The sequence below is a fragment of the Anabrus simplex genome, chromosome 6 (assembly GCF_040414725.1).
Source record: "Anabrus simplex isolate iqAnaSimp1 chromosome 6, ASM4041472v1, whole genome shotgun sequence".
In the NCBI taxonomy this organism is placed as follows: domain Eukaryota; kingdom Metazoa; phylum Arthropoda; class Insecta; order Orthoptera; family Tettigoniidae; genus Anabrus; species Anabrus simplex.
Window position 1 is genome coordinate 118074395 of NC_090270.1, and position 132746 is coordinate 118207140.

Below are 132746 nucleotides of genomic sequence, written 5' to 3' on the forward strand. Positions count from 1 at the left end.
ATAATAATAATAGCACCTCTGTGGTGTAGTGGTTAGCGTGATTATCTGCCACCCCCGGAGGCCCGGGTTCGTTTCCCGGCCCTGCCACGAAATTTGAAAAGTGGTGCGAGGGCTGGAACGAGGTTCACTCAGCCTCGGGAGGTGAAATGAGTAGAGGTGGGTTCGATTCCCACGTCAACCATCCTGGAAGTGGTTTCTTGTGGTTTCCCACTTCTCCTCCAGACAAATGCCGTGATGGAACCTAACTTAAGGCCACGGCCGCTTCCTTCCCTCTTCCTTGTCTATCTCTTTCAATCTTCCCATCCCCCACACGGCCCCTGTTCGCCTGGGCGAGGTACTGGTCCTCCTCCCAGTTTCATCCCCCGACCCCAAGTCTCACGCTCCAGGACACTGCCCTTGCCTGATGGGAACCCTCACTGTGTCCGAAGGAAAAACCAACCCTGGAGGGTAAACAGATTAAGAAAGAAAGGAAGAAGAAAGATAATACGGTAATAATAATATTGGTTTTACGTCCCACTAACTACTTTTACGATTTCTGGAGACACCAAGGTGCCGGAAGTTAGTCCCGCAGGAGTTCTTTTACGTGCCAGTAAATCTACCGACACGAGGCCGACGTATTTGAGCACCTTCAATTACCACCGGATTGAGACAGGATCGAACCTGCCAAGTTGGGGTCAGAAGGCCAGCGCATCAGCTGTCTGAGCCACTCAGCCCGGCTGCATTTTTTTGTTCATTTAAGTGATTTTTTGTATATTTCCAATTTTTTAATCAAACTTCGTTTTTAAGTCAGATTTGGTATACAGAAGTAGAAAACAGATTGTTTTCTGTTTGTTACGAACTTAAGGAAAAATGGCTATTTAGAATTTCTTTAAACCCAGTGTTTAAGTAGCGATAGCCAGGTTGTGTAGTAGGGTACATTATTTGCTTAGTGTACAGTGGCGTACGGTAGTAATACTGAAGGGGCCAATACAAGAATACACAAATTCTCCATTAACATTAATTGTATCTAAAAACTCTGCATAACATTGTGCAAAATATAATTTCCGATCTTTTGTGGCATGCGTTTTTACCGTGCGAGGAATAAGAACGGCGATATTTGCGATTATTATTGCACTATGCGCTTCTGTATAGCTTAACAAACGACAATTCAAAGGTGAATGATTATTGTTTTAAGAGAAGTACAACTGGGCAACCGTCCTCTGTTAACACTAATCGGAAGCAAAAGGGAAGACGTCCGACAATTCAGCAAATGAAGTCATCAAAAGAAAGACAAGGACTACTAAGGGCATGAAAGTGAAAATCTCCCCAGGCGTCGAAAACCTAATACCGTCGGGGTCGGAAAGGAACTAAAGTTGACCAAGACATGTCGGATAGGAAAAATGAAAGCGAGGAGCCTGACACAAGTGCAAGCAGTGTTACTCACTTGTCACCTAGATGGTGAGTGTGGTGGTAGCGATTACTGTTTTAAGAGAAAGTACAGCTGGGAAAAATGGAAGAGTCCGAAACAACGAAAAATAAAGGTACCGACAAAAGAAAGGGAAAGGCCATGAAGGGCGTGAAATTGATAGACTTTCTAGTCCCCGCGAACTTAATGCCGTCAGCAAGGGAGGTCGTATAGGGCAAGGATCATTTAAGAGAAATGAGAGATGAAAGCGAGGAGCCTAGCACAAGTAAGTGGAAGCAATGCCAAGGCTCAGTTAAGGGCTCAATGGTCGCCAACCCACTTTTCCAAATTAGAAACCCATGGGGCCCCTTTTAGTCGCCTCTTACGAGAGGCAGGTGATACAAGGATGTTATTCTACCACTCCCACCCACAGGGGGATGTAGTACGACGATGTGAAACTGATTATTGCTTGAAGAGGAAGTACAACTGGGCAACCATCCTCTATTAACACTAATCAGAGGAGGAAAATGGAAGGGACCCAAAACGTCGAAAAATGGAGGTATAGGGCAAATAAAGAGAAGGTCAAAGAATTATATGACTCGTAAATCTAATAGAAACGTGGTCGGAAAAGAACAGGAGTTGACCAAGAGAGGTTGGATAGGATAGATGGAAGTGAGGAGCCTGGCACAAATAAGTGGAAGCAATACCAGCTAAGGGCTCAGTGGTCACCAACCCACGCTCGCAAGTTAAGAGTCCCTGGGCCCTCTTTTAGTCGCCTCTTACGTTAGGCAGGAGATACCGTGCGTGTAATTCTACCGCCCCCACAGACAGGGTTAGTCTAGCACGAAGGGTGGTGGTAGAGGGAATAATTTAACTTTTAGGAGGAAGTACAACTAGGTAATCATCCTCTTTGAACAAATTGAAACAAAAATTAAAATAAATCTATTTATTCAACGGAGGAGTTTGAAAATGAAAAAAAAACAAGTATTTTATTAAACTGAAAAGGACACAAACGTATCAATAGAGAACGTTAGTTCTCTGAGTAATAGAACACTCGAAATTCATAATCCACTCTCACACATAAACTGAATGACGTGGTCAGCAGTATAATCGCCATCGGCTAATATGAGTTCGAATGTTCCCTGCAGGCCGAGGTGTAAAAGTACCGGTTTTTTTTTTTTTTAGTCTTATCCGCAAGTTCATTTCCCGGAATCCCCATGTGACTTGGAAGCCACGTGAAAGTGATTCTGGTGCTAGCGTCGCATAACCTGTCCAGAACGTCATGAATCTGCTGCACCAGTGGCTGTTCGAGAAACAGGTAGGCCTATCAATAGACTGCATTTAAGGAGTCGGTACACACGAGAAAATTGATCTCTTTCCTCACTCAGCACAAATTGCAGAGCTTCTAAGATGTCGAAGAACTCCGCAGTGTAGCCAGCACGCTAAAGACTACAGACACTAGGAGACGAAAGAGTATCCACCATTTTCTCCTATTTTAGAACCGTCCATGAAGACATGTTGCCCTTTCGGGTGCTGGTGAACGTGGTACAGGTAATATCTCCGAAGAACAGAGGCATCCGTATTCACCTTAGATTCAACGGATAAGATCTAGCCGTATATACTTCCACGGAACTAGTCACCGAGGTACCTCGCTAGGGGTACGTTAAAGATAACCGCCGATAGCCACATCCAACTTACGATTCGGGTAGCATTCGGGCGGTTTTCTTACTTCTGGTGGTACTGGGTATTAATAAGGCATTGATAACTTCGATTTTGCTGCATTTCACAACTTTGACAGCATGTGTGAGGAGTGTCTACATACGATGTAACGACTGCGGGCCCAGCAGCGGCAGCTATGACGATAGTGACTGCGAAGAATGTGACACTCGGTACAGATCCCTGTGGTACTCCATTTTCTTGAAAGTAATACTGAGAAAAAGCATTCCCTACTCGGATTCGAAAGACAATAAACGCCGGTAAATTTCTTCGAAATCTCCACTTATATAGGGTTGAGACAATCCCATATGGCCAGGTAGTGTCTTAAGACTTTTCCAGGTTAAAAACACGGTTACTAACTGTTCCTACCGGAGAAAGGTTTTCTAACAAGGTGGTCAGTAGTATAATAAGCGGGTTCGGCCGCCTCCTCCTCCTCCCGCCGCCTCCTCCGCCGCCGCCGCCCGCGGGAAATTTGAATTTTGGCGGGAAATTTGAATTTTGGCGGGAGATTTGAATTTGTAAACAAAGCCACGTGCTTTTTGACAGCTGTCATCGACAACAACGCATCGCTAACCTCACTGCTGCCATCTTGACGGGCCTAAACCTCACTAGTACCAACTTAACCTAACTAGCGTGAGGTAAACAAAGCCACGTGTTTTTTGACAGCCACGTGCTTTTTGACAGACAACAACGCATCGCTAACCTCAGTACTGCCATCTTGACGGGCCTAAACCGCAGTAGTACCAACTTAACCGAACTAGCGCGAGATAAACAAAGCCACGTGCTTTTTGACAGCCACGTGCTTTTTTGACAGCTGTCATCCGCCATCTTTAAACTACAGAGCACCGTGCTGCCCTCTTTCGTCACCTGTCATCGGCAGTGCTGCCATCTTGACGGGCCTAAACCTTAGTGCTACCAACTTAACCTCACTAGCTCGAGATAAACAAATCCACGTGCTTTTTGACAGCCACGTGCTTTTTTGATAGCTGTCATCCGCCATCTTTAATCTATAGAGCACAGTGCTGCCCTCTTTAGCTACTTACCTTTGAAATGTGGTGGCGGATAATTTGAAAAATGCTTTTCGACAAGCAGCCATCTTTAATCCAGAGAGAACAGTGCTGCCCTCTATGTGGTGGCGGCAAATTGAAAAATTCCACGTGCTCTTGTTTGAAAACAAACTCACGTGCTTTTTTGACAGCTGTCATCTGCCATCTTTAATCTATAGAGCACAGTGCTGCCCTCTTTAGTTTGAAATGTGGTGGTGGTAAATTCCACGTGCTCTTGTTTGGAAACAAAGCCATGTGCTTTTTTGACAGCTGTCATCCGCCATCTTTAATCAACAGAGCACTGTGCTACTATCATGCGGGCAATTTCATCACCTGTCATCCGCCATCTTTAATCCACAGAACACCATGCTGCCCTCTTTGTGGCTACTACCTTAAGCACGTAGTAGCGGGCAATTTGAAAAGTTCTGTTAGCTATCATCCGCCATCTTTAATCAAGAGAGCACTGTGCTGCCATCTTTAGCTAGATACCTTTGAAATGTGGTGGCGGCAAATTGAAAAATTCCACGTGCTCTTGTTTGGAAACAAACTCACGTGCTTTTTCGACAGCTACCATCCGCCATCTTTAATCAACAGAGCATAGTGCTACCCTCTTTAGTTTGAAATGTGATGGCGGCAAATTCCACGTGCTCTTGTTTGGTAAACATAGCCATGTGCTTTTTTGACAGCTGTCATCCGCCATCTTTAATACAGAGAGCACCGTGCTGCCCTCTTTATCGTAGTAGATGTAAATTCGTCACCTGTCATCCGCAGTGCTGCCATCTTTAGCTAGATACCTTTGAAAAGTGGTGGCGGATAATTTAAAAAGAAAAATTCTACAGCAGCCCTCTCTCGACGCTAATTGCATAAGATGGCGGCTATACATGACTCCTTAAGGGTGCTTACGCAAGATGGCTGCTATACACAGGTTCTTATGAGACGCCCTTGGGATGCTTGCGCAAGATGGCAGTTATACATGGCTCCTTATGAGATGCCCTAGGGATGCTTGCGCAAGATAGCGGCTGCTCTTATGGGACGGCTTAAGGGTCCTTGCACAAGATAGCTTGAGACGCCCTAAGGATGCTTGCGCAAGATGGCGGACACAAGATGGCGGCTATACACAACTCCTTATGAGACGCTTTAAGGGTGCTTGCGCAAGATGGTTGCTACTCTTAGCTTAGAGGCTAACGTGTCGTGATAGTTCGATTCATTAAATTTAGGGCTTAAATGCAAAATGTTAAATATATCGAAAACGGTGCACCGTAGAGCAAAACGGACAAACTTTTTCTGCCTAATACCTAGGTTCGCAGTATGAGGAACAAGAAAATCATAGTCTAATGATGGGGTCAACAGTTCGGTTCCTACTTAGGCCCTTTGGCATTTGCTCTGTTTTAGCTTGTATTGAAGCGAGTCTTCGTAACATGATCAGGTCTAGCTATGGTAGAGAGTATAACGTACCGTGCAGGTTCGATTCATTAAATTTGGAGGCTTAAATGCAAAATGTTAAATATGTCGAAAACGATGCATCGTAGAGCAAAACGGACAAAATTTTTCCGCCTAATACGTAGGTTCGTAGTATCAGGAACAAGAAAAAACATAGTCTAATGATGAGATCAACGGTTCGATTCCTACTTAAGCCCTTTGCCATTCGCAGCTATCTATTTCTACAAGATGGTGGCTGCTCTTATGAGAAACAAGATGCCTTGAGACGTCCTAGGGATGCTTACGCAAGATGGCAGACACAAAATGGTGACTATACATAGCTCCTTATGAGACGGCCTAGGGGTGCTCGCACAAGATGGCGGCTACTCTTATGAAGAAAGCTAGCTTAGAGGCTACTGCGCAAGATAACAGCTGCGGTTATGCATGTGGTGGAGGGCAATTTGAAATTCTATGTGCTTAATCAACAGAGCACCCTGCTGCCCTCTTTAGCTGAAATGTGGTGGTGGATAATTTGAAAAATTCTTTTGACAGCTATCATCTTTAAACAAAGGCGACTATACATAGGCTGTTAAGGCCTTATCATTCTCCTCCTCCTCCTCCTCCTCCTCCTCCTCCTCCTCCCCCCCTCCTCCTCCTCCTTCTCTACCTCCTCCTCCGCCTCTTATGTCAAGGCATAGCTTTATATCGAACAAGTTTAAACCTGCATCGCGAAGGCAAGCGTGTGCAGCGATAACATTATTGTGCATGTTTAGACTTTCGAAACATAAGAAGAGTAGAATCAAACGCTGTACTCGATACGACATGTGATCAGAACATTGATTGATGCGTTCAGAAAACAAAATAAGTGATCAAGACTAGAATCGAACAATGTACTCAATACATCATGTGTTTAGAATATGTCAGGGGATACGCTTGTTCTAAGAAGATCAGATTGAAACATAACAAGACTAGAATAGAACACTGTAATCGATGTTGTTAACTTCAACATGTGATCAGAACATTGATTGATGTGTTCAGAACACAAAATAAGTGATCATGACTAGAATCGAACACTGTACTCGATACAACATGTGATCAGAACATTGATCGATGTGTTCAGAACACGAAATAAGTGATCAAGACTAGAATCGAACACTGTACTCAATACAACATGTGTTTAGAACATGTTAGGGGGTACCCTTGTTCTAAGAAGATCAGAATGAAACATAACAAGACTAGAATCGAACACTGTAATCGATGTTGTTAACCTCAACATATGATCAGAACATTGTTTGATGTGTTCAGAGCAAAAGTACAATTTTGATGATTTGCGCAGCTAACTCGCTCGGTAAACGATATAGCCAAAGTATATCTTCAAATTATTTACCTTCCATCATTCATCTTGTGTGTAAAAATCAGTCGAACAAGTTATCGCATAAACATGGCTGAAAAAAAATCGTGATAGGGTATGGAACCCAGGGGTTACATCTTATCAGAAGGGCAAAAAGGATGAAAGGACTCTTCCTCCTCCTTACCGCACATTCCTTGGCTAAAGGGCTAATGGGCTAAAGGGCTAATGGGCTAAAGGGCTAAAGGGCTAATGGGCTAAAGGGCTAAAGGTGCAACAACCTCATCGATCGCTATCAGCAAGAACGCTTGTACTTTGTTAAGTGTAGAAAATTAATCTTTATTGGTAAATGGTTTTATGTTCAGAACAAGGAATGGAACCTAGGGGTTACGTCTTACCTAATAAAATCCCCGAGGTGCGATGAGTTACGTTTTTCGAACTAGTGTTTGGAACACTGAACTTTTCAAGATGGCAAGAGTGAGGTTAGCAATGTTCTGTTGTTGGATTTTAAATTCCACGCTACAACATGCATAAGGTGGCAGCCCTTGAGGTTTACTCCCGTAAAGATGGCAAGAGTGAGGTTAGCAATGTTCCGTTGTTGGATTTTTAAAATTCCCCGCTATAACATGCAAAAGGTGGCAGCCTTGAGGTTTACCGCCGTAAAGATGGCAGCAGTGAGGTTAGCGACGCTCCATTGTCCTTCAAAGTGAGGTTAGGGTTCGTCAAGAAGACAGCTGTCAAAAAAGCACGTGGCTATGTTTACCAAACAAGAGCACGTAGTCGTGACGTCACGGTCACGTAATCAATCCTTAGCTCGACGTCGCTAAGAGCAGCATTAGGATTAGCTATTCTTAAAAGTCTTGGGAACAGAGCAGCAGTATGAATTGCTATGTTTCAAAGCGTGTACACATCACCTATCGATTTTACATACATCGACCATCGAACTAAACTTCATCCGCTAGATCGTGCTGCTATCTTAGCATGACTTTAAAGTACAATGAATAGCCATGTTTCAAAGCGTGTACACATTACCTATCGATTTTGCACGCATCGACTCTCGTACTAAACTTTTTCCGCTAGATTGTGCTGCTATCTTAGCATGACTAAGATGCATGAACTGAAAGTACGAAGAATAACCATGTTTTAAAGCGTGTACACATTACCTATCGACTTTGCATGTATCGACTCTCGTACTAAACTTCTGCAGGTAGATTGTGCTGCTATCTTAGCATAACTTATACGCATGAACTTAAAGTACAGAGAATAGCTATGTCTCAAAGCGTGTACACATTACTTATTGATTTTGCATGCAACAAATATCGTACTAAACTTCTTCCTCCAGATTGTACTGCTATCTTAGCATAACTTATACACATGAACTTAAAAGTAGAAAGAATAGCCATGTTTCAAAGCGTGTACACATTACTTATTGATTTTGCATGCATCAAATATCGTACTAAACTCCTTCCGCTAGATTGTGCTGCTATCTTAACACAACCTATACGCATGACCTTAAAGTAAAAAGGTGTGTACACATCACCTATCGATTTTGCATGCATCGAATCTCGTACTGAACTTCGTCCGCTAGATTGTGCTAGTATCTTAGCATAACTTATACACATGAACTTAAAAGTACAAAGAATAGCCATGTTTCAAAGCGTGTACACATCAACTATCGAATTTGCATGTATTGACTCTCATACTAAACCCCTTCCGCTAGATCGTGCTGCTATCTTAGCATAACCAATACGCATGACCTTAAAGTAAAAAGAATAGCCATGTTTCAAAGTGTGTACACATTACCTATCGACTTTGCATGCAACAAATATTGTACTAAACTTCTTCCGCTAGGTTGTGCTGCTATCTTAGCATAACCTGTACGCATGAACTTAAAGTACAAAGAATAGCCATGTTTCAAAGCGTGTACACATTACTTATTGATTTTGCATGCATCAAATCTCGTACTAAATTTATTCCGCTAGATTGTGCTGCTATCTTAGCATAACCTATACCAATGAACTTAAAGTACAATGATTAGTCATGTTTCAAAGCGTGTACACATCAACTATCGAATTTGCATGTATTGACTCTCGTACTAAACTCCTTCCGCTAGATCGTGCTGCTATCTTAGCATAACTAATACGCATGACCTTAAAGTAAAAAGAATAGCCATGTTTCAAAGTGTGTACACATTACCTATCGATTTTACAAGCATCGACTCTCGTACTAAACTTCTTCCGCTAGATTGTGCTAGTATCTTAGCATAACCTATACGCATGGCCTTAAGGTACAAAGAATAGCCATGTTTCAAAGCGTGTACACATTACCTATCGATTTTGCATGCATTGACTCTCGTACTAAACTTCTTCCGCTAGATTGTGCTGGCATCTTAGCATAACTTATACACATGAACTTAAAAGTACAAAGAATAGCCATGTTTCAAAGCATGTACACATTACCTATGGATTTTGCATGCATTGACTCTCGTACTAATCTCCTCCCGCTAGATTGTGCTGCTATCCTAGCATAACCTATACGCATGACCTTAAAGTAAAAAGAATAGCCATGTTTCAAAGTGTGTACACATCACCTATCGATTTGCATGCAACAAATATCGTACTAAACTTCTTCCGCTAGATTGTGCTGCTATCTTAGCATAACTAAGATGCATGAACTGAAAGTACGAAGAATAACCATGTTTTAAAGCGTGTACTCATTACTTATCGATTTTACATACATCGACTCTCGTACTAAACTTCTTGCGCTAGATTGTGCCGCTATCTTAGCATAACCTGTACGCATGAACTTAAAGTACAAAGAATAGCCTTGTTTCGAAGCGTTTACACATTACCTAATGATTTTGCACGAAACGACTATCATACTAAACTTTTCCCACTAGATTGTGCTAAAATCATGTAAGTGTGCTGCTATCTTAGCATAACCTATCGATTTTACATGCATCTACTATCGTACTAGACTTCTTCCGCTAGAGCATGTAGCAATCGCTTTTGTGTATCCCTAACCCATGTGCACGAACTTAAAGCATAAAGATGAGCTATGTTCTAAAGCGTGTACACATCACCTATCGATAATGTATGTATCGAATATCGTACTAAACTTCTCCTGCTAGAGCGTACGAGTATCGCTTGTGCGTGCACGAACTTAAAGCATAAAGAATAGCAATGTATAAAAATCTTGTAAACAAAGCAGCAGCATTACGTATAGTCAAGATTAAATGCGTGCACACATCATGTATCCATGACGCACACAGTACTAAACTTATTCCATTAGAATGTACAAAGTTCGCATGTGTTTGTGCTGCTATCTTAGCATAGCCTATGTGAATGAACTTAAAGCATAAAGAATAGTGATGTATAAAAATCTTGTGAACATAGCAGAGTGTTAACTACGTAGGTGTAGACATTGAACTTTGCATGCTGAGGCAGCATACTACGTGACCGTGACGTCACGACCACGTGCTCTTGTTTGGTAAACATAGCCACGTGCTTTTTTGACAGCTGTCTTCTTGACGAACCCTAACCTCACTTTGAAGGACAATGGAGCGTCGCTAACCTCACTGCTGCCATCTTTACGGCGGTAAACCTCAAGGCTGCCACCTTTTGCATGTTATAGCGGGGAATTTTAAAAATCCAACAACGGAACATTGCTAACCTCACTCTTGCCATCTTTACGGGAGTAAACCTCAAGGGCTGCCACCTTATGCATGTTGTAGCGTGGAATTTAAAATCCAACAACAGAACATTGCTAACCTCACTCTTGCCATCTTGAAAAGTTCAGTGTTCCAAACACTAGTTCGAAAAACGTAACTCATCGCACCTCGGGGATTTTATTAGGTAAGACGTAACCCCTAGGTTCCATTCCTTGTTCTGAACATAAAACCATTTACCAATAAAGATTAATTTTCTACACTTAACAAAGTACAAGCGTTCTTGCTGATAGCGATCGATGAGGTTGTTGCACCTTTAGCCCTTTAGCCCATTAGCCCTTTAGCCCTTTAGCCCATTAGCCCTTTAGCCCATTAGCCCTTTAGCCAAGGAATGTGCGGTAAGGAGGAGGAAGAGTCCTTTCATCCTTTTTGCCCTTCTGATAAGATGTAACCCCTGGGTTCCATACCCTATCACGACTTTTTTTCAGCCATGTTTATGCGATAACTTGTTCGACTGATTTTTACACACAAGATGAATGATGGAAGGTAAATAATTTGAAGATATACTTTGGCCATATCGTTTACCGAGCGAGTTAGCTGCGCAAATCATCAAAATTGTACTTTTGCTCTGAACACATCAAACAATGTTCTGATCATATGTTGAGGTTAACAACATCGATTACAGTGTTCGATTCTAGTCTTGTTATGTTTCATTCTGATCTTCTTAGAACAAGGGTACCCCCTAACATGTTCTAAACACATGTTGTATTGAGTACAGTGTTCGATTCTAGTCTTGATCACTTATTTCGTGTTCTGAACACATCGATCAATGTTCTGATCACATGTTGTATCGAGTACAGTGTTCGATTCTAGTCATGATCACTTATTTTGTGTTCTGAACACATCAATCAATGTTCTGATCACATGTTGAAGTTAACAACATCGATTACAGTGTTCTATTCTAGTCTTGTTATGTTTCAATCTGATCTTCTTAGAACAAGCGTATCCCCTGACATATTCTAAACACATGATGTATTGAGTACATTGTTCGATTCTAGTCTTGATCACTTATTTTGTTTTCTGAACGCATCAATCAATGTTCTGATCACATGTCGTATCGAGTACAGCGTTTGATTCTACTCTTCTTATGTTTCGAAAGTCTAAACATGCACAATAATGTTATCGCTGCACACGCTTGCCTTCGCGATGCAGGTTTAAACTTGTTCGATATAAAGCTATGCCTTGACATAAGAGGCGGAGGAGGAGGTAGAGAAGGAGGAGGAGGAGGGGGGGGAGGAGGAGGAGGAGGAGGAGAATGATAAGGCCTTAACAGCCTATGTATAGTCGCCTTTGTTTAAAGATGATAGCTGTCAAAAGAATTTTTCAAATTATCCACCACCACATTTCAGCTAAAGAGGGCAGCAGGGTGCTCTGTTGATTAAGCACATAGAATTTCAAATTGCCCTCCACCACATGCATAACAGCAGCTGTTATCTTGCGCAGTAGCCTCTAAGCTAGCTTTCTTCATAAGAGTAGCCGCCATCTTGTGCAAGCACCCCTAGGCCGTCTCATAAGGAGCTATGTATAGTCACCATTTTGTGTCTGCCATCTTGCGTAAGCATCCCTAGGACGTCTCAAGGCATCTTGTTTCTCATAAGAGCAGCCACCATCTTGTAGAAATAGATAGCTGCGAATGGCAAAGGGCTTAAGTAGGAATCGAACCGTTGATCTCATCATTAGACTATGTTTTTTCTTGTTCCTGATACTACGAACCTACGTATTAGGCGGAAAAATTTTGTCCGTTTTGCTCTACGATGCATCGTTTTCGACATATTTAACATTTTGCATTTAAGCCTCCAAATTTAATGAATCGAACCTGCACGGTACGTTATACTCTCTACCATAGCTAGACCTGATCATGTTACGAAGACTCGCTTCAATACAAGCTAAAACAGAGCAAATGCCAAAGGGCCCAAGTAGGAACCGAACCGTTGACCCCATCATTAGACTATGATTTTCTTGTTCCTCATACTGCGAACCTAGGTATTAGGCAGAAAAAGTTTGTCCGTTTTGCTCTACGGTGCACCGTTTTCGATATATTTAACATTTTGCATTTAAGCCCTAAATTTAATGAATCGAACTATCACGACACGTTAGCCTCTAAGCTAAGAGTAGCAACCATCTTGCGCAAGCACCCTTAAAGCGTCTCATAAGGAGTTGTGTATAGCCGCCATCTTGTGTCCGCCATCTTGCGCAAGCATCCTTAGGGCGTCTCAAGCTATCTTGTGCAAGGACCCTTAAGCCGTCCCATAAGAGCAGCCGCTATCTTGCGCAAGCATCCCTAGGGCATCTCATAAGGAGCCATGTATAACTGCCATCTTGCGCAAGCATCCCAAGGGCGTCTCATAAGAACCTGTGTATAGCAGCCATCTTGCGTAAGCACCCTTAAGGAGTCATGTATAGCCGCCATCTTATGCAATTAGCGTCGAGAGAGGGCTGCTGTAGAATTTTTCTTTTTAAATTATCCGCCACCACTTTTCAAAGGTATCTAGCTAAAGATGGCAGCACTGCGGATGACAGGTGACGAATTTACATCTACTACGATAAAGAGGGCAGCACGGTGCTCTCTGTATTAAAGATGGCGGATGACAGCTGTCAAAAAAGCACATGGCTATGTTTACCAAACAAGAGCACGTGGAATTTGCCGCCATCACATTTCAAACTAAAGAGGGTAGCACTATGCTCTGTTGATTAAAGATGGCGGATGGTAGCTGTCGAAAAAGCACGTGAGTTTGTTTCCAAACAAGAGCACGTGGAATTTTTCAATTTGCCGCCACCACATTTCAAAGGTATCTAGCTAAAGATGGCAGCACAGTGCTCTCTTGATTAAAGATGGCGGATGATAGCTAACAGAACTTTTCAAATTGCCCGCTACTACGTGCTTAAGGTAGTAGCCACAAAGAGGGCAGCATGGTGTTCTGTGGATTAAAGATGGCGGATGACAGGTGATGAAATTGCCCGCATGATAGTAGCACAGTGCTCTGTTGATTAAAGATGGCGGATGACAGCTGTCAAAAAAGCACATGGCTTTGTTTCCAAACAAGAGCACGTGGAATTTACCACCACCACATTTCAAACTAAAGAGGGCAGCACTGTGCTCTATAGATTAAAGATGGCAGATGACAGCTGTCAAAAAAGCACGTGAGTTTGTTTTCAAACAAGAGCACGTGGAATTTTTCAATTTGCCGCCACCACATAGAGGGCAGCACTGTTCTCTCTGGATTAAAGATGGCTGCTTGTCGAAAAGCATTTTTCAAATTATCCGCCACCACATTTCAAAGGTAAGTAGCTAAAGAGGGCAGCACTGTGCTCTATAGATTAAAGATGGCGGATGACAGCTATCAAAAAAGCACGTGGCTGTCAAAAAGCACGTGGATTTGTTTATCTCGAGCTAGTGAGGTTAAGTTGGTAGCACTAAGGTTTAGGCCCATCAAGATGGCAGCACTGCCGATGACAGGTGACGAAAGAGGGCAGCACGGTGCTCTGTAGTTTAAAGATGGCGGATGACAGCTGTCAAAAAAGCACGTGGCTGTCAAAAAGCACGTGGCTTTGAATATCTCGCGCTAGTTAGGTTAAGTTGGTACTACTGCGGTTTAGGCCCGTCAAGATGGCAGTACTGAGGTTAGCGATGCGTTGTTGTCTGTCAAAAAGCACGTGGCTGTCAAAAAACACGTGGCTTTGTTTACCTCACGCTAGTTAGGTTAAGTTGGTACTAGTGAGGTTTAGGCCCGTCAAGATGGCAGCAGTGAGGTTAGCGATGCGTTGTTGTCGATGACAGCTGTCAAAAAGCACGTGGCTTTGTTTACAAATTCAAATCTCCCGCCAACATTCAAATTTCCCGCCAAAATTCAAATTTCCCGCGGGCGGCGGCGGCGGCGGAGGAGGAGGCGGCGGAGGAGGAGGCGGCGGAGGAGGCGGCGGGAGGAGGAGGAGGCGGCCGAGCCCGCTTATTATACTACTGTGGTCGGTGGTAGACCGGTGAGAGCGAAAACCACGCTGGTAGTTAGACAGAAGACCTCTCTTCTAAGGCCCACACAATCATCGGTTTACCATCCATTCAAATAGCTTACAGAGGCCATTTGTAAGGCATATTGGCTTATAGTTATCCAAAAACCTTCCATCTTCACCTGGCTTGGAAAATGACATTTCAATTCTCTCAAGCCATTCAGAAAGAAGTATTCCCTCACTCCATATTCCGTCGAATAGTGTGAGAATATCGTTAAAGATAGGTCACTCAGATGTTTCACTCCGCAATTGCCACTCCGTGAAAGGTACTTTAGAGAAATACGAAGCAGAATAGGCGAAGGAGAGATGATGTTCCTCTGCCTCGCGCTTAATAGGCAGAAACGCAGGGTCGTATCTCCGAGAGCTGAACGCATCTGCGAAATGTGACGCGATGTGATCTGCAATAACCGAAGGAATCGTAACCATATTTCCATTAACGGAGATTCCGCGGACTGTGGTCATGTACTGGACTCCGACAATACGGTGGAGTTTTGTCCTCGCTTGTGATTTCGGAGTATGTGACGTCATGGAAGACACATACTTCATCCAAGAAGCTTTCTTATTCTCTCGACTCAAGAAACGGGCCTTAGCGCAGAGGCGCTTAAACGCAGTATGGTTGGCCATCATAGGATTCCGACGATAACTCTTGAAAGCCCGTCGGCGATCACGTATGACTGCCGCAATTTCTTCGGTCAACCATGGGACCTATTTCTGGGGAGGAATACCGAAGGAGGAAGGTATTGTTTCCTCTGCTGCAGCTAGAATTCCAGTTGTGATGGAACAAATGTGGTTCCTAGCACTTCATCAGCCATCACTGGCCAATTTTCCCGCCGAAGTAACCAGCGCTTTGGTACCGTCTTTGATTCAAGAGCGTGAGCTGTGTCGGGAAACGGTCGCACAGCTGCAAAGTGTGATATCCAAGTGGGAGAAAGTGCTACGTACGCTGCTGAAATGAGTAGGTTCTTCTGCGTTGAGCACACGAAGATCGAACTATTTGATCAATCGTCAAAAATCGTTCCCCCAGTGCAGGGAAACGGCGAGCCCAAGAGTGTTCATAACTCCCAGCAAGAGGAAGGGAGGGGGTAACTGGGCGATCGAACTTTAGAGTTAATGAACATGAAGATCATAGTCCTGTGGAAAGTTCACGATGCACACCTTGGCCATTACTGGCAACGGAGCGCGAACTGCAACTGTGTCCACCGAGTTAGTAGCGGCAGTTCTTCACTGAAGATGTCGGAAAGGACCAGGGTAAAAACGCCCCGCCATCCTCAGCTACTAGATCTTCGGAATAAAGACGACATCTCATCAATCAATCAATCAATCAATCAATCAATCAATCAATCAATCAATCAATCAATCAATCAATCAATCAATGAATCAATCAATACTGATCTGCATTTAGGGCAGTCGCCCAGGTGGCAGATTCCCTATCTGTTGTTTTCCTAGACTTTTCCTAAAGGTAAGTTATTCCAGTCCCTAACTCCCCTTACTATAAATGAATATTTGCCCCAGTTTGTCCTCTTGAATTCCAACTTTATCTTCATATTGTAATCTTTCCTACTTTTATAAACGCCACTCAAACTTATTCATCTACTAATGTCATTCCACGCCATCTCTCCGCTGACAGCTTGGAACATACCTCTTAGTCGAGCAGCTCTTCTTCTTTCTCCCAATTCTTCCCGACCCAAACTTAACATTTTTGTAACGCTACTCTTTTGTCGGAAATCACTCGGAACAAATTGAGCTGCTTTTCTTTGGATTTTGTCCAGTTCTTGAATCAGGTAACCTTGGTGAGGGCCCCATACATTGGAACCATACTCTAGTGGGGGTCTTACCAGAGACTTATATGCCCTCTCCTTTACATCCTTACTACAATCCCTAAACACCCTCATAACCATGTGCAGAGATCTGTACCCTTTATTTACAATCCCATTTATGTGATTACCCCAATGAAGATCTTTCCTTATATTAACACCTAAGTACTTACAATGGTCCCCAAAAAGGAACTTTCACCCCATCAACGCAGTAATTAAAACTCAGAGGACTTTTCCTATTTATGAAACTCACAACCCGACCCTTAACCCCGTTTATCAACATACCATTGCCTGCTGTCCATCTCACAACATTATCGAGGTCACGTTGCAGTTGCTCACAATCTTCTAACGTATTTATTACTCTATACAGAATAACATCATCCGCAAAAAGCCTTACCTCTGATTCCACTCCTTTACTCATATCATTTATATATATAAGAAATCATAAAGGTCCGATAATACTGCCTTGAGGAATTCCCCTCTTAATTATTACAGGGTCAGATAATGCTTCCAAAACCCAAACCCTATGGCACTACAGCCCTTGAAGGGCCTTGGCCTACCAAGCGACCGCTGCTCAGTCCGAAGGCCTGCAGATTACGAGGTATCGTGTGGTCAGCACGACGAATCCTCTCGGGCGTTATTCTTGGCTTTCGAGACCGGGGCCGCTATCTCACCGTCAGATAGCTCCTCAATTCTAATCACGTATACTGAGTGGACCTCGAACCAGCCCTCAGGTCCAGGTAAAAATCCCTGACCTGGCCGGGAATCGAACCCAGGGCCTCCGGGTAAGGGGCAGGCACGCTACCCCTACACCACGGGGCCGGCCAGATAAAGCTTCACCTACTCTAATTCTCTGAGATTTATTTTCTAGAAATATAGCAACCCATACAGTCACTCTTTTGTCTAGTCCAATTGCACTCATTTTTGCCAGCAGTCTCCCATGATCCACCCTATCAAATGCTTTAGACAGGTCAATCGCGATACAGTCCATTTGACCCCCTGAATCCAAGGTATCTGCTATATCTTGCTGGAATCCTACAAGCTGAGCTTCAGTGGAATAACCTTTCCTAAAACTGAACTGACTTCTATCGAACCAGTTCTTAATTTCACAAACATGTCTAATATAATCAGAAAGAATGCCTTCCCAAAGCTTACATACAATGCATGTCAAACTTACTGGCCTGTAATTTTCAGCTTTATGTCTATCACCGTTTCCTTCATACACAGGGGCTACTACAGCAACTCTCCATACATCTGGTATAGCTCCTCCGACCAAACAATAATCAAATAAGTACTTCAAATATGGTACTATATCCCAACCCATTGTCTTTAGTATATTCCCAGAAATCTTATCAATTCCAGCCACTTTTCTAGTTTTCAACTTTTGTATCTTATTGTAAATGTCATTGTTATCATATGTAAATTTTAATACTTCTTTAGCCTCAGTCTCCCCCTCTATCTGGACATTATCCTTGTAACCAACAATCTTTACATACTGCTGACTGAATACTTCTGCCTTTTGAAGATCCTCACATACACACTCCCCTTGTTCATTAATGATTCCTGGAATGTCATTCTTGGAACCTGTTTCTGCCTTAAAATACCTATACATACCCTTCCATTTTTCACTAAAATTTGTATGACTGCCAATTATGCTTGCCATCATGTTATCCTTAGCTGCCTTCTTTGCTAGATTAAATTTTCTAGTAAGTTCCTACAATTTCTCCTTGCTTCCACAGCCATTTCTAACTCTATTTCTTTCCAGTCTGCACCTCCTTCTTAGTCTCTTTATTTCTCTATTATAATAAGGTGGGTCTTTACCATTCCTTACCACCCTTAAAGGTACAAACCTGTTTTCGCATTCCTCAATAATTGCTTTAAACCCATCCCAGAGTCTGTTCACATTTTTATTTACCGTTTTCCACCGATCATAGTTACTTTTTAGAAACTAACTCATGCCTGCTTTATCAGCCATATGGTACTGCCTAATAGTCCTACTTTTAAGACCTTCCTTTCTATCACATTTATTTTTAACTACGACAAAAACGGCATCACGATCACTAATACTATGTATTAGTTCAGTTTCTCTATAGAGCTCATCTGGTTTTATCAGCACCACTTCCAGGATATTTTTCCCTATGGTTGGTTCCATCACTTTCTGAATCAGCTGTCCTTCCCATATTAACTTATTTGCCATTTGTTGGTCATGCTTCCTGTCGTTCGCATTTCCTTCCCAATTGGCATTTGGTAAATTCAGATCTCCCGCTACAATCACATTTCTTTTCATGTCCTTTCCTAAATAGCTGATTATCTTATCAAATAATTCTGAATCCGTGTCAGTGCTACCCTTTCCCGGTCTGTACACTCCAAATATATCAAGTTGCCTATTATCTTTAGAAATGAGCCTTACACCTAGAATTTCATGTGTCTCATCTTTAACTTTTTCGTAGCTTACAAATTCTTCTTTCACCAGAACGAATACTCCCCGTCCCACCATTCCTATCATATCTCTACGATACACACTCCAGTTCCGTGAGAAAATTTCTGCACCCGTTATATCATTTCTCAGCCATGATTCAACTCCTATTACAATATCTGGTAAATATATATCTATTAAATTACTTAATTATATTCCTTTCTTTACAGTACTTCTACAGTTCAACACTAACAATTTTATGTCATCCCTACTAGATTTCCAGTTCCCTGTTCCTTTATCACCGCTCCCTAGGCCACCCCGTTTCCCTGAATGTACCTCCCTATTACCCTTCCAAACAAATTTCCTAACTTACAAGTACCACTGCGGTTTAAGTGAAGGCCATCTGAGCGCAGATCCCTATCTCCTACCCACCCATTAGGATCTAGAAATTTCACTCCCAGTTTCCCACATACCCACTCCATAGTCTCATTTAAATCCCCAATCACCCTCCAGTCAGTATCCCTCCTACACAGTATTCCACTAATAACAATCTCCGCTTTCTTAAACTTCACCCATGCTGCATTTACCAGATCCCACACATCTCCAACTATGTTGGTACTTATATCAGCTTGCCTTACGTTGTTGGTACCAACGTGAAACACTACCACCTTCTCCTTCCCCTCCTCCCTCTCTTCTACTTCCCTCCACATCTTCCTCAACCTAATTCCTGGATAGCACTCTACCCTGGTTCATAGTCGTGTCGTGTCCAGGTCTCAAACGAGACTCCTGTAGACAGACTATGGTTGCCACAGAGACGGATATCCGTTGACCTAACTCAGCTTGGCGACAAGTTCTACTGCAGTAGTGCCATTGTGTGGATGAGTAGCGCAACGAAATGAGGACAATTGATTGTTCTTGTTCGGCCTGCTGCCTGCCATTCTCTGCCGTCATTTTCCTTGTTATTGTTGTCGTTATCACCATCTACGAAAATGAATGGTTCAGCCTCTGATCTACTCAGTAGAGGATGACTTGTTGACTTAGCACTCCGTAGCTGGTGAACTCTCACTTTTGGAACGGTGGGCCTTCTTCCTGGGTTCCCTAGAAAAGGATCGAGCGAGAGGGCGTCGGGCCCTCTTTTTCTTTCCGGTCGTTGCTGTATTCTTGGAAGGATAGCCGGCAAGTGGTTTACCGGTTTTCTTCGAGGATACTGTGACCCCCGATCGGGTTGAAGAACGCCAGTATACTGTATCTACCCTCACGAGGTTGACGTATATCAGCACTTTCAAATACTACCAGACTGAGCCGGGATCGAACCCACCAACTTGAGGGTTAGAAGGCCAGCACTCTACCGCCTGAACTGCTCAGCCCGGCTATCAATAAACGGGACTAAAGGGTAGACATATATTACGTACATACATTTACTACTCGAACACCCGTACTATTTAGCTAACTGGAGTCTGCGTGCTTTCTGTGAGGTGAACTCGTCAATGTGGCATTTGGTTCAAATATGAAGTGGTAGCCTTTTCAGTCTCAGTTGAAATCATTGCTAGGTTACGAAGGTGTTCCCCGGTCACAGTCGTTCTCAGGTATGTCTTGGTAAATTAAATTTTATTGTTAAGAAACTTCGCCCTGCCGTAGCAATAGTCACAGAAAGAACTAACACAATAACACAATTCTTAATAAATCTCTTTGAAACATCCTTCTTTTCTTTTTCATTTCGGACCGACCGAGTAGGCCATGCGGTTAGGGTTGAACTGCTGTGAACTTGCATTCGGGAGATAAAGGGTTCGAACCCCACTGTCAACAGCCCTGAAGGTGGTTTTCCGTGGTTTCCTATTTTCACACCAGTCTGTACCCTAATTAAGGCCACGAGCGCTTCCTGCCCACTCCTAGCCCCTTCCCTATTCCATCGCCGCCATAAGACCTATCTGTGTCGGTGCGACGTAAAGCAGCTTGCAAAAAAAAATATATGTGCCGGTTTGACGTAAAACAAATTGTGCATGTTAATTTTTGAGAAAATTCGAAGTGTCTTCCAATTTTGAAGCACACTTTTGACAAGAGAGCAGTGCCTATTTATACGAGTAATAGTTTCTTCATCTCGATTATATAATTTATCAGATAACTTTTGAATTGAGGCAGTGAGTGAGAGAGTGGGCTATGCCGAGATTTTGTCAAAAATGAGTTATTGGTACCCTTGTGTAGGGCTTACATTCATCTTTCAGTGTGCAAAATATCAAAGACTTCCGCAGGCTCCTTCCTTCCTTTTTTAAAGAACATTATTTTCTGTGAATAGCTTATTTCACATTTATGCTGCGAGAGAGTGACAGTGAGCTATGCCAAACAGCTAGAAGCATTCAATGTGTGCGCTGTCTGTCGGCTATGCGAGCTGGCCAATCACTGCGCTTATTCTCAAACACGTGTTAGTTGTGTACAAAATTGCGACGGTGAAGGAGAAGTAATAGTGAGTTGCTATGAAAAACCTAAAAACGAGTTATAAATGATGATAAGTGCAAAAGAGCTAAAGTGTGTAAAAACTTCGGATTAGAGTACGCGTTAATGTGCCGGAAGGAGGTGAATCTGAACGCGAAGGATTATCATCCTGTACCAGCTCGATAGTATCACCTCATGTGGATCTCAAAGGTACGCACAGTAATTAGAAGCATAAGTTAAATGATGAAGATGAGAAATCAGTAATGTACCATATTAAGAAAAATTCCCTTGTATGTAAGTCACTAAGTAAGAAGGTTCAAAAAAAATCATTCGAGTTGTGAAATCAGTTGCAGAGATGTACAGTATACAAAGAAGAAAGACATGATACTGGCATGAAGAATGTTAGTTGTGGCACATACAGGACTATATTTAATACGAAATTTAATATCGGCTTCAAAATGCCTCACACAGCTACATGCAAAGTGTGCTACGAATGGCAAGCTAAAGAAGAAGATATCATACATCTAGGGACACGAGCCCATCAAGTAAGGGCAACTGCAGCATACGATCTTCTCTCTGCATTTCGATCGGAATGCCTCGAAGGAAACTGTGACTACTGCTTGATGAAATGGAATGGCGTATGGCTTTTAGTGCCGGAAGTGTCCGAGGACATGTTCGGCTCACCAGGTGCAGGTCCTTTGATTTGACTTCCGTAGGCGACCTGCGCGTCGTGATGAAGATGAAATGATGAAAACGACACATACAACCAGCCCTCGTGCCAGCGAATCTAACTAACGATGGTTAAAATTCCCGACCCCACCGAGAATCGAACCCGGGACCCTGTGGCCAAAGGCCAGCACGCTAACCATTTAGGCATGGAGCCGTACATTATAAAGGACTTTTTTTATATAGCAGCCAGGTAATTAAGGCAATTCTTGGGTATGTACTGTTAGCTAACCTATAGGTAGTAATGCAAAGTTATTTCCTTTGGTTGTTTGCAGATGGAAAGGGCCTAAGGAGCCGGTTAAGTGATGGAATTACACCCTGTAAATAATTTTCCTAAAGAATTTGAAATGTATGCTTTGAAATGGTAAACAATAAATTATATGTTAATAGGAATGTTTTTCCCATTATTAGAGCAAACGCAAAAAACTAAATATCTCAGTTCCACCCAAATCTGGCATAGCCCACTCTCTCACTCACTGCCTCAATTCATTAATAAATCTGAGGAGGGGTTAAGATCTGAAACGGCCGGTATTTTAGGAAATGCTCCCATCCGCTACCTGCAGAACATCGTCATTCGCATCGTGCTCGTACCGGTACCTTTTCTGCTTGGTTTCTGTCGTCGTTAATGTTTTCTAAAGTGAAGTTCCTCTTTCGCAATTTGAAAATTGCTACTTCTTTCCCAGCTATTTCTGTTTTTACATGAAATTTAACGTCGCGCTAACGTACCGTATACAGTACACGTTTTCGGGGACGTTGGGAAAAGGCTAGAAATGTAGTGGCCGCGGCGTGAAAATGAGACCTTCAGGGCGAACCCAAAATATCCGGTATACAAGCAGTCACACGATCTGTACAACGTAACTAACATGCCCGTTCCCGATCAGAATATCACTCAATAGTATCAGCCAGAAGACTGATTTCCATCATCCAGTAAGCATTCTGACAGAGAATAACTTTCTGTTCGAGGGGCTTGCGAATGCATAAATGATGCAGGGCAAGGTTAAGGTCAGTAACGTCGGTCTACGGAGGCCACGTTTCAAGGAGCCCAAATAAAAAGATCAAGGTCAACAAACGTTATTTCAAGGCTAGCTTACCAAAGGCTATGAAAATGTTCTATAAATGGCGCAAGTGATGTAAATTCTAAATAAAGATAATTAACTGACTTCATGAAATTTATTTTCACTTCGATGCTTCTTCCTCTTCTGCTCCTTGTGAAGTTAACTATATAAGTTGATCGCCGAATTCGCGAATTGATCTGACGGGATCAAAGAGGACTATGTCATGTCTGCAGGAAACGGTCCTCCTACGCGTTTCATGTATCCTTCATGAAGGTAACTACGAATGAAGCTGTAAAGATGTATTTAACATATTATTGCTAAACATCCCTATAATTAAATTGAAGATGAATTATAATCATACTCTAACGTCAGAAGTTCATCTCTACCAAGGACGAGAACAGGGCGAGTATCTGATTTGCCTCGAAAACCTCACCCCACTCCCCATCTTTTAGTGTAATGTGTTACCGCTAGAGTGTTCTCTTTCCGATATGGTGGTTCAGTGCTGAGGGGCGAAATCGTTATCCCGGCAGGGTTTTTGTTAGCGTTCTTCCTTATTACCGTAAAAGTGTTTATAAAACATTCACCATTCCGTCATCAATTAAAAGCCAGCCCAAAGGGTGGCTAGCTTCGGTTCAGGTGAGTATCTTAATTATCTGAAACTGTTTTTGATGTTGAAATATAGAAATAGTTAATATGATTTCCTTCATAGCCGTGCAGCTGGCTGCATGTTGCCCAGTTCAGACCGTATTCAAGACGGGAAATAATAAGCAATTAATATGAAGTTCGTAAATGAGTTCATTACAAATTATTTTGCCTATTTTAGAATTCTGCACTATGGGTAGTGTAACATCTGGTTAGACGGTGTTACCTGTCTAGTTCTGAAGGTGGCGTGTTAGGATGTTGCTGTCAAGTTGCGATGAAATGACTCATGACATGACTCTTACCCATGAATCATAAGACTGTTTCAAATGTAGAAAGTTGGGTATATTTTTCGTTCTTATTCACATTATTTACTACTGTCAAGTTGAATTATTTGAAATACGTTATACTATATTGTCCATAAAGTTTCCCTATGTTGTGGTTTACTGAGTAAAGTTCTTAAGTCTTTCAATTCTTTATTGGTTGTTACTGAATTTCCCCGGAACTTTGGCACTTCGTGTTTGCTGTTCTCTTGTTGTAATATCCTGCATTGCAGTGATCATCATTATCCACATACTTTATTTTATTGCCCAAGATCTTGGAGATTGGAAATAATTCTGATCATTGTCTCAAAAATGTTCTAATTTCTTTCGTGAATATTAAATAAACTTTCTTTTTGCCTGCGTATTTCCTCTTATCTCCTCAGTTGGTTGAAAGTGTGTTAGGGTACAAACGATATAAGCATGATCTTTAGCCAGCTTGTGCACTTGGTGGTGTTCGTAGTACTCCAGGTTTTCACTTGGCTGCTTTACACTTGTACCTATCTCCTATCCATTCCCTGTCTACGCTTGCCCTTGCTGATCTTTTGCACTCAGTTGTGGAGAGCTGGAAAAAACATTCTGCAATTCTCAGCAGATCATAATGGCAGGTTTCATACTTACTAGCTCTAAAATGTCTCGCCTACTTAACATTAGATTGACATTTCAAGGCTTGAACTGTTTTACTCATAAAATTAGTTTTTATAGATGGTCACCACTTTTTAAATCAACAGTCACGAAACCCTTTTCATTCAATAAAGCTCAATACACGCTTATTTGCTACTTCTCACATTTAACAGTTCTTATGAATGCGGTATCTGCTGGATATATACAGATGGGAGTGAGGAGCGTAAGGTGCTATGGAATGTATGAATAATGCCGAATAGGTTTACTAGGTATAGAATATAAAGTAAGGAAACTGTCAGCCATAAAGTCCTTGTGCTACATAATGTTTTTTCTCAGATAGAAATCTTTACGGTAAACCCTGACAGTAGTCCCCTAGATTGCCCACATCTTGTTCCCAACAATGCAAGAGGTCTCGGATACCAATCATCTTACCATGTGCGAATGTTGTAACCTAGCATTTCTCAGCATTGGCAGTGTCCTCTTGTGTCCCAAATAGTTGTTCTTTCGCTTTGGGGATGTGGTCAAAATCGCATGGAGACAAGCCCATTGAGTATGGTGGATGTTTAAGTACTTCCCACGCTGATCTTGCCTCATTGCACGGAGCCTCACTCAGTGCTGTAGCCCCATTGCAGTATGCTTCGTACCTGTCGGACGCACTGCCATCTCATGCTGTGTCCATGTTCTATGAGTGTCATGTCCAAGACATATGACCATCGTATGGTAGCACCATGCAAATGCGAGCGGGAAAAAATAAATAAATAGTTGCCATGACTTATGCCCCAAACCTTGTATATACCTTCTCCTGATTTTGTCAGTCGCAGATATTCTCCATTCTATGTTTTCTTCTTTTCCTATTTAGGCCCTACCATTTCTTTCACTCGCTCGTTCCACCAGTGGGTCTCATTTTCTCTTATTTTTCCAGATATTCTACCACATACATTTTCTGCGCTGGTGACTATTTTGCTGTCTTAAAAGCTTTCCCCTCCTGTTTAACATTCCTCTTCTGACCTGAGTATTGGTTGTTGTAATAAATGTATTTATTGCAGCCAGTGGTCATGTATGGTTAATTTACTTTTATAATTAAAAAACACAGTTTTTACGTTAGAAATTTATATATACAGGGTGGGGCGTGGAAACTGCCTGTTTTGAAAATGCAATAAAACACACTACATGTTTCATTCAACTTGATATTTTCTGCCTACCACACAACATTGGAAATTTGAATTTACACAGTTTTAAGCACAGTGTCTGTTAAATATCGCCCTCCATTGTCAGTACACTGATTCAGTAGACTCTGAAAACTCTGAGTTACCTTTTCAAGAATATCGACCAGGATGTTGTCAATTTCGGCTCACATGTTGTTCTGTAGGTCTGCCAGGGTGTTGGGACGATCTTTGTAAACTAGAGACTTGAGACAACTACATACGAAGTAATCAGGAGGGACTAAATCAGGCGAACGCGTGGTCCATTGTACGTCCCCTCGCAGGGAGATCAGTTGTTCGGGGAAGGCTGCTTTCAAAACAGCCATGGAAACTGTGGAGGTGTGGACTGTGGCCCCATCTCGTTGAAACCACGTTATCAAGATCCATTTCTTGGAGAGCAGGTAAGAAGAATTGTTGGATCATTGTCATATAATGGTCTGAATTGACGGTAACATCACAACCGTTTTCTTGGAAAAAGTATGGACCAATGATCCATACTCTTGATATGGCACACCATACTGTGACACGATCTGAATGAAGGGGCCTCTCATAAAGTTCTTTGGAATTTGTTGCACTCCAGTACTGCATGTTCTGTTTATCCAGACAGCCACTGAGGTGAAAATGTGCTTAGAGAACACAACTATCATTCGGCAAGGTGTCACGTAGCTGCTCACATGATGTTTGTTGGGTTACATAATCCTGCTCCGTTAGTTGTTGGACCCCAGTCATTTTGTACAGGTGAAAATCTTTCCTGCTGTGAAGTTTATGGCGGAAGCTGTGTACTTATAGTTATGAATTTCATTGAGTTCCATTTTGAAGTGGGATTACAGTAAATTAAAATTCTTTCAAGGTTCACCTATGCAATACAATGACATTTTATTGTGATTCAATCACATGTCAAATGGTACTAGTTTTGGCATCTATGTGCCATAATCAGCCTTAAGTACAAATTAAACAATATTATACATATGCCTAAAACATCTAAAACACATTTTAACACATTATAAAATACATTACTGTGATGATACATGAGATAAGTTAAAATTATGTTAAATTAACTTAACCCTCTCATGTATCATTACAGTAATGTATTTTATAATGTATTAAAATGTGTTCTAGATATTTTAAGCATATGTATAAAATTGTTTAATTTGTATTTAAGACTGATGATGGCACATAGATGCTAGTACCATTTGACATGTGATTGAATCACATGAAAATGAAGTCTGAGTGATTACACATCCCTGCTTGATATTTGTTGTGAACTCAAGGACTCTGTAGGTTCATTAGCTGGCCATACACGGAAAGGAATTGTGACAGACGAGGCCTTTTGTGATGTGTTCCAACAGGCTAGGTCTGCTCGTTAGTGAGCGAGATCAGAGGCGTGATCTGCTACAGGTGAGACCGGTTGTGAGTGCCTCAGCGAAAAGACCTCGCCTCACCGATCAATCCTCTTGTAAGGAAAGCATGGAGTGGACAAAGGCACTGCTAAAGAAATTTGTTGAAATGTTCAAAGAGCGGCCGTGTCTCTGACTATTAAAACATGAGGTGTCGCAGAATTGCAATCAAGCGTTCTTCAGTATCCTCCTTTCCTCCTTCTTCAGCTTAGAAGCTACAATATCCACAGTACATATGCTTTCAGCTAGACTGCTCTCCAGTAATAGCTACGCAAAACAAGTCTGTTTTTACTTTACTAGTGGCTTTACGTTGCACCGACACAGATAGGTCTTATGGCGACGATGGATAGGGAAGGGCTAGGAGTTGGAAGGAAGCGGCCGTGGCCTTAATTAGGGTACAGCCCCAGCATTTGCCTGGTGTGAAAGTGGGAAACCACGGAAAACCACATTCAGGGCTGTCGACAGTGGGATTCGAACCCACTATCTCCCGGATGCAAGCTCACAGCTGAGCGCCCCTAACCACATGGCTAACTCGCCCAGTAAACAAGTCATTATGTTGTGTATGTTTGGTATTCAGCCCGAAGGCTGGTTTGATCCTCCACAGTTATGCCAACATCTGTCATAGATAGCCTAGGCATCAATGAGGAAGCGTACTAGGGAAATGAGGAGTGAGGCAGCTTCCCGTTGCTTTCCTCGCCGGGCCAGAAGTTGCTCGCATATCAGGCTGCCAAGCCCACTGAAATGCACACACCAGTTGACCCTACAAGTGATATTTTCAATTTTCATACCATTCATAACAGGGACTGGCTGCATAAGGAATGGTATTACTAGCATCGCTCATACCTGAATCACTTTCATATTATCAAAGCCAAGGATGAGACTCTGACATATCAAACGTTTAATGTAATAACGAGAAAATTCCATTCGTGCTTTTTTTTTTTTTTTTTCTTCGCTTTACGTTGCACCGACACAGATAGGTCTTATGGCGACGATAGGATAGGAAAGGCCTAGGAGTTGGAAGTGGCCGAGGCCTTAATTAAGGTACAGCCCCAGCATTTGCTTGGTGTGAAAATGGGAAACTATGAAAAACCATCTTCAGGGCTGCCGACAGTGGGATTCGAACCTACTATCTCCCGGATGCAAGCTTACAGCCGCGTGCTCCTGACTGCATGGTCAAGTCGCCCAGTACGTGCTTACCTAACAGCATATCATAATCGCTGTGGTCCATTCGCAAATAATTCTTGTAATTGTTCCGGTTCATTTTCTTTCAGGTGTTGTATCATTTCATCCACTTCCGATCGAATTTTATGTTACTTGATTTAACACATAGGAAAATGCACATTCCAACAGCTGCAACAGCATTCTTTTTTTCCTCTGGACACTGTCTACTTCAATGTCCATCGCACAGTTCTAAGTACGGCAGACCCGACCGGCAAGGATTTCAAACTAGTTTGAAAGGCCAGCGGATGAGGCTTTGCCTGCCGAGAACAAAGGGATCATTCAATTAACGGGAGGGCCTGGAATGTTGACAGATTATGTTGCACAACACGACAGACTTGGTGTCACAGTTGATGGCGAGCAGCAGGCTGGGTCTCTGAAGGTCACGCCTGGCAGGCGGCCTGTAGGATCTGGCCCCAAAGGTGAGGCCTGCAAAAAAATCTGTCCGTGTATGGCCAGCTATCGCTTCCAAGAACAGAAGCACTCTCTAGAAGTAGGAAGTATTTAATATATTTCACCAGGCACACAACTAAAGCTGGGACCTTATAAAGAGCTTCTCGGTTTATGGAGTCAAAGGCTTTCACAAGATCTATAAACTCCATGTAAAAAATCTGGGTTTACTCTTTGAATTTTTCTTGCATTTGTCTGGTAGTGAAGACCTTAGGGATTGAGCTTCAGTTGGATCCAAAACCTCATTGGGTTTCTGGCAGCAGATGGCTATTCTTGTTTAAAAATTTCACAAACAGAAAGTAATGATAGCCCGTGGGAGTTACTGAATTGAGCCATGTCTCCCTTTTTGAAGATAGTGATGATTAAAGCATAATTTTGTTGATCAGCAGGGACTGTTTTGGTCTTCTAAATTTTGACATTGTTAAGCATATGCCGTATGTTCATTTGCTATGTGGCCTCCTTCCATGAGAAATTCTACATGGATTCCATCTGCTTTGTTCTTTCGCTGTTGAATGTCTACTTGGAGGAGTGTAACCTACATGGTTTTGTATAGGCTTGAGGAAGTGAAGTAATGATGCTGTCCTCATTAACATGTGAATCTCGTTTAAGAGTTCCTGAAAGTGTTGTTTCCAACAGAAGTTAATGGAAGATTGTTTTTGAGAGGTCAAGTGCCATTTTTAGATTGCAGTCAGTTTAAGCCTTCAGTTGATAGCCAGCTTTGGTGGTTTTGAAGAAACCTCTAGTTGATATGCTTTAGACTGGATTCTTCATTTCAATTGATTTGCTTTAGACTGGATTCTTCATTTCAATTGATTTTGCTGTTTGCAGTTGGTTCTTCAGTGTTTGAGTTCTCTGAAGAGTACTTTAGTTTTGGCTTCTTGGTATAGCAGTTATTTTATCAAGCCATATCTTACAGACTAAAAGTATTGCCGATTTAAATACTGACCAGTACTCTTAAGTGTTGATTGGACAAGTTTATTCTGATGGTAGTCTTTCATTCACAAGAACCTGAATGTTTGATTTAGATTGATTCTCTTTACCGCATTTGGAGTGTTCTGTTTGTACTTCATCTGTTTCTTTTGCTTCTATCACCTTCGAAAAACCTTACGGTACAGTAGCATAGCCAGGACCGAATGATGGGCGGGGGAGTATAGTTACAAAATGATGGGACATAATGTTGCTTGTGCGTGTATGGTACGTGCATGCACGAGTGTCATTATGATGACGCTGATACAAGTGAAATAAGGCAATATTCAGATTGCAGTACCAGTAGGTCTACACTACAAAATGTTCAATTAAAATGCAGAACAAGAACAATATGATCCATATCAACAGTTTTACTGTGAATGGTATATTTAGATTACAGTCTAAAATCCAACTTTCAGGACTTCTTAGAAATTAAATTCAAGAGATCTGTTGGTTTTACAATTATGTCTCTGTGAATGTTCAGAAGAGCCAACCCATTGTGTCTACTTTCACTTGTTTATTGTCAGTTTCTGTTTATTTTCTTTTGTAAAGATTCTGTGGATTTTTGAGTAAGCTGAACTTGATTCAACAAACCAAGCGGAAGTGGTATGGTTCCTAAGCAGTGAGTGAATGATGTGTGAAAGAAAAGGCACCTAAAGATAGGCTAGTTGCTCATTTCTTCCCACCACATATAGCGTTGGGACAAGATAGGCTATTTAACATATTAGAGTGAAAGGTTGCATATTTGGACCCTAGGATCATTGGCTAAATGGTTAGCATCCAGGATGTCCTGGGTTTATTACCAGCCAGGTCAGGGATTTTAACCTCCAGTGATTAATTCCCTGGCTAGGGACTGGGTATGTGCTGTCTTCAACATTAGAATTCATTCTAGATGGGTCCCATCTTCACAGGTGCACAGGCAGCCTATAGGCATCTTTTCAGAAGACTTGTACCGTATTATCGGCACACTTTATCTTGGTGCATTTGTGTACAGGGGTGAGGAGTAAGGAGGGTTCCGGTAGTGCTGCCAACTGAATGAAAATGAAATCTGAATTGAATCGAGAATATGATCGATCGATCGATATGAAGTTTCTAAACCGTTATTATCTTAAGCCAACAACTGTGTCACATACACATTATATAACATTTCTCGATGCGAATCCTATTCCTAGCATGAATTCTATTGTTTGGCTTTGCTGTGTAAACAACAACAGTACTAGTACGTAAAGTGTACGCCAGATGTCGCACAACAATGCTTAAGCGATTTATAGTTTGTGTTTCAAAGGTTGCCAGTACGTATCTCGAATATTGCCGAGGTCGACCGATTCAGTACTAGGGTGTAAATGCTCCCAGATAAAGTGTGCCGATAATACCAGGCCTTTCAAGAAGCTATATGCCATTATTGTACCTAAAGTTGGAAATGTATATTAGACATAGTGGTTATAACTGTGACACAAAGTTGAAATGTATTATTCAAAACTTTTTGGTGCCGTTGGAGCCACTGAATGGATGATTTTTCTTCCTTCAAGTTTGGGAACCATTAGGCTATATTTTTCCTCTTTATTCTTTCAAAAAGAAAATTTGTCATTGGACATGTTTCAGTTCTAGGCGCATCCTGGGGGCAGAGAGCTTATCACCTAAGGTGATTAAAGAGGAAGGAGATATTATTTCACCATTTAAAATAAATTATTTAAACTTTCCTGTTCCTTTTGAGTTTTGATACCATGAGATCTTGAAACAGAAATGAGAAACATGTCAAATCCTTGGTGCTTCTTCCTTTGTCATTTCTTCCTTTCTTAACTTTGTTAGGCAAAAGTAGAATACAGCCCTCTCTTCATGACACTTGATGTTGTCACTTTAGAGTTGTAGGTTTGAGTTCTTCCTATTAGTGGAAGTGTTTAATAGTGCTAAATAAACATTGACGTATGACTAGTTTAATGTTGTAATGCTTTGTTTTATCTCCTCACTGAGCATGTTCATAGATATCTGTGGAAGGCATTAGTTTGTCTTGATTTAGTGCCAACTTCAGTCTTGATGGAAACATGAGAAAAAAGTGGTTGTTATGATATCATGTCTCCATGCTATCTGGAATTCTAGTTCCTGTCAGTTATGTTTTGACTGATAAATGCTATTGCTTACATCCTAAAATATAGACCAATTGCTGTAACTAGACTGTAAGCATATATACATTTGCCATTTAGCTATGTATGCCATGGAAGTACTGGAAAGGTGATGAGAATACCTTGTATTGTGAGCAACAGCTGTAGCCTTGCACAGGATCTCCTCTATTGTACACTGGTGGTGAAAAAAAATCCAAACACCAAGAAGGGATTGTACTAGATTAATGAACGTTGGTGGGCGTGTTTATACATCTGAAAGATTATGTTGAATCAAATTTCCCTCAAATCGCATTAGTGTGGCGCTAGTAGGGGCCCCGTGACGTTGCACATCAGGTTTGCTTTAAATATGGGCTGCATTGTGCGAGTGTGTTAGTTACCTGTGAGATTGGACGGAGTGACAGTGAGTGGGTTAAGAATGCCTTTACGATGACGAAGAGGTCAGTTTCAACAGCTCACTGCGGTTGAATGAGGCCATACAATAGGGCTACATGAAGGAGGATTTTCTTTCCACATTATTGCAGAACGACTTGGCAGGAATGTCTCCACTGTGCATGCGTGCTGGCAGCAGTAGTCACGAGAAGGTACGCTCGCAAGAAGACTGAGTTCCGGACGTCCCCGTGGCACCACAGAGAGGGAGGACTGCCGTATGGCTGTGACGCAGTGGACTGCGTCTGCAGCAGGAATTAGAGCGGCAGTTGGCACCACAGTGACACAATGAACTGTTCAAAATTGGTTACTTAAAGGACAGCTCCAAGCCAGATGCCCTGCGGTGTGCATTCCACTTACACCAAACCACCGCCTACTGCGACTTCAGTGGTGTCAAGCTCATTGGAGGAGGAGTGGAGGTCCGTTGTATTTTCTGATGAAAGCCGGTTCTGCCTTGGTGCTTGTGATGGCCGTGTGTTGGTTACAAGGAGGCCAGGTGAGCGCCTGTATTCCACCTGTCTGTGGTGTTGACACACTGGACCTACACAGTTCTGGTCTGGAGAGCAATTTCCTATGACAGCAGGACCACTTTTGTGGTTATCTCGCGCACTCTGACTGCAGGTGTGTACGTCCGTCTGGTAATTCGACCTGTTGTGCTGCCATTCATGAACAGCATTCCCGGAAGTGTTTTCCAACAGGATAATGCATTCCCCCATACCACTGTTGTAACTCAACAGGCTCTACAGAGTGCAGACATGTTGCCTTGGCCTGCTCGATCCCCCAATCTGTCCCCAAATGAGCACGTATGGGACATCATTGGACGACAACTCCAGCGTCATCCACAACCGGTATTACCCGTCTCTGTATTGACCAACCAAATGAAACAGGCATGGAACTCCATCCCAGAAGCTGACATCCGGCTCCTGTATGACACAATGCATGCACGTTTTCATGCCTGCATTCAACACTCAGGTGATTTTACCGGTTATTAATGGACCAGCATGGCACATTTGTGATGGCTTTTCTCGCGGAGATATTAATCTGTAGTCTTGTACCTTTAATCAATTAAATATGTTACCTCAAAATATATTGCCAAAATTTTATTCTACATTCCTTATGTCATGGTGTTTGGATATTTTTTTTCCGCCAGTGTATTTTATTTCACATTTTATTTTATTGCTGCTGCTGCTACTACTACTATTAAATTGTTTCCAGTCCTCCCCCTTCAGAGAAGACGGACCTCGTAGACGGCGACAGAGTCCTAAATGCATATGCGTTTGTTTGAAATCTGAGTTTTGACTCCTTGGACTGCGATTCCCTTTTTAAATTCCTCTTTGATTTTCTTTACCACCTGTTCTGTATAAATATTGAAAAAGAGAGGGGACAAACTGCATCCTTGCCTTGCTCCTTTTCAGATTGCTGCTGCTTTCTTATAGCCCTCATTTCTTACCACCGCAGGCTGATTTTTGTACATATTGTAAATAATTCAATTTTTTGGTCATGATCACCTTCAGAATCTCAAATAGCTTGGTCCAGTTTAACATTATGGAATGCCTTTTATAGATCTGCCATGTACGTGGACATATACTTCTTTATTCAATCCTCTTAAAATCAGACGTAATCAGGATTGCTTTGCATGTTCCTTCATTTCCTCTGAATTCACTTATCTTCTCCCAACTTAGGCCGCTATCAGCCGTGGGCGACTAGTGGCGCAACTAGTTGCGCCACAAGTTGCCAGTGGATTTAAGTACCGGGCGATCAGTGGCGCAACTTGTGAATAACTCGCTCGGTTCATACCGGGGAATAGTCAGTTGAGAGAATGGCGTCCTACGAAGAACTTCTTCTTCTTGGTCTTATATTAAAAAGGAAGAACCAAAGGGTTAGGAAAGTGCGGAAACATCCTATATTTGTTTCTCGGCTGACTAGAGGATTATATTATACATTGTTTGGCGATCTAAATGAAGATGACATTAAATTTTTCAATTACCCGCGCACGTCAAAGTCGTCATTTTGCGAAGTGCTTGGCCACATAAAAGAAATAACGGAAAACGACATAGGACTAAACAAGTGTTTCCCAGTTGAGCTGTGATTCACTAATATAGCCATATAATGGATCAATGATACTTGTAAATGTAAACGATTATATAATTTATATGGGCATTACATACTGTATTTCCATATAAGAGTAGTAAAGGTTTTATAACACTCACACACCGGGCGAGTTGGCTATGCGGTTAGGAGCGCGCAGCTGCGAGCTTGCATCCGGGAGATAGTGGGTTCGAATAACACTGTCGGCAGCCCTGAAGATTGTTTTCCGTGGTTTCCCATTTTCACACCAGGCAAATTCTGGGGCTGTACCTTAATAAAGGCCACGGCCGCTTCCTTCCAACTCTTGACCCTTTCCTATCCCCTCGTCCCCATAAGACCTATCTGTGTCGGTGCGACATAAAGCTACTAGCAAAAAAAATATAATATTCACCTAACGTTCTTTAAAATGTTGTTCCAAGAATTGTTTTTATTTTGTCAGTGTAGGCCTAAGCTTCAGTTCTGGAATCTCAAGTGACCGGTTTTCATTCTAAGTCAAAAATGGTCTTCATTATGTATTTGACTTTCAAATTAATTTGCCATCTCCTTCATTTGCTGTTGTAGTTTATTTGATGTCTCCATGTTCAATAAATAAACTATCACAATAAGTAAAATATTCACTCTGCCACAGCACGAGACCAAACAAGGTAAAGAAGAAAGATAATGGTTAGGTGGATCGCTGATTCAATTGCGTTCCATCGTCCGCATTACGTCAAGCTGGTGTGAGAACACGAACTTGAGTGACGTTTCCGTATGCGCGGAGAGGTACATCCGGCGACTAGTTGCGCCACTAGTCGCCCATGGCTAATAGGCTACATTTACTGCAATGCCCCGTCACGCAGTTGAGCAACTAAAAGTCGCCAGAGCAGTTGCCGGCTCAGATGACGGCCGGCAACTAGTTGCTCAGTTGCGCCACTAGTCGCCCGCGGCTAATAGGCTCCATTTGATCCAATGGTCCGTGACTCGCCAGAGCAACTAGTTGCGCCACTAGTCGCCCACGGCTAATAGCGGCCTTAGTGTCCACTTGTCTTTCTATTCTTCTGTAAGTAATACATGTTAAAATTTTGCAAGCGTGAGATATACATTTAGCAAACTAATGGTGCAGTAGTTTTCACTAGTACCTGCTCTTTTTGGGATAGGTATAGCATAATCATCATAATAATCATCTTCATCATTTCCCCTTTTTTCAGCTGACACCAGGCGGGCGCAAATATGATTCCTCTCCACTTCGTCCTGTTCCTCCACTATTCCTCATCCAACACAGTGTTCCAGTCCAGGTTTCATTGTCCTATGCTTTTCTTCAGAGTCCTTCTTCCATCATAATCTTGGTTTTCCTCATCCTCTCTTCTCTGTCATGTGTTGTTTAGTGCTTGACTTGGCAGTCTTTCTTCTTTCCTCTGCTTCACATGTCCAAACCACCTCAATCTGTTCTCTTCCAGTTTGTCATTTTGTTCTTGCACATTGTTCTTTTCATTTCTCGCTCTAACCCTCCTTGTCTCTTGTACCACACTCCTTACTAATTTCATTTCATCTGCCTGTACTCTGAGTCATTGTCCAGGTTTCTGCTGCATGTCGTATAGGTAGGTAATATCCCTTGTACATTACTGCTTTAGCCTTCATTGGTACATCTTTATTCCAGATTAATCTTGATACCTGGTGGTAAAAGGCACTCCCCAGTTGTATCCTACTAATTTCCATTTCTAGTCTTCCATATTCTGTCAGTTCACTTCCCAAGTATTTAAAGTGTTCTACTATTTCCAACATTCTGTCTAAAATCAGATGGCTCTTCTCCTGAATCATACATCTTACACACCAAGTTAAATGGAATAACCTTTCCACACTGGTTTCCTCTAATCCACAATACCATTATAAATGGTCCATTATTGCACATTATAAATTTTCCAGCTAACTCATTCCTGGTTGCCAGCATTTCGCCTCAGTGTGCTAAGTTGGGCTCATCAGTTGGTAAATAGCACACCTACTCATTGAGGAGAAATATTTCAGGTTTGCTATGTGAATCAACATCTATATCATTCCCCTAATACAGTCAGTAATTCTGAGGGTATGTCGTGAATTCCAGGTACCTTGTTCCTATATAGGTCTTTTAAAGCTCTGCGTAATTTTGACGTCAAAACTGGGTCTCCCTTTTCATTAGCATCAACAGCCTCCTTTTGTTCCAGAACTTTTATCATCTATTTCTTTCCTTTGATGAAAGTGTTGATTATATTCCTGCCATCTTTCTGCTTTGTCTTCTTTCCCTAGAAGTGGTTTTCTGTATGAGCTGTTAAATTCCATACATGTAGTTTTCCTTTCTCCAAAGTTTTCCTGCATGCAAATGCATGTGAATATGTGGAAGAATGAACGAGGGAATGAAAGGTTGTATAGATGAGAAATATGTATATATTAGGCTATCCTTTGTAAATAGTGTATATGACTGTTTTCGTTTAAGATTTAGGTAATTATTTCAAAGGTCTGGGGGCACTACGTGTAGGGAGCTTGTCCTTTTCTCCTGGTCTTCCATAGATACTATAAAGGTTCATGGTAAATAAATAATGAATGAATTACATTTCCTACGATCTTACGATCTTCAGCATCCGTGCATTTTCTGGCTACTTCATTCTCTATTCACCTATATTCTTTTCTGTCCTCATTTTTTACATTCTTGTACTGTCACAATTTGTCAGTAAGGTCTTGTATCTCCTGAGTTTCCCATTGATTCTTACTGCATCTTTCCTTTCTTGCTAACCTTTTTTCAGTAGCCCTACTAATCTCATTCTTGACTACGCCAGTAAAGACATTTATCTATCTATTCTTCAGGGCTGCCCATTTTTCATCTATCATGTTTCTTTAAGCCTTATGCAATACACACCTTGAAACAATCCCTTTCTCTCTCTCTCTCTCTCTCTCTCTCTCTCTCATTTTCCTTCAACTTTTCTAGGTCACATCTCCTGGCATTCCTTTGTTTCTTCAATGTCTTTAATTCCAGACTGTATTTTATGACCAAGTTGGAGTCAGAGTTCATATCTGCTCCTAGGAAGTCCTGCAATCAAACACCTTGTATGTATATTACAAAGATGATTGTGCGCAGTGTGGTATTATATGGGTGTGAAATGTGGACTGATGAGAGAGAAAGAGAAAATAAATCTTCAAAATGTTTTGTTGAAGAATGTTGCCGGCAATATTGGTAGATGGGATAGAAATGGAGAGATACTGATTTAAGTTTGTGAGAGATGATTGTTTAGGCCAAATTTGGCTGTGAGTGATAAGATGTATAGTACATCCCAGACTAGTTGGTTTTTAACAGAAGTTGGTAAGGTTAGAAAGGTGGAGGGAGGCTGAAGCATAAATATGACAGGAGTAGATGTAGGATACAGTAGTAATATGGAGAACAGTAGCTTAACACAAGATAGGATGACATTGGAGCATTTGATAAAAGAAGTCTGTGTGCTGGTATCCAAGCAATACACCAATGTGATATTAGTGAAAGTTTAATTCATTGTTATTATTTGAAGCTTGCAGAATGATTTACTTTTGCGGAGAGATTGGGAAGGGTGAATGGCATTTGAAATGCTGCTCCATGTGAACTGTTAGTCATGTTTGAATGTGAATGGACTCGGGTCTGTTGCCAGTAATATACTTCAAACATGATATTTTATCATCAATTCTAAATTTGTCTTTTAAATAGATTTGAGCACGATTTCTCTCCAGGGTTTCACAATGAGTTTTAAGGCCTTTTCTGTTCTTTTATTGGGGCTGATGTCCTTGAGGATAGGCCATTATAACGAAAGACATCAATCATCATGAATGTAATGATCTGCAGAGTTATACTGAAATAAATGATAAAAAGTTAAGAGTTAGGATTATTGGTTAGCAATGGTACCAGAGTGGATGAAGTGAGATCTTGTTTGACATCATCTTACGAGAGATTTCATTGTTCAATTATGATCTAATACAATGAAATACAAAGATAAAGTAACCATAACACAACTGGTGTTTTTTTTTTTCCATAATCATTTCCTCTTGTCAGGATGAAACAAAATTGGAGAAAAAATGGTTCTTCTCTACTTCATTACACACACACACACACACACACACACACACACACACTGCCTCTCTCTTTTCCTTCTTCCTGGTCCATTTCCTTAGTGGCATACTCTGTAATTGGTGTTCTGTGCTCTGAGTAGAGGTTAGATCCTGGTTGAGGTACATGAGTCATTTGAAGATTTTCAGTGTTAACCCTGCATGTTGTTAGCTTGTGGCTCATTAATGAACTTGTAGTATGTTATATATAGTCTAGGCATCTCCGAAGACTGTAAAAGTAGTTAGTGGAACGTAAAACCAATAACATGAATTATTATATAGCCTAGATGTCACTGTAGAGACTTCTCTCTTAATCAGAAGGTGCTATTACTGTACATATCAGTCTGCCAAGCCCACCAAAATGCGTACTTTAGTTCAGCCTAAGACAGGTCACTTTCACACCATCACAAACCAAATGGGAACAAGGCACATGGAACGACTGGGCGAGTTGGCCGTGCACGTAGAGGCGCGCGGCTGTGAGCTTGCATCCGGGAGATCGCGGGTTCGAGCCCCCCTGTCGGCACCCTTGAATATGGTTTTCCGTGGTTTCCCATTTTCACACCAGGCAAATGCTGGGGCTGTACCTTAATTAAGGTCACGGCCGCTTCCTTCCAACTCCTAGGCTTTTCCTATCCCATCGTCGCCATAAGACCTATCTGTGTCGGTGCGACGTAAAGCAACTAGCAAAAAAAAAAAATACATGGAACTGATGACATTCCCGCTGAATTACTGATTGCCTTAAGAGAAACCAGCATGGTGAGGTTATTCCATTTAAGTGTGTAAGATATGAGACAGGAAAAGTGCCATCCGATTTTCGGCAGAATGAAGCATTCCTGACTTTATGTCTGATCTTAGAGGATCGATTTAAAAAGGACAAGCCCACATACATGGTGTTCGTAGATCTAGATAATGTTGATTGAACCAAACTATTTGAGGTTCTGAAGGTGATCGGGATCAGATACTGAGAATGAAGAATTATCCACAATCTGCATAAAAATCTGTTTGCAGTGATAAGAATCAAGGGCTTTGAAAAAGAAGCAACAATCCAGAAAGTAGTGAGACAAGGCTGCGGTTCGTCCTCCTTCTCAGTCTTATATATAACAGGCAGTAAAAGAAATTAGAGGAATTTTGAAAGCTTGTCACAATTCAAGGAGTGGAAATTAAACCATGCGATATGCCGATGTTATTTTATCTGAGACTGCAGAAGATCTGGAGAAATTGCTGAATGGCATGGACGGAGTCTTCGATAAGGAGTACAAGATAACAATAAATAAGTCCAAAACAATAGTAATAATGCAGTCAAATAGTCAGGTGATGCAGGTAATATTAGATTGGTAAACAAAGTCTTAAAGGAAGTAGATGAACATTGTTACAAGAGTATAAAATAAGTAATGTTGGCAGAAGTAGGGAGGACATAAATGCAGACTAGCACAAGCAAGGGGGGGCCTTTCTTAAGAAATTTGTTCACTTCGAACATTGATGTAGGAATTAGAAAGATGTTTTTGAAGACTTTTGTCTACAGTGTGGCATTGTATGGGAATTGAACTTGGACAATAACTCACCCAGAAAGGAAGGGAATGTAAGCTTTTGAAATGTGGTGTTACAGAAGAATGCTGAAGGTGAGATGGATAGATTGAATCACAAATGAAGCAATACTGAATCGAATTAGTGAGAGGAGATTGATTTGGCTAAATTTGATGAGAAAAAGGTAGAATGATAGGACATATCTTAAGACACCCAGGACTTGTTCAGTTGGTTTTTGAGGGAAGTGTACGGGATAAGAACGGTAGGGGTAGACAAAGGTATGAATATGATGAGCAGATGTAGGATGCAACAGTTTCATAGGAATGAAAAGTTTAGTACAGGATAGAATGGCATGGAGAACTGCATCAAACCAGTCTGTGGACTGATGATTTAAACAACATGGTCAAGCAAAATGCGCTGACATTATTTCATTTCTTAAGAAATCAACATTATCAGTTCACCAACCTTAAGTTGCTGGCAATTGTAGGCCTGTGTTCTCATTTTTAAATTTCTTTATATAGGATAGTGGTGGCAATTAGTAAATTCACAGAGGCTTGCAGACTGAATGCTGAAAGGCATAATGGTTTGTAATGAAGATTTATGTATATAGGAAGGAATTGCATGTTCCAATACTTAAGTTACACGTGTGGAAGCACTACTACTGCCAAAAAGGATACCTCATTTCCTTTACAATTTCGGTCATGTTCCTTTAGGCAACAGCTTGTTTGTAATCTGATCCCGTTAATACATTTGGCTTCCCTTCCCCTCTGTTTCCTTGCTGTTTATACAAATTATGTACTGTAGCTGCTATTTTTACTCTCAAGCAATACAAAAGTTTGCTGCTTAAGGGGAAGGAAACATTCTGTACTTAATGCTGGAATTTTGATGTATGCAGCTACCATTTATAGATATTCCAAAAGTTCTGAAAATAATAAGCTCGTCAAAGATCATAACCCATTTGTATTAGTTGTGAAATTGTTGGCCATATTTATTTGGTTTTAGATCTATGTTAGTCATACTGTAATTTTATCTCTTGTTGACTGTGATGCAGAAGGTGCTCACTTTGTATGCAGTAAACTCCTCCATTGGCATTTCATATAATCTATCTGTGGAATTTTCACAGTTTTGGATATTCTGTATATGCTTTGTGTTGCTTTTGCTTTCCTTTGTCTTCTCTTCAATTAGCTCCACTTTTTTATCACAGTATCGATTAACAAAAGGTAAAATAATGTGTATACTTAACGCTGATCAAGTGGATTGACCTAGAAACGCGATCATTAGAATTACAAGTCTGTAGCCCCGTATTGTGGTAGCTTTGTTGGTGGAAATGTAGTACAAGAGGTATATTAATAGGACATTCTCTGCCTTCCTGTTATACTTTGTAGTGCAAATGACTGTGGAATTATTCTCAACATATTCTTCCAAGAGTAGTGGTCTGGCTAGGGTCCCGGCTATGGGATGGAGTAGACTAGCAGACTGTACAGCCAGCGAATCAACGCAGAGTGTTGGGCGGTGATAAATAATACCTAGACTTTCTCAAGGGCTTATGGCTTTAGGCAGAGTAGACCCTTTAGTTGGGTGCTGGTCCTTCAGTGGAGGAAATGTAGCAGGCAGAGCTTGTTCTTCTGATTAGGGACAGCTGTAGAAGGAATCGGTTCTCCATGTTAGGGGTGGCCTCATTGAAACCTGGCAGTTGGGTATAAAATGGCTTTTGGGTGTGGTGAGTCATCTTAATAATAGCCTATATGAAGTGTTCAATGGATCAAGACAAAGAGCTGAGGAGTACCCTAGAAGCAATGTGCATCTCTTATTTCTTCAGGGAGATTCGAGAAGTGGATGAAGGTCAGCGATCCACTGCCCTATTTTGGAGCTCCCTGGATTAGGGTGACAAAAGAAGTGGAAGAATATTCATCCAAGAATCACTTGGTATATACTGAAATTATCAGGAATTATAAAAAGTATGAGAGTTTCCTTTAACAGGGTGATTGAAAATTAAATTTCATACATGGACATATGACCATTATAGATGTTATGCTTTTCAGTGTTCAGTCTGCAAGCCTATGTTAATTTCATGCGCTGTAGAATGCTTTTTCCTTCACGTCATAGTTTTTTTCTTAGATTTTAAGTTACTGTCTGATTGGCCCATACCTAAAATTGAACTAAAATACCTCTATTATAATAATAATAATAATAATAATAATAATAATAATAATAATGTTTCTGGTGCAAGATACTGATCTCTTGAGGTGACCCTTTGGAGATATATTTCATTTTCACCTACCAGTAACTTACTCAGTTTGTACTACCATTTAGCAGTGAACAAAAAAATACTGCCAGTATAAGCTACTGAGATTATTCTTCTCAGGACAGTCACAAGTATATGTGCCCAAGGAATGCTGTAATTTTGTAGGCTATCTGGGAATATGAACCTTCTTTATAACCTCTTAATATATAAGAAAATCTTAAGTATACACCTTTCTTCCATGATGAGAATAAGGAATTTAATATTCATATATTTGTTGCTTCAAGCTTGACATTGTGGCATTCCCAAATTTTTTGTTTTTTTACTAATCAACCTGATCTGGCTAATCACGTCTCTCAGGATCAGAAAATCTCTCCCCCCTCCCCCCGCCTCGGTTCTCTTTTGTGCTAGTCAATAGAATGACACACAGAATTCAACACAGAAAGAAGTACTAAAAATTTTTAACTGGCCATTCCATTATTGATACTGAAAAACTAGAGATTATATTTGAGCTTTCATGACATTACATGGCTGACTAATGGTAGTTTTACCGAGCGAGTTGGCCGTGCGCGTAGAGGTGCGCGGCTGTGAGCTTGCATCCGGGAGATAGTAGGTTCGAATCCGACTATCGGCAGCCCTGAAGATGGTTTTCCGTGGTTTCCCATTTTCACACCAGGCAAATGCTGGGGCTGTACCTTAATTAAGGCCACGGCTGCTTCCTTCCAACTCCTAGGCCTTTCCTATCCCATCGTCGCCATAAGACCTATCTGTGTCGGTGCGACGTAAAGCCCCTAGCAAAAACAAAAATGGTAGTTTACATAATCCAGACAAGTTTGCTTAGTTTAATGCATTGTGTTCTGTCTTGTCTGGGAAGTCAGACAAGCAGTTAATTTGATCTTTTTTTTTTGCAAAAAAATCTACTGTGAAAATAAAAACACACAGACCATATTTCATCAGCTCTTTTCAGATTTAGAATATCCATTGGGAACATCTGGTCCAAAGGTTAAGTAGTAATGACCTGAAACCCCCCCAACTGGCTCTTTGATAAGGAAGAGGACAGACCCCACAGAGTATGGCTGAGTAGATATGTTGTTGACTTGTATTGATATATTACATAAATTCGGCTGTAATGCCCTATGTACTGATCATGTGTCCAACATGTGACTGCTTGCCTGAAGGAGTTCTGTACACAGCCTGTGAAAACAGAAAGCACACGCTGTTTATCTCATGCAAAGCTTGAATTTGAGATGACTCTGGAGTGTTGTCTGCTGAAAATGATGCATTTTGCTATACTACCAACATTTGAAATTGTTTGTGAATGATAAAAATAAGGACTGATGTAATTTTTATCAGTACTGACAGTTGTCCAGTGGTGCTGAGTTTAGTTCCTTGTTCTACCTAAGATTTTTCCATTACCGAGCTCGATAGCTGCAGTCGCTTAAGTGCGGCCGGTATCCAGTATTTAGGGGTAGTGAGTTCGAGCCCCACTGTCAACAGCCCTGAAGATGGTTTTCTGTGGTTTCCCCATTTTCACACCAGGCAAATGCTAGGGCTGTACCTTAATTAAGGCCACGGCCGCTTCCTTCTACTCCTAGCCCTTTCCTGTCCCATCGTTGCCGTAAGACCCATCTGTGCCGGTGATCGTAAAGCAAGTTGTAAAAAAAAAAAAAATTCATTCGTATCCAGATGTGGAGTGAGGTTGACTCTTAATAATGGTCTTTCTGATGCTAAAAGTAACAAGACTTTGTAGAATTGATGAACTGTCAGTTACCATTACAAGATATTACTGTCAGTTAGCGACTCTCTGTCTCAGAGAATATTATTAGTCTTAAAAGTTAGTCTTCTTTATTTTAATCTCTGGGCAATATTTCTTTTTCCTCTACCTTTTTACTCTAAATTTGTCACTACAGTTTTTAAAATGATACATACACACACACACTCTTTAAAGCAACCACAATCATTTTCTGTCGGTCACTTCAGTTTTGTTTAGTGCTTTATATTTAACGACTGGTATATGGCAGTATCAGTTCTTATCATCCCACACCTGCTGAATTAATGAACATGTTCATATTGCATTTCTTCGGATTCTAGTTATTCTCATTTGTTTGTCTTCTTCTTGCACCTTTTTCTCATACCTCCATTCAACCACACCCTAAAGCAAAGGTGAACTACACTATTATCAGAAGCACATCAAAGCTCCCAAGTTGAAGAGCCACTGATTGGAAATGCATTAATGATATTGGAATATGTGATGGGAAGTGTATATCACTCACAAGTGGGTGATTGGAGGGGGGGGGGGGGGGGGGGAAGTGTATGCGTAGATGTTGACGTAGATGAGAAGATGAGATGTATGTCAATCACGTGACAAGCCTGCCATTGTCTTACTGATAACATTATAAGAAGCAGTGTGGCTCATGTGATAGTAGAGAGGAGAGAAGGGGGACCTTTGTTCCTTTGGCATATCACTAACTGTATAAATACTTGTCTCCAAGTGAGGAGCCTCAGTATTGTTACTGACCGCTGTGAATGGGTGTCCGAAGTGAAGCGCTCTCTTAAGAGCCAATATAAACAGCATTCACACCAATCCAGACAACCAGCCGGCTTAGTAATCCCTATTCTTTACATCTTTTTCAAACTTGAAAAAGAATACATTTTATAGTGTTCTAGTAGGAGGAGATTTTAGAATTCTTCAAAAATAGATTCAGTAATAGATTCAAAAACGGAGTCCATTACGTTAGAATCTTTTTCAACCACTAGACAGCCGGCTGGTTTGTGATTTGGAATTTGGATTGTTTAGTGAATGCGTTCAATAACTTACAGTGACGCGGAGGTTTTGTGGCAACACTTGGTAATGAATTTGTTTTAAGTAGTACATTTTTGGGACATAGGGTTGTTATATGGAACCCAGTAAACATATAATAAGAGTATAATGTACTGTTCAGTGAAGAGAGTTAATGTATGTGTTCAATTCATTGTTTAGTTAGTATGTAGATTTATTTTGACTTCACCTGGTTTCAGGTATGGCTGGCTAACAATTCATGACATGCATTTTTACATATTTGGACAAGGTGCTTAAATGGTGAATTTCAGCAGTTATTTGTTCAGGTTCCTATAATTTGTGAAAATAATGTACTGCTCAGTGAAGAGTTAATGTTCCAGTCATCGTTTAGTGTCTGTGAATCATATGTAGATTTATTTTGACTTTACCTGGTTGCAGGTATTACTGACCACCAGGACAAACATTTTTGAGGTTTTTGATACTTGTCTAACCATTGTCTGTTACAAAATAAAATTTTAATTAGGGTCAACCTAATTGGTACTTGTATTACTCGTGATAAGTTACAATTGGTCACTACATGTTTTGGCTTGTTTCAAGCCATCAGCTGACAAAGTGTGGTAAAGAATAATCGTTAGTCTATAAGAGAATGATTAACAGGGGAACAAAATGGATTGATAAAAACACTTCCTCTTAACTAATTTTGGATGCACTGATTTCATGCCTGAAGTTATTCTCTGTAAGCTAGAGGTTTTTCAGCATTTATCTCAACTCACAAATGTGGGATATTATCTTAACCACCTTCGTGGTGATACTATAAGCCATTTAAACACAAAAAGATGCAGTGTCATACAATTATGCATACAGTTTTGAAATGCAAAGGATTAAAATAACTTATTTTGAGCGTAAATATGATATAAAGCACTATTAAATACAATCACATAATATTCTTGACTATAGCATTGATATATACATACAGATAGAAGATTAATTCATGCAGCAATATGACATAGAGGGCATGCAAAACCCAATCAGGCAAGAATTTGCACTTGTAGCTCTTGCATTTGTGGACTTGTCTCAGGACAGTCTCGTTCGATGCTCCAGAAGTAGTCTGCCATCATATGCCTGGCCCATCGCCTTTGATAATGTTATTCCATTGTCTTCAGATCTTGATGGAAGTGTTCCCCCTGCTCATTGCTAACATCCCCAAGGTTTTTGGGGAATTAATAAAGGTGGCTATTCAGGAAATGCATCTTGATACTCGTGTTGCATCCAAGATCGCGAAATGCCTTGGCATCTTTTGAACCAGAAGTACATAGTTTTCTGCCTTCTTGTTGCCAAGTAAGTTCTTAACTGCTAAGACATCCATGTTGCTCTCTCCTTTTGATCAATCTTCCTGAAAAAATTCCTAGTCACATATAAGGGATCAAATGCGACGACCATCAAACACATCTGCTTTTATTTCCTCGAATGACAGACCAGGAAAAGCAGAAATAATGTGTTAAAACAGTAATTTTCAGTATTCAGAGCCTTTACGAATTGCTTCATCAAACCAAGCCGACAATATATTCATTCACAATATTCGGCATCCCTACTTCCGAGAGTTTCACTTTCGGGCCACTTCTTCTGTGTCCATTGTTTCTCCTGAATACTGCTATTCCACGTGCACAGATAGCAAGGATATTTTATGAAACCTTTCTGTGGTCCAAGGAGAAATTTTACTATTTTAATATCCACATAAATGATCCAGTTATGATCAGACTACTTTAGTAAGTCATACATTTGTATACTGTGTATAAAAATTATAAAATGCTCAATCTATGAGGAATGGTAGTTGTTGTTGTCCCCTAACTTCAGTGTAAAACAAAAATCTGTAACAATAATGAAAATCTAATTTTGTGAAAACTAGAACATTCAGTGTAAAATCTAAAGTATGCAACAGTAATTAAAACTCATATTGCATGAAAACTAGAGCATTCACAGGAAAACTGACTTCATATTTGGAATAGACTATACCAAAATACATAGAAATAGTTGAAAAATATCGTGCAACAGTCCAAAAAAAAAAGTATTTTGACCAGGCTTTGTCAGCTAATGGTGGCTTGAAACAAGTCAAAACATGTACTGACCAATTGTAACTCATCGCGAGTAATAGGAGTATTGCATAGGTTGATCTTAATTAACATTTTATTTTGTGACGATTAACAGTTGTCTTGTATATGTTTGGTTGAAATTTGTCATTGAATTATTTTATTGGAAACTTGTCTAACCGGGGTTATTTTCATGGCTTTGATGATAGTACCCTGGTTTTGTTGTAGAAATTCCTTACGTAGGCTGACAATGTCTGCATAATTTACTAGCATGTACCTGTGGCTTCGCCTGTGATTATTTATTCAACCGTTGGATGTCATAAAACCATTTATTTAAGAGAAAAAACATTAACACATCGTTTTTACATAAATTGCATGAATTACGTTATTTTATTTTTTAATTATATTGTTACTTTCAATGCTTAAGATACTGGGTTGGTGGGTGTTACAAACAATATTAAAAGACCATATATTATATAAGAACTAATTTTTCATTATAGAGCTTCTGGATAAACTATATTAATTGTCCTTCCATTTGGAGACAAGATGCATTAACATAGTGCTCCACATTCTGGAAAGTCAGGGAAAAATATTTTTGTCAGGGAAAGTCAGGGAAATAGACAAAAACCTGGAAAATCAGGAAAATCTTCCCCATTGATGGATTTGAGGGGATATTTTTATGCTCTAGTCTGCTGTAACCTAGGCTATTGTAGCTTTTTTTAAAATGTACTTTTCACAAGAAGTGCACAACAATTCTACAGTTTTTGTTGTGCCCTTGTGTCATTTCTTTCAACCATTTTTGTGTTCTCTATTTCATTTCATCTTCAGGGGTCCCATTGTCGGCAGCCCTGAAGATGGTTTTCTGTGGTTTCCCATTTTCACACCAGGCAAATGCTGGGGCTGTACCTTAATTAAGGCCACGGTCGCTTCCAACTTCTAGGGCTTTCCTATCCCATCGTCGCCATAAGATCTATCTCCTCAGCCGGGCTGAGTGGCTCAGACGGTTAAGGCGCTGGCCTTCTGACCCCAACTTGGCAGGTTCGATCCTGGCTCAGTCCGGTGGTGTTTGAAGGTGCTCAAATACATCAGCCTCGTGTCGGTAGATTTACTGGCACGTAAAATTCCGGCACCTCGGCGTCTCCGAAAACCGCCAAAGAGTAGTTAGTGGGATGTAAAACAAATATTATTATTAAGATCTATCTGTGTCGGTGCGACGTAAAGCTACTAGCAAAAAAAAAAAATTCATTTCTAGGATGCTTGCTTGAAACTCTTGACAATGGCTAACAAGCAATGTACATTTAATAAATTCTGGGTAGACAGTAAAGTGTTTCTCGAACTAAGTGGTTGGTCATATCGGTAAATGAAGCAACTTCAGCATACTGCAAAGTGTGTTGTAAATCGTTCAACCGTAGTAATATGTTACCCATGCTAAAGGACCTACTCATACAAAATACATGAAAGCTAAGTTTTCCCAGCCAGCAATTTCTTTCTTTGCAAAGAATACCTCTACTCAATATCCACTTGAAGATACACAGCCAAGAGTTAGCATTACATGCACAGCTACAAAGGCTTTTTTTTTTTTTTTTTTTTTTTTTTTGCAAGTTGCTGTACGTCACACCGACACAGATAGGTCTTATGGCGACGATGGGGCAGGAAAGGGCTAGGGGTGGGAAGGAAGCGTCCGTGGCGTTAATTAAGGTACAGCCCCAACATTTGTCTGGTTTGAAAATGGAAAACCACAGAAAACCATCTTCAGGGCTGCCGACAGTGGGGTTCAAACCCACTATCTCGCGAATACTGGATACTTAAGCGACTGCAGCTATCGAGCACGGTTACAAAGGAATTAGCAGTGCCAGGAACAAGTCAGAGGAGTTAGACTTTCAGTGTGAATGAAGATGGTGATACATCGGCTAAAGCCATGTGGGCTCTCCAGGTTGTCACTGGAAAGATGTCTCTCAACTCTTGTGATGAAACCTCCACAGCATTTGAAACAATGTTCCCAGGCAGTTTCAGTTGATCAAAACTTCACTATGGGCAAGACTAAGGCTTCCTATGTTAGCTAAATAATGGATTAGCTGCATATTTTAAAGAAAGTTTGCAAAATGACTTTAAACAGTACTCTGACTACGTTGTTTGATTTGATGAATCATTAAACAAATTTGTCCAAAAAGGACAAATGGACTTGTGTATAAGGTTTTTGGATGTAAATCTTCAAAAAGTTGCAACAAGGTGTTGGAACAGTGTATTTTTAGGCAGGACAACTGCGGATCACTTAATAAATGGCTTTATACATGGACTGTCCTTACCTTTAGGAAATATTTTCCAAATCTCAATGGATGAGCGGAATGTTAACCTCAGTTTCATTTTAAAAAACTTAAAAATCATTTGCAAGTTCTAAACCCCAAGGGCACATCTCTTAATATAGGCATATGCAGTTTGCTTACAGTGAATGGAGCCATGAAAACTGGGATCTCCAAAATTGACTACCGGGCGAGTTGGCCGTGTGGTTAGGAGCGCGCAGCTGTGAGCTCGCATCCAGGAGATAGTGCGTTCGAATCCCACTCTCGGCAGCCCTGAAGATGGTTTTCCGTGGTTTCCCGTTTTCACACCAGGCAAATGCTGGGGCTGTACCTTAATTAAGGCCACGGCCGCTTCCTTCCCATTCCTAGGCCTTTCCTGTCCCATCGTTGCCACAAGACCTATCTGTGTCGGTGCGACGTAAAGCAAAATGGCAAAATTGACTGGGACCTTTTTCATTTTTTTAGGTTTCTGTACAATCTTTTTAAAGATAGCCCTGCTCGACGTACTAAAACAACAGACTTTTTGATAAGTGCAAACTTTTCTTCTTTCATTCCTGTCCTTTGACTGATCTTCAAATTGGAAAACTATTTTGCATTTAGACCTAGGTTAATTGGAATTCGTTACATTCATCTACATTACAAACACAAGTTAATTGCTTTTCATCTTAAGAGTGCTTTAAATCCACATAAAATAGTATTAGATTGCAGTGATAAAATAACTTGTTCATATTTGAATTTCTCTATTAGTAAGTTAGTTGTACTTTGTTCGTTGCAAATAAGGTAAAGGTGCATATTACCATTAAAATATTTGTTTGTATGTAAAGTGCCATCAATGTAATTGTTTCTCCATAAATAATTGAAAAAAGGAAGTGGAGAGAGAATTAGGCCAGCTATGGGGATGGTAGAGGCTGGAATTTCCTCTTTTGTTCCTTGTAAAACATGCTGTTTGGTGAATTAACTTGTCACTCAGTTTTTGTGAGTCAGGGAAATTTTTCTTTGGAGGTCAGGGAAACTTGAGAGAACATTTCTGTGGACACTATGCATAAAGAGTTTGCCTTTTCAACTCGTGAACAACCCATGTACAGTTGATCTTGCGATAAGCACAGTTTTCGAAGAGAGTCATACAAATTCAAACGATTGCCCTTGTGCCTTGTTGATGCACATTATGAAACTCAAATGAATAGGGAACTGTAGGTATCTAAATTGAAACACCATATCTGACGAGATGATTTTTTGAATCTGAGGAATTAATACTATTTCGCCCGCAGAATTTCTAGCCAGCTTCAACAATTTTTGGCATCAGTTTCTTGGTTGAGAGTCGTGTTTCATTGCAGAGGCAAGGAGGATTTAAGTTCCTGAGGAGAATACTTGGTGCCAGATTCTTGCGCTCCAAGATGTTCGAGGGTACTTCAGGTGATTCCAAATTCTTCAAAAGCTTTAGTCATGTAGTTGACAGCCTCATCTTTGTCTATAGTCTTGTCTTTTTTGTTGAGCACCGGGTAATTCTCGTAAAAGTTGCTTGTTGGTGTTGTTACAGCTTCATATCTTGAAGCAAAAATTGCACTTTGACACAGCCATGCGTTATCAGCAAAAGCATCACTGCATGCCGTAGATTTGGCTGGGCATTGCAGATATACATACAGCCAAACACTTCTGGGTATGACGAACTGAACGAAAATGACTTCCTATGCCATGGACTTTAATTTGGCCTTGACTTGTATTACATATGTTATGTACATTGCCTAGTGACAATGAATCTAAGATTATGCATATAATCCTTGTGCAGAATGCTGGATTGTCATGTCCCAGCACACTTTTTCGGCTAGTTTTTCATTCATAAAATTAAAACTGAGGCTTTGAGGTGCATTGGGACCTCCTTCCATGTACCTAAGCTTAACATTTCAGATCTCTGCATGCCGTAGATTTGGCTGGACATCACACACGCACAAACACTTCCTTTTATTATTATAGATGATGGGTTAACATTGGTTGGAGTGCAGATGTATGCAAATTTAAGATGGTATACAGTTGTAGAGAATAAAATCTCTTAAAGGTGTCCTTTTTAAAGGAAAAAAAAAACAGGCTTAAAAGCTGGATCTTCTCACGACTTGAAAATGATTCCTGGTGGTTCTGTAATCGTAGACAGTTGTCAGTTGTGGATGTGGGCCACATTTATTAATATTAATTAAAATATGTCTCCTGAAATGAATAGGTACTGTACTCGTTACTATGAAACTTATGTTTGTTTGTATGCTATTATTAAATCAAAGTTTCCAACTTTTAGATCCAGCTCTGCTTATTATTTTAGTCTACTTCACTGCTGAGTTGTCTTCAACCACATACATCATTTGACCCCACCATATAAAGTAGATTGGTGACTAAGCTTCATTTCATACAGTTATTTCCACATTTGCTTTTTACTATAGCCTAAGGATAGCTTCTATCTAGGATGTTTACATTTTGCATAAATGTGCTTAGCCTTACTTTAAATTCCAATTAACTGCATGAAAATATATACATATCCTGCAGTGACTCGGACACTTAGACTGTACTTTGCTATTAATTTGTAATGATTTGAATCTGTACAAATACATATGATTTTCTCTTAACTCGGTTATACAGTACTTCCCAGTTACTTGACAAGTATCTTAAAATGTCCCAGTTACTTGACAAGTATCTTAAAATGTTTTGACCAGGTGAGTTGGTCGTGCGGTTAGGAGAGCGCGGCTGTGAGCTTGCATCCAGGAGATAGTAGGTTCAAATCCTACTGTCGGCAGCCCTGAAGATGATTTTCCGTGGTTTTCCATTTTCACACCAGGCAAATTCTGGGGCTGTACCTTAAGGCCACGGCCACTTCCGTCCAACTCCTAGGCCTTCCCTATCCCATCGTCGCCTATCTGTGTCGGTGCAACGTAAAGCCACTAGTAAAAAAAGTTTCAACAGTTTTATTTTGAGATACAACTATGCAGTAGTTTTCGTCAGCATATTCAGTGCTAGAGCTTGTTTTTTGTGGTTCTAAATGAACACTCCTCTAGTCTTACAAACCAAAATTTTTGTGAGAGAATCTATAGATTGTTTGAAACAAAAGCAGTTAATGCTAGCCTTGTTTTGGTACATATTTTCATGATTGTTATGGCAGATTCGAGAATGGAGAGAATTGGGAGAATTAACCCTATAAATGGAGTTAATATTCTCGGTGAATTACCAAAATTTCTCCATAGTTTCATATGATATTCTTTTTAGATCGATTTTGCTTTACTATTATTTTATACTTTCTTGTTTGTATCATCATCTTCCAAGTATTTGGCCATGTGTCCCGTTACGGTCTTGCATTTTTCTTTTTGCAAGACGTGAAAGCAATCAAATGTCCTTCCGACGGGTTGCTAGCCTGAAGGAAGTAAGACCATTGGTGGGGCTGCCACCTCTCAGCTAATGGACTAAAATTACAGCATTTCCTCCGCAATTAATGTAACGGTTATACCGCCGTGACTCAGTTGACAGGGCCTCGTCTGTGGGAACAGGTTTGTTCATCCTGGAAAGGTGAGGTTGGCATTTGGGGAGGAGAGGTTATGTCATCATCCTTCCAAGTATTGGGCCATGTGGCCCATTACAGTCTTGCATTTTCTTTCCATCGTGTCTTTGAATGTCCTATAGATCTCTGTCCTCTTGCTTGATAGCGTAGGATCTCCTTTGGCAGTCTTCCAGATTCCATTCTTTGAACGTGACGTTTCCAGTTTTCTTGTTAATCATAGATTTAATTGATTACTGGTTTCACATTCAGTCCCTTAAGCACATCTTCATTTCTTATACAATCCCATTTTGTATCGCTTGCTGTTCTGCGCATGAATGTCATTTCACATGCTGTAATTCTTTAAATGTCTTGAGTTCTTATTGTCCATGCCTCACTGCCATAACAAAGGGTTGGTCTGGCTAAAGTGTTATAAAGGCGTAAGCGAGTGTGTTTTTGGACAAGAGATGGCTTCATGATATGACGTTTATGATTCCTGTTGTTCTGGTAAATTTGGTTATTTTTGCAGAGATATAAATTTCCCCTTGGTAAGATAAATTGTATCCCAGATAATTGAATTCGTTGACTCTTTCCAAAATGTTATTATCTACTGGGTATAGGGTCCTTCCGCTTAAAGGCCATTATTTTGCTCTTTTGTGGCAAAATGATCATGTCGAATTTTGAAGAGACTTTCTGGAGATTAAATACTGACCACTAAAGATCATCTTCTGATGATGCTACCAATGCATCATCATCATCAGCATCTAGACGTGCGAGATATCTGCTGACTGGGATTGATCCATGCCTTTCATGCCTCCATTCCTGCATTATGTTGTTCATATAGATTATGAACAACAAAGGAGAAAGTCCACAACCTTGTCTCACACCTCTGCTAATCGGTTCCCATTCAGTCTGATGATTACCTAGCTTTATTGCAATAAGGTTGTCACTGTACATGTTGTATATGTTATCTATTAACTGTAGTGGGACATTATCTTCTGCTAAGATATTAAGAAAGTCTGTTCCTGTTAACTAGGTCAAAGGCTTTCTTAAAATCAACAAATGCTAGGTGAGTTTCCAAGTTAAATTCCCTGCGTTTTTCTACTAACATTTTCAAGGTAAAGTAAGCATCTTCCCTGCGTTTTTCTACTAAGATTTTCAAGGTAAAGTAAGCATCAGCACATGAGCGTCCCTTTTGAAATCCATGTTGTTCATTTCCAATTCATTTTCATAATACCTGAATCATTTTTCTTTGACAATATTAGAGTCAATTTTGTAACCCAAGTTGAGTATACCTATCCCTCTGTAAGTTCCACAATCTTTCACACTGCCCTTCTTATGAAGAAGAATAACTATAGCTTTTTGCCAATTCTCTGGTGGTCTGTTGCCATTCCAAATTAAATTGATGAATTTGAGAATTCTTTGCTTGAAGATATCACTGGAGTACTTGAATAGTTCTGCATTTATTGAGTCTTCTCCAGTTGCTTTTCCATTTCTAAGTTTTCTGAGTACTAGCTCCAGTTCTTCTAGTGTAATGGTTTCCGAAGACTTGTTAAGAGATGTTGGCGGAAGAAATGGCTCAATATTTGAAACTCTTCAAAGGTTCCGAAAATAAATGAGCCACTCCATTAGAGGTATTGCATTAATGTGTGTGTCTTCTTTTACATCAATATTCAGTTTCTTGAGTATTTTATAGGTCTGTGTTTGTGGTCTTGTTGTATCAGTCTCCAGGTGTGAAACAGTTTTTCCACTCTTTCTGTGCTTTTTCCGCACTTCCCTTTTTGCTATTGCTCTCTTGTGGTGATACTGTATTTTATCTTCTAATTTACTAGTTGACAAAAAAAATGTATAAGCATTTCTTTTGTCTGAAATAACTTTTTTAGTTTCTTCATCCCAGATTCTTAAACCCTTTTTCCTCTGCCATTTTTCTTAACTCCCAACTCTCAAAAGCAGACTGCTTTAAAATTAAACACAATTTAGACCACTCCATTTCCACGTTGTCACGGTGTCATCTGTGTAAGATTATTAAGTCTTTCCTGGTACAGCCATTTTATACTGGGGTCTCTTAATAGGTTAACCATGTAAGAAGTTTTAATTTCTTGTATTGTTTGTTTGTTTGTTTCTTTTATACCATCTAGACAGACGAATAGGTGCTACTAATAGATAGTGATCAGTTTCCAATTCAGGGCCTCGATAGACTCTTGTATCCAAGACTAAATCTGCCAATTTACCATTACAAATTATACTGTATAATCTATAATCGATTTCTGATTTCGTGCAAGACCCCGTATACTAGTGGCTGTCCTTGTGTGGGAACATTGTGTTCATGATCTTTAACTGATTGAAGACAGTGACTATTAATTTTGTTCCTTTGTTATTACGAGTTATTTCTTCATGGATTCTGATGTGATTCTGGATTTTCTCATTACCAACTCTGGCATTGAAGTCTCCCAGTAATAGAAGCATATCTTGTTTGTTAATTTTATTGACTATCTCTTGCAGATCATTATAGAACCCATCACTTTCTTTTGAATTGCCTTCTACTGGAGCATATACCCCTATAACTGGATAGTTATAGTCTTAATTGGATAATCCTTTCATTCCAAAAAGTGTAGCTATCAATTCTTGATCTTATTTTGTGTACCATGAGCAGTACACCTGCCTGTGCTCTACTATCGCTGTCAACCCCACTGTATGTATATTGGGTATTCAGCCCGAAGGCTGGTTTGATCCTCTGCAGCTCTGCCAACAGCTGTCATAAACAGCCTAGGCATCACTGAAGAGGCGTACTAGGGAAATGAGGAGTGAGGTAGTTTCCTGTTGTTTCCTCACTGAGCCAGCCATTGCTATTACATATCGGTCTGCCAAGCCCACTGAAATGCAGCACCAACCAACCCTATGAGCGATATTTTCACACCATTCATAACAGGGACTGGCTGCATAAGGAATGGTATTACTAGCATCACTCATACCTCAGTCACTTTCATATTGTCAAAGTCAAGGATGAGACTGAGACAGGTCAATGAAAGTAACAAATTTGATATAGCCCATACCAGAAAACATAGTGCACTGTGTAAAACTGTAAATAATTTACTCTCTCTTTTGATCCCTGAAGCTTTCTTTTTGTTTCTGAGATTGTTTGTATTTGATAGGATACTGCTATTTATGGATGTGTTTGTGCTTGGTTTTGTTTTGCAGGGTTGCAACATCTCTGGTCGGCTGGTTCAGAGCCCCGCGGCAGGCTTCTGCCTCTACAAGTCTAATTGGAGGTTGTCTCTGAACGGGGAACCACCTTGGCCTGCAGAGTGCTGCCTTGCCTGCGACAGCTCATTTAACTGCCACTAAATAACTGTATATTTCACTCTGCCTAAAACTGAACGAAGGCTGCCTCGTAAGTATATGATGTATGAAAAAAACGAATCTATTATTAATAGACCTCACATTTTTAGATTATTATGGAATTACATCATTTCTAAATATAATGGGCTTTCAGGTGTTAATATGTAATAATTTTGTACAATATTTTATTTGGAATTAATAAAGTACTCTTTTCTTTCAGTTTGCTTATTCAGCCGACTCTTTCTGAGAAGTACCAACTCTCGCTCAACTGTATACCCTCCCAAACATCGATCATCAGTTATAATTTAAGCGATTTCGACATCAGTTCAAAATGAAAATCGCCAATCTTGATGAACGTGTTCATGTGCTGGATGCTGAAACTGACGTCTTCAAAGTCATCAGGGACATTGCTCAGTCTGGGGTGAGGACACTTACAGATTTTGTTGAAAGTTTTGGCAGCTATTCAGAAAATACGTTCATGATTGAAACCAGACTAGAGATGGGAATAATATTAATAATAATAATAATAATAATAATAATAATAATTGTATAGCTTCATCTACAATGTACAGGCATTTTGATTTGACTTGTACCTGCTTGGCAGTTTTGACCTTCGGTTCTAGTCCACCAAAGTGGGAGATTAAACCAGATTTCTGTTGCATGACTTATGGCTGAGTTTTAATTATATTTGATAAACGCCAAGATATATATTTTTTTACATGCAGGCATCGTATGATGTGGAGTGTCAAATGGCTTTTTTTATCCTTCAGAAATAGTGATGAACTAAATAGACTGAGCTATGGTGGCCTAGGTCATATTTGTTTTGTTGGAAAGGATCTAAGCTACAAGTCTGACACTACTGCCATCACACTGTAGAGTGCGTGCAAATCTCCTGTTGTGGGCCAAGTCAATGAATATTGAATTTTCGTGACCGCATTTTAATCGAAATAGACTTTCAACCTATTAGGTCTTGTTACGTACATATAGTACATAGCTCAATTAGCAGAGCAACATGCGAAATTGGGTTCCACTGGTGTCTGGTTGGCCATTTTTATTCTGTACTTAACATCTCTTCAACACGTACTAAATATACGTAACATGACCTAATAGGTTGAAAGTCTATTTCAATTTTAATTACATTTATAACAGGCTTACGTCAAATCACATGCTTTAATATGCACATTTTGTATCACCGCATTACCGGTGTTGATTTAGTGTCCCAATACTCTTGTCTACAATGTATAACAATGTGTACGTTTTATTAGAGGGCTAGTAATACCAAAATTTGTGTGTTCATTTTACTTATTCAGGAGGAATTAAAAATATTTTGCTCGTCCTACTTTGTTGTAAATAGACTACAGATTGTAGCAGTTAGGCTCCTTACAGTACGAATAACAAAATTGCAGTGCTTTGCTTTAGATACCTCTTCCTGCTTGAAAATTAATTTTTCAAAGTTTATAAGCTGTATATATAGTGAGCAGTAACACACAAATATTGATTATAATACAAAGGTCATTTTGAAACTATCATGGAACAATTTTTCATGAACCAGGATATGTTGTTGAAAAACCAAATGCATCTTCTTAACCTACAGGCTTTTCTTCACTTTTAAACAATCTTCATTGCTTTGTGCGCATTTTACACACCATTGTATGAGCTTGCATCTCTGAAATGTTTCACCCTTCTAACACAAATCTCACCCTTGCTGCACACATACGCACACTGAAGTCTGTGGTGAATTTCAGCAGCAGGAATTTCCTCTTTTAAGGATTTCAGTCATTGAACATTCCCAAAATTAGTCATCTCTGCTGGTCAAATGATGAAATGAAATGGCGTATGGCTTTTAGTGCCGGGAGTGTCCGAGGACATGTTTGGCTTGCCAGATGCAGGTCTTTTGATTTGACTCCCATAGGCGACCTGCGTGCCGTGATGAGGATGAAATGATGAGAAGACGACACATACACCCAGCCCCCATGCCAGCGAAATTATCCAGTGATGGTTAAAATACCCGAACCCGTGACCAAAGGCCAGCGCGCTAACCATTTAGCCATGGAGCTGGACGGTCAAAAAATGTTTTGTCAGGATTGTAGCAGGGTGCGGCAGAGCTTCTCACCCCGTTTTTTTTTTTTTTTTCATTTTTTTCTCCTTAGTGAACTGCGCAGAGAGAGGATGTATACTAGTGTCCAAATGTTAAGCATAATCACTAAATGAGGCCATACCACGGGATAGAAATGTCAGACGGATTGATGAACAAATGGAAGCTGACTCTCACACCATATGTCGCACAACTTGTCCAAAAAAAGTGTCAGAATGGTTCTGATAGCTAAGGTACACCTTTGACAACTAACAAGACTTGGCAATGTCTTCCACAACAAAATATGCTGTTAATAGGGTGCATGGTTACCCCTAACGGCCACACATGCTTCGCAACGACATAGCATGCTCTCTATCAGAAGGTCCAAGAGCTCCTGTGGCAATCGATCCCATTCCTCCGAAAGGGCAATGCGAAGGTCTTGGAGGGTCCTTGGTGGAGACTGATGGGATGCAATTCGCCTCCCCAATGTATCCCAGGCATGTTCTATAGGATTCAGATCAGCGGACCTGGCTGGCCGGTTAATGCGATGAATGTCTTCCGCAGCCAGAAATTCACTAAAGCAGCGCGGTGCGGTTGGGTATTATCGTCCATTAAGAGGAGGTCCGGACCAACCGCACCTCTGAAGAGTCAAACATGTAGTCTAAGTACCTCATCCCTTTATCTCCAAGCGTTAAGTGTTCCTCGGACCACCCATGAAGACGTGCAGGTCCGTACGGCCATTCAACATGATGCTGCCCCATACCATGACGCCACCACCACCATGCTGGTTCCGTTCCATGATGTTTCTGTGGTTGTATCGGCTATCTGGTTCTCTCCAGATAAATGTGCGACGGGAATCGTTCTGCAAACTGAAGTGGGATTAATCTGTGAAGAGCACATGCCTCCATTCATTCATGGTCCATTTTCGATGTTGACGGCTCCACAGTAAACGGGCCCGTCTGTGTGTTGGAGTAAGCGGGACGCACACCGCTGGACATTGGGCATACAGCCCCGCTGTTCTGAGCCTCCGGTACACAGGGGCCGGGAAACAGCAACCCCTGAGACGGCCTTGCAGGTGTACTCAGATTTCATCGCGCGGTTAAGGCTAGATATATTGGTCCTGTTGTGGGGTGGTTACCCTTGGTCGACCTGGTACTGGCCTACGACTAACATCTCCTGTGTCTTGAAATCGTCTCCAAAGCCTGGAAATGACACTTTGTGGCACATTCAAGGATACGGCGACTTTGGTCTGTGTCTGGCCTGCTTCCAGGCGGCCGAGTATTCTACCCTGCAAAACTGGGTCCAAATGGCGTCGTCGTGCCATTATGTTGTCACGTTCACCACAAGGCTACACTCTGCACACTATAACAGGGCAAACACGACTGAGGGAATATGGGGCGCAGGCACTGGCTGTGCTTACCTTGCGGTTACGCCGCTAGTCAAAGCAGGGAACACTCCTTTCCTATACAGAGTGAACACGTAAGGTTGGTAGGTGCATATGTCGTGCGATATGCGATGTATTTCCTGTTGCCCTGCTTACTCGTAACTTATACTTAACTTCTGGACACTAGTGTACATTGTGTTAAAAGAAAATCATCTCCTTTATTTTGATAACTATGAAGGAGATCTTACATGGTGGTTTTTCCCAGAACTCTTGTTGTATTCCGTTAATAAACGTGAGACTCTGTTACAGACTTTTTGATAGTGTATCTACCTTCCTGGGTGTTTTGCGTGCAATACACAACTAAGGTTGTGCATTGTTTGAATATAAAGGCAAGTGGTTTTGGTTTCTCCATGTTCAAGAAATTCAACCATAATGCACCCCTCTGCATCATAAAAGGAAGTGGCCATATTTTTATCCAGCAGACAGCACTGTCTTTGCTTTCTTTTTTTGTTGGTAAATTCCAGTGATGCCATTCCTTGCTCTGCTGTTTTGTTGCCACAATGAATGTGGGAACTTTCTTTAATCACTGATCACAATACTTGGTAAAAAAATAATCTTTATTTTGATAACTGTGAAGTAGTTCTTGTAAGATTGTTTTCTTTGAACTGTGTGGTCTTCTAGTAATAACTGTGGGACTCGTGTTACAGGCTATTTGATAGCTTAAGCTTAGAATAATTTCCTTCATTGCACAGTGTTGTACTGCAGGTTTTGTTGCAGTTATATCCATTTATATGATTTTATCAACTCTTTCCCCTTACCGAGCGAGTTGGCCGCGCGGTTAGGGGCGCGTGGCTGTAAGCTTGTATCTGGGAGATAGTGGGTTCGAACCCACTGTCGGCAGCCCTGAAGATGGTTTTCCGTGGTTTCCCATTTTCACACCAGGCAAATGTTGGGGCTGTACCTTTAAGACCGCGGCCACTTCCTTTCAACTTCTAGGCCTTTCCTATCCTGTCGTCACCATGAGACCTATCTGTCGGTGCGATGTAAAGCCACTAGCAACTCTTTCCATATTGAGTTCAGTGAGGCACTTCAAGTGTGACATCTTTGACATTGATCGTTGATGCTCATGTTTCACCCATTCCATAGCAGTGCTTGTGCCATGCAGACATCTCCATGTTGAAGTTTGTGGTGAATTTCAGCAGTAGCAGTTTACTCTTCAACAAGGAATTCAGCACATTACCAAAACAAAATATCATTCACAACGGTCTGTGCTCCCACGATCACAGTTAATGATGTTGTATTACTTCGACATGTTTTGTAAATTCTGTAGATTGCAAATATGCACTTGGTTGTATTGTACTGATGGTTTATGATTTTCTTTTTAATGTTGCTTATTTATTTTAGTATGGCCCTTGAACTAGCAGCCCTCTGTTTATTCATTTCATAATACATTTATTAAATTCTTTGGTATTTATCCTTTTGAACAATAGCATGTGAATTGGTGTATATTTCCTCAGGTCCAGGAAGAAGCCTTCTATGTTTGTGATATTGGAGATGTAGTACGTAAACATAAGGAGTGGAAAATGAAGTTGCCTCGAGTTGAGCCCCATTATGGTAAGAACTTTTGTTATGTCTTGTGCTCTTGAGTATACTATTGATATGCAAGATTCAATAATCCTTTTCTTTATTTTCTCAGCTGTGAAGTGCAATGATAGCTACAGTGTTCTGGAAGTGCTGGCTGCTCTGGGAACAGGTTTTGATTGTGCTTCAAAGGTGAGTAACAATACTAAATCTTGGTTTTGACATTGCATTTCACGTGCAGTAATGATATCATTTGTTGCTCAGTGGTTCAAATCATCCCAGGAATGAAAGTGAATGATTAAATTCTCTGGTAATGCAACCCACTTATATATTTTCTATGTTATATTGCATGGAGAAGGACTGCTAAGTTCTTTCTCCCCCAACTCGAAGATGGTTCGATGTTAGAATGTTCCCTTATCGACTACTTTACACTTTTTTTTATTAAGGAAAATACTTCTGTTCACAACCATGTGGGGAAATGAGGAATTTTTGGCCATTACAGTGCGACTGAAACATAGTGCTGCAATTTATGCATAACCTTTGAACGTGCTGGTTGTTCTCGGACTGGAGGGGCTGTAAATGTTATCAAACTCTAGTCTGTCTTATCACATTTATCCAAAGAAGAATTGACAGTTAAATAGCAGAAAAAAACAAAAGGAGTGATTTTATAATCATAGCTACATTCTTCTTATTCTTCTTTTTTTTTTTTTTTTTGCTAGGGGCTTTACGTCGCACCGACACAGATAGGTCTTATGGCGACGATGAGATAGGAGAGGCCTAGGAGTTGGAAGGAAGCGGCCGTGGCCTTAATTAAGGTACAGCCCCAGCATTTGCCTGGTGTGAAAATGGGAAACCACGGAAAACCATTTTCAGGGCTGCCGATAGTGGGATTCGAACCTACTATCTCCCGGATGCAAGCTCACAGCCGCGCGCCTCTACGCGCACGGCCAACTCGCCCGGTTTATTCTTCTTCCTCTTCACAGTACCATATCAGGTCCCCACTGACTTCGGCGATACTGAGGCGAATGCAGTACGATCTCTTGCTAGGCGGAAAAGTCTTTCAACAGTGTGAATTCCAGTCCATTCTTTGATGTTTCCAAGCCATTACGTCTGCCTCTCGACACCTCTTCGACCCTGTATTTTGCCTTGCACAGTCCGCTGTAAGATGAGATAACGGTCATTTCTAAGTATGTGGCCAAGGTAAGAGATCTTCCGGTGTTCTATTGTTTGAACGAGTTCCCGACTTGCTCTTGCCCTTCTGAGTACTTCTTGGTTCGTTAGTCGTGCAACCTACGAAATCCTGAGCATCCTCTGTTGGATCCACATTTCAAAGGCTTCCAAGCGTTTCACTGATATGTTCTTGAGAGTCCATGTTTTCACACCATTATAGCAAGGCTGACCCTATATAGCTCAACTAAGCACATGTAAAAATTCCTGGATTTTCTGATGTCACTGTCTTGTCATGCCCCCTGCTGTTTACCATAAAACTTAAATGCGTCAATTTGTTTTACTAAGAATGTAACAATTTTTTACCACTTTCTTGTTCAAATGTTTGTTTTGAATCTGTATACAGAATCTAATCGACAGCTTGTGTCTAATTTCTCAAGCATCAGAAATTCAGTATATCTGATTATGCGTTTTCTGCTCGCACTGTGCTTTTAACTTTCTTACTAAGGTACTTTTTTCTTAAACACTACGAAGTCGATGTAGGAACACTTATCATTCATCAGTTCAAATTTACTTACACAAGTCATTCCCTGCCATTACTAAACATATTCTGCATGCTTGTCCTACAGGGTAGCAATCGTAAATTAAAGTTGAATATTGAATTCTTTCGTTGTTTGAGTTGTCAGTCCATAACTGGTTTGCAGCGCACCATGCCACCCTATCCTATACTAACCTTTTCATTTCTTTGTAATTGTAAATTGCTCCCACTTTCAGCATTCTTCTGTAACACCACATTTCAAAAGCTTCTGTTCTCTTTCTTTCTGAGGTAGTTATATTCCATGTTTTACTTCCATACAATGCCACGCTCCAGAAAAAATCATCAAAAACATCTAATTCTTTTATGAATATGTGAAATAAGCAAATTTCTTTTCTTAAGAAAGGCCTACCTTGCTTGTGTTAATCTGCAGTTTATGTACTCCTTACTTCTGCCATCGTTAGTTATTTTACTATCTAAGTAACAATATTCTCTAGTTCCTTTAAGACTCATTGCGTTATCTAATATTTCCCACATCACCTAACTTCGTTCGAATGCTCTCCATTACATTTATTTTGGTCTGACTTATTTTCATCTTGTATGCCTTCCCCAAGACTGTCCATACCATTCAGCAATTTATCCAGATCTTCTGCAGACTCAGATAAAATAACAGTATCATTTGCAAATATCAGTGTTCTGATTTCCCCTCTTGGATTGTGATTCCCTTTCCAAATTCCTTTTTGATTTCCTGTACTGCTTGTTCTATATAAACATTGAAAAGGAGGGGTGGGGGCAAACTGCACACTTGCCTCACTCATTTCTGGATTGCAACTTCTTTTTCAAAGCTCTCAATTCTTATGACCGCAGACTGATTTTTATACAGATTGCAAATAATTCTTCTTTCTCGGTATCTGATCATGATCGCCTTCAGAATTTCAAATAGTTCGGTCTAATCAACATTGAGTGCCTTTTCTAGATCTACGAACACCGTGTACGTGGGCTTGTCCTTAATTCGATTCTCTAAGATCAGACGTAAAGTCAGAATTGCTTTGTGTTCCTACATTTCTTTTGAAGCCAAATTGATCTCTCAACTCAGTTTCAATTTGTCTTTCCATTCCTCTGTAAATAATATAGGTTATAATTTTGCAGCCGTGATATACTAAACCAATGGTGGGGTAGGTTTCACACTTGGCAGCACTGGCTTTCTTGAGAATAGGTATAACAACATTCATTAAAAAATTGGGTGGTACTTCTCCTGTATCATAGACACTAAATTGAATAACCTCGCCAAGCTGGTTTCTCCTAAGTCAGTCGGTAATTTTGAGGGTGTCATGAATTCCAGGTGCCTTATTCATATTTAGGTCTCTCAAAACTCTCTAATTCTGACCTCAAAATTGGGTCTCCCATTTCATCAGCATCAACAGCCTCTTGTTCCAGAGCCATATCATCTACATCTTTACCTTGATACATCTATTATATATGTTCCTGCCATCTTTCTGTCTTTTCCTAGAAGTGGTTTTCCATCTGAGCTCTTGATATTTATACGTGTAGTTTTCCTTTTCCTGTATATAGCATCTATCTTTCCTAGGACCATACATCCTTCAACATCAGTGAACTTCTTCTCTTTCAGCCATTCTTCCTTAGCTGTCCTGCACTTTCTATTCACTACATTCTTTAATTGCCTGTATGTTTTTCTGCTCTCCTCATTTTTTACATTCTTGTAGTTTCATTGTACATCAATCAGGTCTAGTCTCTCCTGGAATTATCCATTGATTCTTAACTGATCTTTCTTATCTTCCTAACCTTTATTCAGCAGTCCTACTGACCTCATTCTCCACAACTGTCCATTCTTCCTCTATTGTGTTTCCTTCAGCCTTTTCATTTAGTCCTTGTGCAACGTGTTCTTTATACTATCCCCCACACTTTTCATTTAACTTATCTAGATCCCATCATCTTGCATTCCTTTCTTCAATTTTTTCGACTTCAGATGGCATTTTCATTACCAACGAGTTGTGGTCAGAGTCTACGTCTGCTCCTGGGAAAGTCTTGCAATCCAACACCTGGTTTCAAAGTCTGTGCATAATCGTAATGAAGTCTTATTTGGTACATTCCGGTGTCTCCATGGACATACAGCCATTGTTTGTGGTGTTTGAACCAAGTATTAGCAAGGACTAAATTATGATCGGTGCAGATTCAACCAGTCTATTTCCTGTTTCAATCCTTCGTTCCACTCCGAATTTTCCTACTGTATTACCTCCTCTTCCTCGGCCTACCTCTGAATTCCAGTCTCCCATCACAATTAGATTCTAGTCACCTTTTACATGTTGTATTAAATCTTCTATCCCTTCATATGTTCTTCTGATTTCATCATTACTTGCTGCACTAGTAGGTATATAGACCTGCACTATTGTGCTGGTCATTGCTTTGGTGATCTTGACAACAATAATCCTCTCACCATGCTGGTCGTAGTAGTCTACCTGCTGTTTTATTTTCTTAATCATTATTAAACCAACTCCAGCATTTCTCCCATTTGATTTTATGTTGATAATTCTGCAGTTACCTGACCAAAAATCCTGCTTCTTGCCAATGTATTTCACTTAAACCAACTACATCTAACTTTAGTCTGTCCATCTCCCTTTTCAGATTCTCTAACCTAGGTACCACGATGATTCAAACTTCTATCATTCCATGCTGCGACCCACAGAATGTCTGTATCCATCTTCCTGATGATTTTCCCTCTTGTGTAGTCCCTACCCAGAGATCCAGATGGGGGACTACTTTACCTCCAGAATATTTTACCCCGGGAGGAAGCAGTCAGCAGCACATCAATTCATACAGAGAGAGCTGCATGTCCTCGGGAGTTAATTACAACTGTAGTTTCCCGTTGCTTTCAGCTGGGTAGCAGTATCACCACAGCAAAACCATGTTAAGTATTATTACAATTATCATCAGCCACTCATCTAGACTGCCACCTTTCCTACGTACGAACAGCTGCAAACACCCCCCACCCTCGTGATGAACAGTTTGTTAGCCTGGTCGCTCGATGGATAACCATCTGATATTGTTGCACCTGCGGCTTGGCTGTCTGCTTCACTGGTATGCGCAAGTCTCCCCACAGCGGCAAGGCCACATGGTTGGTAGGTGAGGATATTACATATATTTAGTACATTTGGCCTTCTTCAATATATATTTTTTTACCTCAACTTTTAATCTAGGAATAAATAATAATAATAATAATAATAATAATAATGAGCTATATTACCAACAACTAAATTGTTGTATTTTTTGAATCATGTCCATAGATTGTGCAAATCCCCTTTCACTTGCACAACCCTATGCAGCCCACAAACCACTTACACCCAACCCCTTGCTCTCCTCAGACAACAAACCTCGGAGTTAATTTATGTGTTGTGTATAAGAACCCTGCAGGCTGTTCGAAATGGACAAATGTCCAGTATGAAAAGAGAGATAATAATCATCCTATACAGCTGCGAGTATCTGGACATCAGGACGGCTTCACCAGAGCCCATCCTTAGCACACCGCCACTGTTTGGGAGTCTTGTTTCTCTATGTAGAATAACTAGGTGGAGGCAGGTATTACATGCATACATTCAATCATCATCCATTTCCCTCATTCAGCTTTTAGCAGTTTGGGATGTTACGGCACCTTTCCATCTTCCTCTGTCCAAGCACTGATGTTTGCTCTCAACTGTGTTTCAATCCAGGTTTTTTCCAATTGTACTATTGATAGTTTTCAACCACCTTAGTCTGGGTCTCCCTCTTGCCCTCCCTCATTCTGTCTGTGTCTCAATCATCTGGTTAGAGGCATTCTTCCCTCTTCAATCATTTTAATATGTCCAAACCATCTTAAGTTCATGTCCATTCCATCATAAAGTTTTTCCACTTCGTTTTCTTTTCTGATCTCCTCATTTCTTACTCTGTCCTTTCTTGTTTTCTAAATACCTTCATTGAATAAATAATTTTGTTTTATTTGAGATTTCTGTTCCACTTAATTTGTTCAGAGTGGATGATTACCTAGTTGTACTTCCTCTTAAAACAAAAATAATCACCACCACCACCACTCGAAAGGCTAGCGCCTCAACCATCTGAGCCACTCAGCCCGGCAAATGAAATGTCGTGGGCCTTCTCGATGTCCATAAAAATCACCGCCAACTTCTTACCATATTCCCCGTGCTTCTCTGTTAGCATTCAGATGGCAAATATCAGGTCTGTAGTGCTTCGGTTCTTCCTGAACCCGATTGCTCCTCCTCCAATAACAGTTCAACTATATTTCTAATTCTTCTTTTAGTTCTCTTCTCCAGAAGTTTGAGTTCTTCCTGTCAAAGTATTGTTTCTGTTCCTCTGTGTCCTTCCACTAGGCATTCCTCTTGCTGACCTATTTCACTGTGTCTATCCATCGATTCCGTGGCCTCCCTACTGGTCTCTCCCCTTTCACTTTTCTGTCAAAGTAATTCCTTGCTGTTCCTGTTCTCTCCGTCCTCATAACATGTCCAAACCATTGAAAAGAACTCCTGCGGTACTAAATTCTGGCACCGTGGAGTCTCCGAAAACCGTAAAAGTAGTTAGTGTAATGTAAAGCCAATAACAGTATTATTAGTTCATTATTATTCTCTGATGCTCTGATCTGTCTTCACCAGGTTCCCATCATCCATTTCAAGGATATTGACATGATGACTTCTTCTGTTCTTGGCTACTGTATAAAGAAATTTCCTATTACTTTCACAGTCTGCTGTTAGTCTGGTAGTGAATTCATCCCAGCACTTTTCCCTTTCTTCTTTAATCAGTCACTTCACAAATAGCTTCTTGTTCTGGTACTCCTGTGCCAGGTACTGAAGTTCATCTCAGTTCACTGATTCCTGTTTTTTGTTATCTAGCCTCTTCTTTGTTGCATTTCTTCCTTTCACAGCAGTTTTCACCCTCTCATTCCGCCATGGTGTTTCTTTCTCCTGCATATTGCACTTGTCTTTCCACTCGTGATTCAGCTTCTGAAACTAGGGTGTTATTGAACAACAGCCACTCTTCTTCTACTCCTCCCAAAGTTAAGAAAGGGCCGATGACCCAGATGTTAGTTACGCCTCTTTAAACAACAAGCATCATTATCATCAAAGTTAGTAAACAATGTTAACAAAACAATGTTAATGTAAACATTTCTGAACATAGTTAATAAAATTTGTTAAACTTTTGTTTGTCATTATCTCCACACTAAAAAAGCTGTTTGTGAGATTACGATAAGTAGGGTCAGGAAGAAGAAAATAGATGCAAAGTGTGGCAAAGAAAATCATTGAAGAGGCGTTTAGAATTAAGTTTGGAGTGAACACTTGCGGTATGTCAGAACTTTTACTTTATGATGTAGCAGGCTTTCAAAATTTTCTTGAGAATGCCCCCAAATGACTTTCAGTTCTTGTTGACAGTAAAATGGCCTGAAATTGCAAGATATGATACAGATTATCAGAAAGCTGGTTTCATTGTGACAGGCTAGGTATAACTTCAAAATTCCTAGCATCTGGTGACCTGTACGTTTCACTTATATATTCATTTAGAGCAGGGCCTCTCAGGGTGCATGCGCGTGGTGCATGCACTGTGCACGGTGCAAAAGACGACTTCGCTTGGTTGACCAGAGTGCGGACCCCCACTCCTCTCTCCCTACACCTGTCTCCCCGTTCGGCCTGTCTCCGCGTTCCTCGCCTTCACTGCTGTTTCTCCCCCACTGCGAAATGTTTACGTGTGGTGAGCGGAGACGCACAGTTGTATGGGACAAGGTTACCAGTGTTATTAAAAAAATTTAAAAAGTGAATTAGAAATACACATGCATGTTTGAGAGGAATGTAAACATAATTTTTAAAAAATGCAGAACCCGTAACCAAAATGAAAATGCTACAGTACTGGAACAAACCTCATTTGTGGATATAGAATGCTCTTCTTCAAGCTGTTTCAACTTCCTTAATTCTTTCTCTCTGACGTCTCCTATGATTTCACAATAATTTTCCGAATGTAGTCTGTTGTAGTGTCTTTCAATAGACGATTTTCTTACGCACGTAATTATCGTCCCACAGATTAAGCATTTGACGTTATCGTCACAACAAACAAACAAAAAAAAAAATACGAAGGTTCCCAGTTCGATTGAAATGGACTTTCAGAAGTCTTTGCTTTCTTCGAAACAGGTTGCTCCATTATTATGTTGTTGTCGTGCGCTTATTTATTTCACTGATAAACACGTCGTCTACCACCAAACGCTTCGTCGCTCTCAGCACACTACACCATCCGAGTCAAGCCGAGTTGAGGCGAAGCGTACCGATGCACAGTGCACAGAGCCTATGCACCTCGCTCTGCACGCGTGAGAGTTTGGGCGTTTGAGAGGCCCTGATTTAGAGTATCAAAACATGCAATTTGTTATTTTGCCTGAGGTGTTTGAAGCTTTATCCAACAATTTCAAGGAATTGGTAAAGGTACAAAATAATGAAAATCTTCATTTAACCTAATTAGGATAGTATTATTTTGATGATATTATCCTTGGCTTTGACAAGACTGATATGTAATAGCAACTTCTGGCTCGGTGAGGAAAGCAACGGGAAACTACCTCACTCCTCATTTCCCTAGTACGCCTCTTCAGTGATGCCCAGGCCATCTATGACAACTGATGGCAGAGCTGTTGAGGATCCAATCAGCCTTCGGGCTGAGGACTAAACATACACATACACACATACAAATTATTATGGAAGGTTACATTATTCAGTGAGGAGTGAAGCTGGAAATTAAACTCCATTAGAACATGGCTAAAAGAATGTCATACAGAATTAAAAAATTAAATTAAATATTAGAACTTTTGCTTTAAGTTTGATAGTCCACTTTTAGAAGAAATAAAAAAGCATCATATTCTGCAGTACAAATTTGTGTGCTCTAATTGCATCCTTGTGCATGTGCAAACCAAAAGTTAATGAAAACCTGAAATGTTTCATTCACAAAAGTTAGGGATTTTTTTTATCAACATGCACGAAAAGTTTACAAACACGATATTTTGTTTATTATGAGTCAGAAATGTTCTGCCACAAGCACTCTCTGCACAGCTTACAAATGCCTTCGTGAACATTCCATTTCCACTCTCTCCACCTCAGTTCTGGGTATGTATTCTTTCAATTTATATTGTAATTTTCCTTTTACTTCCCTGTCTTTTAATATCCATACTTAATTTCCAGTCGATGACATGAAGTTGATTATTGCCACCTTCATAATATGCTCTACTGGTCACTCACTTCTCACAGTTCCCTTATAAATTCAGAATGTATGGGAAATACGGTTTATTTTCACCAAATGATATTTAAAGGTAGTAAATTACTTCGAACAGCAAGTACACAAATGAATGACCTCCGTGGGTAGATTAGTTTTCGATTTGTGAACCTTTTATGTAGTTAATATTTCAAGCCTAGTTTTTAATATATCAGTGGAAGAATTAGTTTTGGAATATATTGTAATTAAGCAGCACTTGCTATGACAATATGTAGCAAATAAGAGAGACATACTTCCCCTAGTACATGAGCATTGCCTTGTGCTTATCACAGGCTAGTTTGCAGTGGCATCACAATGGTGTACTAGTCGGCCAGTGGAAGATACAGTTTCCAACTGATGAGCCAAAGTTGCACTGCGACAAAACATTTTTACTCTTATGATTGAGCTACCTGAATTTATTTAGCTGTTGCTGTATTTTATCAGTATGGTTTTGGTCATCAGTGCTGTTATTGTAGCAGGTAGAGTTTGATTCTTTAGAAGAATTAGGAGTATTGGATGGAGATCCAGAAAAATAGTCTTTACTGTTGTACATTCAGTCATAAGTGATCATAATTAATTCTGCAAAATTCCAGCTTAACCCTGGATTACTAAGCTTCCATCTGCCGGACGATGCACACGGATATTAGTAGCTCCCCCTCTCGCAAAGGTATTTGCTTCACTCTCTCTCTAGCTTCCTTTGTGCGAGTCCTGACCTTGTAGAGAACAGTTGTCGCCGTACGTTGCTTCATTCCGTCTATGCGGGGATCCTGTCGTCTGAGGTACAAATGCTTAGTGACAATGTTACTTTTATATTTTATACGTAGTTGAGCCATTATTATTTATTTATTTACATCGGAATATAAAATTTTATTGTTACATTCTCATTAGCTGTAATTGCGTGTTGAAATCAGGAATCTGCTCCAGAAAATTGAAATATATTTCAGATGGCAGTGTGTATCAGAGATGACCCACACACAATACTACAACTTTTGACAGAAGTAGATGACACTGACAACACAGCCATAACTGGAGAAACGTGCAATGAACCGGAGGATGGCTTTGAAGACGACATCAAATTAACTGACAGAGAATCTGATCCAGAATATAACCCACAGTTAGACGATTCCTATGATTCTGATGAGCCAGGAAGAAAGAGAAGATGTGATCCTGAACCAACATACTCTGATGAGGACCCTGATTCGACTAATAGCAATTCAAACCCGATTGTTTCCAGTGCTAGGCATCCGAATGTTATAGTCCCTAATAAGACCAATCTACTAGGGAGAAATAAACACAAATGGTCAGCACTTCCGTCGAGAAACCGTAATATCCAGACACCTGCCAGGAACATAATTTATATAAAGCAGGCCCCTTTAAGAGAAGCCAGAAATGTTTAAACACCTGTGGAATCATTTTCTTTATTTTTTAACAGTTTCATCGTAGATAAACTGGTACAACACACGAATGAGGAAATTCAAGTTCAGAGTTGTAACTACGCTACAGCTAGTGCAACAATTTCTCAAACAAGCAGAGAAGAACTCGATGCTCTTTTTGGTATACTTTGTACTTGTTATCAACAGCCATGAAAACCAATCATCTTCCTACAAGAGAGCTGTTAGATCCAACTTTCTGTGGTTACAGAAATAAGGCGACAATGTCAAGTGAGCGTTTTATTTTCTGTTGAAGTGTTTTAGATTCGATGATAAATCTATGAACGAGTGACAAGTTTGCAGCCATTCAAGAAGTGTGGGATGAGTTTACCAAGAACTGTCGAGACTCATACAAGCCAGGAATTTACACACCCATTGACGAACAACTCGTTGGATTTCGTGGACGGTGTCCTTTCAGGTTGTACGTCCCCAACAAACCCACAAAATATGGAATTAAGATCGTTATGTTGAACGACGTTGGATCCAAGAGCTCCTTGAAGTGAAGAAGCAAAAAATCGGCACGTCAATGTTTTGTTTTGATGGACCAAAAACTCTTGTATCGTACAAACGAAGGAAGGGGAAAGTCGTTATTCTGCTATCCTCTACTCACGAGGACATAGAAATAAGGAATAACAGCAGCAAACCGCAGCAATTGAATTTTATAACGAAACAAAAGGTGCAACAGACTTTAGTACAAAGTAGTAGCACCTTGAACTGCAGTAGAAAGACCTAGCGCTGGCCTCTGTGTGTATTCTTCACTATGATCAATATGTTCTTAGTGAATGGATATATTTTGTTCTGCCACATCCTCCGAAAGGGAGGAAAAACCTATTTCGAGTAGGGCATTTGCGCAACATTTAATTAGACCTCAGCTCCGCCTTACGCAACCAACTTTGCAGCGGTCATTACATGGTATGATTCTCAATGAAAACAATATAGTACACAGGCCAGACCAAGCACAACTTGGCAAAAAGAAAATTTGTGCATTTTGTCCCTCAAAGCTACAAAGAATGAAACTGTTTTATTGTACTGTTCGCTATCCAGCCTTGACAATCAGTCAACATGTGCTGGGTGTTGAAATGACATGAGTTTGTGAAAAATGGTATAGAAATGTGCATAGAATGTATTACGTGGTGGGTTAGTTATTAAGTTTTAAATAAAGTAATCCTAAGAGTTATGGAAGGTTTTTTTTTTTAACGTTGTCTCGTAGACGAATGCTTAGGGGTAAGAGCTTAGTAATCTAGGCTTATCTATCCATTCTGTCTGCTGCCAGATATAATCTGAGGAAAGTGATTTTCATTGAACCCCGAAAAAATAAATAAATGGCGTATGGCTATTAGTGCCGGTAGTGTCCGAGGACATGTTCAGCTCGCCAGATGCAGGTGTTTTGATTTGATGGCCGTAGGCGACCTGCTCGTCGTGATGAGGATGAAATGATGATGAAGACGACACATACACCCAGCCCCTGTGCCAATAAAATTAACCAATGATGGTTAAAATTCCCAACCCTGCTGGGAATCGAACCCGGAACCCCTGTGACCAAAGGCCAGCATGCTAACCATTTAGCCATGGAGCTGGACAATACTATAGTAATTTAAGTATAATTTACATTCAAAGAGTTTAATTGCATCCTGTATGTCCAATCCGTGTCCTGTTTCTTTATAGGGCCAGGTTTAAAGAGAGATGAATCTTCATAGCGAGTTTTTTTTGACTGGATGCCCTTCCTGACATCAGCCTCACCAGGGGAGTTAAAAATCCTACAACCTGTTTTCCAGTCAATGACCGGGTCAGGGATGGAATGTATGAAGCCCCCCATCTTGCGGAGAGGATGGGGATTGTGCTGGCTGCCGAAGATTGTTGCACTCCTCTGGGGCAATGATTAATGACTGACAAATGAAATGATAGTGGAGAGTGTTGCTGGAATGAAAAATGACCGGGAAAACCGGAGTACCCGGAGAAAAACCTGTCCCGCCTCCGTTTTGTCCACCGCAAATCTCACATGGAGTGACCGGGATTTGAACCATGGAACCCAGCGGTGAGAGGCCGACGCGCTGCTGTCTGAGTCATGGAGGCTCGATCAGAGGAGTTAACCCGTATGCACCCGTAAGCGGACTGGTACGCGCTCGAGCGGCTGGGCCAGGACTCCACAAGCGGACTGGTCCTCCGGGATGAAAGGTCGCATATTGGAGACATTTGTGGCATCTGTTGGCTTTTTCCGGAAACATTTTAAATTGAAATCCGTTCATGGTGTCTCAAAGTATCACCAGAGTGCTTTGGTATGCTTCTTTGGCAAAGAGAATTGATTAAAATATCGATCGAGAAATCTGTATTTTGTTGTTGACAAGATGGCTGAGAAGGAAGTTGCTTGCTCACGCGAAATGCTCAGTAATAGCGAAATTCAAAGCATATTTGATGTTTTAGGCTCTGATTTCAGCAGTTTTAGTGAGGAAGAAGTTATTAGTGATCCTGTGTATGAATGAACACGAAATATATCACCAGAGATCTTTCGCGTAGTAATATCGTACAACATGGAATGCCGAATGAACTTTCTCCCGCCCCTCAAGATCCCATTGCGACTGCCGGATTTGAACCCACGATCTTGGTACCTGGATGTGAACACTTCACCACTGATCCCCAGACTGAATCTTAATAATAATAATAATAATAATAATAATACACAGAGTGAGACATACGGCTGTAAGTTTGTATCTGGGATATAGGTTCGAATCTCATCATTCACTTACTCGTGATTTGTTTCCCATTCCTTATTTCCAAATCAGGCAAATGTTAGGCTCATGTCATATAATTAAGGCCATAACACACACTAAAGAACTTCAGAGGTGAGATAAGTTAATGAAAAATTTAAGATTTCAAAGGGATTTTTTTATGTGTTATATTTCTGTATTGTTCTGTTTTGTGTGTCATGAGCAATAGTGTGGAATTTCTCACTATACTGTTTTAACCGAAACTTGCAACACCCAAGTTGCATACTAAAAAGTTGGTGGATTCCTAGCAATGTCAGAGCAAAGGGCGGGTGGATGCAAATGGGTTAACAAGATGAAATCAGTGACGCGATATATAATAGTAGGAAAGGAGAAGGTGAAACGTGGAGCACAGAGCATGTTGCCACACAGTTTGAGTCACATAGCTATCAGCTTGCATCTGAGATATAGTGGGGTCAAATCCCAATGTCACCAGCCCTGAAGGTGGGGCTGTACCTCAAGGCCACTGTCGCTTCCTTCTAATTCGTTTCTACCCCACTGTCGCCATAAGACTTATCTGTGTTGGTGCGACATAAAGCAGATTTAAAAGAAAAAAGAAACCGACTGCCAGGACATACCCTACTCCTCTCGAATAGTACCAAGGGGTCTGCTCAAGGCTTGATGTCCCCACGTAGTGGACGAAATCACCATAAACGTCATGTGCCCTTGCTCCATATGAACACTGCGGAGAGGTTTGAAATTGAATCCAGGCTTTTGGCATACAATCTAGTGATAGAAATAACTGTGTACTGCCACTTTTCCTACCCTGCCAGCCAACATTCTGATGGTGACTTTTTTTTTTACCAACAGGGCTCAAACTGCCTTACCACGATGTCAGACCATAGAGACCAGTTGCCTTAACGATCATGGCAGGCTTTAAAATAAACTTGTATGTTCCTTCACATAAATAAAGGGACCACATTTTTGTCTGAATATTTTTTGGAAAATGTGACCTTTTGAGATAAAATTATATTACTCTCATCTTCTTTCTTTTGGGAATTTTTAAGTGTTTGAATTGAAAATTGAACTGTAAAGAAATATATATATATATATATATATTAATTTCTTTGTAGTAATGACAAAAAGAATTCTATTACAGTTATTACTTGATCCAGTATTTCAGCTGGTAATGCTAGGTACTTATCTTTAGCAACAACATAAATTGGTGTCTACAAGGTGGCAGTTGTCTGCATTTTCACTGTCCATGTTGCAAGTTGGAAGGAAATATTTGTAACTGGTAGCTATTTTGTCAAAACAACCATGTTACGCGCTTGAGAAGGCCAGGAGTGGCCTTTCAAGTAAGAAACTTAAGTAATGTCCCTACATATTGCTTTGAGTTTTTAGTAAAACTTTTGCAATAGAAATTTGTTACTTTTTGCCTGTAACCACCTCCACTTCATTGTAAAGATCTCATCAAGTGTATAATTCATTATTTATAGACGGAGATCAATAAGGTACTTGAACTTGGGGTGGATCCAAGCCGCATTATATTTGCAAATCCAACTAAACCTGCTTCCCACATCCGTCATTCGGCTGCTGTTGGAGTTCATCTTATGACCTTCGACAATGAAACAGAGTTGCACAAGATCAAGAGTCTATTCCCCACTGCCAAGTGAGTATTCTTGTGTCCTTGATATTTTATATGTATACTATTTTATCCTTAATATTCCATTGGATCAATTTGACCTGCTACAATCATATGAAAAGAGGTTACAAGATATATTGAAATGGTTACAGCTAGGAATGGAGTGGATTTGGTGCTGCACGAAGGTATGGAGTCCAGTAAGGATGTCTCCTTTGTAAATAACTGAATCTTCAAAGCCAGGGTAAATCTAGGAGTGAAACACAGAGAGGTTATCCCAACAGTGTGTTCAGACGGTGACCACCGCTCATAGTGGCAGACATGAATTACAGTGGAACCTGCCCTAACGGACACGCTTATTCAGCGTACACCTCCCTATACGGACAATTTTCCTTGGAACAGATTAAGACAAGTGTTAAATTAGCCTCGTTTAAGCGGACACCTCGAACTCTGGACAGCGGACATCGCCATTTGTCCCGCCCACTTGACTTAAGCGGACACTTCACACGTTGCAGGACAATGTATAACGCCGGACCACATGTCATCCTTTCTTTTAAAGCCATTCTTCAGACATAAGGAAAGTCCTTTTGAATGTTTGTACTATTTCGAGTGCAAGGGGAGAGAAGGTACATCGGAATGCAGTTCTGCCTAGTGGTGTATAGGCCTGTTCCGAGAATTCTAATTCCCTAGAAATGCTGCCAGAGACTGTTGACTCACAAGTTACCTGGGGATTTTCTTCCCTTCTTGCATCATTCTATTCATAACTCGGATTGTCGCTGATAAGGTCGAGCTCAGGTAGTCAACTTGAGAAGGAAAAGACAGTACAGGCGCTAATTAGTGAGACAGAAATACTGTAGCATTTCAGTTGTCTGTTAAACATGAGTAACAAGGGAAGATCGTGTTTAGATCTCGAGGCAGGAAGAAATGCGATTATAGAAAGTGACAAGGGACTTTCAGTGAGAAAGCTTGCCAAAAATTTCAACTGCAGGAAATCTCAAACACTATTGTGAAGAATAGAGCTGAAATTTTAAAGGAGGGGGAGGAAAATAGGAATCGAGGAGTGAAAAGAAAGCGGGAGTCAGTTTTTTCAGAAATGAACGTTGCGCTACATGAGTGGTTCAGGTGTGCTTGAGTGAAGAACCTGTGTGTGAGTGAACCATTTAACAGACTATTCCGTTTTTGAGAATTTTGCAGTTCTGAAAAGTGCTAAATTTACACAGACGAAGCTTTACGATTACTTCACGAAGCTGTAATGTTTGTAAATGATGTAAAATCACTTATAATAACTCTATGAAGTACTAACACAGAAATGACTTAGAATAATAAAAATAAAGATATGTATGCTTATATTTAAGGTGGATGTTCTTTGCCGTTAAAATGTTCAGTGATTTTTACGAACTTGTTTTAGCGGACACCTCTCGTATTGGACATTTTTCCTCGGAACCGACCGTGTCCGCAGAAGTGAGGTTTGACTGTATAAGGTTGCACATACATCACGTACAATGAAAATCCCAAAGTAAAGGTGGGTAAATTAAAATGAGAAAGCCTAATACAAAAGGTATTAAGAAATGAGACACAAGTGCAAATGAGAAAGGGAACGTGTTTTAAACAATCTTTTTTAAACTGTACTAGAAGTCTGTGGTAAAGTTGGAGGAAGAGTAAAAAAGAAGGAAACTAGTTGGTGGAACGTGGAACAGTAAAAAATACTTTTTAAGATCATAATGTAGCAAAGAAAAACAAGGATGTTGAAAAAACCAAAACAAATTGAATTGATTATTCCACATAGGATGTTAAAAAACATTAAACCTTGAACAAGAATACAGAGATACACACTGTTAGAGAATTGTGAGGAAAGAAAAGGTCTAGAACTGTGTGGAGTCATTTAAAAAAAACACGGGGACTGAAGAGAACCAGACAATGTTAGAGCCCAGAAATAACTCTTAAGTAATTTGGAAGATTCAAATGTTGTATGAAGGTTGTGAGAGCTGTGTGCAATTGGGATATAGCAGATCAGAATGGTTTTGAATAAAGAGAGGAGTACAACAGGGCAGTTCACTGCCCTCACTACTCTCCATCATAAATGAAAAATGAAAATGGAAACCTACAACCTGTTTTCCAGTCTTTGACCGGGTCAGGGATGTAATGAATGAATCATATATAGGCTATTAGTACGATGGGGTCGCCACTCCCAAAGTGATTTATTAATGAGTGATAGATGCTATGAAATGAGAATGGAGAGTGTTGCTGGAATGAAAGATGACAGGGAAAACCGGAGTACCCGGACTCTCCATCTTACTCATGCATATAATTATAAAGGAAATTAAAACATAGATTTGAGTTCATTGATTTTGCTGATATAGCCATCTGATGAGAGACAGAGCAGGAGGTACAGGGGAGGTTGGATTGTTGGAGAATATACATAAATTAACTGTGATCAAACAAGACAGTGGCAATGAAAATGAGTAGAAGATCTACTCATTCTAACCTCACACTTAATGAGTGAGAATTGAATTTCTGAAAAACTTCAGGTATCTTGGAAATAATGTGAATGCTAAACTAAAAGTACTAAACAGTGTCCAAAGGATCTAAATACCTCTACCAGGTGCATAATCTTGGCTGGGGCATGGCATTTCCTTTAAGAGTGTAAGAGACAGTATTCAAATAATGTCTTCTGCCAGTCATGACATACAGCTTGGAGTGTTGTGTATTAAATACACGAGACATTAGTATCTTACAGGCATGTGAAATGAAGTTCCCAAGATCAGCTATGGAGAAGACTAGAAAGGAAAGAATTGGAAATGATTACATCAAATGGGATATGCAGGTGAACCTGACAATGTAGGAAAGACAGAGCTGCATAGCTGAAATGGTATGGTCACGTAAAGCAAATGCAAGAGACTCAGATTCCCAAGAAGTACTTCGAGAAGAGCGTACCTGGTAAAAGAAAAGTCGGGTATCCCAGAAGAAGGTGTTTGGACCAAATTAAAGATCTGATAAATTTAAAAATGGGGGAGAGACATGGAAGACGTAATGAGAGAAGTAGTCTACAAAGTCAGGAATAGATGGAGGTATATCATTAACATAAATCCTACTCAGACTACTGGAAGGATTCACTGGTGGTGGTGGTGGTGGTGGTGGTGGTGATGATAGTGATGAAAGACTATGGGCTCTACCTCCGTTGGAAATTTAAATGCTCGTAGGTGCCTTGTGAAGGATGATACACAGAAGAGACTTGCAATACTCCTCTGTTGTGATGGGAATTCACTACTGTCTCATTTAGCAAAGCACAAGTAGAGATTATTCCTCTCGTAAACTTTTTCAGACCCTGACAAGCTTGTCTCTGGATGCCGGCTTTGTCATGGGAGGGGGTGCATGCATCAACACACGCTGAGGGCCCATCTTGACATATACTTACTTAGTCTTGATGTGGAAAATGTGGGACGAGAGGAAAAATTAATAAAGACTGGAAGTGGGAAAAGTCAGACAGATGTACAAGCTGTACAGAGTGGCCAGGAAGTTCCTTTACACTGAAATTCAAATTTTTTGTTTGTGTGTTCAGCCTACATCCTATGGGTCCAATATGCCTTGGTGGGTTCCTGCATGTTTGTATCATAGCTCTATGTCTGATTGTTCATCCTTAACTGCATATTAGGGGAATCAGTTTCAAATGCTGCACGAACTGCTGCTTTCAGTTGCTCATTGCCGGTGTAATGGTATTACTGTAGTGTCGGATGTTGTGACATCGGGGTTTCTTGCTGTTCGAAGCAATTGTGCCAGAGATTATTCTGCCCCATGTCCAATCCAGCATTCTGGGAAAATTTATCCAGATGTCTTCTAATGTTCCAAGGAAAATGTGCTGGTGTATCATTCTCTGATTAACAGTGCCTTTGAAATAAGGACCAGACAGGTGTTTTGCTGTCATCCCTGTCCAAACCATAATGAGAGGTGGATTGTTCTCAGCTTTATTAAAAAAAGTTACAATAGTTTTCCCCTCAAGAGAGACTTTGTGACTACAAGAGCTGTGATAAATCACACGCTTGTCAGAAAGCCAGTTTTTCTCGTGTTTGTGAAGCATAAACTGACTTGCATGCACACAGAGTAAATAAGTGCCTCTTAGAGTATGAAAAATGAAAACCTACAACCTGTTTTCCAGTCAGTGATTGGGTCAGGGATGGGATGAATGAAGTCCTGAGCTTGCGGCGAGGATAGGAATTGTGCCAGCTGCCGAAGCCTGTTGCACTTCTTTGGGGCAATGATTAATGACTGACAAATGAAATGATATTTGCGTGAGTTGCTAGAATGAAAGATGGCTGGGAAAACCGGAGTACCCGGAGAAAAACCTGTCCCGCCTCCGCTTTGTCCAGCACAAATCTCACATGCAGTGACCGGGATTTGAACCACGGTATCCTGGGGTGAGAGGCCGGCGCACTGCCGTCTGAACCACGGAGGCTTCTTAGAGTATGAATTTCAAGTAAATTTAAATCATGGTTCCTAATGAACCTCATATATGACCTTACCTGTTGAGCTCTCAATAACTATCGTGAAATAGAGTGGGGGTTGTAGATTATTTTCTCAAATTCATAGTTAGTATTTTGAGAAATAAAATTGGTACCATTACAATTCAGATATTAATGGTTCAGTAAAATAAAAATCTTTAAAAGAATATGCTGTTAAAATATGCTTCACCATTAAATATTTTAACCCAAACTGCAGTTCATTTTAAACCAACCATTTTAATTGAACATTAATATATGACCTTACCTGTTGAGAGCTCCCAATAACTGCAGTGAAACAGAATGGGGTACCCCTTTTAGTATACCTAATTTTCTAATCAATTATTTCAGCACTCGCAAGGTGTTGCACAAAACGTATAATGCCAAGGATATGTGCTTGTTCATTTATTCGCAACTTATGGTGGTTACTTGTTGAGATTTAGATAATTGTGTGCTACATCGTGAAGAATGAGCTGGAATAAACATATGACGGCGAAGATGTTGGAATTGGCATTCTTCTGTTTGATTAGATATTTTGAGGTAGTTATCCTGAAAATAATGAAAACACAAATGCAAACTTTGCTTGGGAGCAATCATTTTGAAAGTTTGTTTTATTTTCATTTTGTAATTTTCCCATCACAGAAAAGAAGGAAATTTAAACTTTAAGGAATGAATCAAGATAGAAATAAAAGGGAGTGCTGGGTTATTACTTCATAGCGACCCTCTTAGAGGCAGCCCTGCCCTTTCTCTGGAGGTAGTACAGATGGAACCCACTGCCTTATGGGATCAGGGATCCTCAAAGGCTAAGGGAGTAAACCCCGAAAGAAAATCCTCAATTACATTAGGCCTAGCAAGCCATAAAAGAGCATATTTGTAGTTTCTTTCAAAACACATAAGAGGCTCAGAATGCATTTATCAACTAAATTAAGATGCCAACATGAGCAGACTCATGTCAGGAATGATGGTTTATGGCTTGATGATAGATAGGGTCTTGCAAAAATGCAAAAATCCCAGAAGAGATGAACACAGATTGGGACCATCAACTTACTTAGTCTAACAGAAAAATATGAAGAACTAGTGGACCTCATGGAAAGGAGGAAATTAATGATACTGGAGCTGAGTGAAACCAAATGGAGAGTGAAAAGAATGAAGAAATTAAGAAAACAGTATACACTGTATTGGCATGGAAATGACAGAGATGAGGAATGGTGTTTGTTTCATCATGAGTAAAGATCTAGGAGGAGTTGCTGACATTCAGTATGTTAGTAAGAGAATAATAAAGGTGACTGTGCATTTAGGGGAAGGAATACTAACTTTGGTACAGGTGTATGCACCTCAAACTGGATATTGTGAAGACGATAAGAACCAGTTTCGTGATAATTTGGAAAAAGTTGTTGGTAAAGAGAGAGTAATCATTATATGAGATCTGAATGCACAGATTGGGACAGATGGAACAGGATATGAAAACATAATGGGACCCCATGGATATGGTGGAAGAAATATAGAAGGTGAACATCTTCTTGACTTGAGAATGGGTTGGTGGTGAAAAACAGTTGGTTCAAGAAGAAACAGAACCTAAGATAACACAATACATTTGGGATGGACAACTAAAGACTGTAATTGATAATGTTATCTCAGATGAAGAAAGGAGCAGAATGGTAACAGTTGTCAGAGTAACACCCAGTGAGAGCCTTGACAGTGACCACAGTCTGTTACTAGTGGACCTGAGAAACTTCTATTTGCCAAATGTACAGAACAGGAAAATGCCAGAAATCAAAGTATGGGAACTCCAGAAAACAGATAAGAGAAGTGAGTGTCAGAACCGGATAAAAACCCTGTTGCCAAGAGATGAAAGAAAAAATGGAGTGGCAGAATGAACCAGACTAATAAGAAACATATTGGTTAAGGAAGCAACTGAAGTTTGTGGAAAGACAAGTATGAAAACAAAGAAGGAAACACCTCGGTGGAATGAAAGAGTGAGAGCAGCAATCAGGGAAAGAAATCTTGTGCGGAAAGAAAGGGATCGGGAGAAAAATAAACCGGATCTTAATAAAGATGAGGCAAAGTCCAGAAACCTCTAACAAATATGCCAAAACAAGAAACTGGACGTTAAGAGAACAGTTACAGGCGAAAAGACCAAGGCATGGAAGATACTCACTCAGAAACTGGAGGAGGACAGCAGAGGCAATAAGAAACTACTGTATAGTGTTATCAGAGGTGAAAGGAAACCAAGAGCCTTTATGGTATTCATTTATGGTATTTCCATGTAAATGGAAGTCTGGTTAGGACAGAAAGTGACATAAGAGAAGTCCTGAAGAACCATTTTGACCACCTACTGAATAGACCCGTTCAAGAACAAAATACAGAACCGGAAATCCAAGCCTACAATAAGGAACCTCCCATCACCTGGACAGAAATTGAGACAGCCTTAAAATCTATGCCTAAAGGAAAATCTTCAGGTGCAGATGAAATGAATGTGGACATGATAAAGGCTGCAAACATCCAGGGCGTACAATGGCTGCACAGTGTACTAAATGCCGTATGGACAGACAACAAAATATGTGCAGATTGGAGCAAGGACGTTATAATTCCCATGTTTAAGAAAGGCAGCAGACGGAAACCGACCAAGTATAGAGGAATAACCCTGCTGTCTCATGGGCTAAAAATTCTAAAAAAAAAAAAAAAAAAAATCATAGAAAGGAGATTGAGAACCATTATTGAACCACAGTTAGAGGAGGAGCAATATAGATTCAGAAGTAACAGATCCACAATGGATCTAATTTTTAGCACCCACATGCTGATGGAAAAGTATTGGCAGAAAGGCAAGAACCTGGTCATTGTGTTCCTGGATATAGAAAAGGCCTATTATAGTGTTAAAGAGATAAGATCTGGGAATGCCTGAGGAAAAGAAATGTGCCTGAAGGACTGGGTAAGGAAAATTGAGATGTTGTACAGCTAAGAACAGGAATGGTGTCACCGACGTAAACAATCAACACTGCCTCACTCCAGTACTGAAAAGGAGGAAATGGAGTGAAGGGGTAGTGTTGAAGTGCACTCCAGTACCGAAAAGGAGGGGAAAGAGAGTGAACGGGCAGTGCTGAAGGCACAGTGTGTGTATTGCTATACATCCACCACTTTGCCCATTTCAATCACAACAGTTGTGTAGCGGGCTGTCTACCTGCAGCAATACATTCAGCGAGGAGGTGGGGGATACCCGTGCTTTGTTTATATCGAGACACCATTGCTGTGCTCACGTGTACAAAGACTGTACTAGCCGTGTACAAATTGGGGAAGGTCGATCATCATGGTTTGAGACCAGGAGTGGAATTCAGCAAGGAAGTGCACTGTCCCCTCTACTGTTCATCACTGTTATAGACAGTATAATGAAGAATCTCAAGGAAAAGTTAGGTGAACTGAATGCAGTGGCCTTTGCTGATGATATCGTGATTTGGGGTGAAACAGAAGAGGAAGTACAGACCAGACTCAACGTATGGAAATCCCAGTTCCAGGAATATAACCTCAACACCAGTGAGGCCAAGACAGTGGAGATGGCAGTTAACAGAGATGGGCGTCCATCAAATGTAAAACTAGGAGACCACCAGCTAGAGTGTGTGGATAGTTTACCTGACCTTGGAAGTGATAATTTGGTCAGAAAGGAAATTTACAGAGTGCAAAAGGCATCAGAATTCTACCAAGAGGTGAGGATACTTTTATGGGATGACATGATTCCAAAACCGGCCAAACTGATGATTAACAGCTATTTCATACCAATATTGACCTGTGGTATTGAAGCGTGCACCCTCACAAAAAGGGATTCATCAATACTGCAAGTATCAGTGATGAAATTTCTGAGATCCACCATCCAGAAGACCAAGATGGACAAGTTAAGAAATGAAAAGGTGAAGAAAGAAGCCGGAATAAAGACATCCCTATTAGACTGAATCGACACATCCAGTCTATGGTGGTATGGGCATGTGATGAGGATGCAGCCAACAAGAACAGCCAGAATAAATTTGGAAAGACAGGTGGAGGGGAAAAGACCTGCAGGAAGACCCAAAACCTGACAGATAGGCATGATCAAGGTTGGTCTAGTTACCAGAATATGGACATTGGATGATGTTCTGCATGACCAAGTTGTATATGGACAGGAAGAAGTGGAAGAGGCTCATTAACAGTACCCGGGAAACTGGGACTGTACAATGATAATGATTCTCCCAAAATATAAAGAAGTCATTTTTCATCATCATAGTTACACACAGATTATTTTTATGATCTTGTAAAAATATTGTTAAACTTTATGATCTACAGACTTTTAGTATGAAAAAATGTACTTTTATTTATTAACATTTCCCTTGTATTTTCACTTATTTTTGTTCCAATGAATATTAGTTTCACTGCTGCCTATAATAGAATTCCATTCCACTACCAAAATTCTGCTGGACTGCAAGATTTTCAACAAAATTTACTATTAATGAGAGTTTTCTACTTGATACTGGAAATAATTTTATTCATTAGACTTTTTTTATTACTTTCAGACTGGTTATCCGCATCCGTTGTGATGCCAGTGTAGCACAGTGTCAGCTGGGAATGAAGTTTGGGTGTGATCCTGTTGTTGAAGCCCCTCACTTGATCCATGTGGCTCACTTACTGGGGCTGGATGTTGTTGGAGTTAGTTTCCATGTGGGATCTGGATGTGGCGATCCACCTGTCTTCCGCCGTGCCATTGCTGCAGCTCGGAATCTCTTCGACTTCGGGGCAACTCTGGGGTACCAGTTCCATCTTCTTGATCTTGGTGGTGGGTATCCTGGCAACAAGGGTACCAGCATTGATAAGGTTAGTAATCTGTTGTTAAATTCTGCTAAACTCTGTAATAATGGCTGATATGTTTATAAATATACTTCATTGGCTCAACAAATGTACCAGTTGAGTCAGTAAATAGGCCACAGACAGCTGTTAAAAGGTAATTCTGCAAGATACCTTCTTGAAAACTTGTTTTCATAAATCCACCATAATTGGGGCACTTCTCTTTTTACTTCATCAGCGCCCCAGTACCTGCTTATAAATGTCTTAGAGTGTCCGTCTCTGCAACCTTCCTCACTGTATCCAACTCCGTATTACATTTCAATTATTAACGTCAAGTTCACAAAGAACCACTGGGCATTATAACACTTTCACATTTATTACTTTCAGGCCCAGTGAGGAAAACAGTGGCTAACTACCTCACTCCTCATCTCGCCCAGTATGGCTCATTTTAGAGCTGCCATTAGTTTTCGAGGTTTATACATACATACATACATACATACTTCATTATAGATGGTTATGCCTTTCAGTGTTCGCAAGTCTGTCTCCATAATCCTCTGTTTGTAATCAGCTCTGTAGCCTCATTTAGTTCCATACCTGTTATTTTTAAATCATTTGAAGCAGAGTCTAAACATAATTGTCTTCTCACTCTACTTCTCTTACCTTCCATGGCAAAGTCCATTATTTTCTTACATAATCTATCCTCTTCAGTTTGCCTCACATGGCCCCACCACTGAACCCGATGTATGCGTACAGCTTCATCCTATTTAGTCTGAACCTCCTCATTAAGCGTACCCTCCTGCCATTGTTCCTATCTGTTTGTACCAGCAGCAATCTGTATGTTGCAACATTTTGTGAAAGGAAGACATTTTGGCACTTCTGTGCACCACAATATTTTAAAATCCTCAATATATGTTCCCTCCTATATACATGTAGAACTTGCAGAAATGAATCAAACTACACCTCACGTGACATACTACCACGCCGGAATCCAGAGTTACACTAACAGTTATCCCTCATTGCAAGACTATTTTAGTACCTCAGCATGGCAGCACAATTGCATCACCTGTCTACATCATACCGAGGACAGACTCTCGTTGCTGGGTACATTGGTTATATCTCTTTACATTGAGGTATTGGACACCATTGTAGCATGTGTTGTCTAGAAGAAATTAAAACTTGCATGCTTTTGTAACTCTTGCCTGGCGAATTATGGCTCCGAAACTATGGACATTTTCTATGTCAAAATGTTAAGCATTCTTCGAAATAGCTTGTGTTTCGCTGAAAATACAGTGTGTCACTGTAGTATCTGCTTATAGCTTCAATTCGCAATAACTGAACTAGTCTTAAAGAGGTGCAATTTCGATGAGATGTAAAGTGAAAAATGCCACAAAAATCACGCTTTTTAGTTTTATCGTGTTTATAACAGTTGTGATATTTTCGTACCTCTACGTAGGAAGGTAATCCCAAAAATAAGGTCTCCTATTTCTTTATAAATACATACTTTTTTATTTCTACAGTGGTTTAAATCATTTTACAGCTGGAACATTTCCACATAATCACTATTTTGGTCGATGCATTTTTGTAGACGCTGTGACAGCTTTTGTATGCCCATGTCATACCAGCTCGCTGCCACGCTGTTCAGGAAGTTGTGAACCTCATCTTTCACCTCGTCAGTGCTGAATCACTTTCCAGCCAAATATTCTTTCAGCTTAGGGAACAAGTGATAGTCACTGGGCGCCCAGTCGTGACTATAGGGAGGGTGGGTGGGTGGTGATGTTCCACTGAAAGTGTTGCAGGAGAGCAGCGGTTTGCCGAGCAATGTGTGGGCAAGCGTTGTCATGGAGAATGCTTACACCCTTGCTCAACATTCCTCTTCTCTGGTTCTGAATTGCCCGTCTGAGTTTTGCAGGGTCTCACAGTACCTGTCAGTGTTAATTGTGGTCCCAGCGGGCGTAAAGTCGACCAACAATGCCCCTTTTCGATCACAAAACACAGTTGTCATAACTTTACCGGCAGACTGTGATTGCTTGAATTTCCGCGGCGTTGGCGAAGAGGGATGCCGCCACTGGCCTGATTGTTGCTTGGTCTCAGGTATAAAATGGAACGCCCAGTTTTCGTCACCAGTGGCAATTGAGTCCACAAAGTTGTCCTGTTCAGCTGCAGAGCGTTGAAGAAATGCACGGGAAGAATCAACTTGTTGCCGCATGTGGTCTTCAGTCGGCATGCGTGGCACCCATCCTGCGCACACCTTCCGGTATTTCAAATTTTCCGTGAAAATTCTGTGAGCGGCGCTTCGGGAAACCTCAGGAATCAAAGTGCAGAGATCATCCAGGGTGATCCGCCGATCTTCATACATGATTTGCTCAACCTTCACTACTGTCTCGACGTAAATTGACTGTCTATCGCTCCTTTGTTCGTCGTGAATTTCAGTCCGACCAGCTGCAAACTCTCTACACCACTTACGAATATTTTCGACATCCATGGACGACTCACCATACACTTCCATCAGTTGGCGATGGATTTCAATCGTTTCAGTACCTTTTGTGTTCAAAAACCAAATAACTGTACGCACTTCGCAACAGGCGGTAACATCCAACGGGAGATCCATCCTAAACGGCTGCTAAGCCAAGACTGAGTGCCTCAATGCGGTGTGCACATGTTTATATGCGACCGCGGGAAACACTCTTCACAATATTCGGACCAACAGCCACACGAACAGAGTTCTGTATTTATAAAAAAAATAGGAGACCTCATTTTTGGGATTACTCTCGTTTAACCTCATAAACTTATGTTATGCTCATAGAGGATCCAATGATCCCCTGGGCTGATCACCCAGTATACATACTGCTATAGTTTTGATGATGTTGTTTGGGTCATCGGTCCACAGACTGGTTTGCTGCAGCTCACCATGCCACTCTGTCCTGTGCTAACCTTTTCATTTCTATGTAACTACTACATCCTACATCTGCTCTAACCTGCTTTTCATACTCATATCTTGGTCTAAATCATACCATTCTTACTGCCTACACTTCCCTGAAAAACCAACTGAACAAGTCCTGGGTGTCTTATGACGTCCTATCATTCTATCTTTCTTTCTGCTCAAATTTAGCCAAATTGATATCTCACCATTACAGTTCAATATATCTTCATTCATGATTCGATCTACCAATCTCACCTTCTACATTCACGTTACAAAAGCTTCTATTCTCTTTCTGAGCTGGTTATCATCCATGTTTCCACTTCCATACAATACCGGGCGAGTTGGCCATGCGGTTAGGGGCGCGCAGGTGTGAGCTTGTATCTGGGACATAGTGGGTTCGAATCCCACTTGTTGGCAGCCCTGAAGATGGTTTTCCGTGGTTTCCCATTTTCACACCAGGCAAATGTTGGGGCTGTACCTTAATTAAGGCCACGGCCGCATCCTTCCAACTCCTGGTCCTGTTCTATCTCGTCGTCACCATAAGACCTATCTGTGTTGGTGCGACGCCATACAATGCCATGCTCCAGGCGAAAGTCTTCAAAAACATCTTTCAAATTCCTATATCAGTGTTCGAAGTGAGAAAATTTCTTATCTAAAGGAACACCTTCCTTACTTGTGCTAGCCTATGTTTTACCCCCACCTTACTTCTGTCATCGCCGGGCTGAGTGGCTCAGATGGTTAAGGCGCTGGCCTTCTAACCCCAACTTGGCAGGTTCGATCCTGGCTCAGTCCGGTGGTATTTGAAGGTGCTCAAATACGACAGCCCCGTGTCGGTAGATTTATTGGCACGTAAAAGAACTCCTGCGGGACTAAATTCCGGCACCTCGGCGTCTCCGAAGACCTTAAAAAGTAGTTAGTGGGACGTAAAACAAATAACATTATTATTATTATTATTATTATTATTATTATTATTATTATTATTATTATTAATACATAACCTTAATCCTAACGTGGAGACAGGAAGACAGAGAAAAAATTAGTTTCTGTCCACAGTTTTTAAAATCTTATTCCAAGAAAATACACAATTTTATATGACTTACCATGTATTATCTATTCACTGTGATTTTTCTCAATGATGGCGTGCGTACATTCTATAGGTTGCCATCGGCCCAAACAGCATGGCTCCCGTTCAATTAGAAACTTTTGTAAAATATTCCAAATTCTCAGAATTAAGTCATACAACAGTTCTGATGAGTTGCTAGAGTTGTGGCTTCTGGTCACCATCTTGTTTCTGTGCAGCAGTTATTACTTTTGCTTTTTACTTTCTGATAAAACTGTTGTAGATTGCTGAGATCATCAACTCTGCCCTGGATGAGTACTTTCCAAGTCCAGACGTACATATCATAGCAGAGCCTGGGCGGTACTATGTGGCATCTGCATATACATTGGCTACAAATATCCATTCCAAGAGGGAGGTAATGGACCCACAAGATAACGAAACTGTCTCGCACGTTATGTACTACATCAATGATGGCGTGTATGGCAGTTTTAACTGTCTCCTCTACGACCATGCCCAGGTCACACCTGTTCCAATGACCGTAAGTAGCATTTTATATACAATTTAAAATTGTTGGGAGTACATTTACTTTGACTGTAAAAAGTGCTAGTAGATAGGCCTAATGGCATTCTATGTATTTCTCATTATTTAACTGTATAAACATGTTGTGTAATCTCCTATTAGTGCTCAGTATAAGATACAGGATTGAAGCATTCATTGTGCTTAAAGACAATGACAGTTTTCACACCTTCAAATAGATGGGCTCATTTCTCATGTCTCAGCGACATCAATTTGTCATCAGCCCGCGATGGGTTTATTTTGTTTCCCAGCTTAATTTTGGATATCAACATTCATGGAGCGTTAACTTTTTGTCGCGTATTCAGTCAGTATGGGAAGGGTAGCATAAGAAGAAAGCCGGATGATGACAGGTAAAAGAAAAGACGAAAACCTAGGAATTTGGTGTAATCAGAACTATGATTGTAAAAGAAAAGATTTACTTCTATTTACTCAAATGATCTGCACATCTCTTCTCTAAAAAAAAAAATATTAATAATCGGGATGCATGAATTATTTGGGCAAGGTTGGAACATATTTCTCAGCAACAATAGAATTTTCTGTTGATGCGCCAGCATCCAGACACTTCCTCATGGCTTTATTCTTGCTAAGAGGGTCATAAAAGTAAGCAGTCTTTATTGGTTTTGTTGTTTGAAGTTCACAAGTAAATATTTGTGTGTAAAAAAAACATTAACTATGGTTCGTTATTGCTCATATGTAGTGAGTGAAATAATAAAAATAGTTGAAGCTGAAAAACAGGGTAACAAAATTTCAAGTAGGAAATATTGTACTACCTATCAGAATTTGTGACTGGCGAAATAAGAATGCTCTTTTATTAGAAACTTAACAGTAGCCACAGAGCTTCTTATGGTCAGCAAGCAAAGTGAAAGAAGGAAATGAAAAGAAAGGGCTTCAAAGTTAGCTTATCAGATACTTAAAAAGGGATTCTGTTTCAGTAAGAAATTTGCATCTGTTAATGGGTAGTGATGCGTATGAAGAGAAAAATCTTAATTACAAGTTTTTTTCGGCAGCATCATTATCAACTTGGACAAATTGGCAGCGCAGGTCAGACTCCAGTTTATTTCAAAATTATGTTGGACACAACGGTTAGCAAAAATGGAGAGAAGTGCATCTCCACAAGGCCAGGCGAATTTGAGAAGCTGCACTGCCTTGTGGTGCATCACAGCTGAAAGGAGAAAGATGCCTCCTTATGTAATTATAAGGCACAAAACTTTGCCAAAAATTTCTGTGTCTCTTGCAAGAAAAGAGCTGGATGGCCACAACCCTTGTGCTCGACTGGGTAAAACGTGTATGGAAAAATCAACTTAGTGCATTGTTGAACTTTAACAGCATGTATCTGATGGGCACACAAAAGATGAAGTGAAGAATGCCTATAAGGGAACCCAAGCCTAGTGTTCGTACCTAGAGGACTATGGTACATCTGTATTTCAACTGCTGGCTGTGTGCATTAATAAGCTTTTCATAGCACATTTGAAACTGTTATATCCTGTATGTACGGCAGGTAGCCACCACACATGCATGCCAACCAGAAGAATCAAGACTCAACGTGGAACTGATACAGTAGAACCTCGATAATTCGAAATCGGTTAATTCAAAATCTCGGCTAATTCGAAGCAGCTCTCGTTCCCGGAAACGTGAGGTTCGGTTTTGCATGTTATTTAAATCGTTTAATTCAAAATACGGATAATTTGTCATTCGAAGAACAATGTTGGTCACGTTACCGAAATTCAGACTTTTAATTCGAAACTGCCTTTACATTTTGAAGGAAAAAAAAGGTATTTCACTGAGTAATTAAATTCAAAATTTATCCACGTCATGAAAGAATGTATCTTCCGGAATGTGAAGGGGTAACTTTGCGCATTTTCACCTACTTTGTCGTGTCTACAGTGTGCTTCGTATCTGCTATGTTTGAGCGGAATCGTAATTATTTTGTATTTTTAGGACGCCACAATATCACAGTTGGCGAAGAAGTGTGGCTTATAGCCTGTAATCAATTCGTACGCACCAAACAATATTGTCAGTGCCAATGAAACTGCATTGTTTGTTTGTTTGTTTTATTTTTTTAAATGCTGAGACCAAACGGACTTACGGTTTTAAAGGAGAGAATTGCCAGCCGGGAAATGTACTGTGTTGCTATGCAGTGCACACTGCACACAGAAGCGAGAGACTTCCTTCCCCTGTCATAGGAAAGTTCGAAAACCCACGATGGTTTAGAGGCATCGGGCACTTTCCATGCCAGTACAAGGCATCTAAAAATGCAGACAGTACAGTAATCCAAAAGATAAAGCATTTGCACAGGGGAGCCAACATAATTTTTCCTCGTCTTTGAATCATGTTTTTCTTCCTTTCTGATCATTGGAGTCATCAGTACAGAAAATGAAGTTAATAGATTATGATATCAGAGTTATTCGACGGTACCAATAACTGATAAGACCAGTAACCATTGTGTTGCTGAGAGCAACACAGTTCCCACATTCCGATTCTATGTATTTGCAAGAAGTAAAATTCATTGTTTCAAGTTCCGTATTGACTATAATCAAATCATGTCATTTTAATTTAATGATTTGCTCAATTTTTATGTCTTTCCAGTGCTGATGATGGCTCACTTGAGCCGAAACATGTACACTCTTAATATATAATGTTAATTAAATAATCTATAAGATTATAATGTGTAGTAATGAACAGGTGGAAATGTTATACTGTACTATAGATACGTGTTGTTGAGTGTAAATTAAAAGCTTTCCAGTCTGTTGAACACACAAGTTAAATATAAATATAACACTATAACATGCCTGTAAAAAACACATTATTAAACAAGAAATAAAAATACACACTGTTGGTTTCTGAAATTGCTATTTTTGTTTTATAATGACCAACAGTAAGTGGCAGGTTAAGTTTAAACACGTATGAAACCGAATCTTTTTAACAGTTGCATAGCTTGGTGTCACTATTTTGTCATTTTTTAACCTGTGAAAATTCAAGGGAGAATTTCATACAATTATTTTCATGTTAGAAATATTTTTCATTTTGTTCTCTGCTCTGCGAAATTGGGAAGCTTGGTTTATTAGAGTCTGTACAGTATATTCCCAACTGAGAATTCTCTGTGGTAGTGATAGAATCACTGCTATATTTCTGAAATTACTAGTTCTGTTTTATAAGGTCCAACATTAGTTTTTATTTAGATATGTGTAAAAGAAACAGTTGGTGGCAGTATATAATATTGAAACTGTTAAAAAACACAGTATCACAGTAATAGATTCATGGGTTGCCACAATGTTAGTCTTAATTTGTGAAAATTCAAAGGGAGAATTGTGTACTTTTTTGTTCCTCTCAAGGCTATTAGCATTGTCGGTTAAATCTTAAGAACCTTATATAAAAACACGCTTTTTGAGAACTACATAACACTAACTTAACAAGTTCCCTCTTGGCATGTTTTCTTGGTTTGTATGTGAATTTTAATTTGCAGTCTCTGTCCTACTAAATACATGTTTACCCCTTAACTGGGGAATAGTTTCATAACGTCAACCAGCCAGTGGGTAATTATTCAGCGCAACGTGCACTTTTGGAATGGGTACAGTAGTGTGCGGTAGATGTAAATACTCACCAGAAAAATATATTTTACTTGATTTATTTAAATTATTAGTGATATAGTAGAAATTCAATAGCATTGTTATTACCATTTTTCTTGTAAACCCGTAAATATTTACATATATACACAGTGTATTTATACAAAAGTAAAGAATATTAAGTGTTCCTTTCATTATTATGATATTTTTCAAGTTTTCAGATATGCATCAATAGGTTCTACATACTTTCTGGTTCATAGATCATTCAGAAATTGCGCACAGTGTGGTAAATACGGAAGCATGGGTTGCCACAGAAAAAATGATGAACTCTTCTCAGAAGAACTCTTAAGGTTTCACTTTACTTTTTCCTGCCTGCTGGCTCTTCAGAAATGTGTGCGCGTGCGTTTTGTATTCAGGAATCATTCAAGGCGAATATTTTCGCACTACAAGATGTGTGGTTAAGGTTATTTTTAATATGTATAACTTTTGCTTTCTCAACGATTCATTTGTTTCTATATTTGTCCCTGTTTTTATCTCCTTGCAAGATGTGTATTGTTTAATATAACGCCTTGTGTAATATAAATGTCTACATGCTAGCCTATTTCCCACATTTTGGCTGAAGATGACGCCAAACAGCGTCGAAACTAGTTCCAAATGTAAATATATGTTGTAAATAAACTATAACAATTTTGTATTGAAAAGGTGGACCCTTTTAAGTTTCCTATCTTCCATTCTCAGTTCAATATGGACAAAAATGAAATTCTTAGATTTAAATAAATGTTAACAGTTCGCTCTCATTCTTCCTAATGTCAGCGACAGTTTGTTTTGCAAGTCTGTCCTCGGCACAAATATTAGTTTTTCTGTTGCTCCGCAGAGGTGTGCCTGAGCCGGAGTTTACGTACGGTAGGGTTCCTTTCCGCTCCTCCATTCCCTTACCCCCACCAACAGCGCGTGGCAACCCATCCAAATCTTGACCACGCCCAATGTTGCTTAACTTCGGTGATCTTACGGGATCTGGTGTTTCAACACGGCTACAGCCGTTGGCTTTCTTTGTAGAAAGACTCTTGCATTTTCGTTTCTGTCTTGAAAAGTACATACTCAACGACACGTCTGTAAATGATATGTTAAAACACTGTACGCAGTATTGTACAGACCTATGCATTTGATACAACAGCTTCGTTTTTTTTTTAAAGTTGCCATGAATTAAAACATACGGGCTCTAATAAAAACAGACTGCATTGTGTATCCACAACAGTGGGCAAATACAGTACAGTATTCTTAACCATCACAGAACTATGTGATGAATGTTTTAGCCTCATTGAAACCTTGCATTCTGCTTTTTTTTTTTTCTATCCAGATTAAGCAAAGTCTGGCTCAACGAGATTTTACTGTGTGATGCGACGAATGTTAATATTCTATAGCTCTTTGTTTTGTTTCTAGTGACTTGCATAATAATGCTAATTTATCTATCTTTAGGCTTCTTCTGGCAAGCTCATCCCCTCCTCCATCTGGGGCCCTACGTGTGATGGTTTGGATCAAGTTGTTGAAAACATGCTGCTGCCTCCTATGGATGTGGGAAACTGGATCATCTTTGAGAATATGGGTGCATACACTCTTCCTGTTGCCAGTACTTTCAATGGTTTCCCGATACCTAAAGTCCACATGGTAGTTGATGAGCACACATGGTAAGTTTTAAATTTTAATTAAATGTTTGTCAACTGAATATTGTCCCTTTAGCGGCGTCATTCAGTCGCCGAAACGAGGCACGTCAATGTGGTACGTTGTATTGGTCACCATCACTGTTTCAGGTCATTAAATAAAATTTATACAATAGAAGAGAATGTTGCTGGAGAACGCTTGTGGCAAAAATGAAATAAAAATATCTAAAACACTGGTGGTCTTTGTTACAGTGGAACCTCGATTCTCCGTTTTTGGAGGGATCACGAACAAAAAAAACTAACAACACGGGAAAACGGAAAATCCGGGAATGAATGAAAACCATCAACAATATAGCTAAACATTGAAAAGCTGAAATATATTATATTGGTCTGGCTTGTACCAAGACAACTGGGCAGGGGGCAACAAAGTGGTCAACAGGCTTCTAGCATCCCACACACATCACCAGATACAATGCGATTAATAACCCTTTGACTAATTAAAATTTACCCGGCGCACACCGTGACTATTTTAAACTGTGCAATTTTCTCATTTTTAACTAAGCCAGCCAATAGCGACACAGAAAATGGTGGCAAATTTGAGTTTTACAGTGCCTCCGTTTTAATTCTTGAAAATAAGAATACTTCTAGGGGCCGGTTAGTGGGTCTAGGAGAAGCGTTGGCGCCAGAAGGCTCGTAGTGATATTGCACGTGAATAACCTGCGCACAGCACTCCAGCCTATGAGATCTTTGCTCATGACTAGCAACTGGTACATTCTCGCGTAACAGGTTGCTGCTATTATATGCTAGAGTATTCAGCTGTCTCTTTACATTCAGAGGATTCACCTGGTCATCAAAACTTGCTAGTGAAAAGGTTCATTTTACTTTGTCGGGCAGTTAACTGAGAGAATGTTCACTTAAGTCCATGGATAAATAGAGCCTCATCCTATGTGATGTATTGGACGAGTTAACATAATTTATTAAATTGTATAACCTTGAATTTTCTCATCTCAGATTACCTTACCAAATGATAAAATGATGAACAGTCAAATAAGGTGGTAGAGACCGATTGACATGAGAGTAAAACCTCATTTCTGTGTACTTTAAAACAGCAGTTGACTTAACCTTGCTTGCTGGGTTGAGTCGACTGGTTATTACAAATTTGTATTTCCCGGCCACCACAGGAGTGTAGAGAACATAAAATTCACACGAAACATTTCACATATTTTAAGCATTCCTGCACTATTTTCATTAATGTAGTTCAGTTTATCTGTGATATAATGTCAAAAGTATGCAAAAATGCAGTTGGCTCTGAAGGTTTGATGGTACTATTTTATCTTGAAATTATTAAGATGATTATCCTGTGTTAATTAGCTACTGAAACATTGTAAATAGGTAGTTTGTAATTAAGTTACAATTGTCTTGCAGGTTAATGCTGAAGGATGTACTTCCTCTCACTGAGGAGCACTTTGTGTTGGGAAACTCTCCTGCCAATCTTCGCATTGGTCTTGACCTCGGTGGATGTGGAGAAATACAGGAATGGGGTGTACCACCAGCTTTGTGTCATCAAGTGGCTGCAGCAGAATCTCCCATTGATCAAGGCGTTGATCATTCATCCAGACCTCCAGCTTTCCTCTTTGAATTTGTGGAGGTGGGCCCTATCAACTGAAACAGCATTCACATGTTGAGAGGTAAAAAGAGGTTCGGTTCATGATGATGTGTGTCCACAAGGGTTGATTTCGGCTTTCCTTCCAACTCTTGTGTTACTGTTTACTTAATATATTCCTTATACTGATAAGATGTGGTATAAAAACACGACACTGAGAAATATTCTTCGAGAGAGAAGCTTAGAAGTCTGATATTGATACAAAATAATGGTGACAGTTTTAATGCTCTTGATAACTACTGCATTTGTTTGAGCGTCACTTTTATTCTGCATGCATGCAATAATTTTGCTGACTTGGCGTCTGTTTTATACAATATCAGATTCTGTATATTGCTCAGACGTAACATTCCTGCAGTAACAAAATGAAGGCCTTAATGAACTACTGTTTTGTTAGGACTCCATCCGTCCAGATAATATCTGAAAAATGTAACTTACATTTAAATAATATGGCCAATATTTATTTATGTTCTTATTTATTTAATTTATTTATGATAGAAGCTATTTATGAAGATTGGAAGCACATTGTTAAGGGATGAAGATTTGTATTTTTAATACATTTGTATATTGAGGCAATTTACAAGATGAGTATTTGGTTCCAAGGATTATGCGAGTCCTCATTACAGAATAGAAAATTGATACTTTACAGTTGAGAGGAACATACATTCTCAAGAGACTTGGGACTCTCCACTCATATTTTTTTATAGTATTATTGTAACTGGTATTATTGATACCGAAGGGTTGTGATATTTACCCCAAGTCTAGAAATCTTGAGTCCCCTTGTTCAGTTTGGCTCAATTTCTTCACAAATTTGTATGTTTAGAACGTTTATGTGCAGTTTATCTGTGATTTAAGTGTTTAAGCATTAACAGTTTTTATGCTCTATAACAAAAGTACTTAGCAATTTATAGTATTTCTAGTATGTGGATGGAAACAAAATAAAGGGTTTTCTTTACAAATCTCTTGCAGCAATTTTATGAAGAAAGTAAAACTTAAGTGTATGTCCTGAATCTTCATGTGTATCACAGTATTACCTATTTCTGCTGATGGTTGGATTGCCTCATCTTGTGAATTGCAAGTCTCATTTTGTTATACTTTTAACATGTCTTATATCTGTTGATGGTATGTGGAAGGAAAGCCAGAAACATTTTACTCTTGAGGCATTACTATTGAACCCCTCCTCTGACTACCCTCCGAATAAAATTGTTTGTAAGTGAAGCTCAGCGCAACACACATCCAGGATGTTCATGTATTTATGAAGACCTCATCACAAAAGATTTCACGAACTGTAGTAACATCCGGGAGCTAAATTTTTAAGTGTTATGCTATGGTAGGAATACTTTTCATTGAAATGTATTACACTGTATTGTTCTTAATGACTGGCTTAAATATATCAGCTGTTTACTAAATTTAGATTATCAGAAACGTGTAAAAGAAACTGGCAGTTTGTTGAATTCAATATTTCTGTGGAGTGGGTGATTGTTTTTATGTGTAGAAAGTCATGTATTTTTTGACTTTTCAATTCAGATGATTTAAAAGTCAAATTAACAGTATTCAGTACCAGTGAAAGTTCACATATTTATGAAATGCATCAAGTTTTGCTGCATTTATGATTATTTTGTTCATTCAGTGTACTGAATACTTTGAATTTGACTTATAAATCATTTGTCTTGAAAAGGTAAGGAAGACCTGTTTAGTGTTAAAAGCTCTTATTATGTTTGCTTCTTATATTCTTGTGAACCTTGCTGGGAAATTGCCAGTTCTTCCATGTTGTCTTAGTGAATAGAAATGTAGTGTTAAAAATATTGGATGTCATTATGGTAGTTAATGTGTGTAATGGAGTTAAGTTTCATAAACATTGAATATTTGTCTCCTGTGTCATACTGCTGAAATGTCATTTATGAACAATTTTGTTGATAGGTCGATTAACAATTTACTAAAGAAATCTTCCATCAAAGCACTCATAATATATATATATATATCTCTTTTCTACAGTGTAATGAAAAATTGGTACAAATAATCTTTGTACCGATATTCCTTGCTGTGGAAGCATTTTACTATTTAAAATTGTAACAAAACTTGGTAAGAGTGTAAACAACTGCATTTAAATGAGTCAATAACGATCATTTCTCCCCATTTTTTTTAATTTTTATATTTTGCTCTGTTTTATTAATCTCTATTTCATCTACATTTTTTTGTTTGGTAAACATTCTAAGATATACAATTACTTGAATATATGATTAAGAATTTTAATAGTTAGTACTGTAGTATGTATCTTGACGGGGGAAGATATTTTATATTGGAAGTACTTTCTGAATTATCATTGTGTGTTGCTTTGTATCTGTGTCTGACTCTTTCTGAAAATAAGAAATGCATTTGTCCTCTGATGTTTGGGAGGATATCCAGTTTTGTTTGAAGATCTTGGTTTTCAAGGAAAGAGGTACTGGTTTGAATAAGTGAAGAGGCAGCTTTATGTGCAAAACAATATTTGTAATTTCTTGTAATTGCCATGTGCAATAAATTATGAAGAAAAATTTTGTGTCCTTTTTTTTCTTTCTGTAAACAAAAAATAATTTCACTTTTTCTTTTATCGCTGGGCTGAGTAACTCAGACGGTAGAGTGCAGACAATGCTTCAATGTAGAGTTAAGAATGTCTAGTGTCTTGAAACCAATTTCCAAAAAGATTAACTATTTATCATGTTATCTGCCCCTTCTTTCCTTAAAATGAACCCCAATGTTGGCAGTCCTGAAGATGGTTTTCCATGGTTTCCCATTTTCACACCAGGCAAATACTGGGACTGTACCTTAAGTTAAGGTCACGGCTGCTTCCTTCCCACTCCTAGTCCTTTCCTATCGCATCGTCGCTGTAAGAGCTATCTGTGTCGGTGCAACGTAAAGCCAATTGTAAAAGAAAAAAAAATTAAAATGCAGGTGAACCACCATGCATGTGTATATCTGGATTAATCCAAGTAAACATACCATTTTTCACTACTTGGAAGGTGGTATGACGTTCATCCTTTTCTTTTTGTCCTCACTAGCCTCTCATGGTCTTTTATGTACAATGGCATGTTCTTATCCCTTTTCTATTCTTGAGGTACTGTAATTTTCCAAATCATAGCCGGCCCTTCTTCCTTAAAAAAAATTAAATCAGGCCTAAAAAGTGTTTTGTGATATACTTTTATTTACAACAACTTTCACATTTAATTTGAGAAAAATCAAATGCACAGAAATGTCATAAATCCTACCTACCTACCTACTTCCCTAATCATTTTAGAGATATCTGATGCTGCCTTTGAAAGTTCAGGGATTTCCTCTTCATGAGTCTGCATTCGTATTGCATCTCGTGTTATGGCCACTGACCTTGAGTTTTTTGCACACGTATCTCACAATTTCATGTTAGACTTCTTTAAAGCGTCCTTGTAGCAGGCCATTAAATGCCTTTCTTGTGCCCACTGTCAGCAGCCCTGAAGATGGTTTTCCATGGTTTCCCATTTTCACACCTTAAGGCCACGGACGCTTCCTACCCACTCCTAGCTCTTTCCTGTCCCATCGTCGCCATAAGACCTATCCGTGTTGGTGCTAGATAAATAAAAAATTCATCTTCGACTTATTTAAAGCATGTTTGTAGCAGGCCATTAAATGCCTTTCTTGAACAGTATGCATTTTTTGACATTTTGTTTTCACGCCAACACGGGACATTGTCTTTAGTTATGCTGTGTTTTCTTGCAGCTGCACAATTATTCTTCATTTTGCGCGTGTTTAGTAACCATTAAACTGTCGAGTTGGCCATGCGGTCAGGGGCACGCGGCTGTGAGCTTGCATCCAGGAGATAGTGGATTCGAATCCCACTGTCGGCAGCCCTGAAGGTGGTTTTCCATGGTTTCCCATTTTCACACCAGGCAAATGCTGGAGCTGTACCTTCATTAGGGCCATAGCCGCTTCCTTCCAACTCCTAGGCCTTTCATCTCCCATCGTCGCCATAAGACCTATTTGTGCCGTTGCAACGTAAAGCAACTAGCAAAGGTGTATAAGGTCTGTACATAAAAATGTGATTTTAACCTGTGCCATTTCTTGGTGGATACAGAAGTTTTTCATCCATCTCTTAGCACAGGCCAGAGCAAAGTGTAGCTTCCACCGAAGTCCCAGTCTCATCCATGGCTGTGACAATATGGACGCTACTGGGGTGTGGGCGGTGCTGAGTAATGACGTTCATAGCATGGCCAGTGCGTCTGAGTGTTATGAAAGGGGTTGCTCATAGGATCAACCGTGCTGCAAGAGCACTGTCTTACCCAGTGAAGAAAGCAATGGCAAACTACCTCACTCATTTTACCTAGTATGCCTCATTTTTGGTGCTGCTATTGGGTTTTTGTGGTTTTCCTATAACTGCACAGCCTTTCATGATACTATCTGAGGATCCAACCAGGCTGTGGGCTGATGACCTGACAGACAGCTGAAGAAGAGAATCCATATATTCACGAAACATGTACTATCTATTCTTCAGTGTATAATGAATTAAATCTTTTACACAATTGATTTGGTACAGTACTGACTAGGCGGATGCACCAACATAACCAGTTAATGCCTGTTAACAAAAACCGTTGTTGCACAATTCAAGGACGATGTGACTTAATACGTTATGAGCGCAGGACATAGGTTACAGTGATTTTAAGGGGTGTAGTGGATGGTTACATAACTTCAAACGGAGCTACAGAATTGGAGTCATAAAATAATGAGATTCCAAATAAAGCGGCAGGTAGATGATGCACAGCGAACTGCAGAATCGGCTCGAGCAATTGTAGATGTGGTAAACAACCTTATCCCATCATTTGGGAAGGAATTCGGTTTCAACACCAACAAATCAGAATTTGAAGAGGAAATGCATACAGTTACAGGTACCAAGAAAGTTATAGCATAAGCAACGGAACATCAGTGACTCAACGCATTCATATACATTTATGCCTACTGTTAATAAAATCCACTGCCTGTTTCCAGTCATTTGACCAGGTCAGGACTGGAATGAATGAATTCCCCTTCTAGCGACGAGGATGGTAATTGTGCTAGCTGCCAAAGCCTGTCATACTCATTTGGAGCAATGAGTGACAGGTGAAATGATATTGAAGAGTATTGCTGGAATGAAAGATGACAGGGAAACCTGGAGTATCCGGAGAAAAACCTGTCCCTCCTCAGCTTTGTCCATCACAAATCTCACATGGAGTGACCAGAATTTGAACCACGGAACCTAACGGTGAGAGGCCAGCGTGTTGCTGCCTGTGCCGCCTACTGTTAGTCTGGATAGTATAAATTGGCTGGAAGTAATTTATTGTACTGCAATAAGTTTGAAGTTTTTCGCCCCCAACAATTCTGTCACATGTCGGAGAACTATCAAGGGCAGTAGGGAATGTTTACGTCACAGCAAGCAAGAGTGGGGAAAGTAGGCTTGCCAGAACTACAGCTATGACATAAACACTGCTTGTGGCCCGTAGCTGGTGAAAATACCTTGTTCTTGACTCTTCGTCTGCCTGTAAAAATCATACTGTGTTGGAGAAAACCATCCCTCCTGGAAAGTGTGTGAGACATTGCAGTTCATATCATGTGACAAATTCAACCTCTAGATTACTGTTCTATTTTCTGTGCCTACAAAAAAACTATGGCACTATCTGCAACTATACCATAAAGAATAGCCAGTTTCACAATTAACTGTACGACAGACTAGTTCGCTTTCAGGTGCATACCAACACTTCCTATCAGTTCTTATCGCCTTGTTACATCAATGTGATTATCAGTGCATTCTGTAAGAGTGGATACTTAGCTGATCATCCTCAATGATTTATAACTCCCAAGCCCTTTGATCCTTTGTGATCACTGTGGGGTGTCATTTTTCATTCAGCACTCAAGGTTGGTTTTGAATGTTTTGTGAACATCGAAGTCCATTTTCTGAAGTGTAACACACGTGTTCCAGAGAAGATTGTTCTCTGCACTGCCCAGATACTCATTTCTCATTTGCTGTTGCCCTCCCTATGCACATGGTGAGTCATTAGCAGTAAGTATTGTTTCCTGTCAATTGTTACTGCAACACTTTCAAATGCCCGTTACTATACTTTGCACTTGCGACCTCGCACTTGCTAGGGTCCCTTGTGAGTGTCATGTTTTCTGCACTGATATACTTTATTTTTATCAAACACGAATTTTATTTTCTGTCTATATTCCCAATTTCACCGGTTACATTTTTTTTTTGAAAAATGTTCGGCGTTCCTGATTAACTTTATTGATTTGTCTAATGCCATGCGAGGCAGTTTACAGTTTCTGGCAAAAACGAAATGCAAAATTTGATTTAATGGAAGCCAATTTATTTTCCATTTGAGGATCAGAAAAGGGGTCAGTGTGGAGTGACCATGCGTGTTAACATCCTATGGCTATGGTGGCACGAAGCCAAGTTCTGCATTCGGGAGGCACATGAGTTTGAGCTCCACCGTCAGCTGTTGTGAGAATGGTTTTCTAATATTTCCCATTTCCACTCCAGGCAAATGCGAGGATAGTTCCTATTTATAGGCCACAGGTGATTTCATTCCACCTCCTTACCAATTTCGTTCACCATCATTCATTTCATTTTCATTAGCTCCTCAACAGGCTGGTGTCAGGAAGGGCAACCTGTCATAAAAACATGCTATGTTAATTCATCTCGCCTGATCTCCGACCCTGTATCAAGAAACGGGACTAAAAGACATATATGCACAAGTTTCATAAGGTAGCGCAGTATGGGAACACGAAGGGGAGATCACAAGCCATGTCTCCATCATGGCTACAGCCGGTCCCAAGAGGTGGTACTAGATGGTGTGCAGAATAATTGCAAGAAGGTTAGACTCACGATAAGGGAAGGACATATTTTCAAGGTCGCAATTATTATTATTATTATTATTATTATACCATCCAATATTGCAGATTACCGAGCTCGATAGCTGCAGTCGTTGTAAGTGCGGCCAGTGTCCAGTAATCGGGAGATATTGGGTTCGAACCTTACTGTCGGCAGCCCTGAAGATGGTTTTCTGTGGTTTCCCATTTTCACACCAGGCAAATGCTGGGGCTGTACCTTAATTACGGCTACGGCCGCTTCCTTCCCTCTACTAGCCCCTTCCTGTCCCATCGTCGCCATAAGACCTATCAGTGTCGGTGCAACGTAAAGCAGCAACTTGTAAGAAGAATATTGCAGATTCAAAACTGGGAGAGGTAGTTGGATCTTCGAAGGGTGGAAAAACAGACCTCTCAACATGTTGTACGATGTTGGCATATAAAAGATAATGGTAATTTCGTGTGGCTATTTCTAGCCAAGTGCAGCTCTTGTAAGGCAGACCCTCCGATGAGGGTGGGCGGCATCTGCCATTTGTAGGACACTGCGTGTTATTGTGGTGGAGGATAGTGTTATGTGTGGTGTGTGAGTTGCAGGGATGTTGGGGACACCACGAACACCCAGCCCCCGGGCCACTGGAATTAACCACTATCCCCGACCTGGCCGGGAATCGAACCCGGGACCCTCTGAACTGAAGGCCAGTACGCTGACCATTCAGCCAACGAGTCAGACATATAAAAGATCACTGGTGACACATTCAGTGTTTACTCAACAAAATTAATTTTTAAAATTCAGCCATAAATCATACAACAGAAATTTGTTTCTCTGCCATGTGGTCAAAACTGACAAGCAGAAACCTAGATGGCATCAAATGAAAATTCCTGCACACTGTAGCTGAGGCCATTGTGTATGTGTGTTTATAACTAGACTGAAAGTAGACCTGGATACAGCTTAACCCTTAACTATTGGCGTTAACATATTGTGTGTAGTTGCTGACACGTGGTCCCACAGATCCCTACTGGTACTCAAAATATGGGTTAGAAAAAATCAAAGTATTAATTTTGATGTGTTAAGCATGTGTTTTCATACAACACATATTTCTGAATTGAAATACATAAACCATAAGCAGATAATAGCAATTTTAAAGCACCAAAACTAATATTACTTGTAAAGTTGCAGGTTTTATGGTAAAAATCAAGAGACTTTGGGAATGTCTCAGTATTTGCAGTGTATAATAAAAATTCATAACTGCATCCTAAGCGTAGTGTTCACATTAAAAGGTGCATAGAATATTAATGACACGCAACAGAAAAACTTGTACAACACTTTCTCTCATCTTATAATTCAAACTCCTCTTCTGAGATATTTTGTAACATAAGAGTCTCCTTGTTTACAAAACATGAGTCTGTCACTCTCCTTTTCAATGGTCCGGGATTATCAGCCATATATCAATTCAGTGCGAATATCTGTACTCGCAAATCAAAGTAAATTTGTCCCAAGGTGGTGCAGCTCATTTCAAGCACACCCCCAGTGGAGGTGAGCTGCACATACCATTTTAACCATATACCAGTATTCCTGCTATTTTTAGATCTCTTGCAGTATTGGGAATCGAACCCGAGACTCTGAGGACGGCAGTTAATAGTGCTAACATCACAGAGGCAGACACTTCACAAATGAGGAATATTAAAAAATCGCACTTAGAGTGGTAGTTACACAACTACAGATGTGAGATCCCAGGGACTGCACTATTACAAGTGTTACCTCCAGTAAACACTGGCATCTTTGATCATAATGGGAGCACAGAGAAGCCTGGAAGTTAGAACGCTAGATAAAGAGATTTTCAAGTCTGCTGACACATGTGAAGTGCAGAAAATTCAGGGTTACACGGTCCCATGGATCTTATGTCCAGAAGCATAGCCTACTCAAAGGTGGTTTACCGGATTTGAAGTCCTCTTGAACGGTTAGCCACTTTTTTAACATTAGGCCTATATGAAATAAAAATTGACATACCTATATTTGAATATCTTTTTAAAAATCCATAATTGTTTTCTCTCCTCTAATTTCTTACTATCAGAGTAACAAAATCTATCAACTAAAGTACAGTCTGCCCTCGTCTACTTCAATAATTTAATCCGTGAGCTTGGGGGCTGCAGCACATACAGTACATTACTCACTGTGTGACACAAGTGGACTTCATTCTCAGAACGTGGGAGTGCTCCCTCTTAAAACAAAAATCACCACCTCCACTACCACTCTCACTGGTGCATATACTCCTCCTTTTCTACTGAAAGAGAGAAAATAGCATCCAAGTTGTCCCGCTTATTAAGAAGGTATGATAAAAGTACGAGGGGCATACTATATTGTTTTACACTTAATTTTTTATACGTCTGGGTATGGTTCACATTTCACTTTTGAAGGTGGTGAAGTGTAACTAGCATCTTGTTCCACCACTTAGTAGCAGCACACACACAGGGGCCAACGATTGCACTTGTCATAGCCATTTCATAACAACACTGTCAGCGTAGGAACAGACAACATGGAAAGCAACCATCAGGGACAGTGCTATACAGTGCGCCTATGGAAAGAAGGCGTGACCACTGCAGAAGTTCATCGACGCTTGATGGCAGTCTGTGGAGAACATGCGCCGTCACGGAAAACTGTTTACAACTGGCTGGACGGTTGGAAAAGAGGGCTCACATTGGTGGACAAGGGAACCAGTTCTGGAAGGAATGTGACAATGTCATCACCAGCCAACATTGTCCGGGTCGAACAGGCCATCCAAGGAAACAAATGCATCACATTTACGAAAATGGAGCCAGCCACAGGAATTAGCCAAAACATCCTGCAGCGGATTGTGCACGGCCACTTACAGTTGGGGAAGGTGTCATCTACGTGGGTGCCTAGACTCTTGTCTGCAGATGAAAAGCTGAGGCGTGTGGACATGTGTAGAGAACTTTTGCAATGCCATGATCAAGGTCCAGCCGACTTCATGGCTAAGCTTATGACTGGTGGTGAAATATGGCTCCATTTCCATGAGCCACAAACAAAACAGCAATGGCTGCAATGGAAGCATAGGGGCAGTCCACCGCCAAAGAAGTGATTGTCACCTGTTCGGGAACATAAAGAAATCTCTGCGTGGTTGCCGTTTTGCGTATTTTGCAGAACTGGACACAGCTGTCTTGGGTACGCAGCACTCCAAAAAAATGGTTTCAGGAAGGTCTGGAGAGACTGACACATCAATGGCAAAAGTACGTACAGTTACAAGGAGATTATGTTGAGAAGGTGGACATAACTACTGATGTATAATGTACTTCATCTGGGTAGAAAAAAATAAAGTGTAAAACAATGTAGTAAGCCCTTCGTACCTTGTAATAAAATAAGGTCGACACCATATAAACGTAATTGTTGTGAAACATATTTTTTTTACAGTTCTGCTGTGCAGATGTGAAATATTGTACATTGTCGAGTGGTACTCGCCTGTTAGTCTCAGTTCAGATCAATCAGTCAATCAATTAATCACCATTGACTTGCATTTAGAGCTATCACCCAGATGGCAGATTCCCTAACAGTTCTTTACCTAGACTGTTGTTAGGTTATTTCAAAGAAGTTGGAAATTTATCAAATATATCCCTTGATAAATCGTTCCAATCCCTAATTCCTCTTCCTATAAGCAATATTTGCCCCAAATTGTCCTCTTGAATTGCAATTTTATCTTAATTTTATGATCCTTCCTAAAATCCTCACTCAAGCTTATTCATTTACTAATGCCATTCCAAGCCATCTCACCAATGACAGCTCTAAACATTCCACTTAGTCATAAAGCTCATCTCCTTACTTCCAAGTCTTCCCAGCCCAAAGTTTGCAACATTTTTGTAACAATACACTTTTGTCGGAAATCACAGAGAACAAATTGTGTACTTTCCTTTGGATCTTCTCCAGTTTTCATAGAAAATAATCCTGGTGAGGGTCCCATACACTAGAACCATATTATAATTGGGGTCTTACCAGTGACTTATATACCCTCTCCTTTACATCCTTACTACAACCCCTTTTTTTACTAGTGGCTTTACGTCGCACCGACACAGATAGGTCATATGGTGATGATGGGATAGGAAAGGCCTAGGAGTTGGAAGGAAGTGGCCGTGGCCTTAATTAAGGTACAGCCCCAGCATTTGCCTGGTGTGAAAATGGGAAACCATGGAAAACCATCTTCAGGGCTGCCGACAGTGGGATTTGAACCGACTATCTCCCGGATGCAAGCTCACAGCCACACGCCCCTAACTGCACAGCCAAGTCGCCTGGTACTACAACCCCTAAATACCCTCCTAACCATATAAAGAGATTTGTAACCTGTAATTACAATTCCTTTTTATATGATTACCCCAATGAAGACCTTTCCTTATATTAACACCTAGGTACTTACTGTGATCCCCATGAGTTACTGTCAACACAGAGGACTTACCCCGTTAAGCATCATACCATTGCCTGCTGTCCATCTCACAACTTTGTTGAGATCGTTTTGCAGTCGCTCACAATCCTGTAAATTATTTATTACTCCATACACTATAACATCATCCATAAATGGCGTTATCTGTGATTCTAGTTCCTGACCCATATCATTTATATACACAGTACTGCCGTATGTTCTGTCAGTAGAATCGAAACGCACTGTAGTATGGTAATTGCCAGTAACCCATCTTGCAATGTGCCAACAGCAGGCAGCAGTGAGGGATGGAGTGGGGAGTATATGAGAATCATATCACTGTATTAGCATTATTTTATTGCGGAAAGCAAGCTAGGGAAACTTTTTCTACACTGAAATCAATGAATGATTTGTGTGTTTCAGGCAATAGCATGGTTTAAACAAAGGGGTGCAACTGTTGATCACGTCAGATTGGGCCATCCTAGGTGTGTACACAGAAAAGAAGTTGTGAGTGCTGATCGTGCAAGGGTTCAATGCAATCATTTGCATAAACAAACAATTTTGTATTTAAAGATAAAAATTTCATGATGTTCCATATTGAACTGTATCACAATTATATTGAAATAACAAATAACGTAGTTCAACCTATTCATCTCCTAGGAGACACCTTCAGCTGCTTCATACAGTTTAAATTAAAATAAACATAACAGACATATGACAACGATCTAGTAGAGTTTCATCTTTTATGTCCTAGAATCAAATTAAGGAGTATGCACTGAGTACATTTCAAAAGATGCTTAGAGAAAAATCTGAATCATAAAATTAGAGTCTTAACAATAGAAGATACATCCACTGTTTCTTCAAGTTACCGAGCTCGATAGCTGCAGTTGCTTAAGTGCGGCCAGTATCCAGTAATCGGGATATAGTGGGTTGGCTCACTTAACTGTTCACCTCTTCTCGTAAACATTTTGAGGCACAGTCCCGAACATTGCGTGTGTTGTGCTACTCTTCAGAAGATTGTGCCTTACTTCATATAAGTGACTGACCTTCTACTTCTTCTAGACTGTACGATTTAAAATCGCACAGTGCTAATCTCCATTATCTTATATTGCTTCTTCAACTGTTCTTGTGAAAGACTCATCCTTTAATTTCTCATTTTCCTTTGCATTGTTCTTTGTATTTTTATTCAGCTGATGACCCAGATTGGTGGTCAAAACCAGTACCACTTAATTAATTAAGAATGTAACACTACATTTCTTATTTAATTGTATTAAATAGGTTGAACTACGTTATTTGTTATTTCAATTTAATTGTGAAACAATTTTGTCTCATCAAATAAATATATCTCCATGAACTATGTCATGTATTTTGAAGACGATTTACATGTTGGTGCATACAAAAGATACATACGGCATTTACTAACTGAAAAATTAAAGGAGATATGCCGGGTTCGATCCCAGGCTTTGTTAATGACATATGGGGAAAACCAGTATCGCAACACCCTATGTATAGATTAAAAAATATTGACAGTGGAAGAGTTGTTTAACAAGGAAAACAATCATATGTACGCACAGTCCTCCAAGGAAGCAAGAGAGAAAGTTCCATGTGTGTAGCGCGGACATCACCCCACTTCTGTCATGGTATGGTGGGCGGTTTCCTGGCAGGGATTATCAGAGGTGCATTTTTGCAAAGGTGGTGTAGAGACTTCTGCAGCTGTCTACCGGACAATGATGGAAAAGGTGATACCACCTGCATCACTTTGGAGCTGTTTGAAGGGAAATCATGGATTTTTCAGCAGGATAGTGCTCCTGCACACAAAGTAAAAGCGATGTAGCAGTGGTTGGCAACCTTTGTCCCACGGTTCATCGCTGTTGTTGACTGACCTAGTGGAGGTGCGGATCTCAATCCATTAGATTATTCTCTGTGGCAGAAACTTGAGGAGATAGCATGTTAAAAACAGCACCAGGATATTGAGATGTTAAAAAAATCAATCAGTCAGCTGTCAAAAAATTCCACTGGATACGATTTGTGCAGCTGTTGATGAGTGGCCTCAATGTGCCTTCACCGCTTTGTTGCCGCATGTGGTGATTATTCCGAATAAGAGAATATTCATTCTGTAAAATACATTGTGTATATTAATCACAAAAAGCATGAATTTTACTTTAAAGAGAAGACTGTAAAGTGTGAGCATTGGAACTTGAAGAATTATTATTATGATTATTATTATTATTATTATTATGCTATTTGCTTTACGTCGCAACGACACAGATAGGTCTTATGGCGACGATGGGATAGGAAAGGCCTAGGAATTGGAAGGAAGAGGTCGTGGCCTTAATTAAGGTACAGCGCCGGCATTTGCCTGGTGTGAAAATGGGAAACCACGGAAAACCATCTTCAGGGCTGCCGACAGTGGGGCTTGAACCCACTTTATACCGATTACTGGATACTGGCCGCACTTAAGTGACTGCAGCTATCAAGCTCGGTAACTTGAAGAAACAGTGGATGTTTCTTCTATTGTTAAGACTAATTTTATGATTCAGATTTTTCTCTAAGCATCTTTTGAAATGTACTCAGTGCATACTCATTAATTTGATTCTAGGACATAAAAGTTGAAACTCTACTAGATCGTTGTCAATGTCTGTTATGTTAATTTAAACTGTATGAAGCAGCTGAAGGTGTCTCCTAGGAGATGAAACATATACTGCATATTTTAAAAAATATAATTAATCACTGATGAGATTTCAGACATATCAGGATTAGAACAATTGTCTTATCGAAAGTGTTTTGCCTTGCAGGAAACAATGTATTATATTGCAAGGCCACAGGGATACGAAACCAATAGAGGTTGACCAAGAACCAGAAGAAAATGAAGGAAATTTCGGGGCATGTTTTCAATTTTGAAGTAAGACTGATTCTGTATTAAAAATATGTTGAGGTGTCGTGTCAAAAATGTGCAGTACACCAGTCCTAGAATACAGAATCTTCATCACCATAAGACCTATCTGTGTTGGTGCGACATAAAGCATATAGTAAAAATTAAAAAAAAAAAAAAAAAAACATACAGAATGAAGTCAATGAAGTCTGCAACGATCTGATTGTTCGAAATCTGAAAAAATATAATGCCTCCAGCTGCTTCTCTATTCTCGCCTATGAGATGTCAAACATATCAGGATTAGAACAATTGTCACTGTGTGTTTTTCATGTTAATAGAGAAAATTTCACTGTGAAAGAAAACTTTCTACAATTCATACTATTATATGACCAGAAAACAAATTGCAAGTACGATATTGGACAAGTTGTGTTCATCAAATATAGTCATAAATAAGACCCGTGGTCAAGGGTGTGACAGAGCTATGTCCATGTCAGGAAAAGTAAACGGAGTCCTTCCACATGTGAAGGAAATCATTCTGTCAGCTTTATATGTTCACTAGCTGATGTACTCTTGCTTTGCAACGGAATTCTACAGAATTCTAGGTTAGGTAGTGTACACATTGTGAGCAAGACTGTATTAAATTGCATAGCTCTTAACTTTACCCTAGAAACACAACGGGGAAGTCACCAAACGTCTTTTCTCATATGAAGACTAGGTTAGGGAATTTTCATTGCAATGGCAGGCCCGCTTGCCTACCATCAGCCACAATCAGGTTGGGAAGTTTTAATTATAATGGCAGACACTCACTCTCCACCTGCCTTTCTACATCCTCAGAAAGACTGTCATAATGGTTTACCCAACTGAAATGAACATAGATCATTACAATGACGTCAGTAGTAATGGCGCGATTTAAAACAATGCTTTTATACGAAATGCTCCATCAAATTAAAAACGACACATTTTCTCACTTGTAGCAAACACTACTATGCTGCCGATTTAACAGTCCAAAGTTCCAGAGCTGGAATGACCAGACAGCCGTGATCTGCGAACACACTTCATCTCTTTTTGGTGGAGGGAGGTGGGGGGTCGAATAGTGGAGAGTCCCAGGGCAAAGACTATGCCCTTTTACTAATCTGTTTTCAAGGAGTACCCCGAGTCGGAACATCTCAATTCACTACACTGGCGGCGGAAAAATCTATCTGACTTTGAGGCAAATTTTTCCTCTATGCCAGAGGAGAAACCCCTCTTCACTGCTAATTTGGAATAAATGAATGTAGAATTCAATAAAAGTGAAGAGGAAGAAGCTTTTCTTTAGAAACTGCTCTTTACAGGGTTGAAATTTGAGTTATTTAGTGAATTATAGTGCTATAATTTGGAATAGGCTTAAACTGTAGTTCTAGACCAGTCATACTTCTACTGAGTGAGCCTCTACCTTAAGTGTGCACACTGCTCATTCAAAACAGCACGTCAGTGTATGAGTGTAGGGATCGAATAACTGGAATACTATGATGAACCAGTGTGGTATGTAAGAGCAGTATCAGAAAATGTATGAACCAGAGGAATGGCATGCTAAAGGAGAAAGTTTTCTAACTCCCCAGCTATTTCCCATCAATATTCAATCAGGCTGTTATACTCTGTATGCAGCAGTAATCCCATCTATTGGGGTTGAGTGGCAACATAAGTGACAAAGAACATCACAACAAACAATGGTCAATGTAATGTTATTATGCGCTTTCGATATTGTAGGCCTTCACATCTAGTTTTCTTTCAACTCTGAAACACCACTCTTATCACAGTCGGTACAGTAAAACTGAATAAAACATAAATGATTGCAAATTGTATCGTCTATAACTTTTGTTATGTAGTACTTTTCGATAGTACCAATAACATTGGTATTTAAAAATTAAATTTTAGGTGCCTGCTCCTAAACTACAATTTTAACTAGGGTGAATAAAATGATTCATAGCTTAGGCTGTAGTTTCTTATTCCCCGACTCTAAATACTGATTTTGATTAAATTCTGTTAACCCATTTTCTCATGGCTCGAAAAAAAATTTGATGAATATCTGTGTTATCAATCAATCAATCAATCAATCAATCAATCAATCAATCAATCACTACTGACCTGCATTTAGGGCAGTCACTCAGGTGGCAGATTCCCTATCTGTTGTTTTCCTAGCCTTTTCTTAAATGATCGCAAAGAAATTGGAAATTTATTGAACATTTCCCTTGGTAAGTTATTCCATTTGCCCCAATTTGTCCTCTTTAATTCCAGCTTTATCTTCATATTGTGATCTTTCCTACTTTTGAAGACATCACTCAAACATACTGTACAGTGAAACCTCGATTCTCCGTTTTCCGAGGGACCATGAAAATAAAACGTACAATACGGGAAAACGGAGAATCCGGGAATGAATGAAAACCATCAACAATTTGGCTAAACATCACAAAAATGAAATATGTATAATTATAATCTTACAAAAACTCCTAAACCAAACCAAACTACAGCCCCAGTGGGACTTTCTGCCAAGCGACCGCTGCTCAGCCCGAAGACCTGCAGATTACGAGGTGCGCATAGTCAGTGCGACGAATCCTCTCGGCCGATATTCCTGCCTTTGTAGATCGGGGTCGCCATCTCACCATTAGATAGCTCCACAATTAAAGGTAATCACATAGGCTGAGTGGACCTGGAACCAGACTTACATCCAGGTAAAATTGCCTGACCTGGTCGCAATCGAACCCGGGCCCTCTGGATGAGAGGCGGGCATGTTAGACCGCGAAAGTGCATTAATTACCGGTACGCGAGTTCAAAATCTCGATACTTTATATTCAATTTTACAGGAGAATCTTCGTCATTTTCCCGTGAAAACGTCTTTCAGTTCAGCAACTTTGATTACGCTAGCCAAACTCTTCGATAAATCTAACAACGCCAAGCCAAACGACAATCGACCAAAAGTAGTTTTTAATTCTCTCATCTAATAAAATAAAGCACATTAGATACAAAAGCACCCAAAATGATGGCGAAATCCGTTCATTTCTTAATCTTTCATTGTAATTTGGTCTCCGGTATACTGTTCGTAGTCAGTTTCTGGAAATCTCGTACCGCGCAAATTAGGCCTACATCGACTTTTAAAGGTTATGTTGAACTCGAAAACATGGTTTCGAATGTATGCATCGATTCTTAAAAGTTCTCGAATGCATTAAATTCAATTATGCGCGTCACAAATCCAATCAAATTGGAAAGATAAAATAAATATCAAAACTTCAAAAATTACGGTTATTCGTGACCTTGAGGTCATCTGGAAAGCGCGCTCACTGCTCATGTCAGTACGAGTTTGAAATGATACCAACCATTTAAAATGTAACGTGCGCAAATAAAACGATTGCAGTTTTTGGTATTTTAACACGAAAACGTAAAATTCCCAGTCTTACATTAGAACCTAAACAGTAATAGGCAATCCCAAGACCTTCCATGGCTTTCTTTTTTTTAAATGTAAGGTGCAACGTCCGTTTTGGTCTCGCTAACATAATTATGTACGATAATATCAAAAATACTGAATTTGTGTTAAGAAGGAGCAGTTTCGATTCCTGCCTGAAAGCCCAGTTACTCTGCAGTGCCCTGAGCAAAGTGCCGGAAACCCCTTCGGCAGTACGATCGAAAAAATGTCAAAATATAAATACCTAACCCTGGACATAATATGGACGTTTTATAAGTGCGAACATTTGACGAAACTCGTTCTGTCTTCAAGCAGAGCTGTCGAAATGCGCCGTGTCTCCTTGCAATTGTTGTGGCCACTCTCTGCTTTATGATTTTCCGAGATTCTCTAAACAATACCACCCGAATGCGATGCTAAGATGGTCCCTTATGCAAGTTCACCGCCGACTGCTTTTCCAGTACCGGTACAGTAGGCCCTACTTGCTTTAATTATCGCAGTGATCCATAAATATTCCATAGCTGTCCTTTCGTGAGATACAGTTTATTAAAAAACGATTGATAGAGGATTTAGCATTGATGGGACTGGAATTTCTGGACGGTTGATCCGGGAAATCGTTTCTTCGAGGAACGGATAATGCGGGACTTTTACAACGTGATTTAATTACGATGCTCGCGGGACCGCGTAATTTGAACGCATATTCCGGGAAAACGTATTTTCCGGGAACGGATAATCGAGGTTCCACTGTATTCATCTACCGATGTCCTTCCATGCCATCTCTCCACTGACAGCTCGGAATATACCATTTATGATTATGAACACTAAAATAAGAATAATAGTTAACACCATCTTTCCAATACTTATCTTTCCTTATATTTAGGAAATAAACATTACAACAGGTGTTGTAAGATGGGACATGTTTCGCTTAACTGTCATAAGCATCATCAGCCGAAATAAATCTTAGCTAAAGTTAGGTCAGGGCCCTGAACCTAATATCCTTAAAATATATGGTACCCTAAGAATCAACATTTACATTTAGAAAATCAAATAGGCTTAAAACTAGTGTGAAAAAAAAACATAGAATGTTACAACATGGCTAAGAGAAAAACACACAATCGTGTTGTTGAAACAGAGGATAAAAACAGAAAGTATAATACAGAGCTGGTAGTGGAATAATTAAAATTATTAGGATATCATTGCTACCAGTCAATCAAGCAGAACATTCAAACATAAAACAAGAGTGAAAATATATGAGTATTCATCATGGCTAAGTGAAAAAAAACCCCACGTAATCGTGTTGCCAGAGGTTTGATTATTACACTGCCAGATCTGTGTTGTACCTTATGTTTTTAACCTCTGGCAACACGATTACATGTTTTTTTCATTTTTTTCCTTTCTTTCACATTTCTTTTTAACTACAACAAAAACAGCTTTGTGATCACTAATACCATCTATTACTTCGGTTTCTCTATACAGCTCATCTGGTTTTACCAGCACCACATCCAGAATATTCTTCCCTCTAGTTGGTTCCATCACTTTCTGAATCAGGTGCCCTTCCCATATTAAATTATTTGCCATTTGTTGGTCATGCTTCCTGTCGTTCGCATTACCTTCCCAATTGACATGTGGTAAATTGAGATCACCGCTACGATCACATTCCTTTCCTTATCGTTTCCCACATAGCTGATTATCTTATCAAATAATTTTGAATCAGCATCTGCGCTACCCTTTCCTGGTCTGTACACTCCAAATACATCTAGTTGCCTATTATCTTTAGAAATGAGCCTTACCCCTAGAATTTCGTGCTTGTCATCTTTAACTTTTTCGTAGCTTACAAATTCTTCTTTCACGAGAATGAATACTCCCCCTCCTACCTTTCCTATCCTATCTCTACGATACACCCTCCAGTTCCGTGAGAAAATTTCTGCATCCATTATATCATTTCTCAGCCATGATTCAACTCCTATTATGATATCTGGTAAGTATATATCTATTAAATTACTTAATTCTATTCCTTTCTTTACAATACTTCTACAGTTGAGCACTAACAGTTTTGTCATCCCTACTTGATTTCCAGTTCCCTGTTCCCTTAACACCGCTGCCTAGCGCACCATTTCCCTGAATGTACGTCCCTATAACTCTTCTAAACAAATTTCCTAACTTACATGTACCACTGCGGTTTAAGTGAAGGCCATCTGAGTGCAGATCTCTATCTCCTACCCACCCATTAGGATCTAGAAATCTCACTCCCAGTTTCCCACATACCCACTTCATAGTCTCATTTAAATCCCTAATCACCTTCCAGTCAGTATCCCTCCTACACAGTATTCCACTGATAACAATTTCCGCTTCCTTAAACTTTGCACGTGCTGCATTTACTAGATCCCACACATCCCCAACTATGTTGGTACTTATACCTGCTTGTCTTACGTTGTTAGTACCATCATGAAATACTACCACCTTCTCCTTTCCCTCTTCCTTCTCTTCTACTTTCCTCAACATCTGCCTTAACTTAATTCCTGGATAACACTCGACCCTGTTTCCCTTTCCTCCACACATTTTCCCCACATGTCTAACCGTGGAATCCACCATGACCAGAGCCTCAACCCTACCCACCTCATTTGATCCCGTCCCCTCCTGGTCAGCCCTGTCTTCTCTCACCGCTGCAGAAATTACTTCCTCTTCCCTTTTCTCCCTCCTATGACCCTGTTCCACCTGTCTTTTCCTATCCACTACTCCACATTTCCCTTTCCTAACTTTTCCCTTCCTCCTACTTTCATACACTCTCAGCAACAGTTCCCTGTTCCTCATCTTCCCTCAGTTGTTCTACCTGCAGTGACTCGTACCGATTTCTCACTGACACCTGTCCTGATTTCTGATCCTGAATAGAGCCCTTAGCCTACAATCTCCTTCCCCTTAAAACATTAGACCACCTGTCTTCTACAGTTCCCCCCTTTCCTTACCAACCCTCTTTTTCACCTACTGTATCCTGTGCATTGTCTGAGGGAGGCCTACTTTCCTTCCAGTCCTCTGAGAGAATCCTAATTATCTCCCTCAAACTCTCCAACTCCTCCTTCATACTCTAAATTCCTGGTCACACCCACAGTTCCTACACTTGCTTTCCTTAGCCATTATTTATGGAATAATGAGAAGAAAAGGAAAAATAAAATAAGTATGCTGTGCAAAATAAAAATGAAATGAAAGAAATATTGTCTAGGATAGTTCACAAAGATCACACAACAAGGCAATTAATATATGCTCGTACAATACTACTTAGTTGCATGAATTAATTTTTTCTACAACACCCTAACAGAATGAAAATTGCTGTTAATTACTGAAAACTGAAAGTAATACACAAGAATTAGGCCTACACAATTCTAAACTGCAGTTAAGTCTACCCTAATTACTACAACAGAATTCTAGGAAGAGAGTTAATACAGATATCACAGATACTACACAAATATTTCACAGTAATAGAATAAACACACTAATTTCTAATAAGATACTATAACATACTACAATGATTTTAAACTAGGCCTACATTCAGACTACGTTCAGATACTACAATATACTACAATAATTTTAAACTATGATCAGACGTATGCTAATTACAATAGGAAATGCAAGGAATATTGCTTTACAAGTCTTACAGGATGAAAAAGTGAAACGGACAAAGCAATGGTTAGCAGTTTACGCTCGGTTAAGAAGAGATTATAAAGTCATTGTCTCAGAAGCAAAAAAAAAAAAAAAAAAACAATTCAGAGAGAAGGAGGAAAGATTCCTGATTGAGGAAGCGAAACAGAATCCATATAACGCCCTTCGCCCAAGGCAACCATCGTTCCCAAGGAATATACCGATGAGTGTGTGGGAGACGCATCGAACTGCAATCCTACAGGAGAGATATATATATATTTTTTGCTAGTTGTTTTTTTTATGCCGCACCGGCACAGATAGGTCTTATGGCGACGATGGGACAGGAAAGGGCTAGGAGTGGGAAGGAAGCGGCCGTGGCCTTAATTAAGGTACAGCCCCAGCATTTGCCTGGTGTGAAATAGGAAACCACAGAAAACCATTTTCAGAGCTGCCGACAGTGGGGTTCGAACCTACTATCTCCTGAATACTGGATACTGGCCGCACTTAAGCGACTGCAGCTATCGAGCTCGGTCTACAGGAGAGAGATATGCGGCCGGTTAACCTTCATTTACCCCACACGGAGGCCAGCGTCCATTACGAGGAATTCAACTTGATGAAATATCAGATGCCATCCATAATCTGAAAGATAAGAAAGCATGTGGCCCTGATCTCTTATTCAACGAACATTTGAAAGCTACTTTCTCAGTGTTACAGAACTTGATATCACTACTGCTAAATGAATGTTTGCGACAAGGAAGAGTACCAGAAAGTTGGAAACGATCCATAGTTAAGATGTTATATAAAGGGAAAGGTGATAAAGCAGATCCCAATTCTTACAGAGGTATTGCACTGGAGTGTACTCTCTTAAAGACCCTGACTGCTTTAGTTCATAAACACCGACATACTTCCAGATTCCCAATTTGGTTTCAGGAGTGGTAGGTCAACACTTCAGGCAGTTCAATGCCTTCAACAGGACATAGAGGAAGCCTTGGATCAACCTAGAGGGAAACTTCATGCCATCTTCATTGATTATTCAAAGGCTTTTGACACGATTGACAGAACTATTCCTTTAGAGAAATTACAAAAGATCACCGACCAGAGTTTCTATCTTCTTCCACTGATCAAAGATCTGCTCACCAGCACTTGGATAGAAATCAGTGACGGCATTACCAGATCAGGTCTTATTTTACAAACCATTGGGGTACTCCTACATGACCCGCTGAGTCCTCTGCTCTTCATTATTGCAACGGCAGACATTACAAAATTGATAACGTCTAGTAATATCAAATTACTCATGTATGCAGATGACATGGTCTTAACATCCATCTCAGAGTCTGACCTACAAAGTACTTTTAACAAAGTGAGTAAATGGGCAGAAGAAACTAAGGTGAGACTGAATGAGGATAAGACCGTCTCGATGACTTTTAGGAGAGGAGGCAAGAAGAAAACATTCTACTATGGGGACCGGCAGTTAAAATCAGTATCAAGTTTCCGGTACTTGGGAATAACATTCCAATCAGCTGGAAAACAAATTTCCCTTCATGTCAAATAAAGAATAAATGCGGCCATTAAAGCAATGGGTGACATTAAACTTCTCAGCAGCTTGTCGCTGACAACGGCCATAGAGTTATTTCATCTCAAAGTTAGTCCAGTTGCGTCCTATGGGATAGAAAACATATGGGTGTATATTACCAAGGCACAATTGCAAAGTTTAGAGAGTGTAAAATCAGCATTTCTTAAGAGATCACTGTGTCTATCCAAGTACACTCCTTCACGCCTCGCTTACGTGCTGACAAGAGAACTGTTCTATGTAGAAGAGCTGCGTCTGAAGTTCCTGCTCCCCACCACTATGGTGTATAAGGCACTACTGCAGGAAATTCATCAAAAGAGGAACAACATATCGGACAATTTTTACCTCAGTGACGCAATGATTAACTTAGGGTGGATGTAAGGAGGTTATGAATTAAGACATATATTCACAAGGCTTGCCGTGCATGGATTTCACCATAAACTGTGTGAATCCAAGCGATTCCATGACCCCTGCCATGAATGTAAATGCAAAAGATATGGCAAACTCTGCGAGAGATACCATGTACTAAAGTGCAAATCGAGAACAGAATCTCTGAGAAACTTTTGTGAGTCAGTGTAATATTTTGTATACTTGTATTCAATCAATCAATCAATCAATCAATCAATCAATCAATCAATCAATCAATCAATCAATCAATCAATCAATCAATCAATCAATCAATCAATCAATCAATCAATCAATCAATCAATCAATCAATCAATCAATCAATCAATCAATCAATCAATCAATCAATCAATCAATCAATCAATCAATCAATCAATCAATCAATCAATCAATCAATCAATCAATCAATCAATCAATCAATCAATCAATCAATCAATCAATCAATCAATCAATCAATCAATCAATCAATCAATCAATCAATCAATCAATCAATCAATCAATCAATCAATCAATCAATCAATCAATCAATCAATCAATCAATCAATCAATCAATCAATCAATCAATCAATCAATCAATCAATCAATCAATCAATCAATCAATCAATCAATCAATCAATCAATCAATCAATCAATCAATCAATCAATCAATCAATCAATCAATCAATCAATCAATCAATCAATCAATCAATCAATCAATCAATCAATCAATCAATCAATCAATCAACACTGATCTGCATTTAGGGCAGTCGCCCAGGTGGCAGATTCCCTATCTGTTGTTTTCCTAGCCTTTTCCTAAATGATTTCAAAAAAATTGGAAATTTATTGAACATCTTCCTTGGTAATTTATTCCAATCCCTAATTCCCCTTCTTATAAATGAGTATTTGCCCCAGTTTGTCCTCTTGAATTCCAACTTTATCTTCATATTGTGATCTTTCCTACTTTTATGAACGCCACTCAAACTTATTCGTCTATTAATGTCATTCCATGCCATCTCTCCGCTGACAGTTCGGAACATACCACGTATTACATGTGATAAATATCATTCTTGATCCGTATTGATAATACTTGATTGGAACAATAAGTTAATTTATTGAATTCACCACCTAATCAATACAATAAGTCTTGACTTAGTTGATTTACTTTGGCATGTTAACTAAAATGGTACATGTTTCGCCTTGAAATTTAGGCATCATCAGCCATTATCTTAACCTTAAAATAGAATCAGCCAACATAATTTTTTAGCAATCCTATCTCTCGTTCATAACAGACTGTAGTTTTGTTCATTTTAATTAAAATAGAAGCCTTCTAATGTCAATATCACTACTACTTTCACCAATTGTATATTTCCTCACTCATTGTAATATCTTTAAAACCAACTTCATTACAAGTCTCTTACCATATGTTAATTTTAGTTCAAGTCTCTCCAAGGTTTTATAAAAAAAAATTTAAAAATTGTTTTATTTCATGTATATGTAAATCAGGTGCCTGATTCTATTTTAAGGTTAAGATAATGGCTGATGATGCCTAAATTTCAAGGCAAAACATGTACCATTTTAGTTAACATGCCAAAGTAAATCAACTAAGACAAGACTTAATTGTATTGATTAGGTGGTGAATCCAATAAATTAACTTATTGTTCCAAACATACCACTTAGTCAAGCAGCTCTCCTTCTTTCTCTCAATTCTTCCCAGCCCAAACTTTGCAACATTTTTGTAACGCTACTCTTGTGTCGGAAATCACCCAGAACAAATCGACCTGCTTTTCTTTGGAATTTTTCCAGTTCTTGAATCAGGTAATCCTGGTGAGGGTCCCATACACTGGAACCATACTCTAGTTGGGGTCTTACCAGAGACTTATATGCACTCTCCTTTACATCCTTACTACAACCCCTAAACACACTCATAACCATGTGCAGAGATCTGTATCTTTTATTTACAATCCCATTTATGTGATTACCCCAATGAAGATCTTTCCTTATATTAACACCTAGATACTTACAATGATCACCAAAAGGAACTTTCACCCTATCAACGCAGTAATTAAATCTGAGAGGACTTTTCCTATTTGTGAAACTCACAACCTGACTTTTAACCCCGTTTATCAACATACCATTGCCTGCTGTCCATCTCACAACAATTTCGAGGTCACGTTGCAGTTGCTCACAATCTTGTAACTTATTTATACAGAATAACATCATCCGCAAAAAGCCTTACCTCTCATTCCACTCCTTTACTCTTATCATTTATATATATAAGAAAACATAAAGGTCCGATAATACTGCCTTGAGGAATTCCCCTCTTAATTATTACAGGGTCAGGTAAAGCTTCACCTACTCTAATTCTCTGAGATCTATTTTCTAGAAATATAGCAACCCATTCAGTCACTCTTTTGTCTAGTCCAATTGCACTAATTTTTGCCAGTAGTGTCCCATGATCCACCCTATCAAATGCTTTAGACAGGTCAATCGTGACACAGTCCATTTGACCTCCTGAATTCAAGATATCTGCTATATCTTGCTGGAATCCTACAAGTTGAGCTTCAGTGGAATAACCTTTCCTAAAACGGAACTGCCTTCTGTCGAACCAGTTACTAATTTCACAAACATGTCTAATATAATCAGAAAGAATGCCGTCCCAAAGCTTACATACAATGCATGTCAAACTTACTGGCCTGTCACTTTCAGCTTTATGTCTATCACCCTTTCCTTTATACACAGGGGCTACTATAGCAACTCTCCATTCATCTGCTATAGCTCCTCCGACCAAACAATAATCAAATAAGTACTTCAGATATGGTACTATATTCCAACCCATTGTCTTTAGTATATCCCCAGATATCTTATCAATTCCAGCCGCTTTTCTAGTTTTCAACTTTTGTATCTTATTGTAAATGTCATTGTTATCATATGTAAATTTTAATACTTCTTTAGCCTTAGTCTCCTCCTCTACCTGGACATTATCCTTGTAACCAACAATCTTTACATACTGCTGACTGAATACTTCTGCCTTTTGAAGATCCTCACATACACACTCCCCTTGTTCATTAATTATTCCTGGAATGTCCTTCTTGGAACCTGTTTCTGCCTTAAAATACCTATACATACCCTTCCATTTTTCACTAAAATTTGTATGACTGCCAATTGTGCTTGCCATCATGTTATCCTTAGCTGCCTTCTTTGCTAGATTCAATTTTCTAGTAAGTTTCTTCAATTTCTCCTTACTTCCACAGCCATTTCTAACTCTATTTCTTTCCAGTCTGCACCTCCTTCTTAGTCTCTTTATTTCTCTATTATAATAAGGTGGGTATTTACCATTCCTTACCTTCCTTAAAGGTACAAACCTGTTTTTGCATTCCTCAACAATTTCTTTAAACCCATCCCAGAGTCTGTTCACATTTTTATTTACCATTTTCCACCGATCATAGTTACTTTTTAGAAAATGACTCATGCCTGCTTTATCAGCCATATGGTACTGCCTAATAGTCCTACTTTTAAGACCTTCCTTTCTATCACATTTATTTTTAACTACGACAAAAACAGCTTCATGATCACTAATACCATCTATTACTTCAGTTTCTCTATAGAGCTCATCTGGTTCAGCACCACATCCAGGATATTTTTCCCTCTGGTTGGTTCCATCACTTTCTGAATCAGCTGTCCTTCCCATATTAACTTATTTGCCATTTGTTGGTCATGCTTCCTGTCGTTCGCATTTCCTTCCCAATTGACATCTGGTAAATTCAGATCTCCCGCTACAATCACATTTCTTTCCTTGTCGTTTCCTACATAGCTGATTATCTTATCAAATAATTCTGAATCCGTGTCAGTGCTACCCTTTCCCAGTCTGTACACTCCAAATATATCAAGTTGCCTATTATCTTTAGAAATGAGCCTTACACCTAGAATTTCATGTGTCTCATCTTTAACTTTTTCATAGCTTACAAATTATTCTTTCACCAGAATGCATACTGCCCCTCCCACCATTCCTATCCTATCTCTACGATACACACTCCAGTTCTGTGAGAAAATTTCTGCATCCATTATATCATTTCTCAGCCATGATTCAACTCCTATTACAATATCTGGTAAATATATATCTATTAAAATACTCAATTCTATTCCTTTCTTTACAATACTTCTACAGTTCAACACTAACAATTTTATGTCATCCCTACTTGATTTCCAGTTCCCTGTTACCTTATCACCGCTCCCTAGGCCACCCCGTTTCCCTGAATGTACCTCCCTATTACCCTTCCAAACAAATTTTCTAACTTATATGTACCACTGCGGTTTAAGTGAAGGCATTGGATGGATTCATTCATATGTATTCATGTATTCATGTATTCATGCACATTGTGTGCAATTAAATAATTAATAGAAATGAAAATTGCAATTAGGCCTAAAGTTTGAAATTTGCCAGAACTACTTAAGAATTACCAACAAAGTTAAACGCGTAGACAGAAGATTATTATTAGTACTACCGGTACTTTATCCTACTATGCTCTAATAGAAATGAAACCTTCCGTTTGGTTAAATGCTAAAGTATCGAAAGGGTTACTATACACAAAGAAAAACATGAATGTAACAGGCAAGATACTATCTAATATTCTGTATCTTTACTACAATTCTCAACTGAAATGTGGTTATGTGATTATTACAACTGGTGGATTACTATTATTTTCCCTACCCCACGGGACGGAGAACAAAAGTGTCCTTAATTGCTGAAAAATACAAGGTTGTCTACAATAATTTCTCAAAAATATTTCTGTCAAAACTACTCCTACTACTCCAGGGACTTGAATTTCTATTATTGGGATGTACAAACTTTATTATTATTAGTTAACCGCTCATAAATACTGAAAGATTGAGGGTGCAAAACAATTGCGGATACTTTAACTACTTACTCAGAACTACAAATGATCAGAATACAAGATCAGCTGATCTTTATTTATATTTACTTGACTACACTACACCCTTTGTTCATGATTGTGGTCAACAATGCAATACGGTATTTGAATATGAAGAGCAACAGTAATCAATAACACTACAGTGACTGTTAACTATTTTGCCACTGAAATACTGTATATTCTGTTGAAATCCTTTCTTTAAACAAAATTTACAACAGTATCGCATTATTTAACCCGCGAGTCGTCGCTAGCCGAAATGTAACGTGAGTGGTCGCGCGTGAGATTTTCTCTCACATTAAAATAAATATGACATTTTTCACAGTTTTGTGGGGCTGAAATTTACACCTGAAATGAAACGCAAGTTCTACCAAATATATTTTAGATAAAAATGAAATGATTAGCCGTGAGAGAGACAGAGATGGCGTATGGTTTTTAGCGCCGGGAGTGTCCGAGGACAAGTTCGGCTCGCCAGATGCAGGTCTTTCGATTTGACACCCATAGGCGATCTGCGCGTCATGATGAGGATGAAATTATGATGAAGACGACACATACACCCAGCCCCCGTGTCAGCAAAATTAACCAATTAAGGTTAAAATTCCCGACCCTGCCGGGAATCGAACCCTGGACTTCTGTGACCAAAGGCCAGCATGCTAACCATTTAGCCATGGAGCCAGACATGATTAGCTGTTTATTAAAGACACAAATTACTACTTAAAATAACATATGCAATGTTCATAAAAATAACTTCTGTCCTGAAGTTGTAAAAAATAAAATCTCACACATGTATTATATCTAGTAATATTTATGTACAAAGCAAGGTTTCTGAACACAATAACATTTTCAAAAACAAGAAGTGCTCATAATACAAATACTAATGCGTACAACAGGAGTAAGTTTCACGCTCCACTTCAAAATAACACCAACGTCACTGGTCGTGCGATGAGAGAAACTCTCACGCAGCGCGCATGGACACATGGGAACCTTTGTTCTGACTAGGGGAGGGGGTGCTTACCCTTCAAATGTGAATCGCTCTACTCAAGACAGTTATAAACTCAGCTAAAAGAGGGAACAGTCACCTCCCTTTCATCACTGTGAATTAATATCACAATACAAAATAATGTGAGAGAAAATCTCCTATAGTGACCACTCGCGGGTTAAAGAAGTTATTACCTTCGTGATAGGTGGGACAGTTGAACTGCTTTTCGAAATACCCTGTCAATTGCCAGCACTAATATAACCACTGCCGGTATGGTAAAAATATATGACATAAATGATTGGAAATGTAATTCTATATAACTTTAATTATGTAGTATTTATCGACAGGACCACTAATAATATAAATATCTGAGAATTAAATTTTAGGCCTTCCCCTAAACTACCATTTCACTCAGCATGAATAAAATGATTTATAGCGTAAATTGTAGTGGCTCATCCCCCGACTTTACATACGGTACTGATTTTCATTAAATTCTCTTCAGCCGTTTTCTCGTGATGCATGTACATACAGTAGGCCTACATACATACAGACAGACAGAAATTACAGAAAAGTAAAAAGTGCATTTCCTTGTTACTGTGGACATGAGCGATACAGAAGTGTCATTCTTTTCAAATTCTGAGGAATGTACAGACAAAACTCTTATTTTATATATAGACTGCTCAGCACACAGCCTCACCTTAGCTGTATCCCTGCCTGTAAAGTAGCTGCCATTAGAAACTCTACGGGTACAATATCGAATCTGTACAAATTTCTTAATTCACCTAAAAGACAACGTTTTAAAATCTGTGATAAGTGAAATGAAAACTACAACTTCACGTCATGATAAACTTGTTCAACTTCATGCAACATGGTTGGAAAGGCCATGGAGGTGGAACTGTATGACCCTATTAATGCAATCCTTGAAAGCATATCAGAATAGAAAGGCAAAAATTTGTCTTCACAAGCAAATACACATTTATGTGCTCTGACTGACTGTCAATTTGTGATATCGCTGTTTTATATTCAGAGGCTGTTCTTTAAGTCTCTTTTGTGTAAATTCCTACAGAATTAATGACACTTAATTGAGTGCGAACAAATTAAGCGAGAAAAATCCACTTTTAGTCGAATGAAAGGAGGCCAATCTGAAGGTAGGTAAGTTATGGTACTGGTACCTTAATTCCATGTACTGAATTATCTAATTACTGAGTAGTATTGCAGTTTTAATTCAATTAAGTTTTTATACAGTTGTAGTTGGTTTCATTTCTCAGATTATAAATGTCATCATCTTGGGCATTCTTTGTTCTGCAACAAAAGTGGAGCAAAATATCTCCAGGTTGAATGACTTGCACATGTCAGTTCTAGTTAGGTATCACAGGTACCATAGTATGGTGTAAATAGCATTTGCAATGTGTTACAGATTTGTGGAAATGCCATGAAAGTATGGTATAAGAGAAATGCAGGAAGTAGGAGATACTGTGATTATGGTCTGGAAACGTTGGAAAAATGCTTAGCAGCCATTAGGAATAAAGAGATATCTCAGCAAAAATAAGCAGAAGAATGTAATATTCCAAGGAGGACATTAATTAATAAACTGAAGTTAGACAGGAATGCATACCATTTAATGGTCAAAACTAAACCTTTCCTAACATCCCTTACATCAGCTAGCCACAAAGAAGCCAGGAATTGGTCAAAGGAGCGCAGGAAAGAATTCAGTGAGAAAATGAAGGAATGCTGGGCCAACAGGAAGGCTCAGGAGGCCACTAACAATGCAATCCAGGATGCTAAAAGGAGCAGACGACGACAAAAACACAGCTAGAACACAAGCACCGTGGTCCACAAATGGCCTAAATGCAAAGAAAAAAACTGAAGTTAAATAATTGGTAGTATTTCATGTCCAGGATTTCTTGAATGATGATGATGAAGTGGAATATGTACGATGTATCACACAGCTGAGGGAATTTGGGTTTTCTGTGACTCCTTTAGAAATGAGAATGATGTGAAGTCTTACGTCACCAGACAGGGACGTAAAGTGACCAGATTAAAGGACAATTGTCCAAGTCATGAATGGGTCTCAGGTTTTACCACATGGCACCCTGAGCTTACTGTGCAGTTTGCAACTAACATTAAAAGATGTAGAGCTGCTGTTGACGAGGGAGTTCACAGAGAATATGTTGAACATTTGTGTGTTGAACTGGAAGATGTACCTGCAAGCAACATCTGGAATTAACAGAGATTGAACACTCTTTATTCCCTAAATTACATGTTTCCCAGCAGGGATTTGAACAAAGTCCTCAGGCTTGCTGAAAATTTACATTTAAACAGTTATTTTTAGAAATTTACATTAATCAAGAAAGTTTGAAACCTTCCCCTCAAGTTCTCTGCCTGGATCTATAACATGTTAAGAGATTTCTATCATTACCTTGAATCGTTGGGCTTTCCGACGATGGCATGGCATCCCCTGCCTCCTAAAATACGCTGTACACACACACACTAGACTGGATCGATGAAGATGAAAATACAGCCCTAAAGCGCCCAGCGTTTATGTTATCTCAGACAGGAGAGTTCCAGAAATCTCTTGAGCTAGGCAGAATGCCTGTACATACCCCCAATTTTAATTGGCTAGAGAATTATACACAAAATTCCTGATTGGTTAATTACTAAGGATGAAGGAAGCACATTAAAAAAGAAAAACAATCTACCTGAAAGTTGAAAATTTCCCTTAAAGGATAACTGTCCGTAATTCCACCAGAGGGGGCACATAGGCCGATAGTAGAGACACCTAAAGGTTAAAGGTCCAAGTATCTTCAGATACATTAATTCAGGATACAAAGCACAGATGGCCTTCTAGACGGTGCTCGGTTCAACGGGACACGCCACTCAAACTTATTCGTCTACTAATGTCATTCCACACCATCTCTCTGCGGCAGCTCGGAACATACCATTTACAAATCATCACTCTCATTTTTGTTCCGTATTGAAAACAGCGATCTCACTTAGTTTACAAAAGGAATATATTTATTACATTTACAATTAAACACATTTAAATTGTACTGAATAGTAATTGTACTGAATAGGTGGGGTAATAAATATACTCATTTTGTAAACTAAGTGAGACATACCACTTAGTCGTGCAGCTCGTCTCCTTTCTCCCAATTCTTCCCAGCCCAAACTTTGCAACATTTTTGTAACGCTACTCTTTTGTCGGAAATCAACCAGAACAAATCGAGCTGCTTTTCTTTGGATTTTTTCCAGTTCTTGAATCAAGTAATCCTGGTGAGGGTCCCATACACTGGAATCATACTCTAGGTGGGGTCTTACCAGAGACTTATATGCGCTCTCCTTTACATCCTTACTACAATACCTGAACACCCTCATAACCATGAGCAGAGATCTGTTACCTTTACTTACAATCCCTTTTTTATGTGATTACCCCAATGAAGATCTTTCCTTATATTAACACCTAGATATTTACAATGATCCCCAAAAGGAACTTTCACCCCGTTAACACAGTAATGAAAACTGAGAGGACTTTTCCTATTTGTGAAACTCACAAACTGACTTTTAACACTCTTTATCAACATACCATTGCCTGCTGTCCTTCTCATAATATTATCGAGGTCAATTTGCAGTTGCTCACAATCTTGTAACTTATTTATTACTCTATACAGAATAACATCATCCGCAAGAAGCCTTACCTCTGATTCCACTCCTTTACTCATACCATTTATGTATGTAAGAAAACGTAGAGGTCTAATAATACTGCCTTGAGGAATTCCCCTCTTAATTATTACAGGGTCAGATAAAGCTTCGCCTACTCTAATTCTCTGTGATCTGTGTTCTAGAAATATAGCAACCCATTCACTCACTCTTTTGTCTAGTCCATTTGCACTCATTTTTGCCAGTAGTCTCCCATGATCCACCCTATCAAATGCTTTAGACAGGTCAATTGCTATACAGTCCATTTGACCTCCTGAATGCAAGATATCTGCTATATCTTGGTGGAATTCTAAAAGCTGTGCTTCAGTGGAATAACCTTTCCTAAAACCAAACTGCCTTCCATCGAACCAGTTACTAATTTCACAAACATGTCTGATACAGTCAGAAAGAATGCCTTCCCAAAGCTTACATGCAATACATGACAAACTTACTGACATGTAATTTTCAACTTTATTTCCTTTATACACAGAGGCTACTATAGCAACTCTCCATTTATTTGGTATAGCTCCTTCAACCAAACAATCTTAACTTTAGATACTTAACTCAACTTAACTTAACTTTAGATATGGTACTATATCCCAACCTATTGCCTTTAGTATATCGCCAGAAATCTTATCAATTCCAGCCGCTTTTCTAGTTTTCAACTTTTGTATTTTATTGTAAATGTCATTGTCATCATATGTAAATTTTAATACTTCTTCAGCATTAGTCTCCTCCTCTATCTGGACATTATTCTTGTAAGCAACAATCTTTACATACTGCTGACTAAATAGTTCTGCCTTTTGAAGATCCTCACATACACACTCCCCGCTTTGTGTAGTACAATATTCATTATTTCCTCTTGCTGACATACATACTACATACTTCTATTGATTTTCACAAAAGGTTATATTTACTTGTAATTTACTTCTGGAAATAACATTATAATTGTTATACTTTAGTATTAATTACATTCTAGTAATCGATGTACATAGATAACATGTTAATTGCACAGATTACTTCAATGGAAACTCCATGGAGTCCAGGAAGCTGTAGTAGCTGTCAGTCAGCTCGAGTCATCCGTCAACTCATTGCTCAACAAATGTTTCAAGGGGTGTAACCCTCTCTCTTCTGTAGGGTAATCAGATGTCCTCTTTTATCCGGACATGACCTCCTTTCTAGACCATTGTCCAGGGTCCGGGTGGATTATTAAAACAAAAAAATGTCCTCAATATTTTTAGTGAATCTACTAATTTTGGGGTAATTTGTTTTGCTACTTAGTTTTTACAAGTATTCTTTATTACGTGACAGCATCATCAATGTCTTATCGATATTCAGAAATGTGGTTAATGGATATACAGTACATATGATTATTCTATGTATTGTGATTATATACACTATTTACCATTCTGTATACTGCATGCTTTTCTCTCAGCAATATCCCATCAGAACACTGCTATGTTAACGTGCAACATCTGACAACGTGACAAGCGATTTGAAGTATGCCTGTTTTAAATGGATGGTGTGGAAAGTAATATTGATTATTGTGATGTTAAAAAATGCATTCTGTATTTGGCTCTCAAATTGATGATGTGAAATCTTTTGATCAGTTCCTGAATAAGAGTAGTAACATCCTTGAATATAACAAGTTACCTTGTAGTCAGAAATGGGCAAAATTGATTGTGGTTCAGAGTTATTAAAACTTGCAGAATACTTTCTTTCTATACCAGGGCACAATGCAAATGTAGACAGAGTATTTTGATTGATCTCAGCACAATGGACTAATAACTGGACCCGTTTCAAAGTGGAATTTGTGAAAATCATCTTAATGGTTCAGTATATTGTGATTTACATATGTATCTTTTTATATGTTAGACACGCCAAAACTCTGAAAGGAAACTGATCCTTTAGAAAAGTATCAGCAAGGTGTGTAAATTAGTTTCATTGTTTAAATTTTGTAAGAATTATACAGTAAATGAGCAGTGAGGTACCCATTGCTTTCCTCTATGAGGCAGAAGTTGCTATTATATATCAGTCTGCCAAGCCCTCTAAAATGCATGCACCAACCAACCCCAGTAGCAACATTTTCACACCATTCATAGCAGGGACTGGCTGCATAAGGAATGGCGAATGGCATTACTAGCATTGCTCATACCTCGGTCACTTTCTTATTAACGAAGCCAAGGGTAAGACTGAGACAGTTCAATGAATGTAACAAAATTGATCTAGCCCATACCAGAAGACATAGTGCACTATAAACATGAAGTCTCTCCAGCAAAGCCATAAATTTTGCTGCTATATGTGAAAATCAGTATGTGTAAGTCTAAATTCAGACACTCAGTAGAAGATTTTTGTGTCCTCTTTTTTTTATGTTGTCCTCCTTTTTAAATAGTTTTGTCGTTTTTTAACCTATTCGCTTATGGTCACCCTACTCTTTCCAAATCCATTAACGAGAACTCATTGGACTCTAGGTATACACCATCAGCGCAGCTCAACCCATCCTGCAGCAGACCTGAGTGAACCAGACTTGGGACTTACTTTTTAAATTTTGTTACCGTACGCTGTAATTCACGACTTGGGGCTCCGAAGACTACCAAACTCCACGTTTTAAGGGGACTGAATATCTGGAAGGAAAATGTTCTCTTTTGGGCTGGGCGTGGGGGGAAAACCACACTGCTCCTAAAATAATTTTTTGTGGGGCAGAAAACGCCTTGCCCCCCACAAAGTTGGCGCCACTGTTTTGGGGCCTCATTAGCATATTGGTATTGTGCAGACTGACAACGATTATGGTAAAATATCCTTTTTTCGTCACATGCCACTTTTCTGTTCAAACACAGAGCCATGGGCAGGATATTTCTGATTCGGAAGGGCAGAAAAGTGCAAACTTCCAGCGGGACGAATAGAGATATTTCAATAATTCTATAGAAAAAATTTCTATTCGTCCCGTTTCCGAACCTCACTGCAAACTACAAGTTGTAGCATAAAATCATCATTAGAGTTGTAGTCTACAACTGTAATGATTCTATGCGTGCACTGGCACATGAGAATCTTTTCATCTCGAAA

At 39.8% G+C, this 132746-nt stretch overlaps 1 protein-coding gene across 2 annotated transcripts; it reads left to right on the forward strand.

Moving 5' to 3' along the window:
- Window positions 1-23561: 23561 nt before the first annotated feature.
- On the forward strand, window positions 23562-99458 carry LOC136876166 (ornithine decarboxylase 1). Of its 2 annotated transcripts, none has more exons than XM_067149885.2 (10): window positions 23562-23722; window positions 56252-56444; window positions 56613-56813; window positions 61368-61464; window positions 61547-61623; window positions 76049-76221; window positions 85220-85517; window positions 89751-90005; window positions 95083-95291; window positions 96690-99458. In XM_067149885.2, exons 3-10 carry the CDS (start codon window positions 56724-56726, stop codon window positions 96928-96930), a joined length of 1440 nt encoding a protein of 479 aa, XP_067005986.1. In that variant the 5' UTR covers window positions 23562-23722; window positions 56252-56444; window positions 56613-56723; the 3' UTR covers window positions 96931-99458. The 2 variants fall into 2 exon arrangements, with proteins under 2 accessions (XP_067005986.1, XP_067005987.1); XM_067149886.2 differs by lacking the exon at window positions 23562-23722 and adding an exon at window positions 44885-45227.
- The last annotated feature ends 33288 nt before the right edge of the window (window positions 99459-132746 follow it).

Bases quoted from the DNA above. Each gene is read 5' to 3' on its own strand.
- LOC136876166 (XM_067149885.2), top strand. From the start codon at position 56,724: ATGAAAATCGCCAATCTTGATGAACGTGTTCATGTGCTGGATGCTGAA. The intron at 90,006-95,082 runs GTAAGTAGCATT...ATCTATCTTTAG, and splicing joins TCACACCTGTTCCAATGACC to GCTTCTTCTGGCAAGCTCAT. The intron at 95,292-96,689 runs GTAAGTTTTAAA...ATTGTCTTGCAG, and splicing joins GTAGTTGATGAGCACACATG to GTTAATGCTGAAGGATGTAC.